At 37.1% G+C, this 144,179-nt stretch overlaps 2 protein-coding genes across 8 annotated transcripts; both read left to right on the top strand.

Annotated features, from left to right (window-relative positions):
• The first annotated feature begins 42,603 nt into the window (after window positions 1-42,603).
• RANBP3L (RAN binding protein 3 like) lies at window positions 42,604-89,934 on the top strand. 6 transcript variants are annotated; one of them, XM_061187712.1, is made up of 15 exons: window positions 42,604-42,734; window positions 65,005-65,063; window positions 66,126-66,165; window positions 66,667-66,741; window positions 69,873-69,875; window positions 71,782-71,853; window positions 72,191-72,330; window positions 75,065-75,168; window positions 76,264-76,348; window positions 78,911-79,013; window positions 79,362-79,492; window positions 81,076-81,196; window positions 82,815-82,957; window positions 85,920-86,109; window positions 89,861-89,934. In XM_061187712.1, exons 1-15 carry the CDS (start codon window positions 42,644-42,646, stop codon window positions 89,932-89,934), a joined length of 1,431 nt encoding a protein of 476 aa, XP_061043695.1. In that variant the 5' UTR covers window positions 42,604-42,643. The 6 variants fall into 6 exon arrangements, with proteins under 6 accessions (XP_061043695.1, XP_061043698.1, XP_061043696.1 ...); XM_061187715.1 differs by lacking the exon at window positions 89,861-89,934 and adding an exon at window positions 88,916-88,959 and having other exon boundaries at window positions 66,727-66,741; XM_061187713.1 differs by lacking the exon at window positions 89,861-89,934 and adding an exon at window positions 88,916-88,959.
• A 6,439-nt stretch (window positions 89,935-96,373) lies between these two features.
• On the top strand, window positions 96,374-141,786 carry NADK2 (NAD kinase 2, mitochondrial). Of its 2 annotated transcripts, XM_061187708.1 has the most exons (13): window positions 96,374-96,765; window positions 111,581-111,669; window positions 112,549-112,637; window positions 113,509-113,590; window positions 118,338-118,421; window positions 120,231-120,367; window positions 125,266-125,344; window positions 128,316-128,381; window positions 129,727-129,822; window positions 134,947-135,002; window positions 135,133-135,186; window positions 137,329-137,452; window positions 139,656-141,786. In XM_061187708.1, exons 1-13 carry the CDS (start codon window positions 96,463-96,465, stop codon window positions 139,792-139,794), a joined length of 1,398 nt encoding a protein of 465 aa, XP_061043691.1. In that variant the 5' UTR covers window positions 96,374-96,462; the 3' UTR covers window positions 139,795-141,786. The 2 variants fall into 2 exon arrangements, with proteins under 2 accessions (XP_061043691.1, XP_061043690.1); XM_061187707.1 differs by lacking the exon at window positions 128,316-128,381.
• Window positions 141,787-144,179: the final 2,393 nt, after the last annotated feature.

Genomic DNA, 144,179 nt, shown 5'->3' with positions numbered 1-144,179 from the left:
GCCCTCCAGAGAGCTCCCGATGAGAAATGCACACCAGCCCTATACTCCAGAATGATTCCTTCAAAACTCACTGGGCAGATTCTTTTGGTGCCTCTAACTGGAGGTTGGGTAGGTCCAATGCTGCCTTCTTCAATAACACTGGAAGGCTCCACAAACTCTCACTTCTCCAAAAAGAGCTAGTCTCATTGCCCCCAGACTCTTTTAATATATCATGGTGGCAAAGGTCACAAATCAGACCTTCTGCTTTTCTCAAATCAATTTTGTCCAACACTTGGTAAGTCTCCACTGAGCCTGGCTATCAATAACCTAGTTTCTTTGTTCTTGGCAGTTATGATGAAATGGCGGGGGTGGGGCTGGAGTGATGACAACAAAAGTAGAAGGGCAAAACCCATACTTTGATGTCCTGAGTCATTGCCATATGTAAATACTTAGTATACCACTCCATTTCACACACCTGCACTCACCTTTTCCATGGGACAGATGGCTACTATACTCATTATGGTTATAGACTTGTTATGGTTATAGGCTGGATATAAACAAGATTTTCAGATAATTTAGTCCAAATTCCCTTAATTTGCAGTTAAGGAAATTGAAATCTGTACGCATGAAAATATGAAAATTTTATTTTCTCCCATAGCTTGTTCCTTTGTGCCAGAAATTCTGGAACATTTTAAGCAGAAGGAAATAGGTACCAGCTATTTCAATACAACCTACAAAGATGACTAGAATTACAGTCTGAAAAAGCTGTGCTTTTAAACTGATTATTTCCAAGTTCCTGAAAAAAACAAAACAAAACCCTTAAATTCAAAGAATTTTTCCAACTCCTACATTTCCTTTTGAGGAAAATCTTAATTTGGCTGATAGAAGTAGAAAAAAGTATGTGGAAAGCCAGACCACCCCTCAGGGACACCTCTGTCCTCCTATTTGGGGAGGCCTAGAAAAGGGGAGGTGTTTTTTATTAGTAAGGGGTGCGATGGTCCACTTTATGTGTCAACCTGGCTGGGCTACGGTACCCAGGGATTTGGTTTCACACCAGTCTAGATGTTGCTATGAAGGTATTTTTCAGATGTGATTAACATTTCAATCAGTAGACTTCGAATAAAGCAGATTATCCTCCATAATGTGAGTGGACCTCACCCATCAGATGAAGGTCTCAAGAAAAAAAAAGACTGAAGGCTCCCTAGGGAGGAGTTCTGCCTCCGGACTGCCTTCGGGCTTGAGCTGCGACATCAGTTCTCCCCTGGACTCCAGCCTGCTGGCCTGGCCTGCAACATTCAGACTTGCCAGCCCCCACAATTGCATAAGCCAATTTCTTAAAATCAATCTCTTCCTCTCTCTCTTTATCTATATACATATGTCTATAGGTATGTAAATTTATACACACACACATATCCTACTGGCTTTGTCTCTCTGGAGAAACCTTACTAACACTAAGGGTGTCACAGTGAGTCTGACAGTGGCCCAAAGAATGGTTCAGCCCTGACCACCACCTTTACTGGGAGAGACTCTGAACTTCCCAAGGTCAGCAGCAGGAGACACAAATGACCAAGCCTGAGGCTTACCACCTGGCCGGAGTAGCCTGGGCAGTGCAGGATTTCCCGGGGAACCTGAACATCGTGTCTCATCTATCTCCCTTTGTGCCAATGGGACCTTCCGGGCCGCAGAGGTTTTCCTGGCAAGGCACCAACTCTGAGAGGGGAAAGCCAGGGAAACAGTAATGACAAGCCCAGAGTTAGGGTCCTCTCTGTTCAAGGCCGATTTATCCTATCAAGACTTGAACTAGCACACTGCAGCAGGACTCCCAATTCTTATGGAAAGAAACGTGAACTTAACAGTTACTGGAGGTCTCTTGGCAAGAAGAAAATTTTTTTGTTCTCCATCCATTTCCTTATCTGTTTTTTGAGGTGCAGTGGTCCGCTCTGTTTCACATGAGACTGTTCTGTACCTGGCTGGGACCTCCAGGTCTCATGAAGAGGAGGTGAGTGTGTGAAGTGGAGGGACAGCCATAGAGTTGTTCTTGGGCTCTGGATAAGAAGATCATTTTGTTCTGAACTTTAGTGGTGCAGCAAGTGCCACAAGGTGGGACTGGCATTGTTTCCGGGGTTCAGCAATGTCAGAGTGTCCCTGCAATTCTTTTGATCTTTCATCCGTGGTCACAGTGTGGCTGCTTCCATTCCAGGCAAGACTTTCTTCCACATTCACGGCAGGAAGAAGAGGTACAGAGCCACACAGCAGAAAAACAAATGCTCTCCAAATATCCCCAGCAGACAGTTGCTTATGTCTCATGGGCTAGATCTCGGATGTCTGGCCACTCCTAGCTGCGTAGCTGCAAGGAAGCCTGGGGAAATATTTGGTTCTTCTAGTCTCTGTAGTAGAAGGAAGAAGAACTTTATAGTATAGCTGTGTTTGATATGAATCTGAATTATACATTTTTAAATTAGTGTGATAAAATATTTTTGCATATTATGGGAAATTTTTGATATAATGCAACCCGCCACCACCACCCCCGCAAATAAACTTATCTTTGAGGGCCACCCTGTAGATCAGGGTTTTCCAAATTGTGGGTTATGAAGTTTATTTAATGGAACTCAATTAGAGGGAGGAGAAGGAGATAGAGGAAGAGAAAAGAAGGGTGAGAGAGATTGAGGAAGAGGAGAAGGGTGAAAAACGGAAGATAAAAGAAAATATCAGGATGAAACTTTTGTTTCAGCTAGACATGTTTTTTTTTCTTTACTCTTAGTTGCAGTCAAAAGAGTTTGGAATCTACTGTTATAGAGCATGCAAATAACACGTGTTTCCAGAGACTTTTGCATGCATGGCTTTGTACAACTCTGACCATAGCAAGCTTAAGCATAGCAAACTTGGTCCCACACACATTTAGCATCTTTATTAACTTCGTGTCTTCCCTGTCCCTTCTTCTCGGGTTTCAAATATGTATCTTCTGCTTAACAGATTCCACTTGTTCCTGGTATTCCCTTGCCACTTTTTTTTCGTTGAGGTGTCATCCACCTGGAACTGATAGCCTACATTCATAACATCCATTTTTTCTCCTCCATTTCTCCTAAGAAATGGCTTCTATTTCCTCCCATCCTAATATGCACTCTTAAAAGATCCTTCATGGCAAATTCAGTCTTTCCTGCCAGCCAATCAAAATTCCTCATCACTTTGTAGAAGTGTGTGTTTTCATTGGTCATGCTCACCTTGAAACACTTTCCTCTGTGCTTTCTGATATACTCTTCTGACTGCCTTTCTCCCTTTCCTTCATCGACTCTGCTTCCTCCTGTTCTTTAAAACTGGGTTTCTGCCTTTTGCTCTCTTCTCTTGCCATCTCTGTCTCTTTGTCTCTCTGTCTCTTTCTCTCTCTCCCTCTCCATCTGCCTCTTCTTCCCTCTCCCCCTCTCTCTCCTTCTCTGAGAGCTTGTCTCTCTCATACATAAATGATCATCACCTTTATGCCAATGATTCTACAACTGTATTGCCAGTTCTATTCTCTCACTCTTATCCTGTACCCCACTCTTGGAAGTCTTGAACTCAGCATATCTGAAATGAGAGGAATCACTTCCCCACTCAAAACAGGTTTTCCCTCCCAATTTCTCTATCTCTATAAAATGTACAACTTTTCCAGTGGCCCAGGCAGGCGTCATTGAAGCCATCTTTGCTTCTTTGCCCTTTTTATCCTTCACATCCTCCTAAAAGAACAGTCCCATGTCATGGGGCATGGAGTAGTTTCACTTGCTACTTGTTCTGCCCACTGGTGGAGTGAAATCAACTGAGAGAGCGTGGACCTACCATTCCACTTTTTTTTTTTTCTCATCTAAGCTAAAGATTAATTCCTGGGATTTATTTCTTTGAAGAGAATCATTATTTTTGAAGTTCCAGTTGCAAAATCCATTATCTCTTAATAGGAAAACATCAATTTTTTATTCCTTTAAGCATTTATTTTCAAAATTTAAAACAATGCTGAGAGATATTAAACATGTAAATTATTACCCCCATTTAAGAAACTATTTGGGGAAAGCAGCATGTAAATCAATGAAGTTAGAATATGCCCTCACACCATACACAAAATAAACTCGAAATAGCTTAAAGACTTAAATGTAACACAGGATACCATAAAACTCCTAGAAGAGAACATAGGCAAAACATTCTCTGATATAAATCATAGCAATGTTTTCTTAGGTCAGTCTCCCAAGGCAATAGAAATAAAAGCAAAAAGAAACAAATGGGACCTAATCAAACTTACAAGCTTTTGCACAGCAAAGGAAACCATAAACAAAAGGAAAAGACAACCTATGAAATGGGAGGAAATATTTGCAAAAGACGTGATCGACAAGGGCTTAATTTCCAAAATATACGAACAGCTCATACAACTCAGTAACAAAAAAACCAAACAACTCAATAAAAAAATGGGCAGAAGATCTAAATAGACATTTCTCCAAAGAAGACATACAGATGGCCAATAGGCACATGAAAAGATACTCAACATTGCTAATTGTCAGAGAAAGGCAAATCAAAACTACAATGAGGTACCTCCTCACACTGGTCAAAATGGCCATCAATAAAAAGTCTACAAATAATGAATGCTGGAGAGGGTGTGGAGAAAAGGGAACCCTCCTATACTATTGGTGGGAATGTAAATTGGTAAAACCCACTATGGAAAACAGTATCGAGTTTCCTTAAAAAACTAAAAAATAGAGTTGCCATTTGATCCAGCAATCCCACTCCTGGGCATATATCAGGAGATAACTCTAATTCTAAAATATACATGCACCCCAATGTTCACAGCAGCACTATTTACAATAGCCAAGACATGGAAGCAACCTAAATGTCCATTGACAGATGAATGGATGAAGAAGATGTGGTACATATATACAGTGGAATATTACTCAGCCATAAAAAAGAATGAAATAATGTCATTTGCAGCAACATGGATGGACCTAGAGATTATCATACTAAGTGAAGTAAGTTAGACAGAGAAAGACAAATACCATATGATATCACTTATATGTAGAATCTAAAATACGATACAAATGAACTTATTTACAAAACAGAAGCAGACTCACAAACATAAAAAAAAACTTATGGTAACCAAAGAGGAAAGGGGGTGGGGAAGGGATAAATTAGGAGTTTGGGATTAGCAGATACAAACTACTATATATAAAATAGATAAACAACAAAGCCCTACTGTATAGCATAGGGAACTATATTCAATATCTTGTAATAAGCCATAATGGAAAAGAAAATATATATATATATGTATAGACACACACACACATACATGTATAACTGAATCACTGAATCACTTTGCTGTACACCAGAAACTAACACAACATTGTAAAACAACTATACTTCAATAAAAAAAATTTTTTAAGAAGAGATTATTTGGCAATATATCTAAAGAGTCATGAAACATTTGTACCATTTGACAAAATAATCAAAATTCCAAGAAAAGGACAGGCTAGAATCTAAAGGTATTCATTATAGAGCTATGGAAAAATAGAAAGCAACCTAACAGTTAATAGAAAAATGGCTTGGTAAATTATGCATGAGAAATTACCAATTTCAATTAGATATGATGCAGCCATTGAAAGTGATAATGGCAAAAAGTAAGTAGCAACCTAAAAACGTACAGAAGAAAAACCCAGAATATAAACTGTGTTTCTGCTATGATTACAGCTAAGTTAAAATTAGGCATGTATTCTGGCAAGAACTGGAAAGAAATGTGGAAAAATAATTTATTTTATTTTAAGATGGTAGAATCTGAATCATCTTTTAAATTTCATTTTCATTTCTTCGTTTATTTCAAAAGGCATGGCATAGGCAGTGGCTGTGTGGTATGGACTATGTCTTATGGTGAAAAATATATTTTATATCCTCTACTAGGATACACACACTCATGTATGTAAATTGTATTTCATTATATTGTCATTATAAGATACATAATTTTTCACATTTTAACATCTCTAAAATTGGGATGCATGTTACAATTGATGGGATCTTGAACTAATAAATGTCAGCCTTTTTTTCTCTCTTGGAGATACATAAATTCATGGTGCCTGTCATAAGTTTCATGACACAGTTACCGTATATGATATATTGTGACATTTTCTCTTCTTTTCTGTTCTATTTTGTATCTTTTTTATTTTTTAACATTGGAAGCAACTCACTAAATTGAGTTTTACAACTCATTAATGCAGAAGCTGGCAAACTATGGTCGGGTTTTTGTATGGCCCATGAGCTAAGAATGATTTTTGAATACTTGGAAAAGAGAAAAAGAAGAACATTTCATGATATGCAACAATTAAAAGAAATTCAAGCTTCAGTGTCATAAATTTTTCTTGGAACCCAGGCATTCATTCATTTATATATCATCTATGACTACTTTAACATTGCAAGGGCAGACTTGAGTAGCTGTGACAGAGACCATATGGCTACAAAGCTTGAAATATTTATCATGTGGCTCTTTATAAATCAAGTTTGCAGAACCTACACTAATGTATGGCAATTCATTGTTTAGAACACTTCTGATGTAGTAGCAGGAACACAGAGAAAGAAGATCTGGATCCAAATTTTGACTCCACCATTGCTACTACCTTTTCATTTACAAATAGATAGCATGCCTATCTGATAGTGGTGAGTTTTGTGTGATCATTTATCTAAAATGCTTGGCCCATAGTAGCTACTTGAAAAGTGTTAGGTATTTTTCCTCTTTCCTTTTAAATTTGTCTTAAGCCATGACCCCCACGATTTTCCATCACAGATAATGATAATTACTACCATGCCACCATCCCCTTTCCAGGGCAGTCTTAAGGGCAAAGTCCAAAGTGGTCTTCCACAAGTGTGAAATTTTTGATGTTTCACATTTTATCCTAAAATTTCAAAGGGGTTTTTCATTCTATTCCAAGGTATATCCATGTTTGTTTCAATGTAAAAGTAATTTTTAGGTCAAATAAAATGGGCAGTCCTGGAAGATTTACCATGTTTGTCTTGGGGCTTTGTGTGTATCTTTGCTCAGTGCCATGTATCTGCATTTCCCAGTTTGAGAAGCACAGGTTTATACATGAGATTTTTTGTTGTTGTCATTGTTTTAAGAATTTTCTTTTCCAGAACTCACCTTTGTCATTTGGTTGTAGTTAATAGGAGTGAAGAGAAGCTATTTTTAAAGGAGGCCATTCAAGTTGGGTTTGAGAATGGAAGATGCTAGTACCTAGGAAGGATCATTAAAACCAAAGATCAGTCCTGAGCTTGCAGGTGCAAAGCTGATGTTTTCTAGAGTTCCCTGAAGCAGTTAGGATTAGCTGGACTTACTCAGCTGATGGAGCTCACAAGAGACTCATGCCAGAGGTTTATTGAATGATTTGCAAAAAGAAATTATCAAATGCACTGGAACAATATCATTGCTTTTTCTCCCTACAGATAAAGTTATATGGAAAGCCAAATCACAGCCAGAAAGCTGTTTGCTGAGCATAGAATCAGAGGAGTATCTGAATGATCTTCATGGCTATTGTATCAAACTCAAAAGTCTTGGCGTATCCATTTGCATGCTGGGTGCGTGCCTACCAATCAAACCAAAACACCCTGTTCATCAGTCAGGGTCTCCTATACAGTGCTAAATGTAGCTGACACATTACATTCTTAACCTTGGGGTTTTTCCCTTTTCTTGATTCCAAGCCAACCTTCCCCTTCCCTACCAAATACACTTCTGCTTACTCATTCTTTCTTCAGATGTTAAAACCATTGATTAGCGTACAGTGGTGTAATTCAAAGTGTATCCCATAGAATAATAAATAAGCTTGGAAATTTTGGGGTAAGTGAAGTTAAACTGTTCATTGTTGCAGGACTTCTCAGAGTTTTTATGTATTAATGTGAATCATGAAACTCCAAGAAGGGAGCCTACTATGTGACATGTCTCAAACTTTTTTTCTGTATATTTGATTTCTCAGAGCATCTCTCAGGACTAATAGAAGTAGAAAATGCTGGGCTCCAGTTCTCTTCCCTTCACATTTGTTCAAGTCTTGATAACATTATAGGTCCTAGTCATACCATCAGCCTAAAGAAATCCTACCGTGTTAGAGTGACTTCTGCAGGAAGATCATCTTATCTGGTTTATACTGAATCCATCTGCTTAAATTTCTGAGTTGAAATGAGGTCAACTAACATACTGATATATTCATATAACAAATATATATACATATATATGTATTTTTTACTAAAATGATAGTAACCACATTTGAAAAATAAATTGGCTAAAGAAAGGATTACTGCTATCCTCACCATCCTAATTCAACAATGAGCAAAAAAAACTAAGGATTTCTTTTGTATGCTCTTAGAGTTTCTCCTCAGTAAATAAATTTTAAAAAATTTTACCCAAGTCATTCATTTTAAAAAATAATTAAAAGTACCTAGTTTTCACTGTTTTGATATTCATGTCTTGCTTTAAAATCATCAATTTAGAAATATCTTCCAAAAGGTTGTCTAATCCTTTCCCATACATACAGAAAACATGGTGCTTAATCCATCTGAAATATGTTCACCTGCTACTATATTTAAAGACATTTCCAAGAAAGGGAAAGACACAATTTACTGTCATCAGTTATTCTTTCTCATGTCTGCCTATCTCCTCCACCACAATGGTTGCCTTCCTTCCTGCAATATTTGGGGAAAGGGAAGTATGTTTCAAGTCTACATCTAAGTAAGTCTGTGCAGCTTCTCCATTGTCCTATGGCTTCTACCCACAGCTCCTAGGGTCGTCTTGGGCCTCTGTTCACTTCACTCTTGGTCACTGCCCAGAATTCTGGGCTGCAATGCCAAATGATTTTACCAGGGGGTGGGGTAGGGGTAGGGGGCTCAGGTAGAGGAGGCCACAATGCCCTTATTGTTAAGCAATAGAATTTTACTGGATATTTGTGGGTTTAAAAAAAAGAAGAAGAAGAGAAATTTCAGTTCATCACAAAACAGGAAGCAATATTAGACATTACTCTTCTTATAAGTCCAATGTCTTCCCTGTCACTCGTAGTTTCTCAAACCAGGCCTGCTGCTATGCTACTGGGAGCTGCCTCTCCTTTTTCTGTCTTCCTAGATGCCAGCTTAACATCCCCAAATTGCTGTTACTTTCTAGTGCAGAGCAATCTATCCATCTAACCCAGTGGTTCTTCACTGGGGACAATTTTGCCCCTTCCCCAGGGGACATTTGTCTATATCTGGAGACATTTTTGATTGTCATGACTGAGCAGCGAGTTTCTACTGGCATCTAATGGGTAGAGGCCATGGAGGCTGCTAAATATCCTACACTGTACAGGACAGGTTCCCATAACAAAGAATTATCCAGCTTAAAATGTCAGTAATGCAGACGCTGAGAAACCCTGATCTAATTCCAAACCAAGCCAACCAAACTAGGATCAGGGCATATGTCTGCAAATCCAGATTCTGATCAAGTTGTTTTGCTAAACAATGGGCCAATTACATCAAGACTCCACCCCTAGCAATATAAAGAATCAACAAACATTTCTCTAGCATATCCTTATTTGATTTTTGAGCAGTGACCATGCCTACTAATTTTTTAAAAGTAGGAAAAGCAGTAGAAACATTTTTACTTCCCCTGTTCAGAAAAAGTCTTTTAAGGCTGGAGATTTTTTATTCCAGTTACAATTGTGTCTAAACTGCTTTTCTTTTGTGTAAGTATAAACACTCCTTTTTCTGAAGCCTTACTAAAAGAGATACTGTGTTGAGCCTCTGCCGGTGGCAGAAAACCACGAACCATGCCCATGGTGGGTGACTCTGCAGCTGCAGAAGTCAGGAGATTAGTGCTGTGGTCAGAATGTGACTTATTTGTGTAGTTTATTTCACTTGAGTGTTGCGCACATCTCATCATGGTGCTTGCCTTATTGTATCATAATTCCCTAGTTACCTATTTGACTCCAATACTCGGTCTACTGCACTTCTCAATTGTAAGGTCCTTAAAGGCATCTCCAATCCCAGGACAGTGTGGGGCTCATAGAAGACCCTCCACAGTTGTTTGCTGAATAAATACATGAGTAACTGCTCAGTAGAACCAGGTAGAAATGAAATAACATAGTCTAAGTTTAGGTTGAAGTATAAAGAAGGACTTGCAATAATTATGCACATGTGGAAAAGTAAAGTTCCAGTCACATGAATGCAAAGTTTCACAATACTAATTCCTTTAGGGAGTGATTTTTTAGAAAGCAATTTCCTTTTAATCTGCTTCCTCTGGTCCCATTTACTCAGAGAAACAGAACAGCAATTCTGAAAAATAATGTATGTAAACACACAAATGTATTTTAACTGTTTCTGTGACCTGTAAGGATCTAAAACTGGAGGATGTATCAGAAATGCATAGAGAGGCCCCAACCCTAGAGATTTTAAACAATATGATATGAGGCCCAGGAAACTGGCATTTTAAAGAAATACAGCTTGTGGGACGTCCCTGGTGACACAGTGGTTGGGAATCCACCTGCCAATGTGGGGTTCACGGGTTCGATCCCTGGTCGGGGAAGATCACACATGCTACGGAGCAACTAAGCTGATGAGCCACAACTACTGAGCCCACGTGCTACAACTACTGAAGCCCGCGTGCCTAGAACCCGTGCTCTGCAACAAGAGAAGCCACTGCAATGAGAAGCCTGCGCACTGCAACGAAGAGTAGCCCCAGCTCGCCGCAACTAGAGAAAGTCCATGCGCACAGCAACGAAGACCCAACGCAGCCAAAAATAATTAATTAATTAATTTAAAAAATAAATACAGCTTGTGATTCTGATGTAGTTCATTTGGAGTCTCATTTTGCGAGACATTGTTTGTAACAATAGCTCATAAACTAAGGTATGACTTGGAGCTATCGGAAGAGTTTCCTAAAAGTGAAGACAACAACAACAGTAATAATAACAATAATGCATGTTCTCAGACCTCAGCCTACTGGTGTTTATTCTCATTCACCAGTAAAACATGACTTTTAGGAGAAGTGTGGCTGGAATCCCTTAAATCTTGTCCACCTACAGTCTGAATTGGTCATGTTCTAGACTGGAGAGGGCATAACTCCAACCACAGGTTAATTTAAGTGGCCCAGCTCAGTGAAAAGGGGGACTACCAAGAAGCAAAGTTCATTAAAGTAGGATGCAAAGACAGATGCAGACTTCCTAAAGGAGAATTCTAAGTGCCTGTGAGGGCTTTGTAGCAAGTTTGCTGTCATTGTTTATTAATTTTGGCTCATTTTATTTCAAACCACAGGGTTTTAGTTGGGCTTAACAAAATATTTTCTTATTACTCTTATGTTCAAAAGTCATCAGTAGGTTTAATAAAATGAAATGAAGGTGGGAGTGAAGAATAAAAGAGAGAGGAGACAAGTTTTACTCCAGTAACTAGACAAGGGCTGGTAGAAAGAAAGGAAGGTGAAACACAAAGAGTCTGCCTAGAGTCTGAGAGTAGGAGCCCAGATGTTGCATGTTGTGGCCAAACCCCAGGAAGTGAAACAGCACTGAGGAAGGTGAGACACCAGCCCACGTCCAACTCACCAAGAGTTTATCTGCCAGACTCCCGAGAGACCTGGATCCTTCCACTGTAGAAGGCTCCCCAAGATAGGAAAGGAATGCTCAAGCATCACTTTTTTGGGGGGGGGCTTGCCACGCTGCGTGGCTTATGGGATGTGGGATCTTATTACCCTAACCTGACCAGGGATCGAATACGGGCCCTCGGCAGTGAAAGCGCAGAGTCCACTGGACTCCCAGAAGATTCCCCCTCAAGGACCACTTTCTAACCTACAGCTCCTTACTTATACTTTCACTGCACAGTCCTCATCTAGCAGAAGCTCCAAAGAGCAGGGACTTTGTTTGCTCACTGCTGTCCTCAATTTTTTAGTTGCCCAGAGATGTAGTTCTTGATATTTTGAATACAAGAACATATAAACAAACACCAAATCCAACATCTCAGGATCTCATGGGCAGGAAGGAAAACGTTGTTCCAAGCAACAGGCAGTAAGTTCTAAGAGGGACAGCTGGATAAATAGTACAAAGATCATGGTCTTCTGATAAGCTTTATTTTTCTTATTTCTGGTATAAACACTCTTAATTTGATAAAAACTGAATTCTGGTAACTATTGGTAAATTCCTGTACCAGTTTAAAGGAACAGAAGTTGGGATATATGTTAAGGACAAAGGAAACTAGTCAACAGCTCATTAGAATGCTTTCATGTCTTTGATTTTGGACAAGGTAAACATCAAAATAATATTTGAAAGGTGAACTTCATAAAACAAAAAAACAGAAAGTGATGATTCATCCAAATACTTCATCTTCAGAGATTATTTATAATTCAGTATGTTGACATTACCTCTCCTAGAATGGGTTTTTAAAGACTTTTTTGAGAAGGTGTGAGAGAAACCTTTTCAAATAAAATGACAATTTATTTGGTCAAAAATATTTGTAAGGTCTTCAAGACATTTGTGTAGGCACTAAATGTGCCCCTTCCTTAGGCACTAAAAATTTGTTAATTTTTAAATTTGAAAAAATTTTCATGCACATCTGTATTTCTCGGTTCTCGTCATTAGCCAGAGAAAGATGGAGAAAAAGATATGATCCCATCCCAAGCAGAGGGTGATGGGTATTTCAAGCTGTGTAAAACTTATGTTCTGCCTTAAAATATTTCTTAGTTTATTACTCAGTATCCAATTTGTTGCATTTTGCTGATAATGCAACACCAGCAAAACTGATATTATACAGACTTGTACTTGATCCTAACAAAATAAGACAAAGGCAAAAATTAGGCTTATTTTTCCAGGAAAAAAAAATATCTGGAGAAAGTATACTTAAAGATGTAATGAAAAAGTATTAACTAAAGTTGTTTGGTAGTCAAAATTTAACTGTTTAGTATTAACTAAAACTGTTTGGTAACATTCAGGTGTGAACAGATACATTTGGTGTTTTTTAGAAAGGCACAAAGGACTTAATATTTTAAAACATATTCTTTCCAGTAGAACTGACAATGTAGAGTCCTTCATGGGTTTGTGACTGCTTTGTCACACAAATTAGTCAAAAGCTAAAAGTTGTCCTAGATTTTGCTTCTGGAACTCTTTAAATTTCCATTCCTTCTTTTGGGAGAATTTGGTTCTGGTTCACCCAATAATGCTTCAAATCTGAGTCCAATAACTTGCTAGACCTGCATAGCAGTGTCTGAGATCAACAAGCAAGATCTGTGTGAAACCCCAAAAGCTTCATCAGTAAAACATTTGATGGAAGTCTTAAAAAGTTCTTGTGTCATTTGAAAGCATAGGAGAAACAAGACCCCCAGGACCACTGGTCCCTTAACTGAAGACTACAACTCATCATGGATGCCCTAAGCAGTCATCAGTTCTGGCTAGACAATTAGATTTTGGCTTGTTGGTTCATAGCATATATATACTTGATATACATATTTAGATTACCTTAGGGTTTTTATTCTTAATATATGTAATCATAATAAAATAATGGAGAACTGCAAAGAATGGGTGATTAGGCCAAATGTATTCTCAGTAAAGATATACCCTTGAAGCTATTGATTGTTTGGTTTTTGACCATATTTTACTATCTTGAGGATTTCTTAGCTATATAGTGAACACATCTTCTCCATCCCTGTCACCAAGAGAACATAAGAGAGCAAGAGTGAAGAAGACTAGTTCAAGGATTTTCATCACATTTCTAGACTCAGGAGGCAATTTGGAAGACTGAATTTAAATGTCAAAAAAGTGTAATTTTAAGATATTTCTCATTGGCTTAAGAAGATAGGATCAAAGTGTTTTTAATTTGGATTTTCTGGTAATTTCTAAATGTATTTCTATGTATACCATGCATATGATGATTCCAGCCTTCTCTATATTTTCCACTTCCCCATGGATGACTGACATCTTCCCTTTCGCAACTCTCAGGAGATGACCTTGATGTTTTCATGCATAGGTAATAAAAGCATTGTGCATGTGCAGCCCATCTGCCTTCCTCTACTCTTACAAAAAAAATTTTTTTTGCATCAGTTTATTAAGTAGCCAACACAGTATAAGATCTTGCTGAATATATCTTAAGATGCAACTCATTCTGTAAGTATTCTGCATATCTCTTTGCAACTGACTTGGCTAAGAGTTATATTTTAGTGAGTAACTATCTGTTTGTTTATTTAGTTTTAGTCCCAATTCTATTTGTTATCCTATTTGTTACATATTGATATCTGTCTCTTGTAGCCACAGTGGCTTGGAAATTAAGGTAGAGTTTATTTGACAGAAATTCTGGTTTTAAATTATGTTTTTTATAATTTATAAATTTATAAATTATGTCTTTTCCTAATGACATTTTTTAAAAAGCCTTGTTTTTCAAAATTGAAATTGATTCTAAAACAATAAAAATTGAGTTGTTTTCTTTTTATTAAATTTTGAGTTTGTTATTATATTCTGGATACAAATCCTTTATCAGATATATTACTTATAAATATTTTCTTCCAGTCTGTAATTTGTCTTTTTATTTTCTTAACAGTGTCCTCTGAGGAGCAGAAGTTTTAAATTCTGACAGAGTTCAATATATCATTTCCTTTTATGACTCATGCCAATGAGTCATAACATCATATCATTCATTTTATGACTCTCATACTTATGAGCCGCTCATATCCTATCTATGAAATCTTTGCCTAATCCAAGGTCACAAAGATTTTTTTTCCTATGTTTTCCACTAGAAGTTTTACAGTTCCCGGTTTTACGTGTAGGTCTATGATCCATTTTGAGTTAATTTTTGTATGGTGATGGGAGATACAGATCCAAGTTCAATTTTTTGCCTGTGGATATCCAAATGTCCAGCACCTCTTGTTGAAAAGTCTATTTTTTCCCTCATTGAATTGTCTTTATACTTTTATCAAAAATCAGTTGTGTATATATGTGTTCATCTATTTGGGGGCTCATTCTTTTCCATTGATCTATATTTCTATCTTGGTGCCAACATCTCATTGAGTTGATTACTGTAACTTTATAATGTCTTGATATCAAGTGGTGTTAGTCCTCTAATTTCGTTGTTCTTTCTCAAAATTGTTTTGGCTAGTCTAGGTCCTATGCATTTCCATCTGAATTTTAGAATCAATTTGTCAATTTCTATCAAAAAGCCTGCTGAAATTTTGATTGGGATTGTGTTGAATCTACAGATCAACTTGGAGAAAATTGAAATCTTAATAATACTGAGTCTTCCAACCCATGAATATATCTCTAGATTTATATCTCTTGATTCATATCCAATACATCGGGTTGACCAAAAAGTTCATCGTAACATTTTAAGATGTTATGGACAAACCTGAACGAATTTTTTGGCCAATAAAATATATCTCTATTAATTTTGGTTTTCAATTTTTCTAAGCAATGTTTTATTGTTTTCAGTATATAAGTCATTGGTTTTGAAGAATTTGATTATGATGTGCCTTGGTGTAGTTTTCTTTATTTTTCTTGTGCTTGAATTTGTGGGTTTATAATTTTCATCAAACTTGAAAATTTTTTGGCTATTATTTTTTCTGCCTTCCCCTGATTCTCTCATCTCTTGATAACTCAAATTACATATATTTGTTCACCTGAAGTTGTCCAACAGCTCACTGATACTCTTCACTTTTTAAAAATCTCTTTTTTTCTACACATTACATTTTAGATAGTATCTATCAGTCTACCTGAAAATTCACTAATTTTTTTAATCTACAATGTTCAATCTTCTGCTAATCACACCCAGTGTATTTTATATTTTAGACATTGTATTTCTATTTGGGTCTATTTTTTATGTCTTTCATGTCTCCATTTAACATTTTGAAAATATCAACTATAGTTATAATCACTATTTCGATATTCTTGTCTGCTAATTCTAACATATTTAGTTCTGAGTTTATTTCGATTGACTGATTATTTCCTTTACTATGAGGTTGTATTTTTCCTGATCCCTAGTAATAATTTGCATGCCTGGTAATTTTTTATTTGACGGCAGTCATTGTCAATTTTACCTTGTTATATGTTTTACTTTTACGATACTTACATAAATACTCTTGCACTTTGTTCTGGGACATAGTTATGTGGAAAGAATTTGATTTTTTCAAGTCTTGCTTTATGATTTATTAGGTGGGATCAGAACAGTCCTCAGTATAGAACTAATTATTCGCCACTACCAAAACAACATCCTTCTGAGTACTTTACCCATTGCCCCATGAATCATGAGGTTTTCCAGTGTGATTTCTGGGTACAAGAACTATTCTGACCCTGTACGAGTGCCAGGCACTCTTCCTTTACCCATTCCAGGTGATTCTGTCCCTGGTCTAAGGCAGTTTCCTCACATGCATATGCTCATTGGTACTCAACTGAAGATTCAAGGAAAACTCTTCAGATCTTCAGATAGCTCTGTACAGCTTTTTCTTTCTCAGTACTCTTTCCTGTGAACTCTAGTCACCTTGTTCACGCCAGACTTTCAGCTCCCTCTCAAGTCAGGGAATCATCCAGGCTCCACCTGGGTTTTCCCTTTTCTGCACTACAGACTGGAATCTCTCTTAAGACAGCAAGCAAGGGTAAATATAGGGCTCATCTCACTTGTCTCCTTTCTTTTAGGAATCACAGTTATTCAATGTATGATAACCAGTGTCTTGAAAACTATTGCTTCGTATATTTTCCTCATTTATTGGTTGTTTAAAGGTGGGAGAATAAATCTGGTCCTGTTACTCCATCTTGGCCAGAAGTATAATTCAGTTCCTAGAATATTTATTTGGAGAAGGATAACCGGTACTATTCGTTATCAGGAAAGAAAGGAAAAAGAAAAGAAAGAAAGTTAGTTATTTGGTTTTAAACAAATGTTGTAGAGAAAGGTTGCTGGGAGGCAGCAAAATGAGAAGAAAAATAGTGTAGAGTTTTTCATGAAGCTAAATTTATTTCATTTAAGTGGCAGGTCCTTATGCTGAGATGATATACTTGCTAAGTTTTGTGTGTTAAAAAGACTTCCACTTGATTTTTTTTACCTTGTAAAATTAAAAATTGGTGACTCTTCAAAAAAAAAATACCAGCCTATCAAATTCCATAGTCTAGAAAGGAGTGGTAAGTTTGGGGACTAAGAACAGGTAAACTCCAGGTGGCTGAGAAATAACTGATTTCTGAGTTGACAAATAAAAAACAGTTCTTTGAAGGTTGAGACTGTATCTTTCTTCATCATTTTATTTCCAGTGTTGAGCACATAGTTGGTGCTCAATATATGCTTGTTGAATGAGTGAATGAATGAATGAATGAATGAATTTGGTGCCTAATCACCCAAGGACTGCTGGTCTGGCAGCTCAGGAATTTTCCAGTGCAGCCCTCTTAATTGATCTGCTTCATTAAAACAGAAACAGTGAGACTAACTGGCTTTGACACAGGCTTATTTCCCAGGTCACTGCTATGACTGTCACACTCCTCAGTAAACAAATGGTTGTGCAAGGCACCTGAGGCAAGGGACCTAACAAGTTGGCAGGATTTCGGACCATGACAACACAGATAGGGAGAGAAGAAAGAGTGCAGCATTAACTGGTGAATCTGACAAGATTTAGGAACAGATATAAAACTGGCAAAGAATTGACCAGGCAGACACCTGCCCTGTGCGTTACAACCCTGGTCACTTAACCAGAATCACCTGAGTTACTAAGATACTAAGCCCTATATCCAGAGATTCAGATTCAATTAGTCTGAGGTGAGGCAAGGAAATTGGCTTATTTTTGAAGCCTTTAGGTAATTCTGTTGTACAGCTCAGATTACAAATTACTGTGTCAAGCCAAGAAATCAATAATCCCCATCCTTCTACCTTTGCTGATCTCTACCATTTAAAAGGTGTTCTATTCTCCAGTAAGGTGCTACTAGTAAGAGGTATGCATTGTAAAAGTGCAAGTCAGATGTTGGCAAATATGAAACTCAGTTTTTGTATTGGTGCCCATTTTCCTTTTACAAGCCCCCATTTCTGTTACAGCAGGAAAATAAAATATAGTGCTATCAGGTAAGTGTCCATCTAATTTAGTATATCTGTTGTCAAATTCAGGTATTATTATTTCAATCACTATCCAGTTCAAAATTCTTTCTTCAAACTGCCTTCACTCCCAACGCTTACTGAAATTCCAGAGGCGGAATCTCATGCTTGACTTTTGTGAAGGCTTCAGGGAGAGGGGAAGATCAGGAAAAATGAGCTAACTGACACAGGACAGTGGGCAGGAAACTGAATAGGGGGTTACAGTCACTTCTCTGCTGATTCTAGCTGGCAATGTCATCACCCAGTCTGGTTGTGGGTATGTTCCTGCTGGCTGAGGAATCCTTGTATGCTCCTGGCATCCTGAGTTTCACTTCTGCTTCATCCCTAGAGTGGTGGTCTGCCATGAATCTCTCTTGGCAGAATTCCTTCACTCCTACCCAACCTTTATAAGGCCTGAGGCAAATGGAGGCCCACATATCTTAGGTCTATATATTTAAGAATTATTAATCAAGTTAACAAATTGTTAAATGAAATATGTTCTATTGTCCTAACTTGAAAATATACTTTGTAAGAACAAATCAGAAAAATATATATAAAGCTTAGAGTTAGAAAAATATCAATTAAATCAATTAGATTTAATTTGGATTACACATGACTGAGTGTTCTCTTGATGGGCTGGCTATGTTTGGATGAGCAATAGTTCAGAAATTAATATATATTTGTTTCCTAGAATCTAAATTTTTTGACCTTCAAGTAAAGGCACTAATTATGTTGATATAATCAAAATTTTCACACATATAAATAAAATGTGAATTTCTTTAACTCTCAAAAAACTTTTTTTCACACGTAACTTGTATTCTTATGTCAGTAATAATTAAATAGATTAAAAAATAAAATGTAATTATATTTAACCTGTATAAAATTTGGATTAATTTTTAAGAAAATTTAAAATAGATGTAAACAAATAAAACTATTTTTTAATTCTAAAATAAGTAAGATTTCTTTTAAAATACTTTAAATTATTTATTAAAATTAAAAGGCAAACTACAAATTATAGTGTATCAATTCATTTTTTTCACCATATTTTAAGTCAAAATGATTTCATTAAAACTGAAAAGTTAACATTTTTAAGCATTTAAATTAAATCTTACTAAATATTTTTTAAAAAGAAAAATGATTTGTCATTCTAGAATTTAATGCCCATGAAATTGCCAGTATAAAGGAAAGGAATCATGTTTCATGCATGCTACAACTAGACCTACATATATACACATTTAAGGATTATACAAACAATACTACAGTTGTTTCTCAGCTATCAGGTTAACTATTGAAAATACTGGGCAAATTTATGAGCACCTCTGGAAGTACAAACTAAAACATGAAGAGGAAGAAGAAAATGGACAGTTGACACTGTGAAGAAACAAATATTTCATTATAAAGGAATCTTCTGCACTCACACTATTTGAGAGAAAGGGCTTATAAATAAATTTGTCTTTTTTCTCCCTGAAGTATTTGCATTGAATGCACTGCTAAAATCCTCCCCATACTTCCAAGCAACCTCTGCAGAAGCACAGCCCACAAACCTTCAGGGCTTTGGACACAATTGCCTTTTGTTTAGAGTATCTAAAGGAGTGAAGAAGCTTTCCCTGGAACCTGAAAAGTGTCAGTCTATGCCAGCTCTGATCTCAGATCCCTGGTGGCAGCAGTACCATGTGGTTTTGGCAAATGCATTTGTTGGCAATATGCAGAACCCTCTCAGTCATGGGGTCAAGGACAGGGGCCCCTCTTCCCTGGGACTAAGTAAGGCTGGTACTTGTCCCTTTGTTGCATGTGTATCCAGGGAATGGGGGTTTGCTTAGCAAGATGACTTATGCTTCCAACCATCTTATGGGACCTCTGGGCCACTGGGAAGCTTGGATTACCATTACAACCACCTTGGCTCTGTGGAAAACTGGGAGGTGATTTGTGGCCTCTCCTGACTTGTCCTCTTTCTGATGCCCTCTGCCTGTGTCCAAAGCTCTCTGATGTCTTCTGCATGTGCCCTGGCAGCCCCGGACGTGCCAGTGGGTTCTGCCACTCAGCAAGTCCCTGTGTTCAGGTGTTCCCCTGAACTTCACAGGATCTTCTTTGCGGATCCTCTTTATAGGAAATCACAACAAGTGCTTTCCTTTCTGAAGAGAGTGAGGGTGTGAAAAGAATGTGTTGCAACTCTAACACTCCAAGATTTCTTCAAGGAGTCACCCCAGTCTTTCTCTCCAATAGCTCTATAGACTGTCCTCTAGCAGGTGGAGTAGGGCATCTAATTGACTTCTGATTCCCCCAGTGTTTTTGTCTCATACCTGGCTGGTCCTTATTGATCCTATACATCTGTATTTATGTCTGTTCTCTGACCCAGGAAGGGGTTTGTTGTAGCAAAGGGAAGAAAGTAAGACTCGTGGATTAATGTCTCAAGTTATTGTCACAATTAATAGTTTATCAACTTCTCCAGTACCTCTCTTTGGTGGTAATATGAGGGGAGGTGAAAATGGATAGTTCTAGGTTCCCAAAATAGCTTTGGAAAGTCACTACAACTGGCTGGATGACTGGTCTGAATCAACCAGTAACACCTCTGATGCTATAAAACCCACTCTCCCACAAAACCCCTGGAAGGATACTATTTTTTAGTCTCAAAAGATTGATTTTTTTTTTAAACATCTTTATTGGAGTATAATTGCTTTACAATGGTGTGTGAGTTTCTGCTTTATAACAAAGTGAATCAGTTATACATATACATATGTTCCCATATCTCTTCCCTCTTGCATCTCCCTCCCTCCCACCCTCCCTATCTCACCCCTCTAGGTGGTCACAAAGCACCAAGCTGATCTCCCTGTGCTATGCGGTTGCTTCCCACTAGCTATCTATTTTACATTTGGTAGTGTATATATGTCTATGCCACTCTCTCACCCTGTCACATCTTACCCCTCCCCCTCCCCATATCCTCAAGTCCATTCTCTAGTAGGTCTGTGTCTTTATTCCCGTCTTGCCACTAGGTTCTTCATGACCTTTATTTTCCCTTAGATTCCATACATATGTGTTAGCATACTGTATTTGTTTTTCTCTTTCTGACTTACTTCACTCTGTATGACAGACTCTAACTCCATCCACCTCACTACAAATACCTCCATTTCATTTCTTTTTATGGTTGAGTAATATTCCATTGTGTATATGTGTCACATCTTCTTTATCCATTCATCCGATGATGGACACTTAGGTTGCTTCCATGTCCTGGCTATTGTAAATAGAGCTGCAATGAACATTTTGGTACATGACTCTTTTTGAATTATGGTTTTCTCAGGGTATATGCCCAGTAGTGGGATTGCTGGGTCGTATGATAGTTCTAGTTTTAGTTTTTTAAGGAACCTCCATACTATTCTCCATAGTGGCTGTATCAATTTACATTCCCACCAACAGTGCAAGAGTGTTCCTTGTTCTCCACACCCTCTCCAGCATTTATTGTTTCTAGATTTTTTGATGATGGCCATTCTGACCGGTGTGAGATGATACCTCATTGTAGTTTTGATTTGCATTTCTCTAATGATTAATGATGTTGAGCATTCTTTCATGTGTCTGTTGGCAATCTGTATATCTTCTTTGGAGAAATGTCTATTTAGGTCTTCTGTCCATTTTTGGATTGGGTTGTTCGTTTTTTTTGTTATTGAGCTGCATGAGCTGCTTATAAATCTTGGAGATTAATCCTTTGTCAGTTGCTTCATTTGCAAATATTTTCTCCCATTCTGAGGGTTGTCTTTTGGTCTTGTTTATGGTTTCCTTTGCTGTGCAAAAGCTTTTAAGTTTCATTAGGTCCCATTTGTTTATTTGTGTTTTTATTTCCATTTCTCTAAGAGCTGGGTCAAAAAGGATCTTGCTGTGATTTATGTCATAGAGTGTTCTGCCTATGTTTTCCTCTAAGAGTTTGATAGTGTCTGGCCTTACACTTAGGTCTTTAATCCATTTTGAGTTTATTTTTGTGTATGGTGTCAGGGAGTGTTCTAATTTCATACTTTTACATGTATCTGTCCAATTTTCCCAGCACCACTTATTGAAGAGGCTGTCTTTTCTCCACTGTATATGCTTGCCTCCTTTATCAAAGATAAGGTGACCATATGTGCGTGGGTTTATCTCTGGGCTTTCTATCCTGTTCCATTGACCTATATTTCTGTTTTTGTGCCAGTACCAAACTGTCTTGATTACTGTAGCTTTGTAATATAGTCTGAAGTCAGGGAGCCTGATTCCTCCAGCTCCATTTTTCGTTCTCAAGATTGCTTTGGCTATTCGGGGTCTTTTGTGTTTCCATACAAATTGTGAAATTTTTTGTTCTAGTTCTGTGAAAAATGCCAGTGGTAGTTTGATAGGGATTGCATTGAATCTGTAGATTGCTTTGGGTAGTAGAGTCATTTTCACAATGTTGATTCTTCCAATCCAAGAACATGGTATATCTCTCCATCTATTTGTATCATCTTTAATTTCTTTCATCAGTGTCTTATAATTTTCTGCATACAGGTCTTTTGTCTCCTTAGGTAGGTTTATTCCTAGATATTTTATTCTTTTTGTTGCAATGGTAAACGGGAGTGTTTTCTTAATTTCACTTTCAGATTTTTCGTCATTAGTGTATAGAAATGCAAGAGATTTCTGTGCATTAATTTTGTATCCTGCAACTTTACCAAATTCATTGATTAGCTCTAGTAGTTTTCTGGTAGCATCTTTAGGATTCTCTATGTATAGTATCATGTCATCTGCAAACAGTGACAGCTTTACTTCTTCTTTTCTGATTTGGATTCCTTTTATTTCTTTTTCTTCTCTGATTGCTGTGGCTAACACTTCCAAAACTATGTTGAATAATAGTGGTGAGAGTGGGCAGCCTTGTCTTGTTCCTGATCTTAGTGGAAATGGTTTCAGTTTTTCACCATTGAGGACAATGTTGGCTGTGGGTTTGTCATATATGGCCTTTATTATGTTGAGGAAAGTTCCCTCTATGCCTACTTTCTGTGGGGCTTTTATCATAAATGGGTGTTGAATTTTGTCGAAAGCTTTCTCTGCATCTATTGAGATGATCATATGGTTTTTCTCCTTCAATTTGTTAATATGATGTATCACGTTGATTGATTTGCGTATATTGAAGAATCCTTGCATTCCTGGAATAAACCCCACTTGATCATGGTGTATAATCCTTTTAATGTGCTGTTGGATTCTGTTTGCTAGTATTTTGTTGAGGATTTTTGCATCTATGTTCATCAGTGATATTGGCCTGTAGTTTTCTTTCTTTGTGACATCTTTGTCTGGTTTTGGTATCAGGGTGATGGTGGCCTCGTAGAATGAGTTGGGGAGTGTTCCTCCCTCTGCAATATTTTGGAAGAGTTTGAGAAGGATAGGTGTTAGCTCTTCTCTAAATGTTTGATAGAATTCGCCTGTGAAGCCATCTGGTCCTAGGCTTTTGTGTGTTGGAAGATTTTTAATCACAGTTTCAATTTCAGTGCTTGTGATTGGTCTGTTCATATTTTCTATTTCTTCCTGGTTCAGTCTCAGCAGGTTGTGCATTTCTAAGAATCTGTCCATTTCTTCCAGGTTGTCCATTTTATTGGCATAGAGTTGCTTGTAGTAATCTCTCATGATCGTTTGTATTTCTGCAGTGTCAGTGGTTACTTCTCCTTTTTCATTTCTAATTCTATTGATTTGAGTCTTCTCCCTTTTTCTCTTGATGAGTCTGGCTAATGGTTTATCAATTTTGTTTATCTTCTCAAAGAACCAGCTTTTAGTTTTATTGAGCTTCGCTATTGTCTCCTTCATTTCTTTTTCATTTATTTCTGATCTGATCTTTATGATTTCTTTCCTTCTGCTAGCTTTGGGGTTTTTTTGTTCTTCTTTCTCTAATTGCTTTAGGTGCAAGGTTAGGTTGTTTATTCGAGATGTTTCCTGCTTCTTGAGGTAGGCTTGTATTGCTATAAACTTCCCTCTTAGCACTGCTTTTGCTGTATCCCATAGGTTTTGGGTCGTCGTGTCTCCATTGTCATTTATTTCTAGGTATTTTTTGATTTCCCCTTTGATTTCTTCAGTGATCACTTCGTTATTAAGTAGTGTATTGTGTAGCCTCCATGTGTTTGTATTTTTTACAGATCTTTTCCTGTAATTGATATCTAGTCTCATAGCGTTGTGGTCGGAAAAGATACTTGATACGATTTCAATTTTCTTAAATTTACCAAGGCTTGATTTGTGACCCAAGATATGATCTATCCTGGAGAATGTTCCATGAGCACTTGAGAAAAATGTGTATTCTGTTGTTTTGGGGTGGAATGTCCTATAAATATCAATTAAGTCCATCTTGTTTAATCTATCATTTAAAGCTTGTGTTTCCTTATTTATTTTCATTTTGGATGATCTGTCCATTGGTGAAAGTGGGGTGTTAAAGTCCCCTACTATGATTGTGTTGCTGTCGATTTCCCCTTTTATGGCTGTTAGTATTTGCCTTATGTATTGAGGTGCTCCTATGTTGGGTGCATAAATATTTACAATTGTTATACCTTCCTCTTGGATCGATCCCTTGATCATTATATAGTGTCCTTCTTTGTCTCTTGTAATAGTCTTTATTTTAAAGTCTATTTTGTCTGATATGAGAATTGCTACTCCAGCTTTCTTTTGATTTCCATTTGCATGGAATATCTTTTTCCATCCCCTCACTTTCAGTCTGTATGTGTCTCTAGGTCTGAAGTGGGTCTCTTGTAGACAGCATATATATGGGTCTTGTTTTTGTATCCATTCAGCCAGTCTGTGTCTTTTGGTGGGAGCATTTAATCCATTTACATTTAAGGTAATTATCGATATGTATGTTCCTATTCCCATTTTCTTAAATGTTTTGGGTTTGTTATTGTAGGTGTTTCCATTCTCTTGTGTTTCTTGCCTAGAGAAGTTCCTTTAGCATTTGTTGTAAAGCTGGTTTGGTGGTGCTGAACTCTCTCAGCTTTTGCTTGTCTGTAAAGGTTTTAATTACTCCATCAAATCTGAATGAGATCCTTGCTGGGTAGAGTAATCTTGGTTGTAGGTTTTTCTCCTTCATCACTTTAAGTATATCCTGCCACTCCCTTCTGGCTTGCAGAGTTTCTGCTGAAAGATCAGCTGTTAACCTTATGGGGATGCCCTTGTGTGTTATTTGTTGTTTTTCCCTTGCTGCTTTTAATATGTTTTCTTTATATTTAATTTTTGATAGTTTGATTAATATGTGTCTTGGCATGTTTCTCCTTGGATTTATCCTGTACGGGATTCTCTGTGCTTCCAGGACTTGATTAACTATTTCCTTTCCCATATTAGGGAAGTTTTCAACTATAATCTCTTCAAATGTTTTCTCAGTCCCTTTCTTTTTCTCTTCTTCTTCTGGGACCCCTATAATTCGAATGTTGGTGCGTTTAATGTTGTCCCAGAGGTCTCTGAGACTGTCCTCAGATCTTTTCATTCTTTTTTCTTTATTCTGCTCTGCAGTAGTTATTTCCACCATTTTATCTTCCAGGTCACTTATCCGTTCTTCTGCCTCAGTTATTCTGCTATTGATCCCGTCTAGAGTATTTTTAATTTCATTTATTGTGTTTTTCATCGTTGCTTGGTTCCTCTTTAGTTCTTCTACGTCCTTGTTAAATGTTTCTTGCATTTTGTCTATTCTATTTCCAAGATTTTGGATCATCCTTACTATCATTATTCTGAATTCTTTTTCAGGTAGACTACCTATTTCCTCTTCATTTGTTAGGTCTGGTGTGTTTTGACCCTGCTCCTTCATCTGCTGTGTGTTTTTCTGTCTTCTCATTTTGCTTATCTTACTGTGTTTGGGGTCTCCTTTTCACAGGCTGCAGGTTTGTAGTTCCCGTTGTTTTTGGTATCTGTCCCCAGTGGCTAAGGTTGGTTCAGTGGGTTGTGTAGGCTTCCTGGTGGAGGGAACTAGTGCCTGTGTTCTGGTGGATGAGGCTGGATCTTGTCTTTCTGGTGGGCACGTACACGTCTGGTGGTGTGTTTTGGGGTGTCTGTGGCCTTATTATGATTTTAGGCAGCCTCTCTGCTAATGGATGGGGCTGTGTTCCTGTCTTGCTAGTTGTTTGGCATAGGGTGTCCAGCACTGTAGCTTGCTGGTCGTTGAGTGAAGCTGGGTCTTGATGTTGAGATGGAGATCTCTGAGAGATTTTCGCCATTTGGTATTACGTGGAGCTGGGAGGTCTCTTGTGGACCAGTGTCCTGAAGTTGGCTCTCCCACCTCAGAGGCACAGCCCTGATGCCTGGCTGGAGCACCAAGAGCCTTTCATCCACACGGCTTTTGGGAGGTCTGACGTCTTCTGCCAGCGTTCAGTGGGTGTTCTGTAGGAGCAGTTCCACGTGTAGATGTATTTCTAATGTATCTGTGGGAAGGAAGGTGATCTCCACGTCTTACTCTTCTGCCATCTTTCGAAGGATACTTTTAAACATGATTCTTCTTCATCCCTATTTGTTTAAGTGAACGGGTCCCTTAAAACACCCTGGGGGGGACTTCCCTTGTGGTCTAGAGGTTAAGAATCCACCTTCCAATGCAGGGGACGGGGGTTTGACCCCTGGTCAGGGAACTAAGATCCCACATGCCGTGGGGTGTGCTAGAGAGCACATGCTGCAACTACTGAGCCTGCGAGCTCTGAAGCCCGCGTGCCACAACTAGGGAGAAGCCAGCCTGCCATAAAGAAGAGCCGGTATACCGCAACGAAAGACCCCGCATGCCACAGCGAAGGTCCCGCGTGCTGCAACTAAGACCAGATGCAGCCAAATAAATAAATAAATATTTTAAAAAAAAATCACCCTGGGAAAATCTGTTCTCTATTTTGCAGTCTTGCAACTAACAGGAATCTTCCCTGTATTTACCACAAATGAGGACATTCAGAAACTGAAAGGACTGGAAGAGAAACCCTAATAACAAAGCATTTGTCATTTAAATTCAAATTCTGTTCAGGAAAGTCGGAAGTTGAGAATCTTTGCTTTTCCCAAGCATCTATTTGGCAGGATCAAAGACATAAATAACTGAATGTTATTTTTATCCCTGTGACATTGTTAACATTCTTTTTTAAAACACAAGGTTCAGAAATTGTACTTTTCAAACTCCACATCTGCTTCAATATCTGTGGGGACACCAGGATTGTAGGAATTGCTGTCTGTCAAATCCCTCTCTCCTGAGACTAGAAGCTCCTGGAAGTATCTGGTTGAGCACACAGGCAAAATAGAGAGTGCAGAAACAAAGAGGGCACTGCCATTCCCAGTCAATCACAGGCACTGGAAGAGACTTAGAAATTTCGAGGAAGGCCCTCCAAAGTGTGGGCCCTACTTCGCCAGGTCTAAGTGAGGTACTGTGCTAACAAGTGCCATGCAACCCACTGGTATGCATCAAGGTGTAGAGATAAACATAAAGGAGAACTGTCAGCAACATTGCTGACCTTGGTTTAGAAGAGAACCTATCGTTTTTATTCTATTTCACTCACCCCAACAAAATTTATCATGTGCCATGGACGAGGCATTACAGTAGATGCTAAGATGAGTGGTGGTAGTAAGCATGCCCTCAAGGAGTTTATAGTCTAGAGCCATGTTTTAAAATCCTAGCTATTAATTTGAATCACTTTGGGGAACTCTTGAAAAATATTTGCTCCCAAGCTCTACCCCAAATCAATATATTCAAATTTTCTGGGGGTGGGGCCCAAGCATCAGAATGCTTTAAAATTCCCTAGGGGATTCTAATGTGCAGCCAGGGTTGAGAACTACTGACTTAGTAGGCAAGAAATGATGCCAAATGAATGAATATCTTCTGATTCTGTTCTCCATGGCCTGTGATCCAACCCAGCAGATCCTGAATCCCTTTAAGAATTTGGACAAGCTCTGTTACAGGGTTCACCTGGTGAGTCCTTTCTGACACTGGAGGTGTACCAGGGCCCTTATAGACCATTATGAGTCCATCCAAGAACTGTTCACCATCTGGCTGTGGTGGACCAGGCTTTACATCACATGGGGGTGGAGGACATCACTTCTTTCATGACTTTCATGCCTTTTTTTGGCCTAGAACATAATACCAGGTGGACTTCAAAGTCTGTGAATCAGCTTCCCAAACCACACAGAAACTTTTTTGAAATGTAATACTTCACCTGAAACAATTATGAAACCAAATCTCTGCCATGTTCTGCTAGACAATTCAGGTATCTTAATTATCTGTCAGCCTTTTGGAATTTAAGTGAATAGGCCTCTTTAAACTACTAAATGCTTGCCTACTTCTAAACTCAAAATGAGGTTTATAAAGTTTGTTTCAAAGGAGTTTTAAAAGGGGAAACCATATATTTTTACTTAATAGTTTTTAGACAGTCCCTACTTACATACATACTTCATTTCATAATTCTAATTCCCTCAAACAATGTTATTTCTTATACCAAGCCTGGCTGACTCTCTGACATGTAGCGCAGATATTTCCACTTGGTATCTGCTGTGTTTGTCCTTCACTGCGGCTGCCAAATGCTGACTAAACAAATCACGTTAGTCAGCTCCCAGCGGGGTTCTCCTCTTGCGTTCAGACTGGAGAGCTATCGCCATCTTTCCATCATATTTAGTTAACATCTTTTGTGCTTTGTGTAACTGTAAACAGTATTTTATTTAGAACTTTATAAATCATAAACAATGACATAATTTTAAACATACAGCTAATAACACATGAAAATAGAGTCAGGAAAAGAATAACCAAAAATATCTGTTTTTTAGAGTCATTTCTTTTTTTCTTCTTCTTCTTTTTATTCCTTTGCAGGGTGAGAGTACAGATGATTTCTAATGAAGCTCTCTCATGCAACTGGAAAATTCCCACAGCTGAAAGGCTGCTGTCTCAGCCACAGAGCTGACAAAGGTTTCCTTGCACTGAGAGAAAATTGGAATGTGAGGAAAGTCAAGGAAGAATGAAGCCCTACTTCTTTCCTGCTTGATATTATGCAGGTCTTAAAAAGATGTCATCAAAGAAAAATTTGGCCAGGACTTCTGGGTTCTGCTGTTGATGTAAATCTCAGCAGTTAGGCCTCAGACAGGACCTTAGTGTGATTTCACGAGTTCCTTCTTCTGATGAAATTCATTGCCACCTCTGGGGTGCCAGTCTCAGTGCGCCACACTTGGGACCCAAAGTTGAATTGGACATGGTCCCTGTCCTCAGAGAATCTTCATGCCCCCTTACTGAGGCCTGTGCAATCCACAAGCTTCAAATTAGGTGGAAGAAATTCGCCTGGGAATGTTGGTTCTATGGAGAGTTGACTCATCCTAAAAGAATCACTACAGAGTATAAATCAGAATATGTATGAGCTGGCCCAACACCCCTAAAAACTCCTTCACTATTCACCAGCCAGGGCAATCCTCTCATCCTGGTCAGTATCCCACTTCCACCATGAGTCCTCCCCAGCTCATTACATATGTGTGCATATATATGTATACATATTTCTTCTAAGTATATATATATATATATACTTATATATCTAAGTATACAGTTGACTCTTGAACAACATGGGTTTGAACTGCACAGGTCCACTTATACACAGTTGTTTCCCAGTAGATACTATAGTACTACACAATCCACAATTGGTTCAGTCCTTGCATGCAGATACCGGGAACCACGGCTACAACTATAAGTTATACAGGAAGTTTCCACTCCTCGGACGGTTGTTGCCCTTAACCCCCACGTTGTTTGAGGGTCAACTGTGTGTGTGTGTGTGTGTGTATGTATATATATGTATATATATATATAAAATACACACCACGTATGTATGTATGTTAAATATAAGTACATATATGTATTAGTGGGAAGAAATGTGTGTGTGTGTATATATATGTATGTATATACATGCATATATATATATTCTAAGTTAGTACTTGCTATGCACGGAAGATGCTAACATCTAAATGGCTTGTGCCCAGCATTGAGATAGATGTAGTTATCTCACCCAATATAGACTACATATTGATCTTATAAGACAGGTATTACTGTACTAATTTTGTCTGATGCAGAAACAGAAGCTGGCAGATGGTAAGTTGCTCAAGGTCACACTGCCAGCAAGGGGTGAAGCCCAGATTCCAGCAGGCCTGCCTGATTTCACAGTCCTTCCAATTCAATGAACCTGATCTCATTTAAATGATATTAAAGTCTAACTTTGCCTCTTAGGTCAGCAGCACTTTATTCTTTCTGTTTATTCCAAATGTCAACCACTTCTTTTTTTTAATTTTTATTTTATATTGGAGTATAGTTGATTACAATGTTGTGTTAGTTTCAAGTGTACAGCAAAGTTATTTAGTTATACATATACATATATCTATTCTTTATCAGATTATTTTCCCATATGGGTTAATTACAGAATTTTGAGTAGAGTTTGCTGTGCTATATAGTAGGTCCTTGTTGATTATCTATTTTATATATAGTAGTGTGTATATGTTAATCCCAAACTCCTAATTTACCCCTCCCCCCAACCTTTCCCCTTTGGTAACCATAAGTTTGTTTTCTAAGTCTGTGAGTCTGTTTCTGTTTTGTAAATAAGTTCATTTGTATCATTTTTTTAGATTCCACATATAAGTGATATCATATGATATTTGTCTTTCTCTGACTCACTTCACTTATTATGATGATATCTGGGTCCATCCATGTTGCTGCAAATGGCATTATTTCATTTTTTTATGGCTGAGTAATATTCCATTGTATATATGTACCACATCTTCTTTATCCATTCTTCTGTCAATAGACATTTAGGTTGCTTCCATGTCTTGGCTATCGTAAGTAGTGCTGCAATGAACATTGGGGTACGTGTATCTTTCCGAAGTATGGTTTTCTCCAGATATATGCCCAGGAGTGGGATTGCTGCATCATATGGCAACTCTATTTTTTAGTTTTTTAAGGAACCTCCATACTGTTCTCCATAGTGGCTGCACCAATTGACATTCCCACCAACAGTGTAGGAGGGTTTCCTTTCTCCACACCCTCTCCAGCATTTATTGTTTGTAGACTTTTTGATGATCGCCATTCTGACCAGTGTGAGGTGATACTTCATTGTAGTTTCGATTTGCATTTCTCTAATAATTAGCGATGTTGAGCATCTTTTCATGTGCTTCTTAGCATCTTTTCATGTGCGTTTTTTGATTGGGTTGTTAGCTTTTTGATATTGAGTTGCATGAGCTGTTTATATTTTGGAAATCAATCCCTTGTCGGTTGCATCATTTGCAAATATTTTCTCCCATTCTGTGGGTTGTCTTTTCGTTTTGTTTATGGTTTCCTTTGTTGTGCAAAATCTTTTAACTTTAATTAGGTACCATTTGTTTATTTTTCTTTTTATTTCCATTACTCAAGGAGGTGGATCCAAAAAGATATTGCTGCAATTTATGTCAGAGTGTTCTGCCTATGTTTTGCTCTAGGAGTTTTATAGTATCTGGTCTTTCATTTAGGTCTATTATCCATTTTGAGTTCATTTTTGTGTATGGTATCAACAACTTCTTTACAGTCATATAATCTACTTTTCCCAAACAATTTTTCTAGAAAATTTGGATGCAATTTCTTCCACTTGGTTTCTTAACCATGGATGGAACAGAAATTTTCCCAATTTGGGGAATAATCTGCTAGGATCTAAACACTTGACAGGTTGGTTATTTCATTGTGGTCTCACTGAGGAAAAAGGAAGAAACCATAACATTTTTCCTTCTTTCCTTCCTCTTCCTTTCCCTCCCTTCTTCTTTTCTTTCTTATTGTCTCCTTTCCTTTCTTCTATTTATTTCTAATTTAAAAGCACCATATATTAAGCCCAATGTATTCCTATCTTACTGAGAAGAAACATATATGTACAGGTAATTATCAGGAAATATAATATGTACAATGATAGAAATATATTCAAAATATAGTTCCAGACCAGAAGAGGGTGTGATTAACTCTCTCCTGAAGATGGTGGTGCCGGGGTATCTAAGTGTTGAAGAATGAATAGGCAAGAGAAAGGGCATTTCAGGGATAGCACAGAGTATGAAAAGCCCAGGGGCATCTTTGTTGGGTACAGATTCCTATACCAGTGATTACTACATGCAATAATAAGAGGAATGGAGATGTAGAAAGGTCAGAGCTAAACAAGTATTGTATTGATATTGGCAAAGTGTGTGCTGTTTCCAAAGACAAGGGTCCTGCTGCTCTCAGCATTGTTATAGTGAAAGGTGAAGCAGCTGCAGGGATGGCTCCAAGCCAGTCCATGTTGATGGAATGACTTCTCTCTCCTAGAAATTATGATACTAAATGTTTAATTTTTATCAGTATCATTTCTATTCATTATAAAAGCCATTTGACATGGTACAAATTAGAGTCAGGCTGTATTCAAAGCATTTATTTTCTCACAAATATTTAGTGCAAGGAGAATGGGATCTTCATGATGAGTCAGAATAATCCCTGATGATAGGGATGAGGCCTACCTCCCCTGAAGCACATGGCTGCACAAGATCAGAGCTCTGTCAACAAGGAGAGAGGAGGAAATGGCTGTTGGGCAGGCATTCAACAATGTCCACTACAGAGTGAATAAGAATATGAAGGGACTATCAGGTTAACATTTGCAGTTAGTACAAATGAGGTACCTGTGTTCTAATGAAGACAGAGCATTGCATATTTTCTCTCTTCTTTAGCACCATGCAGGTCATTAAAGGTCACATGTAATGCTTTGCAGAGGACTTTCTATTGGTTTTCACTTTGTTTTACTATATCTTTATCTATAATCTTCAAAACAGTACTTTATAAATATTAGTGCTTTTAAATTTCTATTTGTCATCTGCAAGATGCAGGAGATGTAAATTTGCTTCAATTTATTCAATATCTGAATATCTGCAGGAGGCAAAAAAATTGTTTTTTGGTATAGGTAGTGATTTCCTTAATCAAAAATGTTAAATAAAAATGTTTCTTTTGGAACAAAAAATTAGAAGCCACCAGGGTTCCTGGAGGACCTCAGATAGAGCCACCTATTCAGTTTGGATCACCTGCTCATCTCTGTATTATGTGAGAAAGAAAGAAATTTCTATCTTCTTTGAGGGACTATATTTTAGAGTCTATTTATTACAATAGCCTGACTTAATTAGCAGACTTGTTGCTTTTTTGGAAGTGGGGGGCAAATCTTCCAATTTTGTCATAAGAAACTACAATTTAGAATTTTGGACAAAATCTACAAGTCTTTTAAAAGAAAGGTTGATTGTTAATTCAATATTATTTGAAGCTCTGTTTAGGCCAAAACCACATGTCAGTGGATTACCACTGCCTGTTTTGGCATTGACTCTTGTCTCTGAGATTTCTTGGCTGTATGACTAGATGCTTCTATGTTTGTGCCTTATGTTTTCCCTCTACCACAGGCACCACAAAATTTGCAGGGAGGCAGAGAGAGAATCCCTGGCTAACCTTTGAAAGGAGGGGTGAAATGTAGGTTGTGGACTCTCTATGTCACTTAATTGGTATTTTATAAAGAGACTAATTTATCAGGTGAAAGTACTACAGAGCATCCAGCTCCTCAAATCAAGGGTGTAGTAGATCATGGCAGATAGAAAGATATCCTACAGATAGAGGAATGCTGAGTGGATTAGATGAGTTAACATGTGTAAGGACTTAGTACTGGCAAACAGTAAATGCACATTTAAGGTTGGATATTAGTACCATGCAGCTTGCCCAAGGTCACAACTAGTAAGTGGAGGAGTAGATGAACCTCCTACACTGAACTGCCATGTTTCAGTTTGTTTACACATTTTTGTCTGCCTTTTTGCTCTGCATCTTTGAGATTTCCTTTATTTTTACCTTCTATTCGACTAATTCTATCTTTAATCATGTTTATTACCCAAGTCAGTTTTTAGTAATTAAAAAAAATTTTGGCAATCATATTTTTAATTTTGAATAATTTTTATATTGCCCTAATGGCTCATTTTTTCATGGTGACCTATTCTTGTATTATGGATGTAATATCCTTTCTCTCTCTGAGAACACTAAATAAAATTATTTTTTTAAAGTTCTCTTTGGTTTTCTGCATTATTTCTATTTTTTCCAGAGTCATCTGTTCTGTTTGCTTAACCCTTTGCTTAATCCTGGTCCTTTTCCTTTCTTCTACTGTTTTTTCTCAAATATCTGATGATGCTGCATTGGCCATTCATATTTATGAGTAAAAATTTAGGTCACTGTTTTGGGAGTTAGCATGGTTTTCCCCTGCAGTTGTGTGGGTCTTTTCCCCCAGCAGGTCTTCTCCTGAGGGCTGACTGCATACTTTGTGTCAGTGTGCTGGTTGTGTTGACAGACTTCACTTTGGGGTTCATGGATACAGAGCAGACAGGCACCTGAAGACATCCTCCCATTACTGCAAAGGAGGAGTGACTGCAAAGGAGTGGAAGCCTTTAGTGTATTTCTTTCCTGAACAGATCTACTTTCCTCTCCAGTCTCTCTCCATATCTTTGTCCAGCCAGGAGGTGAGAGAGAGTGGTCCTAGGGCATTTCCAGCTCTCCTTCTCTTTCTGGTCCCAGTTTAAAAGCCTTTTCCAGGCAGATAACTCACATTCTTAAAGGACAACTGTCAGCATTTATCCTGTGGCTAAATGCTACTGTTCCACATGCAGTTTTTTCATTAATATGTGATGATTGCCCATGTTACCTATATTTATTGACCCCAAGCTTCCTCTCTACCATGCTTTACTCTACTCTTATTGTTTAGATTCCTTCTCTTTTTTATCTTCTTTTGAGTCCTCATAGTTTCTTGTCTAATTATGGCAGATACATGAAGATAACTTTCTAATGTATAATGTCTATATTTTAAACATCTATGTTTAAAATTTTTCTCTTTGTACAACTTTTTAATCATTTGAATGGATTTGGAAGTGTGTGCTTGGCCTGTTATTTTGACTAGTCTTTCCTACAAGTAATTTTAAAGTATCTGTTCTCTTTGCCTTCTTAAAGTTTCTATTTAGGATTGACTAACTACACAGGTTTACTTTGAAAAGCTGACAGTGAAGAAGTACGTTTGCTGATGTAACTGATATGTGTAATATACAGAAAAACATGCTAGTAGTTTCACCTAATTATGCCAATAACACGTAAATCCAGGTTTTGGAGTTCCTGGGAGAGCTTCAAGCTCCCATTAAATCGAGAAATAATCAAATGATCAGATGTGGAAGGCTGATTCTTTCTTGATTTACCTTCTACCACTCTCATATGGTTACCCCACTGGATCTCTGAGACAAGGAGTGGGATCCTATATTCTGATCTTTCCATCTTCTTCAAGCCCAGTCACTCTGGGTCTTCACTGAGAAATTAGGGAGTGGTTTCAATGGCCCTGGTACTGATGCAAATGTTCAGGGAGCCCCGAAACTGGTCTAGGATTTCCCACCTGAAGGTCACTAGGTGCTGTTGTTATTTAAAGCTGAAGATCAATGTCTGAGCTACAACACCTGATTCTCACATGCCAGTTGTGAATGCCAGGGGGATAAGGGGTGTGCGTGTGTGTGTGTGTGTGTGTGTGTGCACACGCACTCATAGGTCTGTTGGGAGGCAAGAAGTGTTTGTAGTTCTACAGTAAGAAGTTAGTTAATATTCATTGAATATTGTGGGCAGGCCTCTGAAGTCATGTATGTGGGAATACAAAGAGCTCGTAGATATTTTTTCCTCAATGCCTCACTGAGGAGCTGAATTTGGATGAAAACTCTCTTACATCTTTGCAAATACAATCTGTTATAGACTGAATATTTGTGTTCTCCCAAATTCATATGTTGTAATCCCCCCAATGTGATGATGATAGGAAGTAGGTCCTGTGGGGAGCGATTAGGTCATGAGGGAGCCCTCATGAATGGGATTAGTGCCCTTATAAAAGAGACCCCAGACAGCCCCCTCACCCTCTTTCCACTGTGTGAGGACAGTGAGAAGTCAGCAGTCTGCAACCCGGAAGAGGACTCTCACCAGAACATATCATGCTAGTACCCTGATCTCGGAAGTCTACCTTCCAGAACTGTGACAAGAGATTTCTGTTGTGTATAAGCCACTAGTCTATGATATTTTGTATAGCAGCCCAAACTAAGACACAACCTAATTGTATTTTTAGAAATAGAAATAAGAAAATAAGAAAAATGGTATAGAAGAGAACATCTGTACAGTTGAGAAGTAATGAGTAAAATGACTGCTTGGTTCTCTTTAAATGACAGTGTCATTTTCACATACGTCCAGCCTTCTTTCTCTGCCACAGAGGTTTCTGAACTTGATGATCATGGCCCAGATATTTAAGAATGTACCCCAGTGTGGTTTCCTTTGTTTGTTTATAAATTGTGTTCTTGTACTACTATATGAATACATTATGAATATTAACATTTCCTATATTTGTATATGTTTTATAATATGTGGAGTAAAAAATGGGAAATTTGAAGAGTTTCTCTCCACATCCTAATAAATTTAGCACATTGCCTATTTCTTGTACCCTTTCAATTAGATTCATTGAGTAATTACAAAACTTTTTATAGTGGAAATGTTAAAAAAAAAAAAGTAGACATGAAAGTATAATAAATCCCATGTACCCATCACTTAGTTTTAATAAGTATCAATTTATGACCAATGTTATTTCATCTATACCACCCATATCTCTCACTTAAATTATTTTTGAAACAAATCCCAGATATAGAATAATTAAATTAATTAATTATATATTATATTCCACCTAGCTAACATAAAAGAAATGAGTGAAAGAAGAAATAGAGAAAGAAAAAAAGAGAGAAAATGAATAAATGAAGGAAGGAAGGAAGGAAGAAAGGAAGGAAGGAGGGAGGGAGAGGATGAGGAACATAGTTTAGTTATTATTTTATTCTTATAAATGTAAATTCAAATGAAGTAACAAGAGTTTGACCTGGTGCAAGTTAGTTTGCTTTATTTTGGAAATGATGCCAGTTAATGAGTATTTACCTTCAAAGATTTCAGTTCTTCTGCAAACCTGCTGACCCTGATTCCTGGGTACTTCAAACACTTTTAGATGGAATTCAGGCTCTGCAGGAACATTTGCTCTTACCCAGATGGTGGACATTATGGAACCAGAACCACTGTACTCTGTGTTTCCTTGCCACTTAAAACAAATGAACGAACAAATTAAAACTCGGTATTTTTCTGATCTTTGGTTTTATTTTGTTGTGTTTTCACTTTGGCTAAAAGACTTCAATAAAGATAGGGAAATGTAAAGCTACAGAGATTAAATATCAGCACATAGCAATGATCAAATCACACCCATAATCAGGTAACTTTCCTACAATCTCACATACAGATAATCATTTCCTAAGCTCACAAATATAAGACCCCATTCTTGTGGGTGCTGGATGAAAAAACATGGGTTTATCCTGAGGCCAAGGCTATTTTACTAACTAACCTTGGACTCTGTTGACCTCCAGAGGGAGCCCTATGGCAGCCAAATCTGAGGCTGCCGTGAAAGATCCAAAATTAGTTTGAACGGCCAAGGCAATGTTCATGGAGTGTGGCAATATTTCTGATAACCAAAACTCAAATGCTGGCATTCAATGGTAGCAATTTCAGAATGGTGAGCAACTTTGATAAATAAGCAATTTGGTGCTATGCCAGTGTAGCCTCCTGAATCTACTGACAGGAGTAAGTATTCAAGCAAAACAATCTCTAATACAACCATCTGCATCTCTTTTGTTTCTACAAATAGCAATCATGGGAGTCCAGCTAACTGTACTACTTGGGAAATTCTTTGAGCTAATAACATACAGTAACTTAGAGTAACACAACTCTGAACAGCTTCAAAAGCCTGCCTTGATGGTATTTTGTGATATACATGTTACATGAGTCATTGTGAGATTTTGAAACTCAACATTCTCATCTATAATGTCTTTGGTGGAAGGAAGAGGATTTCAAAAAAAAAAATCTACCACTGGCTGATACAGAGGAGCAAGGGATCTGTTATTTAAAATCAACAGAAAATCTAAAGTCTTAACACTAGTTCACCAGTCTTGAACTGCAATAACCATTTAATAATTCCTGCAGTGCTTTGGGCTCAGCCCAGGGCCTCATAGTTTTGTGTTTGGATTCTATTAAGGGTCTTTCATCTTATGCTCTAGGAATGAGAGTGATGAATGCAATACTACTGCTTTGTATTTATATAATACTTGTCATTCAAAACAGTCTTAAGACCCTCAAAGAGTAGGTAAACTTGTCAACTAGGTATCATACATACTTTTGAAACAAGGCAAGTTATTATTAAACAAGTAACTCACTTGTGAACTAATGTACAATGCATGTGTAACGTACAATACTTTTTAAACATGGTTCAATTGAACAAAGAAAATTCTCCTATAAACCGAGAACCATTTAGATTATAAAACTGATATCTTATGATTAGAATTCATAGCTTTCTGAGAATTCTAATCATCAAATATCAATTTTTCCAGTATCACGCCAAAAGCACCAGCTGATAAGATCAACTGTTTACCTGTGACATGCCATTCTACTCTACTCTTGTGGGAGTACAAAGACACAGGTTAAGCAGAAAGGATATGGGAGGGAAGGAAGAACCTAGACCAAGGAAACTGGTGGCATCGTTTTGGCATCAGAGAGAGCTGATAAGAGAAAAAGCTTGGCTTTCAGAGGATTCTAACTCATTTTTAAACAAACTGCAAGCCAAGATATTATCCACCTGTTTCTTGACCCAAGCAGACTTCACCTTTTGTATTCTGACTTTTTGCTTTTATTTACAAGCAAAAAGCAAAGTACAACATGCCCATCGTGTACTACTAACTTGGTGGTGTGTCTGAAAAGTAACGGCTATGGCTTATTATAGCTGATACTTACTATGGTTGATACATCTGATGTCATTTCACATACAGCACTCCTGTAACATACTGCTTTCGGCTACACTGGCCTATTTCCAATGGAAGCTGGTGAGTCAAAACAGAGAGTCCTCTGAGAGCAGAAGTGTAACGGAACATGCAGTGTAAGAGCCTGCTCTTGTCTCAGTCACAGGGTCGCTGCCCAGGGCTCACTCAATGACACACAACAGTGGGACACATAGGAACCAGGCAGCAAGCTTTCCCCGGTACTGTCCCTATACTCTTAGGTCGTGTACTGGGAACTACTATGTTTAGGGAGTGCTTCTTTGGTTTCATCAGTCCTCAGGAGAGATATAACGAATGAAGTTGTGGAGCCAACCAGATCTGTTTAAGCAGGTTATGCTTGTTTACTTTGATAAGAGGACTTTATACTGATGCCATCTAAAAAAAGCCAAACTCTGAGAAACAGAGTAGAGTGGTGGTTGCCAGGGGTTGTCGAGTATTATTGGTCAAGGAGTACAAACTTCCAGTTAGAAGATGAACAAGTTTGAGGATCTAATGTACAGCATGGTGACTATAGCTAATAGTGCTAATCATATACTTGAATATTGCTAAGACAGAGTAAATCTTAAAAGCTCCCACCACAAAAAAGAAATGGTAACTGTGTGACAAGATGGAGATGGTAGCTAATGCTGTGGTGATAATCATTTTGCAATATAAAAAATGTGTCAAATCAACACGTGTACCACCTTAAACTTACACAATGTCATGTGTCAACTGCATCTCAATAATGCTGGCATTGGGGGGTGGGAGTTACGTAAAAAAAATACATATATAGATTTTTACTATATATACCCCATACCCCAGACTCTGAAATTGGGGCTCAAAACTCTCTAACTTTATCACATTCCCTGGGTAATTATGGTAGTCAGCCAAGTTTGAGACTTGAAGGCCTAGAGTTTCAAATACACTCCCAAATTCTACTCAGATTCTCAGTTTTAAATCTATTTTTTCTTCTCAGGCTTTAGCCAAATACAGAACAGGATACCCCTTCCCTTTCCAGGCCTTCATATCCACAGAGCGAGTGTTGAATACTTTCTTGCATTGCTTACTAAACATTTGTTTCATTTGACAAATGAAGACACAAACCCAGAGGTGTTAAGTTCCTAGTTCAAGGTTACACAGTACACTAGTGGGAGTGCTGGGGCTAGAAAGCTGGCTCTATGGTCAGCTGACCGTTCCTTTCCTTCTCTTTTTTCCCAGCTTTACATCCATTAGTGAGTAAGAAAAATGGAGGCATCTAGGGGACTTCTTTGAAACACTAGACCCTGCATTAGGGTAAATGTAGACGCTAATTTCCAAGCAACATTTCCTCTCAGAGAGAAACCTACAGAATAAAAAAGACTTAAAGAGACATAGCAACCAAATACAATGTGTGGACTTTGGGGTCCCAATTTGAGCAAAATACCACCTGGATATTCAATCACATTAAGGAATCATGCTTAACTGTTAAAAAAGTGACACTTTTATTATGGTTCTAATTTTCAAAGTCCTTGCATTTTAGAAATACATATTGAAATATTTATGAATGCAATGATGTCTGGGATGCTTCAAATCCAGTGGTGGAGTGAGGGGGAAAAGTGGTTGTGATGAAACACACATTAGAAACGAGATTATCCATGAGCTAATAATGACTGAATCCAAGTGATGGGTGCATAGGGCTTATTACGCTATTCTCTCTTCTTATTCATATATACATATATATATATTTTTCTCATTGTAAAACACTTTTTAAAACATTCATTTCTCTCAAGGCCTGGCTTACAGTTTTGTGGGGTATTTGATTTACCTATATGATAATACATTTAGTGAGGTCCACAACTAGATAGAATATATATTTTTTTAATATAGAACACAATTATTTTATTTCACTAATGAATCAGAAGACATTTTGGATATTATAATAAGCGTTCCAATGAAAACAAACCCAATAAGCTATATGAATACTTTTTAATGTTGTTAGATTCTGTGATACCAACAAATGTGGGGAACACATAGTGTTGGTGCCCTCTTTCACTCTTACTTAATGCCAACATAAGCATCTTCTTTTTTCTTTTATATTTAAAATATCTTTTTAATTTTTAAAATTTTTTAATTTTTAACACCTTTATTGGAGTATAATTGCTTTAGACAGAATATTGATAGCTTTATGTAATTCAGCAAGAAAATACCTCAGCCTCCTACCATGACCATTGTGAAGCAGGAGATAAATGCCAGCCATTTAAAGCAGAAACTATGGTTCTCTAGTAACAGGAATCTCTTTCAACGTAGCCAAACACTTCTATAACCTGTTACACTCTGAGGGACCTAAAAAACTGCAATAGGTAAACTATTTATTAAAATAGTAAAAGCAGTTTGATAAAAATCATAAGAATTGTGAAACAGCAGTTACATTCCATAAGAGTTTTCATAGCTCAGAGTATGCTTGGGGAACTGTTAATTGCCTCAAAGTGAAATGAGGATGCCCACCAGGATCTGGCTAGGAGGTAAATTTCTAGTTAGGGTGTCAAGCTTAGCACCAGTTTCCAAATGTGCACAGGAAGCTGTGATACCAGATTTTGAGGCTAAACAGCTCTGCCTTTCTCCTCGTCCTTGCCCAGCACCTCATTTCTGAATCTACAAGAGCTGTGAATCTTGAAGGGTAGGATCTACCAGCATTCATTACAACTTCAGAGGTAGCAGGTTCCTAAGTTCAATGAAAGGTGTTTGGGGTTTGTCTTTAATCAGTAATGAAATACGTTATTATTTTAATGAAATATAAACGATTTTCAGTATTTCAATGAAGTATGCTATGTCAGCACAAGAAAACCCTGGAAATAGCTTTGTCTTATGACCTAGAAGTAGTAATAGATAATCTAAGGGGAAACAGATATACATCTCTGGAAAGATAATGTTTTGTGTTTTTATTTTTCTTCCAGAACTCCATATAATTGCCTTGACAGCAGTCTGCTCTAAAACCGCCCCCTTCTGAAGACTCAAAGGTGTTTACAGAAACTGAACGTTCCAGCAGTAGATTTCCATGAGCTCATTAGCAGTTCCTTTAGGTGTCGGGTATACACGTCAATATCCATGCGGTATAAACCCCTGCTGTGAGCTTTCGTTTTAATTACAAACAAAGTAGCAGAAGTCAGATATGTGATGACTGAAACGTTGGGGCATCTTTGTAGAATCCCTGCTTTGGTCACTATTATTCAGAGCAACTCCAACGCCATTTCTTGCCTGCCTCTATATGCTAATCAGCCTAGCCCACTCGGCTCCTCCCCCTTCCAGCCTCCTTTAAGAACTGTTCACTTTCAGCTGTCACGGAGGGTAACTCAGACCAGGCTTAGAAATGACTTGATTCAACTCAGCAGCACTTTTTTTTTTCCTTTGTGTATGTATTACTCTAGCAGTCGTCTCTAAATACTCGGGACATTAGACTTCATGTCAGCAGAAGGAGTCGATCATTGCAAAACTGTAATCTGTTAGAAATAGTTACTTTACTGGATTTTACACTATAAGGGGGGAAGTTTCAATGTGCTTTGAAATGAAAGAAGAATTAAGTTGTGTTTTTATCCAAATGAACTGGCATCTTTCTATGTAGGAGAAGCTACAAGTTGGTAAATACTTATTTCAAGAATCATGACTAGGAAACACTTGGAAGTTTATTAGAGAAGTAAATGTTTTTCCATGCAAAGACAGGATCTGCCTGTACCTCTGTGGTTCCGGGTATCGTGTGAAGACCATTCTAGGTGACTGGCCAAGGGAAGGAATACCCTACTGATACTGGAGCCACAGCCGTACTGCCAGTACCATGTCTACCATACAAAGAAAGGGCAGCAGCCACCTGTTCAACAGTTTGCACACCTGTAGACTGAAGATTCCAGAGGACCAGCTACATCAAGGTGAGTCAGTCAGGCTAATGGGTTGTGTGTTCTGTGATCTCCTGTCCATTTGCATTCCCGGAAGGATGGTGGGCTGGGGAATGTCTGCTGTGAAATGCTTTGCAATCTTCCATTTTTAAACTCTGAGAATAGACATAATAGTGATGTACAAGGGTGAGTTAACTTGCATTCACTATTGGTTTTTAAAGGACTATAGAAGACTATTGAGAATGCATATTACTTGGAGTTGTCATTCTGAAACTTATGTGCTTACACTTCTAGCCACTGTCATTTTTCCAGAGTACTCTGGATTTTGTGTAATTCAAAACACCCATCTAGGCAAGGCTGAATTTGCTACAGGGGAAATTTGCTGAGAGTGGCTTTAAGTTAGTCTGCAACGTTCTCCCTTGTCCTACCACTAATGGTATCATCTTGGACTTAAAGTTTAAGCCTAAATTTGTCTGGATCTCTGGCTCATTCATTTGTGGGAGAAATAAATATATTCTTGGCTCTTTCTCTTTTATGGTTCTGGAACAGATGGAGACAGACAGGGAAAAGTGTCACATTTCACATGATGGGCACTCATTCAGACTGAACTATCTACCTTGCAGCCATTTTCACCATCAGTCTTAAAATTTCAAATCCACTACTCAGCCAGCTGCGTCAATTAGCGGCAGATGGTTGACATGAATAGACAGGATGATCCCTCCAATCCATTCTGTCAGGGACACCAAGGACACTTATAGAAAAGGCTGGGTGTCGGGGATGACATCACCCCCAAGAGGTTAAGGATTTACCCCAGACATTTCTAACTTCTCCTCAATACCCTCAATAGACAGATGGATCTGTCTATGTATGGATCTAGGCTACAAGCTCTTTGTTTTTTTTCCATAGACACAGTTTTAGATTTCAGTGGCATGAAGAGTGTTGGCTGAAGGGCTGAAACCTCCCATTTCCAAGGTGACATCTGTGTGCTAACATTTGTGTGAATGTGTCAGGCCACCTCCCTGCTTCAGTTCCTGGACTTCATGCTGTACAAGGCTTAGCAGAGTGTGGATATAAAATACTTCCTATTAGTGAAAACAGCAAAAACTACTAAGACCCTTTTGTACCATCAGGGCTCATATAAATTATTTTGAACTAACTGCCTTAGAACGTAAAGTCCTAGAATGTGCCAGGGTTTAATCACAGCACTGTCAAATGTACTTGCTTCTCTATTAATAGACAATCTAATTCATCATAGGTTTTTTTGTTTGCTGTTCATTTTGTTTGAAATGTTTAAAGCTACCTTCCCTCTCCCACAATTGTTGATGTAATATTTATTATAGTAACCTTGCTAGGGGGAGCATAAAGGAGATGGTAAAAATCACCTGTAAAAATCACCACCCAAAGATAGTTGCTATTAACATCTTAATGTATAGCCTTCTAGCCTTTTCTTATATGCACATGTACAAATTATTCTTTTGCTTGATTTTTTAAAGCAAATATAGACTTATTTTGTACATAGAGTTTGCAAACTGCTTTTTAACTCAACAATAGATTATGAACAAATTCCCTTGTCATTATATATTCTTCTACAACCTTATTTTTAACAGTTGTATACTATTCCTTCATATGGATGTAGCAAAATTCTTTTAGGCAATTTACTGCGGCTGGACATTTCATTGATTTCTAATTTTTCACTATTACAAGCAACACTGTGTTTAATGTACACTAATGGATAAATCATTGCCGAGATAAGATTATTTTCTTGGAATACATTCTTAGAGGTGGAATTGTGGAGTCAGAGGATATGCATGTTTTTAAAGATTTTTCAGGGTGGGGGAGGCAGATGGTCCTCTAATCAGCAGTGTAGAGATAGAGAGTCTCAGTAATACTGGGTATTATTTTAAAATTGTTTTTTTTCCAATTTTATAAGTGGAAAATAGTATCCCACTGTTGCTTTAATTTAAGGCAGGCCGTGTTGATGGTCTCTGCCTTACTGGCCATATCCAGAGCAGCCTGGAAATATCATTGTGATGACATACTTCCCAAAATATCAACAAGATTAGAAGTCTGGTCTCCTCTTGCAGACCAAAGCTTTTGCCTAGAATGTTTTGAAAGCAACCACACTCTTCCACAACTGAGTCTCAAAATATCTGCCCACATAAACCACAATCCATAAAGTTGTGAAGCATGCTAATGCAATCCAGACTGGCCACTGACTGTTACAAGAGATGGCATCTAGAGACCTGAGCTGACAAGTGACACTGGGCAGTGTTTGCATTCCAGTTACTGTCTTAGGGTTTAAAAGTATTCATTCAGTGCAATGGTTCTGACTTTTCCACCAAGCTATATTTGTACCTTGTTATTATGCAAAGTTCAGCAAAGGTCCAAGGAAGCAAAGCCATTTGTTTCAGAGAGTGAGGGCTGGCTGTGGATTTATTCACTGAGGTGCTCTGAGTTTGTGGCTTTGGCCTACCACCAGCCAGACTAAGATTCCAGCATACAGGTCAGGATTAATTGACATTTAACTCTTCTGAGGCATAACCAGGTTCAACACATGCGTACTTTCCAGTCCTCCATGCTAGATGCCGAAGTGCTTTATGTGAAGTCTGACGTATTTAACTCTTTCCACCTAGTCACTCACAAAATGTGCTTTTCGGGTGACCACACAGATAAAAGTCACTTCTTCTTCAGCAGTTAGCTGGACAATGAGTATGAAAACACTGTGCCATTTGCTGGGTGTGTACGCTGAGCCAAGCCAGCTAAGCTGCATGCTTTCCTGCCCACAGACTTTACACTCTATGGCAACAGGTGCTACACTAGTCCAGAAGTCCAGAAGGCTAATCTTTCTACTGCTGCTTCTTCTGTGACATTTCAAATCCATTTGTCTATAACATTGATCTGAGACCACATTTGTAGACATTAATTTATATGTCTATAAAGACTCAGCACAAAGTTCAGTACACATTACATGTACTAGGCAGACTTAACGATCCTTACGTTTTACAGTGCTTTGAAGTTCACAAAGTAGTTTCACAGACATTATCTTATTTACTTATACAGATGTGTATACATATATACATGTGTGTATACATGTATGTAACGTGTGTCTACATACATGTAGGTATGTACGCCTGTGTGTGTACACATGCATGTATACATCCTATTGTTCTCTTTCTCTGCAGAAACTTGACTAATACACTACTTCATCTGGTTGTTATGAGAATTAAATAAGATAATGTATGTGAAACTACTTTGTTAACCTCAAAGCATGTACATATATACATACTCTATATGTATATACGTGTGTGTGTATATTTAAATATACATATAGATAAAGATATAGAGAGAGGGAGAGAGGTTATTTTAAGGGACTGATCACATGATTATGGAAGCTAGCAAGTCCAAAGTCTGTTGTGTGGGCCAGCAGGTTGGAGACCCACGTGAAGATCCTACCGATGTTGCAGTTGAAGTCCAAAGGTTGTCTGCTGGCAGAATTCCGTCTTCCTCGGGAGAGGTCAATCTTTTGTTCTAGCCAGGCTTTCAACTGACTGGATGAGGCCCACCAACATTATGGAGGGCAATCTACTTTACTCAAAGTTCACCAATTTAATGTAAATCTCATTCAAAACACTCTCACAGAAACATCCAGAATAATGTGTGACCAAATATCTGGCACTGTGGTGCAGCCAAGTTGACACATAAAATTAACTATTACAGGTAAGCATCCTTAGCCTCATTTTTAAAGATGTGGACACTAGGAATCTTCAAGGTCAAGTGATTTTTCCAAGGTTACATAGTTATTAAAATCTACATTCAAGGCACTTTCTGTTATATATAGCTGTCTCATAGAATCCACGATTCTTAGTGTTACCATGATTAATTTTCTTCTTTGGTCCATATTAGAAAACCTCTGCAGACCCAAGATGCATTGGGATTCCTCCTGATTTTCTTTGTGTGTTCTGACACCAATTTTTTGACACCAACTGGGTGTCCTACAATTCAATTCAATTCTAACACTACTTAGAGTTAGCAAAGACCCCAAAAGTTAAGGGCTCAGTCTCACAAGACTGCCCCCCTTCAAATGCCAGTTACAACTTTCAGGTGTCTCCAAGATACCTACATTTCTGCCTGGACAACCACAAATTCAAGGCTTCTCACAACCCTCTCAGGTTTTAAAATGTGCTAGAACAATTCATAGAACTCAAGAAAGCTCTATACTCACAATTGCCATTTTATTATAAAGGATACAAATGAACAGCCAGATGAAGGGATACATAGGGCAAGGTCTATGCAAGTCCTGAGCACAGGAGCTTCTGTCCCCATGGAGTCTGGGTGCACCACTCTCCCAGTACATCAATGAGTTCACCGACCAGGAAGCTCCATTGAGCTTGGTGTCTGGAGTTTTTATATGGGATTTCATTATGTGGGCATGATTGATTAAATTGTTGACCATTATTAAACTCAATCTCCAGAAGACCTACACACACTTCTGTTTTTCTTTCACCAAAAGGGAGCTTCAGAGAGATAGTTTTGTTCGATCTGCAAAGCATTTAAAGTCACAGATTGGTAGAAACAAATATAGATCATTTAAAAATTATTAGAAAGGGGAGAACTCATATTCTATTCATTTATCATGTTCAACCTCACACCCAGGACAGGAATCCTTTCCATAATAAGCCTTCCTAATGGATGGCACATATGTGAGGATTTGGAAAATAAATGGAATTATTTAAACTTCATTTTCCCACCTTACACTTGTTAGGATGGTTACTATTAAAAAAAGAAAACAGAAAATAACAAGTGTTGATAAGAGAGTGGAGAAATTAGAACCCTTGTGTTTTGTTGGTGGGAAAGTAAAATCATGCATCTGCTGTGGAAAATAGTATGGTAGTTCCTTACTATTTAAAATTTTTAAATAGAATTATTCTATGAACCAGATATTCTACTTCTGGGTATATACCCCCAAAGAAGTGAAAGCAGGGACTCAAACAGACACTTGCACACACAATAGCCAAAAAGGGTAGGCAACCTATGTGTTCATCAACAAATGAATGGATAAACAAAATACATAACTGGATTATTATTCAGCTTTAAAAAGGAAGGAAATTCTGATACGGCTACAACATGGATGATTCTTGAGGATATTATGTTAAGTGAAATAAGCCAGTCACAAAAGACAAATACTGCATGATTCCACTAATATGAGATACGTAGAACTGTTAAATTCATAGAGACAGAAAGTAGAATGGGAATTGCCGGAGGCTTGGGCAGGGGCAGGAGGAAGGGTGAGTGGGTAGTCATTGCTTAATGGTATACAGTTTCAGTTTTACAAGGTGAAAGAGTTCTGGAGATTGATTGAACAACAGTGTGAACAAAGTTAAAACTACTGTGCTGTATACTTAAAAATGGTTAAGATGGTACATTTTATGGTATGTGTATTTTACCACAATTTTTTTACAGCTATGGCCGTCCAAAGCCATCCCTAATTACATTTCTGAAGTTAGACTTAAAAAAACAAAAATGAAAGTAAAAATAAACAAAAAAACTCTTTCATTTTCCTACTTCTAAAACCAAAGCTAGGAGGAAATATTCTACTCATCCCTGACTCCCAAAAGCTATTTCTTTGAAAACATTAATAAAATTAATAAAATCCTAACTAGATTTATCAATAAAATAGAGACAAAACAGGGACTTCCCTGGTGGTCCAGTGGTTAAGATGCTGCGCTTCCACTGCTCCACTGCAGGGGGCATGGGTTTGATCCCTGGTCGAGAAACTAAGATCCCGCATGGTGCGCAGTGCAGCCAAAAAAAAAAAAGAGAGAGAGAGAGACAAAACACATAATCCATTATCAGGAATGATATAGAGTGCCATTATAGATCCTTCAAATATTAGGATAACAAGGGAATATTATAAACAACACTGTGCCAGAAAGATGCAGAAAAAAACATAACAAAATTCAACATTCAGTCATGAAAAATTTTTAAAGGATTTGGGATGGAAAGGAACTTACTCAACCTGATAAAGAACTTTACAAAAACCAGCATCTAACATCGTACTTTTAGTATCAAGTGAGAGGCTGAACACTTTGCTGCTAAGATCGGAAGATAACAAAGATGTCCACTGTAATTCCTTCTACTCAGCATCATACTGGAGGTCCTAGCCAGTGTACTACGTTAAGAAAAAGAAAACAAAAGGCTTACGTATTGGAAAGAAAGAGATAAAACTGTTTTTATTCACAGACAAGTGATAGTCTATGTAGAAAAATCCTCAGGAATCTACGTCCACTGCCCAAAACACTACAACTAATAATAATAAATAACGAAATATGTGCAAGACCTGTACACTTAAAACAGACATTGCAGAGAGAAGCTAAAGAAGATGGAACTAAATACATGAATTGGAAGGCTCAATATTATTAAGGTATCAATCCTCCTCAATTGATCTAGAGAGTCAAGGCCATCCCAATCAAAATTCTAGCAGACTTTTTTTTTTGGACAAGCTGATTTAAAATTTATAAGGAAATGCAAAGGATCTAGAATAGTTAATCAATCTTGAAAAAGAAATACACAGTTGACAACTTATACTTTGGATTTTAAGCTATAATAATCAAGGCGGTATAATAATGGTGTAAGGATAGAAAATCAATCATTGCAACAGAAGAGGGAGCTGAGAAATTGAACTATTCATATGTGGTCAATTGATTTTTGACAAAGATACCAAGATAATTCGAAAGAGAAAAAGATAGTCTTTTCTGTAATAATCCTGGAACAAATAGATAAACATATTACTAAAAATGAACCTTAATACCTACCTCATACAAAAATTGAGGTGAAATATACTAAAATGCAAAAGCAAATCTATAAAGCTTCTAAAAGAAAACAGAAAACTATCTTCACAAAGTTGGAATAGGCAGGTTTTAGACAGACAGAAAAAGTGCTAACCATAAAAATTAGACAAATCAGGGCTTCCCTGGTGGCGCAGTAGTTGAGAATCTGCCTGCCAATGCAGGGGACACGGGTTCAAGCCCTGGTCTGGGAAGATCCCACATGCCGCGGAGCAACTAGGCCCGTGAGCCACAATTACTGAGCCTGCGCGTCTGGAGCCTGTGCTCCGCAACAAGAGAGGCTGCGACAGGGAAAGGCCCGCGCACTGCGATGAAGAGTGGCCCCCGCACCGTGATGAAGAGTGACCCCCAGTTGCCGCAACTAGAGAAAGCCCTCGCACAGAAACGAAGACCCAACACAGCCAAAAATAAATAAATAAATAAATAAAATTTAAAAAAAAAATTAGACAAATCAGACTATCAACACTAAACGTATCTGCTCCTTAAAGGATAACATTAGGAAAAGAAAAGAGAAGACTGGGAGAAAATATTTGTAAAAAATGTACCTGAAAAAGGACTTGTAATCAGAATATATAAAGAACTCAATGTAAACAATTTGATTAAAAAACGGAAAAATGATCTTGCAGGCACTTCAAAAAGAATATACAAATGGCCAGTAAGCGCATCAAAAGATGCTCAACATAATGAGTCATCAGGAAAATGCAATTAAAATCACTGTGAGATATTGTTTCACATTCACTAGAATGGCTAAAATTAAAAACACTGTTGATACTATGTGTTGGGGAGAATGTGGAGAAACAAGACTCCTAATCATTGCCGTGAAGTGGTATAACAACTTTGGAAAACAGTTTGGCAGTTTCTTATATAGTTAAATCTACATCTACCCTATGATCTAGCAATTATATTCTTAGGCATTTCCCCCAAGAGAAATGAAAATAATGCGTCCACAAAAAGCTTGAGTAAGAATGTCCATAGCAGATTTTATTCCTGTGAGCTTCAACATGTGAACAACCCAAGTGTATATAAGCAGGTAAATGGATAAGCAAATTGTGGTATATTCATACACTGGATAACTACACAGTAGTAGCAAGAAATGAATTACTGATACATGTACCACAGAGATGAATCTCAAATGTGTATAACAGCTTGGGGGTAAAAACAGGAGGCTGAAAAAAAAAAAAAAAAAAAAAACAGGAGGCTGACCCTGTGGGATGAAGGACCAAGATCTTGGCACACATGTTAACGCATACACCAGAATGCTGCCACATGTGGTGGGAAGCTCAGGCAACAGGATACCTTTTAACACTTATTGATATGCCGTGTTATGGAAGGCCATCTACTGAGGATGCTCTAGACACCTTAGATGGTGAGTTCCACTAGGGGTCCTATAGGACCCCTTTCAAAACTAAGATTCTATGATTTGTCCATAATTATTTCATTCATGTTGATGTTGTCTCCTTAACTGTGTTGTACAAGTTCTTTGAGAGCAGTAAACTGAGTTTACACCCTGGACTACACCACAGTGCTAACGTGTCACTTACAAACAAATCACATTTACGGAGTGTTTGTCATAGGCCAGACACTGTTGTAAGTGCTTTTCATGTGTTAGCTCGTTTCTTTGCAAAAGCCTCATGAGATAGGTAATGGCCAAGACTTCACAGCAGGGGTGTAGAGAAGAGATCCTAACCCAAGAACCCTGACTCCAGAGCCTCTGCTTTAATCCACGCTCACTGCCTCTTATCGGGCACAAAAATAGATGCTCAGCTAAGCAATTATGAAGGGCCTGAGTGATGGCTGGCCCTCGAACTCAATTTGTGGTTCAGTTGTTCAAAATGTGTTGTTTTTGAAGTCACCGGTTAATTTCTATATAAACTACTAACCACATCCAACTGTCTCAGAAGGGGTTATTTGTCCCTAAGAGAAAGAGGTGAGAAAATGCAGCTGTATCAATGCAAACACATCAGCCCAGAGAAAGTGACCTGCTTGCTGGGCTAGCAGTTTTCTTTTAACCAACAGTACAGTCCGTATCTCTCACACTGCATGAAGTGTGAAAGACAGCAATTCACTGTTTTTGGAACTGGACTGATATGGCCTTAGAGAAATCCTTTGTGCTTTTGACAAAATAAAGCAGTGTCCAAAACTCCAAACTAAAAAGGGCTAAATAATAGTCATTGTTATAATTCACTTTTTATTTAAATTGAGGATTCTGTTTAAAAAGTGCTGGCTCAACCACTATATTAAATCATTAACTTGACTTGAAATCTTAAACAACATTTCGGCAAGGTAAGTTTCACACCTGAGTTGCTTTTTAATGAAGTCTGTTGGCAAATCTAGTACAATATCCAAAAGTCAGGATTTAATATGCAATCAATACCTGTATTCAGTAGGAAGCTGCATTCCTTCTACCCAAATGTCAGATAGCTCACCCACTGTGGATGGCAATAAACAAGCAAGGCAGAAGTCATAGGTATAAGATCTAGACTGCTAACAAGTGATGATGGTCTGAAGATATATTTTGAAACTAACTAAAGTAACATCAAAAGAGCATAAAACATGCATGTGTGAGCTGAGCCAGAAGGAGGACGGGGTTAAATTGGAACTGAGGAGATGGGACCTGATCTCACAGGAGAGAGAAGGAAGAAATTTTTTAAGTGGCCTATATCGCCACAGAATGGGTTCAGGTCCTAAAAGAATGTAATGCTAACAGGACATAAATTCTTTTCCCTTAGCAGATCCAGAGAAACTACCAGACCTCTAGAAACTACAACTCAGTAACTTGATCATGCCTCTAGAGTAGCGATGCACCTAAGTGAAAAAACCATACTTCAGATCTATATAATGACTGGCTTAAGTAACTGGCACCAAATCCTTTCTCGTCCTGATAAAAGGAGGTAATTTGTAACAAAGAGGGATGCTGCCATCTAGAGACAGAGTGTAAAGTAAGGAGAAAGTTTTTGAATGTTGGAAATGGACTATTTTGGTCTAAGGTTGGCTGTGTTAAACTTTAGTTGTCTGCAGAGAAATGAAATTGCAGATAAAGATTTGTGTGCATGTGTGTTTTTATAAGCTGAGCATGGGTAAGACATATACCGGTGCTACAGATTATGAGGTTCTGTTTGTTCAACAAGACCAACTTTGTTATAAGGAGCTTCATTCTCAAGCTTTGGTGTTATTTGCCATTTTTCTTTTTGAAAATTAAGCTAAAATTAATTAGTAGAAGTGATTGTTTTGATAGTGGGATGAAGCAAAGTAGGTTTAGAGGGGTTTGTAGAAAACAACTAGCTACAAACTTAAAGATAAGAAAAAAACAAAAAGATAGAGAAAACAAATCTTCAAAAAAAACCCCCCCATAGGAACTTCCCTAGTGGTCCAGTGGGTAAGACTCCCCGCTCCCAACGCAGGGGGCCTGGGTTTGATTCCTGGTCGGGGAACTAGATCCCGCACGCATGCCACAACTAAGAGTCTGCATGCCAGAACTAAGAAGTCCCCATGCTGCAACTAAAGATCCCGCATACTGCAACTAAGACCCGGTGCAGCCAAAAATAAATAAATAAAATAATAAATAAATAAATATTTTTTTAAAACCCCACCATAATAGATGTGCCAAACTTCTTTCTATCTTTGTGAATGTTTCTCACATTTTAAGGCTTAAACTCAAGATATTGTTCATTATCTTGCTCATAGCATGCAATGAACACTTACCAAATAAATCAATATTTTTCTTCCCAAAAATTTCCTCCGAGTGATTGATATTCATAAATCATTGAATGTTGGGGCTTCAAAGATCATGTAGTACAACTGAATTTACATATTAGAAAACTGAAACCAGAGGAGCTAAGTCATCTACTCAAAGTTAGTAGTTAGTGCAGAGAGCTGGGACTATATGTCCATCTACATCTATCTAAGAATTTTATGATATGAGGACCATCATTATTAAAAGTATATAACATGGTTAAAAAATTAAGATGAGATAAACTTGAGTATTACCTCATTAAAAAAATACCCATAAGAAGAGTATTTACTTGGTATGTAATATTAATACATATTAAGCATGTAGAGAAAATGATGAGTATGTCAGGGAGGGAGGAAGGAGAAATGGGAAGAGTAGAGGGAGGGAAACGTGTAGGGAGACAAGGAAGGTGGGTGTTAGAGAGAAATATGGAGCCAAATGGAAGCAAAGAAAGGAGGAGGAGACAAATGAGGGAAAGCTGATTTAAAAAAAAGATCCAAAATGTGGTATACACATACAATGGAATATTACTCAGCCTTTACAAGGAATAAAATTCTAACATATGCTACAACACAGATGGACCTTGAAGACATTATGCTAAGTGAAATAAGTCAGACCCAAAAAGACAAATATTGTCTGACCCCACTTACATTAGGTACCTAGTCAGATTCAAGGAATCGGAAAGTAGAACAGTGGTTACCAAGGGCTGGGGGGAGAGTGGAATGGGGAGTTCGTGTTTAATAGGTAGAGAATATCAGTTTGGAATGATGAAAAATTTCTCGAGATGGATGGTGTTGATAGTTATGTATTGTGAAAATACCTAATACCACTGAACTGTATTTAAAAGGGTTAAAATGGTAAAATTTATGTTATGTATATTTTCACACAATAAAATATGCTTTAAAAAAGGTATCACATAATTACAATATCTCCTCTGATCCTTTCATCTTGACTTGTCATAATAGCTCAATGATCATAAAAGCTTGAAGGAAAGAAGATGAATAAATATAAAGGATTGTTCTCAGGTTTTTGGGGGTTCTTTTTGAGACTTTTACAAGTCATATACATTTGAAAACTGATAAGTTTTTATCCTGTAATCTTCTTTAGCATGGTGAACAAATGTTTCTGGTAAGGTTTACAAATTGCTACCTGGCCTTTACTTCTCTCAAACTAGTGCTAATGAGAGCAGTGAGACGTGTGCAGGACCATCTGCGGCAGGCGGCACAGTACCCCTGCTCCATTTCTGTGCCCCGAGGGCGAGCAGGGCATTTCAGTTCTCACACACGTAAGGTGAGGATGAATGTTGACCTCTGGGGGCTTCCGCGAGTTCCCAAGAGGAGAATGGGGTCCAGGTCTTCCGGGCTTGTGAGGGCCTTGGGTGGCAGCCCTGCTCCTTTCTTCCTGCCTAGGCCTCCGAGGTCTTGTTCTCAGTGGAATAACATCCATTTATTCCTGTGAAACGGGAAAACAAGGAGCCTTTTCTCCTGCTTGCTCAAAGGCTCAGGGCAAAGACGAGTGAGTTTACGGAAAAGAGTTTGGGAATTCCAAGAAGTTGCAATCAAGCTTCTCTATCTGGCCTTGGAATCCATGAGGGAATTTAAAAATAGTGTACTTCTTTACTGAAGAGGAAGAGCTTAAATTTATCTGGATTCAATATATGAAGCAGCATTTCAGCTATATCTAATAGTCTTTGTGAAGAGTGATTTAATTATTACTAATATGATATTTTGTGTCAAAATCACCTCTAATTTTAGCAGTGCAGAAAACGCTAGGGAATTACTTAAAATTAACAGATACCATTTTAAACCTGTACAATACTTATCTTCAACATGCCATGAAACCTAGACTATATTTCCATCCCCTCCTCCCTCAGCAAAATGGAGAGACCCACTTCTAACATATGGAAGCATTTTCACACTGCAAGTTATTCTGAGGGGAAAATATGTGATTTATAAATGCTGTCAAATGAAATATGTATTTCCAAATGGTACCGAGTGGACCAGGCACATCACAAGACACGTTCTGCATCTTTACTACCCCATGGGCATAAACGAAGGAATGGTGTAGAGAAAGAGCAAACAGCTCTTTCTGGCATTATCAATCCAGAGGGCCCACATTTGCTGCTGACAAGCATATTCAAGTGATTAAAGATTACAGGTAACCTTATCACAAAAGCATACAATAGTTTATATTCCATAAACTATATATATCTATAATACTTATAGATAAAATAACACCTTCAAATTTTGGAGAAATGGGTATGCTCTATCAAAAGTAATACATTCTTCTGATTCATTTTTGCCAGTGGCTGAAAATAAATATTGACATAGAGGTTTTAAACTGCTAGGCTCACCATGCCATTTGCCTGCCAACATTCTCAAACAAACCTTTTTAAAGTCAAAATACGAACAGAAAATGGTAAGAATAAGTGAAGCATCTTGCATGTTTATAGATGGCAAAACAAAAGTGCAGGAATACTCACACAGTCTGGGATGACATCTCAACTAGGCTCGTACAGACCACAAAAGCAGAAGGGCTATCACAACCCAGGTACATCACAGCATCATAAGAAAAGAAGCTGTAAAATAGGCATTTAACTAAGCCAAGAGGGAGCCTTTCTTAGAGGAAAAAACATGAGATTCGGAGTTAGCTCTCATGTGTTTTAGTCCCAGATCTCTAAGCACTAGCTGTGTGACCTTGCACACATCTTGTAATTCTGGAGGCTTAGTTGTCTCATGATCCAAGGGTTTAATAACTTACCTCTTGAGGATCGTATCATGTAGTAAGAGCTGCGGTTTACCGCGCATTTCTCATATGCCAGGTACTGTGCTTAGCATTTTATCTACATTACCTCACTAAATCCTTACAACTTTGTGAAGTATGTCTTACTATTCCCATTTTACAGATGAGTAAACGTGGCCTCAGAGAGATCAAGTGATCGGCCCTAGCTCACAAAGTTAGTGAATTGAAGAGATGGAATTTGAATCCAGTCTAGTTTTTGCCAAAGTTTAGGTTTATAAAACCATGCATTCTGGCTCCTGGTAGTCATTTACTTAGTCACCAAAGATTAATATATTTAAACATGTTTTATAATAGGTGAAGTATGATACAAATATACATTTTCACATTACACATGTGCATAAAAGAAGCATCATGGGAGATCAGCAAGGTCTAACTTTTAGGTCATATAAACTTAAACATTTCAAAAGGCAAAAGGTTAAAGACTAGTCATGACATGCATAAGCATGTCATATGGTACTGTTTTAAGAAGAAAGAAAAAGAAATAATTCAAAGAGTCATGTTTTGACACTGAAACAATAGTAAAATTTAATGGAGTATGCTGTGTTGGCTGTTGAAAAAGGTCTCTTGGAAAACAAGAAGGTCTTCATGAAACCGTTCAACTCACTGATCATCCCCAAATATAAAGCACACTGCACATGACGACCATGTCTTTTGGGATACATTACAGAACACTCTCAAAAATATAAAGCCAGTTTCTTCCTTCATCACTGTATTTTGATCTGCAGAGTGATTTTGCCAGATGTTCTGTATCAAATGACTTAATGAAAGTTTTCTGTTTTTTAAAATCTGTGAACTTCCCTATTTATAATGACATTAGTGGAGTACATGGCTTTAAGAAATGAGAAGAATTTTTCTTCAATTGAATTGCCACAAATCTCCAGACTCTAAAATGCAAACAAAATCAAGTCACTGGCCATAGCCCACTACCACATATGACTGGATTATAAACTAAGCAGCATGGTTTGGTGTTGAGGTTGGGGTGAGAACGCATTAAACACAGAGTTTTCAGGAGCTTGGTCCGACCTCCAGAAGGGTAGCAAGGTCTGTGTGTGACACAACCTCTAGTTCTGGCTCACATCAGATACTTTAATTATTTTTATGTCTTGGTTTTTCGAAATTGATCTGTGTCTAGATTGAGACCAATATACAAACCATTTGAGAAAAGAGTCTAAAGTCTTTGGAACTTACAATGAATGGACCTCTTGAAGACTAGCAGCATAAGAAGCAGATGAGTTCAGAAAATCGGATGGATTAGACGAAGTTCTCAGTGGTAATGGCTGTATTCAGTGGGTTGCGAGATGATACTTTTCTCATCTTCTTCTCCAATGTCCTATTCAGAATGTCCCATTCTGAAAATGAGTAATTTCTTTATCAGCATGGTATTTATGAGAAAAGGGGTAGCTTCCTTCATTTTATTCTAATATTGATTCTTTTTTTCCCTCAAGTGTGTGCTCACATTGAATCAAAACTAAGAAATTCTAGATTTCTTAGAGCAGGCAGTTTATAATTCCATTTCCAACAAAAATTTACAGCAGTTCAAAAAACTCAGAATTGGGTTGAAAAGTGTTTTCTCCTTTTACTTCCTATAATGTATGTATTACAACACGCTTGTATTCATAGTACACAATTGGTTATAACTTCAGCAGGGACGACAAGGCTGGAATTGTTCCAGCAGGGTCCATTTATCTTGTGTCTCAAGTTGAGCTGGTGCTTTGTGAGGTCAGCCTGGCAATTTCCTATGTAAACTGCCTGTTTCTCTCTGGGGTCCTGGTTATTTTACCTTCAAGTCAGTCAGTACAAAGCATCTGATAAAGTAGAATCAAGAGCGTCCCCTCATAGTTAATAACGACTCTGTGGCTCTACCACCTCCTTCTGTAAAGACATATTTTTTAATATTTTGGTGGGTAATTTGTTGTTTAGTTCATTCCTTTTGCATTTTTACAGAGTTCCTCCATAGATGGCTAGAAGTGAATACACAATGTCTTATGCCTATAGTTCCTTCACGAATTGGCACAGATTCACTTTTCTTCTGGGGCAACAATTTGTCATTTCTTAAAACTATCTTAAAATATTTTAACATAGATTTGAGGGCTTTTTTTAAAAAATCAAGATTGTGATTCAGACCCTCTGCATCTCCTCTTCCTGGGTCTCCTGCCATGATTTATCTTTTTTTCTACAGAAGATGTCATTTTTTATCGTTGAGACTTTAGATGTTTTAAATTCCTGTTGAAAAATCTTTGAACTATGACAAATGCTTTTGATGTAGTTTATGCTTTCAGGCTAAATTTTTGCTTTGCAGAAATAAGCATTTTAACTGACATTTAATAATCCCAAGCAAAGATATTTTCTAAAAAAATTTCCATTACTCAGATTTCAGACGTATTATTAAAACAGAAGACTCCTTGCATCAGAGAGGAATTCACCGTTTTAAGCAGAATATCTGAATAACTGATTTCAATATCAGTATCGATATTTCAATATCCTAACTACAGGCATTTCTTTTTAGGTCTTCAGAGTAGCCCTTGATTTCACCTTACATTGAATCACAATAATCATAGTGTGTGGTTTGGGTTGTAATTATTTTCTCGTTAACTGTCAGGTTACTCAGAACGTCTGGAGGTTTAGTCATTAACTCCAAGGGTCTCCACTGCCATCTTCCTAGATTTGGTCTCAGTGGGCAGACACCTGGAGGTGCTTTAGAGGACCGGTCCTCAAACACGTATACAGACTACCTGGGGATCTTGTAAAATGCAGATTCTGATGCAGTAGGTCCGGGGTGAGGCCTGAGAGTCTGCATTTCTAACAAGTCACTGGTCAATGCTGCTAGTCTGTCTGGACCACACTTTGAGGGGCAAGGATCTCTAAAACTATCAATGGGCCATGGGCCTGAATTCAGAAACTTCCTGATATTAAAAAAGGAAAAGAAAGATAGGAGTAAAACAAGGAAAAGTGAGAAGAAAACCAGGGGTAAGAATAAGGTAATGAGTGAAAGGAAAAAGAAAGACCTTTGAGGAACAATTAAGAATTTTCCCCAGAGCTAACAGGGTAGCTAGGTGATGGCAATGACATAGGACTGGAGGGGAGGAGGGAAGGGAAGCTAACTTTTATTGAGTGTCTTCTGTGCAACCTGTGCTCTGATATATTGCCATGTGTTTAGGCATATATGTGTAAATGTATATATATGGATGTATCTATCTGTGTATATATGGAGAATGGATCGATAGAGCGATAGATATTCTGCCTTGTTCCAAAAAGGTTTGAAGAAGCTGTACCAGGTGCTCTTACATGCACACATTCCTTCAATCCTCATAACAACCCTTTTAAAATATATATCGAGAGAGACGAGAAAGCTAAGCCTTGCAGTAATTTTTTTAAAAGCACAGCTCTAGGATTATCTGACTTCAGAGCTCCAAAATCCATGCTTTGACCAGTCAGAGAGCCAGACACGAGTGAAAGAGGTGAAGAGGACAGTTTTGGAGCGTGAGAAGAAATGAGAAAAGAGGACGTGGCAGAGACACATGGAAAAATCCAGGAAGAAAGGGAGAGGAAAATGCAGGGCATGCCAGGGCTGCAGTCCAAGTGGATAATTCCAGTCCTGGTAGCAATTAGAGGCGACCCATTTGGCAGTGTCCGCTCCTCTGCAGGGGGGTTGTTGCCATCATCTTTCCTGCCAAGAGTGTTTCCACAACCTTTGTGGCCCTGGTTGGAGTAGCCTGGTTCTATCCAGGGCGGAGAACTCAGTTTTCACCTTAATCACCTTAAACTACCGAGCAGGATGAAGCAGCCTGCCAGACTCTCAGTGGGAGAAGCCATGTAGCAGAAACTTGGGACCCATAGAGCTTCCTGCCCCCATGCCCATTGGGACTCCATTCTCAGTCTCTTCCTCCTCTTCCGGATCTGCTTTTGGCTCAGTAGATACTCTTAAACCTTCTCCTCTGAGATGACTGAAAATCCTCCAGTTACTTTCCTACATGAAACAGGTTTGTCAGAGACTGAGTGCCAATAAAATATATTGAAAACAAAAAGGTAGGAACAAGACCTTACAACTCACCCAAAATTTGGGGGGAAAATTATGGTACATATTAGAATAGGGAGAAAAGAAGTGTATATTTACTGTTAACACTGACCATTACACTACCTTAGAATCCTGAAGAACAAAGCTCTTACATTATGCATAATGTTCTAGCTGAATTCTTGTCTGGAGATGTGAAGGAGTATTTTGAATGAAGGTGAAGGACAAGAACATAAAATGCCTTTCAGTAGATTAGACGGCATTATAAAGAGCAGATCTTTAGTTATTCAGAAGCGTATTATTGCACTCTGAATTCAGTGAATCCATCTTGCTCACACATCTATTTCCATATATCTCTATGCAAAGAACAGGTAGGCCAAAGAAATAAGGTACTGGGTACTTGTTAAGCAGTATAATTCAATAAGAAGTCTGTCGTTGGCCAGGAGCGTGAGAATTGTCCTTTGATCATGAGTGTCTGACACTATGGTAGAAAAGAAATTATTTTCAAATTTGGTTTTTATTTTTTCAAAGTTACGTATATTCATGTGGTTTAAGGAATCAAATGGTCCTACAAGACTTTTCTGGAAAAAAGTAGCAATCTCCTCCTGGCCCCTTCCTCTGCTTTCTTTTTTCTTGGTCCCCAGAGGTAACAGCATCCAACCCACAGCTGTTTCTTTTGTATTAACCTCCATATAACCAAATACCAGGCATTTAGGGCTACTTCTTTATATTTATGTTTAGGTGCTACTGGTTTGCAACTATGGAAGAATTTAGGTCCCTTTCACAGATTTTTCTGACCCCTTCAACCCACTACCACCATACACATGAATGCTTTCCATTCCCCCATCTTCCCAAAATCATTGCATCAGAAGTCTGATTAGATCAATATTCAGTATTCACATCGTCATGATTATGTAATATATTTGGATTACTTTTGTTTTCCTGCCCAACTTTTTGTTTTCTTTGGATTTAATAATTGTGTCATATTTTTGTTTTGTTTTGTTTTCTTAGTTCTCTATGTACTAGTTACCAGTCAACCCCCAAAGTCTCTTCCAATTATCTAAATATGCTTTCAAAATATTCAGTTACTTGAGATATTCAACTGTTTTTAGTTCCACCCTTTTGGAGACTTCTTTCCTGGAGTCTCCTCAGGGACCTCCCCCATTGTGGACTGGTTATTCTCTGCAATTGGTGTACTGCTATCGTTCTGGGCTATCCTCTCACCATCATCCTGGAGGCTGCCTTCACCTCTTTTGAGTCGGTGCCCCTATTTCTTGGCTACTTAGTTTACTAGCTCTTTTGGTAGAGCACTTCCTTTAGAAGCATCCTGAGAATGGGTGTATGTGGGATACATACTTTGAGAGCTTACAGTTGGAAATGTTTTTATCACGTCTTTACACTTAATCGGTACTTTATATTAGCACATAATTCTAGACTGGAAATCATTTCCTTTCAGAGTGTTAAAAGCATTGATCCTTTGATTTCTAACTTACAGGATTGTTGTTATGAAACCTAAAGCCATTCTGATACCTGACCCTTCATATGTGACTTTTTTTTACCCCCTTCTCCATGCCAATAGGACCTTTTCTTAGTGGTGTTCTAAGATTTCATGATGTGCATTGGTACGGTTCTATTTTCATGTATTGTTCTGAGTATTGGATTGGCTCTTTCAAACTGGAAACATATGTCTTTTGATTTGGGGAATTTTAATGATCTTGTTCTGTGTTGCTCTTGTTCTGTGTTGCTCTTTTTAAAAAATAGTATTCTGCTCTTGCTTCATGGATGTTTCATATTTGTGAGGATATGAATTATATACATATTAGACATATAATTACAAAATATATATGTATGAAAATAAATTATTTGTATATAATTTTATAAAATATATATTAAACTCTCTGCATAGTCTTTTCCCTCCAGTTTACTTTCCTTCTGTTTACTCATTCAATCACTGAATTGTATTTCTGGTGACCCTTGACTGCCTGCTTATATTTAAGAAAGGGGCACTCACTAAAAAGCTCATTGGCAGCTATGTGCACTTGCACTGGGGACTCATCATCTGGTTTGACCATTCACTGAAAAATTTGTTTGCCAATATCTTTTGTTCTTTTCTTTCGGGTTGGTCAGCCTCTCCAGAGAAAAATCTTATAATTTCCTGCCTGGAGGAAATAAACCTGGCTGCCAGCACTCTGTGAACTGAGTAGAGAGTGCTCAGACAGAACCTCAATATTTTGTATGCGTGGTAGGCAGTATAACAGCTCCCTAAAGATGTCTGTATCCTAATGCTCAGAACCTGTAAATATGTACCTTATGTGGCAAAAGAAACCCAGTAGATGTGATTAAGTTAAGGATCTTGAGATGAGAAGATTATCTTAGATAATCCAACTTCATCTTCAGCCTCATCTTATACCACTGTCCTCTCTCTCTTACCTTGCAAAGTGACTTGTATACAGTCACCCCTCAATACATATTTGTTGAATAAGTGGATTGATCAACAAATATATTAGAAAGAAGAAAGGATAAATTTTAAAATATATCATTTTAAGGACCGTGATCTTTTTTTTTTTTTTAATTAATTTATTTATTTATTTTTGGCTGTGTTGGGTCTCCGTTTCTGTGCGAGGGCTTTCTCTAGTTGCCGTGAGCGGGGGCCACTCTTCATCGCGGTGCGCGAGTCTCTCACTGTCGCGGCCTCTCTTGTTGCGGAGCACAAGCTCCAAACGCGCAGGCTCAGTAGTTGTGGCTCACGGGCCTAGCTGCTCCGCGGCATGTGGGATCTTCCCAGACCAGGGCTCGAACCTGTGTCCTCTGCATTGGCAGGCAGATTCTCAACCACTGCGCCACCAGGGAAGCCCCAAGGACCATGATCTTATTTTCAAGTTTTCCTACTGGGTCAGGTTAGACAACTGCTATGAACCCAATGGCTTGATACATGTTTACTTTTGACTTTGTCTTTGGAGCCAAAGGACTGGTTTGACAAAGGGAGAGAGAATCTGGATGGAAGAGGAGGTGAGGAGGTTACCTGTTTTCCAGCTAATGAGCTGGGCGGTGTCAGGGAGAGGAGGTGGCTGCACCGAGGCTAGTATACCTTCAATCAGACAATGTATACCTAGATCCTAGCACAGCGGCTGGCACAAAAAGATACTCAATAAATATCTGTTGAACTGATGAAAAAAAATGGCCTTCCTACTTTACCACATGCCCTCCCAGCTACAAGTAACCCTTTATGATTTCCTACTTAATGCTGCCATTGAAGATCACTTTTGCCCCTTTTTAGCGCCATGTTTTGATAGAGGAAAAGTCAACATGCTATTTGTCTACGGTTAGGTCAAGTCATACTATTTTAAGGACAACTATCCTAAGTCCAACTTAGAAGAGGCCCATTTATTATTCCACTTCATAAGTATTCCACTGCACATTCACAAAGACTATGTCCTTTCAAAGTCATTAGAGATCTCACTTCTTATATCTAATGTAATTGCTGAAAAAGGAGCTTGTTCTAAGAAAGAACAAAGAATTGAGCTACAGTTTAATATGGACGGCAATGCCAATATGTTGTTGAGCATTTTCTGCTGTGGTTCACTTGGCTCCAGGGGCAGACAGCACAGTAAGCACTTGCATAAAAAAATGAAGCTTATCTTGCTGGACTGAAAGAAGGTACCCAAGTTCACAGGGCCCCCGGAGCTTGGCAAAGGGTGGTCTGGCAGAGTTTTGACACGCTATTATGGGATAAGATTGTGGGTAACTGGAAAACCCCTTCCTGGCATATAAAAGATGTAATTATCTGGTAGTTCCTTGAAATTCTTCAGCTAGACTTTTATTTATTCAGCCAGTGATGGCAAATTACCTCAGCTTCTATGCCGGCATGATACATCAGTAATGGCTGCTAGAAGACTATAATGATAAAAGTTCTGAGGTAATATTGGGGCTCATCAAGAAAGTGTTGTCATAGATTAGCAATGTCAGCTATAATTTTTGGAATAGGGATTGGTGTCACGCCACATATTTAATATCCTTTCAGGCTTTTTTGGGGTCTTATTAAAATCTAAGTAATTATATCTAAAAATCCATATAATTTTCACATAAATTCTGTAAAGTAAGTACTGTTATAGTCTTCATTTTTTTTTTTCAGATGAAGAAACTTAAGGTACAGACATATTGTTTCCAAAAGTATATTGCCAATTCGCGGTGGAACTTATATTTGAGCACATGCCTCCCTAACTCCAGAGCCTCTCTAAGCTTTTAACAACCATATCATCTTCCCTAAGAATTCTAGAGTGCTGACATTTAATGCTGTTGTCACTCATTTATACCCTAGAGTGAATGAGTTCCTTTCCATCCTTACCTAAGGTAGGAAAATATAAAAGATTAATAAGACAAACTACCTACTTTGCAATACTGTTTGAGACTGATTCTTAGTCTAAATATTAAAAACATGACTTAGTATATGACTAGTCAAGGAAATATGAATGATTCCTGGATCATTTAAGTACATCTGTACCATTTATATTTTGAGGTCCAAACCAAGTAGAAGTATTATTCTCAGATGAGATTTTTCATCCTTTGAAATGTTTTATTCTAAAAGTAAGGATGTTAATCACTATGTCACGATGAGTTTCCAAACGCAGGTAATTGTACTTTGTTTTCCTTAAACACTTAAAGGTTGTTCTTTTAATGGGATGATCTCTCTATTTATGGAAACATATTACTATCACTTTCCCCAAATATTTATTTCTCTAATTAATTGTTAAAATCATTTGTAAATATGCGATTTACAGCATTCATGTAAAATAGTTTGGATTTTACCCAAAGGCAGGGAAAAATACAAAACCAAAAAATCTTCAAATATTTGTAGTTGGTGTTAGAAATGTCAGAGTATTGTTTGATTTCTTGCATGTTCTTTTACTTTTACAGAAAAATCTGTCATTGCTCAACCAATATTTGTTTTTGAAAAGAGAAAACAAACTTTTAAGGTAAGATCAAGTTACTTTTCTTTGTCTGATTTTTTTTTTAAGGTATTTATTTATTTTGGCTGCGTTGGGTCTTTGCTGTGCGCCGACTTTCTCTAGTTGCGGAGAGCGGGGCCTACTCTTCGTTGCGGTGCGCGGGCTTCTCATTGCAGTGGCTTCTCTTGTTGAGGAGCACTGGCTCTAGGCACGCGGGCTTCAGTAGTTGCGGTGCGTTGGCTCAGTAGTTGTGGCTCACAGGCTCTAGAGCGCAGGCTCAGTAGTTATGGCGCACAGGCTTAGTTGCTCCGCAGCATGTGGGATCTTCCCGGAGCAGGGATTGAACCCGTGTCCCCTGCATTGGCAGGCGGATTCTTAACCACTGCACCACCAGGGAAGTCCCTCTTTGATTTTTACTTTGACAAGATTGTATTTCAAGAAGCTAGCTATACTAAATGATATCACTGCTGCATAAATTTATCCTCTGTTCTTCACTTAGAGGAGTAGTAACTCCAGAATATTTACATCGTAGGGATTTACTGACAGCAATTTGGCTGAAATGGGAAGCCAGAGGCCTTATCTTGAAACTATGGATAACATGCCATTTTTACCAAATTATCTGGTTTTTTTTTTTGGAGTGACTGGGAAAGGGGAGGGGCTGAAAGAGATTAGGAGGGCTAAGGCTCATCATGCGTTTCCCACCACTGACCTAGCTTAAAACTGGATATAAAATAAGTTCTAAACTGCAATATATGATTCAAAAGAAATCTTAAGGACTCTATTTGCTTTTTGAGCATCATACTAAAATCACTTGCTTTGAAAGACAAACGATAGCATTAGTAGCATTCTCACTTTAGCTTAACTAGTATTTTCTTGTTATTCATTCTTACTTATGGAGGTAATTTACCCTACTACCCACAAAACTAACTAAAGGAAAACTCAACTCCCAGTGAGTGAAGGTGAGCAGCTTTTCCTAGCCTAGCTGAATAGACCTGGCTTCGGAGAATTCCCTTATAAAGTGACAGGGTGAAAGTCTGATTTGAAAACAGCAGACACTCAGCTCTCACCAGTAGCTTTGTTTCCTTCCAGAGACCTGCAGAAGACACCCTGTATGAAGCAGCAGAACATGGTAATGATTTGTATCCTGTATTTCAAAAGCAACCTTTATGCAAAGAAATAAGGAGGCACAAGCATTTTGGCATGTAGCACAGACAATGTAAAATCGAATGGTTTTTCTTGTTTTTAAACATGCAAGTAGACTGGCTCCTGTTTTGAAAGATGACATGTAGGTCTTTGAGAACACTGATGCTAACAACGCTAAAATCCCATGATTCTCCACTGCCTGTACTTCAACCTTCCAAAAGCATTCTCTATGCAATCTCAGAATTTGTACGCAACTTCTTGCCAAAGCCACTTGTTTCTAATTGTTTCATAGTAGGATGATATGCCTATCGGTTTATAATCACCAAGTTATTAACCCCAATATCTAACACTGTGCTTCAGGAATTAACACATTGTCAAATGATGATATATCTAGAGAAAAGGAAATTCTGTTTCTCCTCTCATATCATGGATTGAGGCTAATTTGTTATTGCAATCAGTTTTACCCTTCACATTGAATTTCTTACAGAATGTAATGATTCTTCAAGAAAGCGTGTCCGGTCTTCATCTTTTACTTTGCATACTACAGATTCTCAGTCCCAAGGTAGGAATAGCCTTGACTGTTGAGTGTTCACTGTTATGTTTACTCTGAGTGTGATACTACTAAGGGACTTTTCAAACAGGTAATGTTTAAAAACTTACCCATTGATAGTGTTTATAATATATTGTTGTATGAAAATAGCAGTCTATAAATGAATTGCACAGTGAGTTATTATTTAAAAATTCAATTAATCAACATTGGAAAAAAGACTGAAAGGATATAAACCACAGTGTTGGCAATGGTTACCTTAGGGTAATGGGATTACAAGTGATTTGGTTCCCCTGTCCACCCCCCCGCCCCCCCCCCGCTCCACCCCCCCACTCCGACCTTTGTATTTTGCTGTGTTCACAAAGTTTCTGCATTAAGCATGTATTAGCTTTACAATTAGGGGAAACCGCTATTTCCTCCTAAGTAAACATCTACTTAAATAAACAGATGTCTGCTTTTAAAAAAACACTTTATTCTAAGAACTTTACCATATGCTGTGTTTTGAATAAACCATTAACTTAGTTTGCCTCTCTCCTACACTCAAAGCACTCTGGTGACTCCTTTTATGATAGATCACACTGCCCTCTGCTGCGTCATACAGCTATTTATGTATATGTCTGTCTCCTCCACTGAGAGTTCCTTGAGGTCGTCTTCATGCCTGATAGGGTGTCTTACACACAATGACCATGTAAATATTTACTGAATTGATATAATTCTCACCAGAGGCACTCTTTATTTTTAATCGATAAAAATACAAAGATTTTTCTAATCTGGTGATAAAGAAAATTTTCCAAAACAGCAAAAATCCAAATCAAAAGAAAAACAAAACCCACTTCCTTATTGATTCCAGTTTGCAATCTGCTTTTAGCATCAACCTTGTCCCAGAAGCGACTAAGATCGTCATCCTTCACGGATCTCCCGACCTTCCCCCCTTCTGGGCCAGGTAATAAAGAACTTCTTAGAACCTCAAGCCTGACACTCTGACTTCTCAAAATTCATTCTTATTCATGATGAGCTTTCTTTTTCGGCTACTATAAAACTCTGACATTTTAGTGGCAAATAAAATAGGGGCCTTAGCAAAGTATGCATGGAAGAATACCTTCTGAATTCCAGCCCCACAAATCTAGACAGTCTATCTGTTTATTTTTGGTAGAAAGTTTAAGCTTGATTACGTTTTTTAGGATTTCATGTTTATGATAGCATTATTTTATGTAAGGTAGCCCTATAAAATATAGTAACTTGCTTTATTTTCCTTATTATTGTCCATCTGTACGGTTTATAATATATGTAGTACTCAAAATATATAACTATGTGTAGATTCTCAAAGTTTATGCTTTAAATTTATATTCTAAAGTTTAGAATATGATTCCTTTTGAATTTTTCACTAATTAAAACATTACTTCTTTTTATTTGAAATTTGTAATACTTTGCTAAGTAAAACTATTTTATCATAATAAAATATCTGAAATGGTTGAAACATGCTCTACATCAAGATTATGATTTGTATTCTTGTATATTTTTGTATCTACTGAACAACCAACTGCCTTTTCCGAGTTAAGCTTACCACAAGAAACAGAAAATACAAGCTATTCACTTCCTTTTAGTGGATTCTACCCAGGAACCACAGAGTTTTCAAACTAATGAATTTATATTCTTATTAATAATTCCAAGCATGACTGAGCAACAATATGGTCAGACACCTTTCACATACAGAAGAGATAGGTTCTAGTTCAATAAGCCCCATCTATATCTGCCTGACAAGTTACAGACATTAAGAGGAATAGGGGTCTTAATCCCAGAGGATTTGTTTTATTGTATTTGTGCGTAAAGTAAAGGGATGGCTTTAAATTATCTGGATAACTGCTTCAATTCATTTTCTAAAAATCAGACACACATACAAAAAGAATGAATTAAAAAACCACTGATATTACCAAGCACATCCCATTTTACGTTATGCAGAATCTTGGCGCTGTTGGAATGGAGACAAATAGTACAATTTTAAATGGCCCATTCAGTGTTACTTTTCAATAATAAAGATCATAAAAACCATGTAATTGAACTTTGAATTAGAGAAGCTATTCTACCCCAACATTTATAATACTTCGAAGAAGCAATCCTTATTCTTTTCTCATCTCCTTTAATCCAATGCTCAAAGGTTGCTATTTCTGCAATTTGCAACCAAGAGGTGATCTCTTTGAGATGTGTAGTACAGACATACCTCGTTTTATTGAGCTTCACAGATATTGCATTTTTTACAAATTGAAAGTTTGTGGCAACCATACCTCAAGGAAGTCTATGGGTGCCACTTTTCCAACAGCATTTGCTTGCCTTGTGTCTGTGTGTCATATTTTGGTAATTCTCGCAATATTTCAAACATTTTCATTATTATTATACCTGTTATGGTGATCTGTGATCAGTGATCTTAGGTGTTACTATTGTAACAGTAATTTTGGGGGGGCACTTAAACCATGACCATATAAGTTATGATGGCCAACTTAATAAATGTGTATGTTGACTGCTCCACCAACCAGCCCGCTCCCCCATCCCTCTCCCTCTTCTCAGGCCTCCCTATTCCCTGAGATACAGCAATATTGAAATTAGGCCAGTTAATAACCTTATAGTGGCCTCTAAGTGTTTGAGTGAAAGGAAGAGTCACATGTCTCTCACTTTAAATCAAAAGTTAGAAATGATTAAGTTTAGTGAGAAAGGCATGTCTAAAGCCAAGATAGGCCAAAAACTAGGCCTCTTGCACCAAACGGTTAGCAAATATGTGACTGTGAAGGAAAAGTTCCTGAAGGAAATTGAAAGTGCTACTCCAGTGAACACATGAATGATAAGAAAGTGAAACAGACTTATTGCTGATACGGAGAAAGTTCTAGTGGTCTGGAGAGAAGATCAAACCAGCCACAATATTCTTTCAAGCCAAAGCTTAATCAAGAACAAGGCCCTGACTCTTTTCAGTTCTGTAAAGGCTGAGAGAGTTGAGGAAGCTGCAAAAGAAAAGTCTGAAGCTAGCAGATGTTGGTTCATGAGGTTGAAGGAAAGAAGCCATCTTCATAACATAAATGTGCAAGGTGAAGCAGCAAGTGCTGATGTAGAAGCCGCAGCAAGTTATCCAGAAGATCTAGCTCATATCATTAATGAAGGTGGTTACACTAAACAACAGATTTTCAGTGTAGACGAAACAGCCTTATACTGGAAGAAGATGCCATCTAGGACTTTTCATAGCTAGAGAGGAGAAGTCAATGCCTGGCCTCAAAGTTTCAAAGGACAGGCTGACTCTCTTGTTAGGGGCTAATGCAGCTGGAGACTTTAAATAGAAGTCAGTGCTTATTTAGCATTCTGAAAATTTAGGGACCTTAAGAATTATGATAAATCTACTCTGCCTGTGTTCTATAAATGGAACAACAAAGCCTGGATGATGGCACATCTGTTTACAACATGGTTTGCTGAATATTTTAAGCCCACTGTTGTGACCTACTGCTCAGAAAAAGATTCCTTTCAAAATATTACTGTTCAGTGACAATATATCTGGTCACTCAAGAGCTCTGACGGAGATGTAAAACAAGATTAATGTCATTCCATGCCTGCTAACACAATATCCACTTTTCACCCCAGGGATCAAGGAGTCATTTTGACATTCAAGTCTTATTATTTAAGAAGTACATTTTGTAAGGCTATAGCTGCCATAGATAGTGATTCCTCTGATGGATCTGGACAAAGGCATTTGAAAACCTTCTGGAAAGGATTCACCATTCTAGCTGCCATTAAGAACATTTGTAATTCATGGGAAGGGGTCAAAATACCAACATTCACAGGAGTTTGGAAGAAGTTGATTCCAACCCTCATGGATGACTTTGAGGGGTTCCAGACTTCAGTGGAGGAAATAAGTTCAGATGTGGTGGAAATAGCAAGAGAACTAGAATTAGACGTGGAGCCTGAAGATGTGGCTGAATTGCTGCAATCTGATGATAAAACTTGAACAGATGAGGAGTTGCTTCTCATGGATGAGCAAAGAAAGTGGTTCCCTGCTCATCTAGTCCGGGTGAAGATGCTGCAAAGATTGTTGAAATGACAACAAAGGATTTAGAATAAACTTAGTTGGGGGTTTGAGGGGACTGACTCCAATTTTGAAAGAAGTTCTCTGAGTAAAATGTTATCAAACAGCACTGTATGCTACAGAGAAATCATTCGTGAAAGGAAAGGTCAACTGGTGCTGCAAACTTCATTGTTGTCTATGTTAAGACATTGCCACGGTCACCCCAGCCTTCAGCAACCACCAGCCTGATCAGTCAGCAGCCATCGACACTGAGGCAAGACCCTCCACCAGCCAAAAGATTATGACTCTCTGAAGGCTCACATGATGGTTAGCATTTTTTTAGCAATAAAGTATTTTTAAATGAAGATACATATATTGCTATTGCACATTTAACAGACTACAGTATAGTGTAAACGTAACTTTTATATGCACTGGGAAACCAAAGAATTTGTGTGACTCACTTTATTGTGATACTCATTTTATTGCAGTGGTCTGGATCCTAATCAGCAATACCTCTTTGGTATGCCTATAATTCTATTCTTGCAGCCAAGACCACAGTCTTACCCCATCAATTCACTTCATAGAAAAATGGCCTAGAATGATGGTCATCTTTACTTCTCTCTTCGGGTATCATTAAAGAGTGGGGAAGGGGCAGAATTTGCTAACAGTTTTATAACATTCTATAAGAAATATATATTAATGCACACAGATGGTTCACTACCAATTCAGATTTTATAATCTGTAGAATTTCTCTCAGTACTCAATTTCATGATTCTAAAGAAAACTGTCTATTTCACTTGTGACCTAATTTTCACTTATTTTTCTGAGAGTAAAAAGATTGTAGCGAAACTCATCTTGCCATCACACGTTTTTAGCAGAATCAGTGCTCTCGTGAGCGCTGCCTACTACTCTGTTAGTGCCAACAGCGACATCTACTGGTGAGTTCGGTGCAAGACCGTTAAAACAGTAGAAACTGACAATAGGTTTAAAAATTTTTGTAAACATGTTTTTTACAGTGAAGAAAAACAATGTTTTTATGACATCAACTTTTGTGCAAAGGAATGTTGATATGAACAGTGCAGAACAAGGTATGTAGCTTCTCTTTATTACAAGAACCTCATAAATTTTGTTTTACCATCCATATCTTAATCTCTCTGTGTGTGTATGGTGGTATGGTGGTTGAGTGACAAAACATGAAGGAAAGCATTTGGTAAGCTAAGTCCCATGATCAAAATGAATAGTTACTGGGTAAAAGGTAGGCAGGAAGAAAGTACTAGGCAGCTCACTGGCTATTTTGACTTTGATTAGTTAACATTAACCCTCGTTTAATCATGACTTTAGAAAATTAGCATTAAATTAGCAAAAAATAGAGAGGAAAAGTATTTCACCAAAGATATATTGACCCTTTAATTCTGTTCTTTTAAGGTCCTGTGAAACATTCTGAACATGTTCTAAGACCTGCTATCTTGCAGCCACCTCAAACTCAAAAGTGTATAAAAGTAAGAAAATCATTTGGACACGATGTGTTGGAATCCTGCAAGAGTAGAGAAAAAAACAAAAATAAGGTAAGAAAACCTCCTATGGTAGGACTGACCTCAATTCCCCATCCTTCTTTTGGTAGATTGTTGTGGGCCCCCGTATCCGGAATTAGGGGCTGCCTGACCTTTGTTCTGTTGCTGAAGCAGCTACCGGGCTGGAAAAGCAGCTGGACAAGATAGCCAAAAGCCCTCAGTAACCTTATTAAACTTGTCCTCTTAAACTAGAGGGTTGCTCCCGGGAACAAGTCTTGTGGTATCTCCTAAGCTGTAAAGCTGAGTCCTGTGCAGTGGGGACCCTTGGGGTCTTGTTCTGGTGCATTGATCCCATGTGAGAATAGGGGAGCAATGCGGTGGCAGGGGCCAGGAGTCAGATGTCAAAAAAAGGAAAGGGATTTATTTTGTATCTTCAACTGGTGGACATGCTAGCATGGCTTCCATTCCAGACCCATCTTCATGGAAACAGGAGTAACGAACTACCTCCACAGTGGAATTGGGAGGGCTTGGGAAGCCTCTGGAGACAGAAACAAATTCTCTCTTCCAACTGAATCACTTGCTGTGGGCCTTTCTAAGGAGATATTCATTTTACTCAGGCCATGCAGATATGGGCTTGGGGATATTCTGTTGCTCTAGTTCTATCTGTGTCTTCCAGAAGCAGACACTTGAGAGGAAGGGAACACAGGATCAATAGGGTGGAATTTGAGAGTTATTCCATCAGTCATTTGTTTCCAGCTAAACTACTGAGGGTTGATCACCTGGTTTTGTTTTTTTTCCCAGACTGAACATGAGGACAGTGACACATGGAAGTGTTAAAATACCAATCATTTAATCAATTCAGTGAAAATAATCTGATTGGTACTAATCCTACCTTTACTGCTATCTAACTGTGTCTGCATTCTTAGACAAAGCACCCAACCTTCTCTTTTTTATCAGTGAAGTGAGGGAGTTGAACTTGGTCAGCATTTGCCATCATTTTTATATTTCGAAATCTTTTTCTTTGTTAAGACATGATTTCATGAGACCCATTATGAATTTTAAAAATCATTTCATCATTTGCATATGCATGATATATGATGTGACTTTTAGGTATAACATATTTTAAATTTCAAATCAGTATTTTATTAAACATTTTCACTTAAATATAGTCATCACCATATTACATAAATTCTTTACCTATTTAAGGAGTGATGCATTGTTGTTTAATTTGTTTTAAAGTATGTAAGAAAAAGTATGATGTGTTGACTAATTTCTAAAATGTTATTACATTGCTTTTGATTTTGGAATGGCATGTTCTATAAATTATAGATTAAAATTTTTATTGCACCTTATATCAAAAGTTGATCAATATTTATTTTTGCCATGATTTTTTGAAATCCTGCATTGCATGTATTTAAAATAAAATTTGTAACAAAATAAAAATAAAGCATAAGATAAATTTTCAGGCTATTGTTTATAAGCATTTCTTCTTGAATAACTTATTAAGGGCATAAATAGAACTTATTCCTAATAAGTGAAAAGCCTAATTGGATATGCCCATCATTGAATTTTCTCCATTGAATGATGATTTTTGAAGATCTAAAGATCAAACTATATATAAGATGCTATGTCAAATGGACAATTAATAAGAACCTGCTGTATAAAAAAATAAAATTAAATTAAAAAATTAAAAAAATAAGATGCTATGTCAGAATTCTGATAAAATGATATAATTTATAGATCTAGTAAGAATTATCTGTAGGTGGATTTTATAGAACACTTATTTTTATGATCTTTATTAACTTGTATATCAAAATTAGAGCAATTTTCATTCATCCTGTCATTAATTTTGGTCACTTATTGAATATAATTCAAATAATATATGCCTAATAACAACTATCTCAACCAACATAGAGTTAAAAACTACCATTTTGGCTGAGATAAATCATCTGAGTGACTGAGTCATAAGCATGTACTTTGATCTTTGCTAACCAACGGCACATACTCTCTTGACACATATTTCTCAGCTCTCAAATTCTGTTACAAAGGGAAAAATACTCAAAATTATTTTTATTGATTGATATAAAATTAAAGTAGAAACAGACCCCATTTACCTTTAAAGATAGGAAGTCCCTGCAACGTCTCTGAAAATCCCTGGTGGAGGAAGGGATGTGTCCACAAAACACTGAGGACACTAGATTAGATAACTGATAGGGTTCCTTCCAGTTCTAAAACTGCTCACTCCTTCATTTATACATTAATGCAGGTAAGGTGCATATGTATATACACATCAGATGGAGTAACTAACTGATGTAGTTACCGGTCGGAAGTTTCTAGAGGAAGAGATGGACTTTTCTCTCACCCTGGGTGGCCATGATGGTGAAGCTCTTAGGGTGTTTCCAGGGATTAAATAGTCCTGAAAGATATTTACTAATCTAGAAATGAGAATTAACTCCACTTGGCTAAAGGGGTAAAAGTAACAAAAGGAGGTGGGATTTCTGAATGTTCGTGCTCAGTCTCTGGTGTCAGGCAGACCCAGGCTCGAATGTCAGTCCCCTTTCCTTGTTGCCCAGGCCTGCCCCCATTATTTAAGCTTGTTAGGTCAGTTTACTTACCTGTAAAATGTGTTTAATAGAAGTACAAAGTGTATAGAGTTGTTCTGAGGAGCATATGAAATAATGTATATAAAATGTTTAGGGTAGTACTTGAATGAAGTAAGTTTTCAACACATTTATATATCTAGTAAGGCAGTTTAAATGAACTTTTTGACGGACTTTTTTTCTTTCAGATTTCTGAGGAGAACTCCTATTTGCTAAGTGAAAATTTACCAAGTGCCAGAATTTCAGTCCAGCTGTCTACTAACCAGAATTTTTTAGGCTCTACATCAGTAGGGTAAGTTAATGATGGGGAAACAGGTGTTGTTCTTTCATTCTTGCTTTCTTTTATCATTATAACCATTTCCGGGAAAAATTTTTCTGACATTGTACAGATAAATTGCCAAGATTTCTGTTTGAAAGGAGATTTTATAAATATACAAATTTAAAATGCTTTTTAAAACATCTCTAATATTTAAATATTATCATATTGATATTGGATCATCTCTATTGTCTTGTTGACTTGGGTAAGTATGTTTCAAATAGGTACAGCTAAATTTTTATTTACTTAGGCATTAATTATTGGCTAATAGATTAGCCTTTCCTTGGCATTCTTTCTTTCCCCTCTTTTAAATTATTTCTGGCATTACTATTTATTAACATAGGTTGGATAGACAACAAAGAAAGCAGTAGAAATATGCAAAATGAAAGTTAATATTTACTAGCATCACCAGTGATGAGGGCATGTTTGATCTGAGAGAAGATTACAACTAGCCGTGGACATTCTGGACTCGCGATTAGGGCTCATGCAGGTACCTCAGCCCTTACCTACTGTGCACACTGGGGATGCAATAGGGATCCTGGAGTCCATCTGCCAACAAATAGAGGGCTGCATGTCTTTGAGTTTCTCATTATGCAAAACACTTAAAACACTAAAAAAAAGTTTCTGGGAGGGAAAACCCAAATTAAACCACTGCACACTCAAGTATAACTGAGAAGATAGATTGGCTTTGCTTTTGCCCTGAGACCTTGGATCGCTAAAAGCATTGGCCAGTTGGGGAAGAGGAGAGTGGAGACTGGAGACTGGAGACGAGTCAGTGCTGGAAAAGCAAAAAGATAAGGGCTGGGCAGCTCCCCTGTTGATCACACAGCCTGTTTGGACTGGTCTTGGCCAGTGCTGTAACAGCTGTCAAATATTTTGAATAGCATCACTGGAAGTACCTATCTCAATTTTTCCATCATTTCTCATTAACTTCAGATAAACAAAAGTTAGCAGATGTTTTTATGCTTTACATAAATCTATTAAATAATCTATTTCATGTGCTAAGGTTTAAAATGGCTATATTCATTGCTACTATATTTAAAATAGCAAATGCTTATTTCTTTTCCTTAGATGTCAACCAAATGAAGATAAGTATTCTTTTAAAAGCTGCAGTTCTGATTTCGTTTTTGGAGAAAACATGGTAGAAAGAGTTTTGGTAAGATTTTGGCAAATGTTTCTATTATTATATACAGAGCTGTCACTTCAAACTTCTGCAGGCAAATTAATTAAGACAATGTTAAATTGGAGCATACTTTTTAACTCCTGAGTTCAAAGGCACATTTCCTATCTTTAACTGGAAAGGTTCTCCTGGGAAGCAAGTTCTAGTTGTTAAAATAATAGTCAAGAACCACAGAGGAAGGGAATTGTATAATTATAACATTATTACTGATAAGAAATATTAAATACTTCTTTGACTTGCATTAAACCAGCGGTACCCAAGGAAATCCCAGAACTGTCTGCAATAGTTAGATAAACTCAACTGGTCATGATATTTTAATACAGTTTTTCAATAGCATTTTTTATAACAAGATGCATTTAAAATCATTTGCCAAATTTTTCTCATTAACCACAACTTTCCTCTTCAAGCTTTTACACTGAAAAGCATTATTATAACTTTTTTTGCTAGCTGTAAGAGGAAAATCATAGCCTTTTACTTGCCTAGGAGAATGTACTTGCCAAGTGGAACCCCCTGATTATTATTACCATCATCCTTAATTAATACTGAGCATCCTCCTACGTGAGGCAGTTGCTGCTCTGTCCTCCATAGGGCATGTTTCTAAAACAGAGCATGATCTACAGTGGGGAATTATACAGCCAAGTGGAAGCTGTGCAGCAAATGTGCCCATGGTTTTATCTGGTCCAACACATCTTTATACTCTTTCCACTTTCACCCAGACCAGAATCTTGGCTGAGACAAGACAAGGAAGCTAGCTTGTCTCAGGTCTATTAGTTACGTGAAGAATCCCACGGAGGATGTACAGATTTTAAAACCTGTGCAAGGGCTCAGAATAACAAAAGGACCACCAACTCATGAGGCCTGTTTATTCCAAGATTTTAAGGGCTTTCACAAATCAGTTACTTTTAAGATCTAGCTTATTCTACACCTGCCTCAGGCTTAACCCCAATTCCAAGAGAAGTATCACAGCTTCTCAGCTTTGAGGCACCCTTCTGCCACTCCCAAGATGAAGGTCAGCTCCAGCAATCCTAGAGCTGTTGACCCACACCTTTGGATCTGAACCAGAATGGACCAACTTCCAGGCAATATATTTAGGCACATTTATTCTAGATTAGTCACAGCTTCTGTAAGATGTCACAGACACAAATAAAATACTCTTCAAACCTCATGGGATCAACTTTAACATTCAACTCATTTAACAGACATGGATTGTATTCTTATGATATATAAAGCATTGGCATTGGTCTCAAGTTTGGTGGCATATTACAATCATCTGGTGAGCCTTCAGAGGACTTCTTATGCCTGGTCATCTCCCCTAACGAATTAGATCAGGATCTCCGTGGAGCTCCGTGGGTGAGGCCAGGTGTCAGGTGATTTGAATATACAGCCAGGATTGAAAACCACTTGGGTAAGTGGTTATGCAAAGCTAAAGAAGACCCTGTTCTCTAGAGACGTTTATAGTCCAGTAAGGGGAAAGAGAGAGATATCTATACAAATGAACTACAGTGGGAATTATAGATTTGGTGTGAGGAGGTAGGTACCTGTGTGCATTTCCTATGGGCACTTCAACTTTGACTTACAAAGGAACCTGAGCTTCCTGTCTCCTTAAGCTGATAACATGCTAGGATAGCAGGAGCTGTAGAGATCACCTGTGTTTGTCCTCTAGTTAATCCTGTAATCCTGTGGCTGTGTGACTTGGGGGCCAGGATGCCCTCCTGATTTGTTTGCTGACCATGTGCTTTTAGAGTGAGTCATTAAACTTTCTGTGCTTTAGTTTCTGTTTTCTTAAAATGGAACTAGTTACACCCACCTCTACCAATTTTAACAGATTATCTTGATGTCCAGTTAAATAATGTGAAAGAATCTTGAATTAGTAAGGGAAAAGATATAAACCTAAGTTCTGAAGTATTGTCCAATTCTCCCTGTTCTGCAGGGAGCTATGCAGGGGGCTGTACAGGAGGTTATAAATGGCATGGAAATTACTTGGTCTTTTTTCACACAGGCATTGATTACAACACATGTGCGAATCCCCAGGTACGCAGCCTTAAAAAGTGATTGTTGGCAAAAATTGTCTTAGAGGAAAAGTTAGGATTCCTTCTGTAGTGATGATCTGAGACAGCTAGTGGGTTCTTTGGATAACTTTTTAATTTTTTAAATGAACTGGACAGAAAGAGTGGATTGTTGGGAATACTGAAATACCTTGAAAAAGTGACAGCAGTTGCACCTCCTTCTAGGCATCAGGTTAGTGTGGTGGTAGCATGGAACAGCTGCTACCTCCTTTTGGGTCTCGAAAAGCTTTCCCATTGCCCCTGGAACTAGATGCCACCTGAAGTAGGCTGGTGGTAACTAGATTGTTTCCTGACATCAGAACCAAGGTCTTCTAATAATGGGGAGGAATTCTCTGTTCAGCACAAAAGGAGCCCAAAACGAAAACAAAGCTTTTGGGTTTGTTTGCCACCCTGAGAAGAACAAAAGTATCTCTTGGCTTACTGCAAATATATGGGGATAAAGTTAAGTAATACATCTTTTTCCCCCACTTAGGGTACTCAAAAACTCACTCAGCCTCACCTTGAAAATGATTCATACATCAAGGAAAAACCATTCAAATTCACTCTAAAATTTCCTATCAACTCTCCAAACTCAAGTAAGAATTATTTCATTTGTAAAACATCTGATTCAACTGGTGTATTTCCTGTTTTTCCATGTCGTTTGTTTAATATCTATAAAATACAAAAACAATAGCCCAGTGTTTTAAAATGTTTGGTGAAGATTAAAGCATATAAACATGATATATAAGCTTTAATAATTGTTTGACTTAATGATATGGGGGATCGTTAAAGAGATCTGCCTCAACTCAAGCAGTTTGATTTTTTGGAAACACTCATTGTTATAAAAAGCTAAGGCTACATGCATGTTAACAGGGGCAAGAAAGAACTTTCACAGTAGGGAAAATGGGGCATTTTATGTGTTCTTTCCCCCTATTTTCTCTCAGGAACAGACTCTCTTAAGAATATACCCCTAACTGAATCAGCTGCTGCTTTCTCTTCTAAACCATCACCAAAATGTTTGCTGGAGAAAATTGATGTCATAACCGGGGAGGAGACAGAACACAGTGTGTTAAAGGTCTGTGCGTCATGTATTGCTCTTCCTGGCCGCACCTCCATGTGTGGAATAAGCTATCCTTAGCAGAGACAGCTTGAAAAATAAAGGCAGAAGTATACTTTTCAGAAAGACTGAGCTGCTTAAATAAAAATGTTACAGGCTTCCAAGGATTAAACCAATATTTTGTCGTATTCTTACATTTGTATGTGTAATTTGCAGGAAAATGGATTGCTGTCTTTACAACCATGCCCGTTAGTCCCTTAGAAAGAAGACAACCAAGGACCCTGTCTTAAAACAACCTATGTTTTACACTTTTCATGTCAGCTTTTATAATTTGTTGTTATCATATGATTTAAAATTCTATTTACACTGAAAGTTAAAAATGCAGATAAGATGAATTGATTTCAGTTCAAGATAATAAAAAGGTTTTTGGTTTTCCTTTAAAAGTTCCTTTTTTTAAATTGAAGTAGAGCTGATTTACAATGTTGTGTTAATTTCTGCTGTACAGCAAAGTGACTCAGTTATACATATATATACATTCTTTTTTAGATTCTTTTTTATTGTGGTTTATCTCAGAATATTGAGTATAGCTCCCTGTGGTATGCAGTAGGACCTTGTTGTTTATCCTAAAGGTTCTTTTAAATAAGTTTTGAATTTCACATGGATCAAGAATTTCACAGATGTGGTATATAGTATCACACGTAGGATTCAAATGTTGAGTGGTATAGCTGTCAATCTAGGCATACAAAATGTAATTACTACAACTTAATCATTTTCAACAAAGCACAGATTTCCCTTAGCCTTTCTCCATCTGCTTTACCCCAAACTCTCTTCATTCCTATTTTCTTCCCCTTTGATCTACTGATACACTTACTGTACAAGTGTGTCTCACAGGATAACTCTCAGATCAGATTAATCCCAGATTCACTGAAGTAATCACTAGGGGTGAGGCCCTGACATGCTATATTTTTAACGAGTCATCTAGGTGATTCTTGTACATAGTAGTATTTGAGAACCACTGGTAAGCATTAAATTATAGTATGGTACTCTGTGGTATCACATGCTAGTTCGGATGCTGTATTTGTTAAAATTTTTAAAGCATACAAATAATTCCATGATTCCTTAACTTTCAGATAAATTACATGATTCAAATAACATTGTTTAATCTAAAAGTTGGTATATATAGATATACTGTTAAGTGAAAAAGAAAGATGCAGAAAGTATTTATGGTATTCTACTATTTATAGAAAAAATAGGAGAAAAATATATACATATTGGCATGTATATACATACAAATATCTCTAGAAGGATAAACAAAATATTAGCAACAGTGATTACCTGTTGTAGGTGGTGAAAACTGGTAGATGGGGAACTAGTGTTGGTGGGGTTACTTTTCACTTTGTACATCTTTTTGCTTTTTAATGTTTGAACTATTCAAAAACTGTATTGTTTTAGAAGCTAAGTAAAATTTTAAAGCTGGTTTAGGAATCATTAACAAAGGTTATTCTGGTAAAATATCAGACAAATAAAAGTGTTATAGCATAGGAAAGAAATCACTTTGAAAAATTTTCTATATTTTGACATTTTAAAAAATTGTCCTTTAGATCAACTGCAAGCTTTTTATATTCAACAAAACAACACAGTCCTGGATTGAAAGGGGCAGAGGAGCGTTGAGACTGAATGACACAGCAAGCAGTGATTGTGGAACATTCCAGTCAAGACTAAGTAAGGAATCATTTTGTAAAGCGAGTCAGTATTTCTCAGGGAAATTTTTCCAACATAAGTACACATCATTTTCTGGAGATGTGTTATGTGTCAATAAATTAGACTGCTGTCAATAAATTAAACAATATTATTTCTAATGTACTATAGGAGCTTCCTATTTAAAGTAGGCTCTGATGTCAGACTATACAGGTTCTAGTTCTGGCTCCATCACTAACTGGTGACCTTGGACAAACTACTTAATCTCCTTCTGCCCCAGTTGCATCAGTTTAACATGGAGATAATAGAAGTCCATGACTTAGTGAGTGTGAGAATTCAGTGAGATAATGCACGTAAAGCACCTATGACCGAGCCCAGCACACACCTAAATAGTAATCTCATTATTATTTAAAGGAATGTGATGAATTTATTTTTGAAGTGGAATAGTTTTTCTAAAAGAGAATATTTGCCCTGTAATTTATTCTTGGCATCCTAAACACAGTGTGTGGGTTGGGATGAAAGGTCAATTTCCAAGTAAATAAATGTGTGTGGTTATTGAATCCTGCAGGCAGAGTGTTGGTCAGAATTTGGTCAGCCAAACGAAAAGCCTGAGGAGGTTTCTGGCATCCGAAAGACACACTGGGCATTGTTCACAGGTCCAAACTGAAAGTAAGCACAGGCAGAGATGTGGGCAGGGGTGGATGGGTTTACTGGTCAATATCGGGTGGTCAAATCTTGTGGAGGAGACCACAAGTAGAAGCTGGTAAATGGATATTTGGTGAGTTTCAGATATCAAGCTCAAGAAGTGAGTAAGGAATAGAATTCAGACTAAGAGAGTAGGAGCACTAGCAAACAGGTTTCTAAATAACCTGACTATCACTCCCAAGGCAGGTATTAGCTGTTTTCTACTCTGGTTTAATTTCACTCCTTCCACTACTTGCCAAAATAATGCATAAAACAACTTTTCTTTTAATTATACAGGTAATACATGTCCATTACAGAAGACGGAAAATATGAATCGACCAGAAGAAAAAAAATTAAATTACTCATAGGCCTATCTTCCTGTAGTAGCTAGTTTCTGTCAACAAAATATATTCTTAAGGACTTCGTATACAATACATTGAAAAATTTGTGATAAATGGTGTTTATATTACTTTGTAACCTGATTTTTTCTTTTGCATAGTATACCATGGTCACCTTTCTACATTAATAATTATCTTTCTTTAGTATTCTTAATGAGTTCATAATATCCTCAATAGCTGTACCATCATTTATTTAACTAATTCCATTTTTTGAATGCTTAAAGTTTTCATTTCAGTTTTCTCCACTGTAAACAATTCTTGGGTAAATATTCTTCAGACCATTATGTCCTCAAAGGAATTCTAAAATTTAACCATTTTATAATATTATAGTAAAAAAATATAGCATTTTTAGCATTTAAGCTAAAAAAAAGTCCTCCAACATAATAAAGCCCAATTTGGAAACCAAATTATAATCTAGTCCATTAAATTACAATTTAGTAGTGAAAACAGAGTCTGAAAAACAACTACCAGATTTATTTGCTTTCCAAAATGGCAAATTCCTCTGAAAGGCTAAGGAATCAACTGTTCTAAAGTCTGATAAATTCACCTTCCTATTTTAGTTATGCACAATCAAGGCAGCCTGAGGCTGATTCTCAATAGTAAACTCTGGGCTCAAATGGAGATTCAAAAAGCAAACCACAAAAATTTACGAATAACAGCTACTGATTTAGAAGACTATAACATCAAAGTGTTTTTAATTCAGGTAAGTGACGAATTTCAGTGATAGAGGTTTATCCTACTATATTTATAGATCTCTGCAGTCACTTATTTGTTTTTTTCATTTTATTAAAATAACATATACCATTGGCAAAAAATCAGCCATTTATTATGGTTGTTTACAGTCTAATATAAGACCTAAATTTTGCATGAAATTTAGAGATTAGCAACAATTTAAAGCAGTCAATTGGTACTGGTCCCAAGACATTTGTATTGGTATATGCTGTCAAACCCCTACATTTTTCTTTACTATTAAAATTATGTCAACAATCTTACTAAATTCCAGAGAGACTACTGTCAGGATTGGCTCCTAGGAGGCCAGCAGAATCCACACCCTGATGCTTACACTGCGTGCTGAAATTGAGGCTTTGAAATCACTGGAAAGGAACCAGTGAGAAATGGAAAAACACATGGCTAGCAAGTTAAAACAACCAGTCCAATAGCAAATTCCAATTCTGGATATGAGTCAGTCTCCAAGGTAACAGGATGGGAGCACAGCTTTAGCTGTTCTGGCAGCAGGAATGCTTGACCTCAAATACAAGATCCAGGCAAAAGAGAGCTGACATGAATCAGGCGAGAAAAAAGGCTGGATATCCCCCATAGGCCGAGTCTCAGAAGACTCGAGAAGACTGAATATCTAAGCGACTCAGGTAGAAGTTGACAATACAAGTAAATTGGCTTCCATATAATAATGAAAAAAAAAAAGTTGGCAAGAGCCCACTGATGAAAAACCAAAGGTTTTATTAACCACCAGTAAGTGCACTGTTAGGTATAAGTGATGTTGAGTGTTAAAATCTTAGCGTAAGATGTCTAAACCCTGTTTACCATTTAGCGAGATAATACTGGATACTCTGCTAGGCCAGATGCCTCTGTCTTTGAGTGGGTAAAGCAGCCTGTCTGAGATTGAGACTATGATTAGATTCGATTAGATTTAACTATGACTAGATTCTGCTGCTCAATATCTGGCTCATGCTGACTTTTTAAACTATAGGATAATTTTTGGAGATTAGCAAACAAAATGCAATAAAAATCACCCAAAATTCCACTCCCAGAGATGGTCACTATTAACATTTTGGTCTTATACTATATTTTAGTATCTACATGTATGTGTGGGTACATATATACATGTGTACCATACTGTACATACTGCATGACTTTCAGGCAAGTTATTTAGCCCTCCTAAACCTGATTTTACTCATCTGCCAATGGAAGACAATAATAATATACTTTATAAAGTGATTGAGAAGATTAAATAGCTAACATTTGATTGTGAAATACACATATGTAACCTTTTCACTTATCAATGAAAATGAGTGTTTTCTGTTATTAAATAGTAGTTCATTCTTCAAGAATTCTTTTATAGGTGAAAATAAATTCTGTTCTATTATGTACCATAATTTATTCCATTAATCCTGTATTGTTAAATACTTAGGCAATTTACTGTGTTCATTATTATAAATTCTGCAAGGAATTCTCTATGTACATACATGTTAATTCTCTTGGGAAAAGGTTTTGACTTGTCTTGACACATTTATCTCCAGAAAGACTGAGCCAATTTTCATTCTCACCGGCATTTTCTTATGGTACTTCCTGGAAATTTTTTTTAAGCATTGCAAATTTGTTGTCCAAAAAAATATACATTATTATGCTTTTACTTCTTGTTCTGAATTTCTTGAATGAAAATATCTGAATGAATTTGGCTATATATATTTTATATATATATATATATATACACTAGTGAAAGGCATATTTAAAATTTAATGTAAAATGTCAAGGCAGCAGAACTGTATTTATATTTCAATTACATATATTTTCAATATTTGTTATTAATTAACCTACTGAAGAAAAATTACACCCTTGTACTTAATATAAAAATTAAATTGGTCAAGAGTCAACAAATATTTACTCAACACCTGCTATGTAATATCTAACATAATATGAGAAACAAAAACATTTTACTTAATGTGTATTTTTTTCCCTAAAAATAATTAAGGCAACTTAATAACATACAAAAGAAAAACCATATTTTAAGACCCTTCTCCCCAAAAGTTGGCATGTAGTTGATTCAACCCTCAGTTCTTGGTTTTGAAATATTTGGTAGCTCTCTGAAGGATTAGCAAAGAGAAAAATTTTCCCAGATTTTCTTTGAAATTGTGAAAAGATACAAAAATGTAGGCCACTGACATGTTACCTTAAAGAGCACTGACTTTGATGACAAAAACGAAGTCCCAGCCAATCTGTCAACTCGCTGTTTAAATGCAGACAAGCTGTGCCTTTCTGAGCCATAATTTTCTCATCTGTAACGGGAAGAGGAAACAAGTATTTACTGAATACCTGCACTATGTGCTTTTGCTAACATAAATGGAATAAACAACCTAAAGTTTTATTATAAGGATTGAAAAAATAAAAGGATATTATAACAGCAAATGTTATACCAATGTTATTGTTACCATCATTTTTTATATTAATAGCAACTGTAAAAATAGAAAAGTACTGAAAGCAAGGACTTCTGATGTGTTTATGGTACAACATCATAGACTATTCGAATGAGCTCTGCTTTTCTACAGAGCTATGAAGCTTGCAGAGATGTCTAAGCAAGTGATGTAAAGGAAATGAAAGTCTTTTTCCCCCTAACCCTAAAATTTTCTACAGTGTAACACAGTGAAGGAAGGATGGTCTTAAACAAATTCAAATAGAAAATGTAAATCACAAAATTTCATTTTCTCAGTTTAAAATGCACAAATTGGGACCTCATAAAATTATCTGCTCTAGGATTCAATTTGGTTCAAGATGAATTGGCTCTTTACCCTTTAGTTTCTAGGATTATTTATATTCTAGATTTATGTCATATAATTCCTTCCTTATTAATAGTGAAAGGTTACAAATGTGTAAAGTGTGGCTATTATTAAGTTACTTATATTCTTAACAACTTAATTTTCCTCTTGCAGGCCAGTGCCAAAGATACAGGAAGTATGCATGCAGCAATACATCACCGTCTTGTTGCACTTCGAAGCTTCTATAAGCAGAAAGATGCAAATCAAGCTGAAAGCCAGTCAGAAACAGTCCTCCAACAATTTAACTGTGATAGCTGTGATGAGGATGAGGATGATTTTACCCAAGTTACTAAAACTAGATCAGGTAAAGAACTTTTCTTTTGTTAGTTCAGAGGTTTAAGAAAGACATCTTATTCACAACCCTTTTATATGAAACAGATTTTTAAAAAGTGGAACTTGTCTGTTCAAAGTGGACAGGGGTTAGAGCCCTAGGTGTTTGGATCTGAGACGTGGGTTTGAAAATCACTGTCTTCTGCCTGTGGCCTTCATTGGGATTTCACCAAAAGTCAGCCTTATTGTAATACCTGCACATCATTTGCATATACATTTCATAAAAGACCATATTTACAATGTAAAGTATTAATTGCTACACTGAAACTAACCAATTATTAATATTTCTCTTCACTTGTTCTCATTCTCCTATTATTGGCCATAATAGAAGAAATTATAAATACTCGTAATGGAACGAGCAGGCAAATCTGGCTTATTCCCTTTTTGGAATTTGACTGTTTTATTTTCAAAGACCTTCTTTACCTAGGGCAAAAGGCACTATTTCTTTTATTACATCCGATTCATGAATTGAACAAGGTTGCAGTGGAACCACTGGTTAATGGATTTTTAGGTTTTAGTGCTTGTCCTGATGAGTGAATTTAAAACTAAAATTCATCATTATTTTTGGAGAAAACCATTGTCAAGGAAATAATAAGCCCAGCTTTGCGGGTTTTTTAAATAATTTTTATTGGAGTATCGTTGCTTTACAATGTTGTGTTAGTTTCTACTGTACAGCAAAGTGAATCAGCTATATGTATATATATATATATCCCCTCTTTTTTGGATTTCCTTCCCATTTAGGTCACTATGGAGCACTAAGCAGAGTTCCCTGAGCTATACAGTAGGTTTTTGTTAGTTATGTATTTTATACATAGTATCAATAGTGTATATATGTCAATCCCAATCTCCCAATTCATCCCACCCCCCCTTTCCCCCCTTGGTGTCCATACATTTGTTCTGTACATCTGTGTCTCTATTTCTGTTTTGCAAGTAAGATCATCTATACCATTTTTATAGATTCCACATATATGCGTTAATATATGATATTTGTTTTTCTCTTTCTGACTTAACTTCACTCTGTATGACAGTCTCTAGCTCCATCCACATCTCTGCAAATGACCCAATTTTGTTCCTTTTTATGGCTGAGTAATCCAGCTTTTTTATACAGATGTAGCTATTCCAATAAGTCGTCCAAGTATTTTCAGTAATATTTTCATTTAGCCCTGAATTCCACTCTACGGAGGACTGACAAAGGACTTACAAAAATAGTGTGTTAGCAGGCATTTTCCCAATTTTTAATCATTTTAAATCTTAAAGCTATTTTAATCATACATAATTTAAGAATCTATCAAACAACATGTGCAGAACTTGATGAAATAGCTTCCTTGGCCTAATACTAAAAATGTAATCAAGAGGAAAAATGCACAAAACATGCAGAGCAGGATCATAAACTGCTAGACTCAGTGAGTCAGAGAACTAAGCGAATATGATTTTTCTTGTTACTGTTAAACAAGAGGTTTAATTTTTTTAAAATGTATGAAATGTATAAATAAAAATTATTATAATGTTTATATTGTCACAATAAAATGGGATCTATTAGAAAATGGGTTGGTATCCATTAAAAATGTTAACTTGCGGGGCTTCCCTGGTGGTGCAGTGGTTAAGAATCCACCTGCCAATGCAGGGGACACGGGTTCGAGCCCTGGTCTGGGAAGATCCCACATGCTGCGGAGCAACTAAGCCCGTGCGCCACAACTACTGAAGCCCACGCACCTAGAGCCTGTGCTCCACAACAAGAGAAGCCACCGCGCGAGCCGCAACAAAGGAGCCTGCCTGCCACAACTAAGACCAGGCGCAACCAAATAAGTAAATAAAAATATTTAAAAAAAAAAAAAAAGAGAGAAGCCACCGCAATGAGAAGCCCACACACCACAATGAAGAGTAGCCCCCGCTCACCGCAACTAGAGAAGAAAAGCTCGCGCACAGCAACGAAGACCCAACACAGCCAAAATTAAATAAATAAAATAAATAATTAAAAAAAAATGTTAACTTGCAGTTAGGATTAAATGGCAAAATTATTTCATCAACAAATGACACGTTTATGAATAGAATCTATATTCTACCATATTCCATTTTAGGAAAGGGGTGATATGCAACTACCTTCATACAAAATGAGAAACAATGGAAATAAGGCCAAGTAAATGCCAATCTTATGAACCCATCCTCTCCCCTCCTTACTCAGTACTTTCTCTAGGAAGTGTTGCACACAAATGCTAAATGTTATGGAAGCAATAAAATGTCTGACTTTTTAAACTTAGTTGCCCAGGAATCAAGGAAAGGTTTAATTATCTGAAAATGTCACATTTAAGATTAGGAACATTTCCAAACGTTACTTAAAAATATGCAGATTCTCTGCCTGCTAATGCAGGGGACACGGGTTCGGGCCCTGGTCTGGGAAGATCCCACATGCCGTGGAGCAACTGGGCCCGTGAGCCACAACTACTGAGCCTGCGCATCTGGAGCCTGTGCTCCACAACAAGAGAGGCCACGATAGTGAGAGGCCCCCGCACCACGATGAAGAGTGGCCCCCGCTTGCCGCAACTAGAGAAAGCCCTAGCACAGAAACGAAGACCCAACATAGCAATCAATCAATCAATCAATAAATAAAAAACAAAACAAACAAAAAAACAACTACCATATAAAAAAAAATACAGATTCTATATATATTTTATTTCCTTGCTAGTAAGCGTATTCATGAGTATTCATGTTCAGTTGTATTCAATATTAAACCTAACTGAATACAATATTGTATAATAAATTATTTTAAATTTATATCACAGATTCTTCTAGATGGACCCACAAACAGTCGGTTGCCTGTTCATGAGTGTTACCTACTATAACCATGACAACATCTACAAAAAGATCACCTTACTGAAAAAATCTAAGCCATCCTAATAACTAAATGAGAAGATCCTATTCATTCCTGGAACAGTTTTTATAGAAAAGTCCAAGAAATATAATTTGTTGCAATTAAAATGTTTCTCTGTGTAGTATAATAATTCTGAGGTTTTATATTTTGATTATTGTGGAGAAAATGACAGAATTTAAGAAACACATGGCCTTTGGAAGTTCAAAAGTTTTCATTTTTGAAGAAGTTAATTTAGAATAAGATTTGGTAACTAATTTGGACTGTTCATCACATTGATGGATACAATAGTTAAAATTATAAATTGCTGGATTTGATAAATATCTAAGATATTTATTTTTTCAGTCATATATTGTCTGGCCATAAAACAAATATTTTACAAAACTTCCAGAGTCATTTCTTTGAAAAATATTATAACTGCATGTTAACACGTTATTAAATCATGTTTTTCTTCTGGGAAATGTGTATTTTCATTTAACCTTTGGACTTCCTAATTCTATAATATTATATATTCATGATATGAATTCCTTTAAAGAGAATATCTGTTCTTGCACTTGCATCTATCGCACCTTGTATATGCTTGACTCATGGTCAGTATCCAATATTTGTTGAAGGAATGAACAAAATACATTACCTATGTATCAAAACAGTAACTATACAAAAAGTGAAATATGTTAACTTGTTCTTTGCTTTATTTATGTAATTAAATTGCCATTAATATTCTAGTAGGTTAGGCTGTTCAGAGACCTTTTATAGCCAAATGACTTTTTTTCTTAAATGCCATTATTAAGGTAAAACACAGTAATTTCAACAATTGTGCAACAGAATTTTGATGTTCCTCTTTTGCGATTTGTTTCAGAGACACTTCAGGAGTTACACAAGAAAATTAGTCTCAGTACTTATAGACATATTTCAGTTTTCAATGCAGTATGATCACCCCATGGCTTCAAAATGAGTTTTGATTGTGACCCCTATACAATTCCCCTATTAGAGGCATCTTAATCTGCTCAGGCTGCCATAACAAAATACCACAAATTGGGTGGCTTAAACAACAGAAATTTATTTCTCTCAGTTTTGGAGGCTGGGAAGTCTAAAATCAAGATGCTGGCAAGGTTGGTTTCATTCTGAGGCCTCTTCTCTTGGCTTTTAGGGGCCACCACCTCACTGTGTGCTCACATGACCTCTTTCTTGTAGGAGCACGGGGAGGCGGTAGGTAGAAAAAGACAGCAGGTTCTCTTTTTATAAGGACATTAATCCCATCAGACCAGGGCCCTCATAACCTCATCTAGCCCTAATTACCTCCCAAAGCCCCATCTCCAAATACCATCACATTGTGGGGTAGGCTTCAACATATGAATTTTGGGAGAACATAAACATCCAGTCCATAATGAGGAATAATTCACAGTACAAAATGATTTCTGAAAATGTTCTGAACAGTGACAACATATTTGGGATAAGAGTATAGCTTCATTTCTACTTTGAAGAACAATATTCACATGGAAGTATACATGTGAATACATATTTTTAAAAAGTTACGTTACTTTATTATAGTATATACCATAGATAATAGTAAAAGCAATTATATGTATGCATTTATTGTCAAATCTAATGCTTGAAAGTTTAGCATATGAAAGTTGAATTACTCTTTTAGACTACAATTTAGCTAGTATGTTATAATTGGTGAAAGTTTTGCTCTTTCCCTATCACTAACTATAACAGTAAAATTTAGCTACTAAGAGCATCTAACTTTCATTAATTCTTCTAGTGACTCCAGAAGAAATACAGTAAATAAAATCCTTTACTTCTAAATTAAGCAATGACTCAGGAAGTGGAGAAGAAAAGTTAATGTAAGAGAAGAAGCGAGAAAAGGTTGAGAGAAGGAAAAGAAAAAAAACAGTAAAGAAGAGCTCTAACATGAAAGGAAGAATAAAAAGAATGGAAAATCAGAAGTTTTAAGTGTTTTCTTTTTAATTCTAAAAGAGTGACTCTGATGCAGAACAAACTAGGAGGAAAATTTTCATTAGAAGTGTAATATAAACAGGGAGACATTTGGAGAAGATATTAAAGAATTGGTTCTCTTATAAGATCTTAGCTGATATGGGAACATTGGGATTATGCTAAATTGTTAAAGTAAAGCAGAGAAACAGATTTTCCTTATCTTCCTGACATGTTCATTCTTGACCCCTCTTTAGTTGTGGAGATGAATTTTCTCAATGCCTCAAACATTTTATTTTAGGATTATGACATGGCTACTAACAGCAGAAACGTGATATTTAGCTTATGACTTTCAACCCATTTCCACTCTGCTATTCCTTCTTATACTCTTTATGCATATATTTAGTAATATTTTGGGGGGTAACAGAAATAGAAACATCTTATAGTTTCTCCGCGTCCTGTATCTTCATCTAGCCTTCTCCTTTTTGGCTTTTCTATATCCTTTGTCCCTCCCTTTAATGTGAAGTGATCAATCATATAATGACATTCATTTTCACAAGTTACTAGGTGGGTGATTTCAAAGCATACGTCTTCTTCCATAGAAGCTGCTTTTTTTAATAAATTTATTTATTTATTTATTTTTGGCTGCATTGGGTCTTCGTTGCTGCGCGCGGGCTTTCTCTAGTTGCGCGAGCAGGGGCTACTTTCCGTTGCGGTGTGTGGGCTTCTCATTGCGGTGGCTTCTCTTGTTGCAGAGCTCAGGCTCTAGATGCATGGGCTTCAGTAGTTGTGGCACGTGGGCTCAGCAGTTGTGGCTCGCGGGCTCTAGAGCGCAGGCTCAGTAGTTGTGGCGCACGGGCTTAGTTGCTCCGCGGCATGTGGGATCTTCCCAGACCAGGGCTCAAACCTGTGTCCCCTACATTGACAGGTGGATTCTTAACCACTGTGCCACCAGGGAAGTCCCAGAAGCTGCTTTTATTAAAAGTTACTTGGATAAATATTCCCCCAATACACAAGATATATTTAATATGATATCCGATTATATATTGTGATAATCTAAACATTCTTTTCTATCAACAGTACTTTTATACCAAGTTATTCAGCTTAATTGTAAACCAGCAAAATGTTCTCTCTTAAAACATTTTACATGCATTACTGCCAAAGCCAGGAACCCTTAGTTGTCAGGGCCTAATATCCTATACAGGCCTTAAAGTACGTGCATGTCATTTTTTAAAAAGCCAGGGGGTAGTCGTATCTATCTTTCAGAATCAGAATGTACATGAAGTGAGCTGGAGGGGGTTATAGGGATTGGGAAGGACAGATCTTAACCTTTGTAAATCTTCAAGTCGTGAATATCATGGTGATATATAATTTCTTCCCCATAAAATGTTGAGAACAATTAAGCTTGCTTGAGATGTGGCTACTGGGTAGGCTTATTCACTAGAAAAGAACACCAGCCTTGTCATAGGTGGGGTTTGAGTTTGAAATTCAATAATACTACAGATTATTTTAGTTGTTTGAGGGTAGTTGAAACTGATATTAAATCCATGAATGCCAACACTTTGGTTTGTTTGTTTTGCAATGGCCAGATTATACCCACAGTACTGAGTAATTTTTGACATCATACTCGGAATTGACAAACTCGAATACTTGAACATAGTTGAAATTTCTAACATGATATTTGGAAACTATGGCATTGGAGGAGTTATTGAAATAACTGGCAAATGTTTAGCCTAATAAATACTTGATGATATAATAATTTTCAAACAATTAGAGGATTACCAAAATTTCTTAATTTCTGCCAATCTAGTGGATGTAAAAGACTACTTCACTATTAGCTTAATTTGTATTTTTCTGACTTCTAATAAGGTTGAGGATCTTTTAGATATGTATTCACTGCTTGTGTTTCTTCTAAGAAATTTCTGTTCAGAATTTTTGCAAAGCTAACCATGTCATTCTCTCCTTTCAGTGGCTTTCTAGCATATACAGGATAATAGCCAAGTTCCTAAGCATGGATATAACACTTCATGTCTTTCCCCCTCTCAACCTCTCTAGCCTCACCTCCCACTGTTGCCTGCCTCTCTCTAAATGTTCTAGGATTTCAGAACTGCTATTTTATTACTCCATATCTTTGCTCATACTGTTTCCTCTGTGGAATTCCTTTCTTACTCTTGCTGATTCTGGCTAATACCTAACTCATTCTTTAAGGTTTAGCTTGAGACATTTCCAGAAAGCTTTCCCTAACTCCACTTAGGCTGAATTAAAACCTGTTCCTCCAAATTCCTACAGCACCCTGTGAATAATTTTACCATTGCACAGACTGTATGTTCTTCAAGGGGAGAGACTACTTATTTATTTACCATTTAATCTCCAACACCTAGCAGGGTGCTTCGCCCATAGCAGGCAATCAAATATAATTTGATCTCCATTGACGTGTTTTATACATAAGACTCAAGAGATGTTATCCAACAGGAAGCTAGAAATAAGGATGTAAAGCTCCGGAGATAGTCTGGGCTAAAGATACTGGTAGTAGCTGAAGTCATGGAAGGGGAAAAGGGCTAATATTTGCCAAGTGTATACTTTGTAATGGGCATGTGGCTAGGCATTTGTACATATATTTACAGCTTTACAAGGAAGCTACTACATTTTGTAAATGAAGAAGTAGGCTCAGAAAGATTAAGGGAACAGTCCAAGGTTGACAAAGGTAATAAATGGTAAAGCTGGGATTTGAACCAAGGTCTTTTTAAATCCCAAACCCAAGCTCTTTTCATTACACAAGAGTAGATAAGCTCATGCAGAAGAGTGGAGAGAGAGAGAAAGAGACAGAGACAGAGAGAGAGAGAGACAGAGAGAGAGAGAGACAGAGAGAAGGGAAGGCAAGGATAGGGAAGGATAGATCCCAAATATGAGCTTAGGAAGAACCCAGAAAAGGGACAGAAAGATGGGAGGACCACCATTAGGGACTGGTGTGCTGTGAACCAGAGTAAAAAATTTCAAAAGGAAATGATAACCATTTCAAATGCTGCAGAAAGACCAAGTCAGTTAAGGGCTGATAAATGTCTTCTGAGTTTACAATCACATCTTTGGTCACCATGGAAATAGCAGTAATTAGTAAAGTAGCACGGAGAAACTAGATTACAACAGGTTGACAGATGAATAGGCAGCAGGGATGTTGACCAATGATGAACCAACTACTCTTTCAAGAATCTTAGCTGTAAAGGGAAAACAAGCAATATATAAAAGCTAGGGCATAAAAGGTTTCTTTGTTTGTTTTTTTTTAATTTAAAGATGTCATAGACATGAGCATGTTTAAACAGTGAGGAGGAAAAGTCCAATAGAGAGGGATAATTAAAGGTATATTAAAGGTGATAACCTGACAGAGTAATATTTCTGAGCAGGTGGAAGGAGATGGGATCCCAAAATAACAATGGACAAAGAGATATACCAAATGAGAAGATGTCAGTGTAGACAAGTTTGTAGCTGGAAACGGGGGAGATCCAAAAATTTGAGTACTTATCTGTGAAATGGGAAGAAAAGGGGTCTGAAATTTTGCAAATGCATAACAAAACTCATAGACTTTGATCCAGAACAGGTTTTCTAAATTCATTTTTTCTGTCAAATGGATCAACTGACATTCTCCTAGTCACCAAACTTCAAAGCTCAGTGTCATCTGTGACTTCTCCCTTTTCTTCCTTCCTAGTATCTAAGGAATTATAAACTGTTGAACTAGTAAGACTAGAAAGGACCTTGAGGATGTTCAAGGTTACAAATGAGTAACTCACATCCCACAGAAGTTAAGAGGTGTGCTTTAGGGTGCACTACGAGTCACTATTAGCAGCTGCTGTGAGGCAAAGTTCCTGGCCAGAAGGGGTCAGTGACCTACTAAAAGCAAACATCTATCAGACTGCACTGTGTATTTTCCAGTCTAATACACTACCTGGCACGTAGTAGGGACTCAGTAAATATTCAGTGAACCCAAGAGTGGATGCTGGCGTTGGTGGCTAGCTGAAAAGTAAAAGTCACAGATTTGGAATCAATTTGGGCTTGGCAGAACCTTGGAATCACTCTAGTTCAACTCCCTCACTTTATAGATGAGGAATCTGAGGCCCAGAAAGATGAAGCAACCTGCCCAAAGTCCAAAAGCTAGTTACTGATAGTGCTAGGACTACAAAGAAGCAAAGAGAGTGCCAAAGCAAAAGGATCTAAAGAGCAGTAGGGATAAACACTAGGCTGTGCACTGCCATTTGATTCTCCTCTTGTAACAGGAGCATTTTCTTCCATTTCCATTACTTTTACTCTAGCTTCGATCCAAGTGTAACTATTCCAACAGCGCCCAAGTCTCCCTTCCTCCTCTTGCCTCCCAATTTGTTCCACATTCGAAAGCCAGATCAATAGTCATCAAACATTGCTCTCAGGACTCATTTCTTTCCAGTTAAAAGCCTTCAAAAGGCTAACTACTGCCTACAGGATAAGGTCCAAATTATTAACATTCTTAACCCTTCACTCTTTTCCTACCTACTTTTTCAACCATATCTTCCCATCTAGAAATTTTCCACTTGGCCAGACTCGTCTATCCCTCATCCTCTAACTTTCTCAAAGGCTAACACCTCCCCTCCGCCCCAATAGTTTTTTGGAGGTTAGCAGGAGCTGTACCACCTGCGCAGTCCCACAGGGTACCATGCTTAAATGAGCCTGGTGCTCGGCTTACTGCTCTCTATCCCTCTTGCAATTCTTAGCAATTGCTGAACAAGGGACTCTGCGTTTTCATTTTGCACTAGGCCCCGCAAATTGTGCAGCTGGTCCTGAGTCCGTCTCCTCAATCCCTGGCCCAGAGCTGGACATATCAGCCATCCAATACGCGGTGGCTGAATGAACGAACAAAGGGTCTAGTCTTATGTGCAATAATGAAAGAGTCTAGTCTTACGTTCAATAACGAAAAAAAGAACTGACCCCGAGCAAGAAGCTGCAGCCTCACGCACGTTCCCGCCAAGCCTTTAAAATCACACTCGCAAGCCCGGCGCAGCCTCAGACCGGTTCCAGCTGGGTTCAGCTCCAACACCAAATAGAATTCCGGCCCTTCCCCCGGCCGCAGCCAATCCCTGAAGCTCCTCGGCCCCCGAAACGCTGCGGGTTCTGATTGGCTGGTAGAGGTGGCCTGGGGGAGGGTGGAGACCGCGGGGGGAAAGGGGTGGAGCTGGAGGTCGGTCCCAGGGCGGGGAAGCGGCTACTGCGCAGGCGTCGATGGAAAAGGCTACCCAAACAAACACAACCCACCACCTGGAGGCCTCCAGCTTTTCCCCGCCCACCTTTCCCTCTCGAGGGCTCTCCCGACTCCCAATCGCCCGGCTTTCCCCGCCCCCGTCAACGTCTCGGCACGTCCCTTTCGCGGCGCCGGCCACGCACGGCTGTGCACTTAACCTCTGCCCGCCCGGCTGGAACGAAGAGGCCGGGGCGGCGCGAGCTGCGCGCAGTGCTGGCGGCTGGAAGGGGAGGCGGGAGCCCGGGCCTGCAGCCGCTGCCGGGCTGATGATGACTTGTTACCGAGGCTTCCTGCTGGGCAGCTGTCGTCGCGTGGCGGGCGGCCGGGCAGCGGCGCTGAGGGGGCCAGGGGCGGGAGGCCCCGCCGCGCGGCCGCGGCTCGGCGGTGACGGCGGCGGCCGGCGGCACCTGGGGCAGGGGCAGCCGCGCGAGCTGGCGGGCTGTGGCAGCCGCCCCGACGGCGGCTTCCGCCCGTCCCGGGTGGTGGTGGTGGCCAAAACCACCCGGTACGAGTTCGAGCAGCAGCGGTACCGTTACGCGGAGCTCTCTGAGGAGGACCTGAAGCAGTTGGTGGGTCCCCGCCCTTGTGCCTCGGCCCGGCGCTGGTTCGGTCACTGGCTCGGCCGTGACTTTGGCGGGGGGTAGTTCTGGGAATCGCTCCGCAGGCCGCCCCTGGGGAAAGGGAGCCCCTGGGCGCCGCTGTGGGCAGCGGAAAAGAGGCTATGGTACCGCAGACACACCCCCTTTTACTGGGCAGGACTGCCAGGCCTGGGCACGCCGGGGAGCCCGTCTGCTTGAGCCTTTTCCGCGCTGGAACGTGGTTCTCAGACAAGGTTCCAGGAGTTTGTTTCAAAAGCTCACGATGTCTCCAGTGCTGGGCAGAGCAGCGGGGAAAATTTGAATGTATGTTGTTAAGTAGAAAGGTCCAGACAAAAGGCAGGTAAACATGGTAATTATGAAATACAGCGTCTAGGTCGATATAATATAGTAGTGCCTCCACAACAGACTGTATTTGGTATAGATATTTACTGATATCTTTGCCAAGTATATAAATACACCTAAGGGGGGAAAAAAACCCCAGAATCTTATCTGCCTTCACTCTTATTTTTGGAACTTCTGATCCCATGTCCCCACCCACTTTAAGGAAAGGAGAGTGATGATGCTACCATGAGCAATGTGTCTAGAAAAATCTCCACTGGAAATCTCTAATTGTTGACACTGCAAAAGGCACCAAAAGGCTTTGGAATAAATTGCCTATAACCATAATCCTGTAGAATTCTGTGCAAGAGTAGACAGCCTGTTCTGAACTTCTGGTTCGTAATCATCAGCAGTCTTTTGGTAATATTTTGGGGAGGTATCAAAATGAAATTGTAAATCATCCTTGTTTAAGTACTGACTGTTTTCAGCATTTAACTTCTTGACTGTTTAATGAGTTAATTGAGGAGGGCCCCTGTATTCATCGGGTGGCCATGCTAGGTGCAGATTTCTCTCCTTTTCCCTAAGTGTTTGAAGGTAGCAATTTATAGAAGACATTTGCATCATTTAAAGAGTAAATCAGCAAACAGTTGGAGCAGGAGGTCGGAGTAGTTGAGTTTGTGTTAGGGAGTGAAGTTGAGGGTGAGGCAGGGAATAAAAATGTCTGAAGCAAGCGTTTCAGGGAATTGGTGATTTGGGAAAGAGGTGTGCCATATGGGTTGTACTCCTAATTTTGCAGATCTACTTTTTAGAAGTTGTCAAATGCCATATACCCATAAATATGTTCTTCATACAATTTTATGGAAGCCTCTCACGACAAGTAAAAATAGTATACTTGATTGGCATGTTCAGCGTGTGGGATTGGGGGTCAGGAGCTTGGAGCCAGGCCCAGGTTCTCTGTGGTTAACTTCCTCTACTTCTTTTTAACTTCCGTGGGCCTCCTTGGTGACAACGATACTTTTTGTGTTGTGCTGTCGTTTTCAAAGTGCTTTCACCTAGTTCAGTGTGTGAAATACTAGGATTGGACCAGGTAGCCTCCAAGGCCCTTTCTGGTATTTTAAAACTGAAGAACTTTTACAAGGCCTCAAGAATATGAGTGGCATCTGAATTAGATTAATTCTTGGACCTCTGAACTAGATTGACACTAATCAAAACTTTTTAAATGTAAGGCAAATCAAGTCTTTAAAAATCGAACTACCTAGTACATACACTCTGAGTATCTGAAGAGAAATCTGTAATAGGTAAATATTTGCCTATTGCTAAGTATGCTGTTTGGAGTAAGAAAACTTTTGAAGTAAAACTTCTGCACTGTAGGACACAATTTTGAAATAGTTGTTGCTATCATTTCAATTAAATTTTATTGGATTTGTTTCTTACTGATTTCAGTTTTATCATTTATGTTAAGGCCAGTATTCAGAATGGCATAGTATTAGGTGGAGCCCGGAGCAGAGATCAGGAACAGACCAAATAATACTAGGCTGTGTGAAGTTGTTCTAAAATGGGATTCTGTAATAGGAATGATAAGATGATTAATACTGTTTGCTGTTTTCCTGGGGTAAAAGATACTAAGGTATATGAATCATGTGAATTGGGTATAAAAGAAAGTGGCCAAGTGCTTACTTGAGTCTTCTGGCACCGTGGCTGGCTATGTCTGTGGTGTCCTGGTAAGTTTTGTATCAGGATTCTCTTTTGTTGTGGTGGTGGTGATTGTTTTGTGGCAAAATAGATCTCTATTAGGTTACTTGTTAAAATGCAAATGGAAGAAGAGGGATGGAGTGCCAGTATAATTTCATACCCTGAAGTCTTGTGGTTCTCTAACTTTGTAGAAACTTAAACAATTAGAGGAAATACTTCTTAGCTGATAAAGCATGTACAGACTGGGTCAAAGTTTGACTTTCATTTGCTCTTTCATATTGGTTTTACATTGGTTTATTTTTAATTCTTGCATTTCCCTTCCCCCTAACTGATTAGTGACTTTTCTTGTGAATAGAGGATTTCCAATCAGTGATTTTACATCTACTGGCTCAAGACCTTGCAAGGGCTAATTGAACTATTATTACAATTTACTTGCATCATAAGTGATGTAGCTGTTGGTGGGTTTGGAGCTTATATTAACACGGTTGATGACACTCACAAACTAGACCTTTAGGTGAATCAAAGCTGATTGGAAAGGGTTTTGACATCATAAACATGCCTTATTGGCCAAAGAATGTTTCATTTCAAAATATTTTAATACATACCAAATAAGAAATGAGCAGTTTCCACCCTTCTCTGCCCCCGCTCCAAGTCTTACAACCCCAGAAGCAACCCCCTTTAATGGTTTCCATTTTTAGTTTTTTTAAAAAATTAGTTTCCTAATGGGATAGAATAATTTCATTTAGTAGTCCCTCTATTATTGGCTTACATTCTTCCTAGTTATTGTCTTCTTAGCAGATTTGGGAGTTGCTGTGCCTTGGATTTTGTTTCCCTTACTCAGTTTCTTGAAAACACTGGTGTAGCTTAGGTTGTAGTTCTTGGGTAGATAATATTTTTGCCACATGTGCAATGCGTGTAGTGTATGCAATATGAGTATTTATCAAATTAAAGAACATGATCTGGAGTACTGCCAGAGAGCCTTCTAACGGAGCCTCACTCCTTTCAAATCTTCCAGACACAGGAACCAGAATGGTCTATCCAAAGTGAACATCTGGCCCCTTTACTCCTCTGCTTAGAACCCCTCAGAAGCTCCCTATAACCTATAGAGTCACCCAGGGAATTCGTTAGAATGCAGGTACCTGAACCTTATTCTCATCCCCCTCAATATAAAGATTCAGTTTGTGGAGAACTCCCAGACTCTGCCTCTCTGAACCATACCCTTAAGGTTGCTGATGCTTTGTCCAGGGCTTTGCATTTTTAATAAGCTCTCCAGGTTTGTAAGTGGTCCCCAGATAAGACTTCGAGAAATATTATTGTAGGTGAACCTTTATTATCCTTAGTGTGCTAAAACAAGGCCTTTCATGAATTTACTCCTGTCCACCTGTTGAGCTTCATTTCTAATCAGTTCTTGTTTAGAACTTCATTTTCCATTGATTTCAAACTGCTTTAATTTCCATTAGATGTTGTGCTTATTTAATTATTTATGGATCAGTAGCACATTAAAATGGTTCAAAATGTAAACGATACAGAAGAGTATGCAATGAAAAGTCTTTTTCTTATTCCTGTCACCGGGCACTCAGTTTTTGTCCCTGGAAGTAACCAATGTTAATCAATTTCTTGTGTTTCCTTCCAGAAATAATATATACATACAAATCAACAGGGTGAAATATTCTTTTTCTTTATCCCATCCCTTTTTACTCAAAGATAACATATTATTTAAGCTATTCTGCACCTTGTTCTTTTTTTAATAGTATGTATATAGTACTTATTGTGTGCAGATGCTTTAGTTTATTAAAATACACTGTAATGAATAATATTTGTGTTAATGAATCAAACTCTAAAATACTTAAAAGTGGACTTGCTGAGTCAGGAAGTATGTGGATTTGAAATTTTAATAGGTATTGCCAAATTCCTTCCCTTAGAGGCTGTGCCAGTGTATACCTTCACCAACAATATATGAAGGTGCTTGTTTTTTCATAAACAGTTTAGCATATTTTGGGGTCTTTGCCAACCTGGTAGGTGAAAAATGGTATTTCAGGGTAGTTTGATTTGCATCCATCACTGTCTTTACCTTTGTAGCCCCTTTTGCTCTGAATGCTCCTCCATCCTTTCGCCAATTCCTGTTCTTGCTGTGAGGTGAAGCTTACACATTACTCTCACAGGAAGCCGTCCTTGGTAACCTTGCTGGGCCTCTCTCTGGCCGCCAAGCTTATGTTAGGTATTCTTCACTGTATTTTCATAATACATATGTTTTTGAGCTTTCCATTTTAGTATATTATCTGTGGTTATTTTCTTCTCTGGAGTTGAGGACAAGGACTGTATCTTACTCATCATCCTCTCTGCCTTTCCATCCCCACTAGGTAAAGGTGGTGAAATGTTGCTGAATTTTAAAAAAACATTTTTAGTTCTTTTCACCCTGAGGCTGCCAGTCCAGGGCCTTATTTCCGGCTGTCAGGCTTCCAAAAGATGTTAGTTGCTAAAAACTTAAGGTAGAGATTACTGATGTGAGTGCCCTGAAAGAGGTTTCATGGTTAAATATGTTTGATAAACATGAGCCTAAACAAAAGATGATTTTTATTTGACCATGAAATTTTTTTTGGGGGGGGGGGGTGCCTAAAATGTTTTTAATTCTGTGGAACACAACTTGGAAAATAGAGGCTTGAGGTACACTCCCGTGAATATTGGCAGTTAAATAGGAGACTCATAAAGATGTAAAAGGATTGAATATCACAGTAGCTGGAATTCACCGTTAACAGAATCATTGACCAGTATGTTTTAGAGCCCTGATTTTCAACCTACACTATGTATCAGGCTTACCTGGGGGAGCCTGTAGCCAGCCATGAAGTTGTAAATAACATAATTTTTTTTTTACTGTGATCAGTTTTTCTATATTTTTAATTATATGACTTAAGCTCTAAGTTAAGATACTATGCACATTAATATCTTCTCAGCTAGTAAAGTATAAGTTGACTTTATTTTAATATTATTTTGTGTCTTTAAAAAGTTACATCAGTAATATATTCTTTAGAATGTCTATTTTTTAGAAATTTTCTTTTCTTATTCACTATTGGTTTTGAAATTTATCTATGTTGATATATGTTAATTCATTTTAATTGCTGTATAGTATTCCATTGTTTGGATAATTAGGTTGTTTCCAGTTTTTCCACTATTTAAAAAAAATGCTGCAATTAAAAATACAAATAATTTTTCCATAAGCATTGAATAACTCCCTGATTCCTACTGCTCTCATGAGCACTTGGTAGACTTTAACATTTTTGCCAATGTGATGAGGGTGAAATTGTATCTTTTAATTTTAAGATACTTAAAGAATAAGGAAGAATTTATAGGTGAAGGGGAGAGAACAGTACTAGTAAGACAGTGGGAAAGGTCATCTTTTTGCCAGTAAAAAGAACTCAAACATTGGTGACTTTAATTCACAGTCAGAAAAATCTTACATCATGATGTACTCATATTTGAAATAGAAGATAACATGAAGCAGTTTACCCTTGTTACATGTAGTATAGTTTCTTTTCTCTTTAATAATAATGCTGGTTGTGATCACTAGGTTGGTATGGTACCCATTCTAAGGGCAATTTGAAAATCATTGCTCAAGAGGAAGTATTATTGAAGCTAAACAGGTAAGTGGGCCTTATAAAGTTGTTAAATGCCATGGTTTTATCTCCTAGTGGTTTTCAGTCTTACCACAACCCTTGCTCAGCCCTACTCTCTTCCCCACAGGAGTGGAGGGATGGGTCAGCTTTTCTGAGACATCACCATTCTGGGACTAGTATGAAAGCAGGCTTCTGGTGGGAGTGGTTAGATGACGAGGGGAATAGGAAATACTTTTTAAGGAAGAAACTCATTTAGAAATTCCAGAGGCAAGCTATTGCATGAGACCAGATAAGAGTTGATGTTGCCCAGAACTCAAGCAGTGGCAGCATGAATGTAAAGGACAGATTGGAGAAACAGTTTACAGGTATAATTATTGGACTTCACCATTGGCTGGCTGTGGAGATTGAGTGTGAAGGGAGAATTAAAGGTGACACCTGGGGTTTACTTTGTTGACTAGGTAAATGGAAGTATTATTGACTGTTATATGGGATTCAGAAAAGCAAATTAGAAAGGGTAATATATAATCAGATTTAGATGGTTTTGGGGAGAGGTACTTGATCTACCTGTGGGTGAATATAAAGGTAGGCATTTGAAAATTTGAGCCTGTAGCTCAAGAAACAAGCTTGCCCTAACAGTTTAATTTCATAGGTACTGGTGTATACTTGGTAGATCAAGTCCCTAGAGTGGGGAGATAACGAAAATGAAGTGGGAACGGATAAGAAAGCGAAGGAAGGTACCTTGAGCAATCCCAACATATAAGGGAGTAGGTAAACAGAATTAAGGGGAGTGCAGAAGTAGGAATAAAACAATGGGGAAAGTAAAGGTGAGAGTCTGAGATAAAGAATAAATGGAATAGAAATGATCCAAGATAAATACCAAATATAGCTGAAGAAATATTCAGGGTTCCCTGCACCTGGTCTGATCATACTAGGTAAGTAGTTTACTCTAGCTGTCAATTAGGTACCACTGATCCTTTTAAGGCAATTTTGAATGGTGCTTGGTGTACCATTTAGTTAAGTGTGTTCTTCTAAGAGTGCTTAAATTATGCCTAGTGAGTTTACATACCAAACTCTCATTGTCTCACAAGTTGGTGAGACAGTGTGTTAAATTTATGTGTTAAATTTAAAAAGACATATTTTCTTCCCTTACTGGAGTACAAAATAGTAATGCTCATCTGACTAGTAAAACAAGTTTAAAAAATTTGTATTTGTAATAGATTCAGTTTTGGTCAAGTAAAAATGTCTGTGATACTTTAATAAAAGTGTTTGGACCGTTTAGAAAATAGCATGACTATCACCTCTGACCTTAAGGTGTGGTGAATTTCTGTCCCTTCAGAATCCTCTTTTTTTTCCTTTCATGCTGTGTTGTGTTTTAACCTCTGAGCCGCATGGGGAGAAGTGATCTTGGCTTTTGGAGATATTATAAGAAAATTCTATTGCTAATACTGAGTGTGTCTGTCTGTAGAGCTTTTAGATTCACACTGCTTTTTCCAAGTATCCTAGTGAATAATCATAAAAAAAAGTTTTTTTTGTGTTTTTTTTTTTTTTTAATGCCGATAGGAACTAACAAGCTTTTGGGAAAAAAAGGAAGAAAATATTAAGAACTTTGTTACTAACACCTAAGGTGTAGCATTGCAGAATTGAGAATGTATTCTAAATTTCAGTAATTTCTCTAATCTCTTAATTGTAAGACATTTTACAGAGAATTCACGTGTTCTTGTTTTTGTCTGATTGAAGTATGTTTTTAAATCTTTGAAGTGTTGTTATTTTCCGAGGGGGTAGCTAGAAATTCTTACTAGCCTTTGAATATTAAAAAAAAACTTTAAAAAAAATATGAGCCAGTTGAATAGTGATTTAAGACTTTCTAATTGATGCTTTTTATTAGTGATTTTTAAAAATGCCTTATCTCTTGGCTGCCTAGTTAGCCAGTACATGTTAATGCAGCTTACTAGCCCAACCAGCTAGATTGTTTATGAAAATAATTAATGAAAGAACTTGTATTCTCTAAATAAATGTATCGAGCATGAGTTGTTAAAGAATTAGTTCACAAGAAGAAATGTGAGTGGGAATAAGAATTTATGAAGTGACATTTCTGCTCCAATATTAAGTATTGTAATGCTAAATGAACTTTGTCTTTAGATTTGGAACTTCAGTGTTGCTAGCAAAACATATTAAAATCGTGGAAAACTTAGTTTTCTATTAGTTCTCTATAATTTTTCCCCCGCAAATTCAGACCTCCTTCACCATGTCAAACTGAAGTTTCATAAAACTCAGCTGCTGAGTAATCTTAATTTTCTGGAGTTTTCTGAGAGCCAGGAAGTAAGCACCAAAGCTCCTGAACCACCAGATTAGAATTAATAGTACCGATATGTAGGATTTATGTTCTTTATTCCTGGGTACATGTTCTATATTGTCCAAGCCAAAAATGGGAACATAAGATAAAAATCTGGACAGTGAATTGAACTCTGAAGGCCAGTTACCCTTAAGTTTTATTTATAGCAGGTTAGAAGCAGTAAATTTGATGAAAATATTTTAATAGACTTTTCTACCTTTGAATGAGTTCTCACTGTCTGAGTTTTCAGTGCTGCATTTAATGCATTTGATTGAGCTCAGCTAATGTTTACCTGAACACAGTAGTAGGCACTCACATATCTGAATGAATAAATTTAATTTTTTAGATCTTAATTTCTGGTTATTCAGTGTTTACTCTTGAAATGGCTTCATGAGAGGTAATTATTGTAAAAAAATATTATAGTGTGGTAACTAATCTGCTAGAAAATCAGGGGCTTGATATTGAGCAGGTTAGTTTGAGATGCCTGTTAGATATCCAGAGAAAGATGTCAGAGACGCAGTTGGGTACCTTCACCTGGAGCCCTAAAGATAGGCCAGGATTAGAGATTGCAATTAGGAGTCATCAGCATCAGCATACAAGATCTCTTTTAAAGCCTTGAAACTAGAGGTCCCCAGGGAGAGAGCAGAGAAGAAAATCACTGCGATCCATATTTACTGAAAGGTGGTTAGTGCAGTTTTAGTTAATCTGTGGTTGGGTAATGGAAGTAATAATCTGAATATTAATGCTATGTTCATCCATATTTAGAAATGATACTTAGGATAGTTTTTCAACCCTGATTTACATTGATTTGTTGATCAAAGTAAATGAACGATATCTAATTATTACCTTGCTTGCTGCTTTCCTTTAGAGAAAATATTCTTAACATTGGTTTGCTCTGTCTAAATATAATGAGGTTTATATCTAGGCATTAAACTGTTGTACAGGCTGTCTCATTTAGTATATGTGAGTTAACATTTGTGGATTAATTTTTTTTTTCTGTGTGTGGAATTCAGTTTATTTTTTTTTCCCCTTTTTAAAATTTTTATTGACGTATAGTTGATTTACAGTGTTGTGTTAGTTTCAGGTGTACAGCTAAGTGATTCAGTTTTATATATATATATATATATATATATACACACACACGCACATATATTTATATACATATATATATATAAATCGTTTTTAGATTCTTTTCCATTATAGGTTATTACAAGATATTTTGAGTATAGTTCCCAGTGCTGTACAGTAGGTCCTTGTTGGTTATCTATTTTAGATATAGTATTGTGTATATTTTAATTCCAACCTCCTAATTTATCCCTCCCCACCCCTTTCCCCTTTGGTAACTATAAGTTTGTCTTCTATGTCTGTGAGTCTATTTCCATTTTGTAAATAAGTTCACTTGTATCATTTTTATTTTAGATTCCACATATAAGTGATATCATATATTTGTCTTTGTCTGACTTAGTTCACTTAGTATGATAATCTCTAGGTCCATCCATGTTGCTGCAAATGGCATTATTTCATTCTTTTTTATGGCTGAGTAATCTTCCACTGTGTATATATACCACATCTTCCTTATCCATTCATCTGTTGATGGACACTTAGGTTGCTTCCATGTCTTGGCTACTGTAGATAGTGCTGCTATGAACATTGGGGTGCATTTATCTTTTCAAATTATAGTTTTCTCTGGATATATGTCCAGGAGTGGGATTGCTGGTTCATATGATAACTCTATTTTTAGTTTTTTAAGGAACCTCCATACCATTCTCTATAGTGGCTGCACCAATTTATGTTCCCACCAACAGTGTAGGAGGATTCCCTTTTCTCCACACCCTCTCCAGCATTTATTATTTGTAGATGGACTGATTTTCAAATAGCCAAATGTGTCCTCAGCTCCTCTTCTGAAAAGCATATGTTTCCCTGTAGATTATAGAGTGAGGACAACACTATTTTAAAAGTCTTAACCCATTATTCATAAACAAGATTGGGAAGGTAGGTATCAAAATATTAACACTAATTATCCCTAGGTAATAAGATTATATGTAGTTTTAACTTTTCATGAATGTATCTTCCATGTTGTATTGTTTTTATAACCTTTTTAAAAAGAAAAATACATATTGTTAAAAATACTATCTAAAAATTGGTTTTACTTTATAATTCAGTAAGTAATGATTTAAAACAAAAGAATATATTTAAGATTGTATTTTGGACAGGTACTTGAAAAACAGATTTTGTATCATAAAGAGGCAAGGCGTAAGGGAATTTGGAAAAGGAAAGAAAACATGCTTTTTTTTTCCTTCCAGTTTTATTGAGATGTAATTAATACACAGCACTGAATAAGTTTAAGGTGTACAGCATAATGATTTGACATACATACATCATGAAATGATTATCACAGTAAGTTTAGTGAACATCTATCATCTCATATAGACATAAAATTAAGGAAATAGAAAATTTTTTTTTCTTGTGATGAGACCTCTTAGGATTTGCTCTCTTAACAACTTTCATATATAACATAGAGCAGTGCTAATTATAATTACCATGTTGTCCATTACATCTCTAATACTTATTTATCTTAAAACTTTGTACCTTTTGATTGCCTTCATCCAACTCCACATCCCTCCATCCCCTGCTTCTAATAACCACAAATCTTACCTCTTTTTCTATGAGTGAGTTTGTTTTTGAAGTATATTTGATCTACAACGCTATGTTAGTTCCTGTTACAGAACATAGTGATTGGTATTTCTGTACATTTCAAAATGGTCACCACATGATCATTTCATACCTGTGACCCATTTATTTTGCAACTGTAAGTTTGTACCTATTAATCTCCCTCACCTATTCTTTCCTTCCCCCATCCCTCTCCCCTCTGGCAATCACCTGTTTGTTCTCTGTATCTATAACTGTTTCTGTTTTGTTATGTTTGTTCTTTTTTTTTTTTTGATACCGCATATAAGTAAAATCATATAGTATTTGTCTTTCTCTGTCTGACTTAATTGGGTTAGCATAATAATACCCTCTAGGTTCATCCATGCTGTCGGAAATGGCAAGATTTCATTCTTTTTTTTTCAAGGCTGGGTAGTATTCCATTGTGTATATATAGGCAGCATAGATACGGGCCTTATTTTTGTATCCATTCAGCCACTCTGTGTCTTTTGATTGGAGCATTTAGTCCATTTACATTTAAAATAATTATGGATAGGTGTGTACTTACTGCCATTTTGTTAATTTTGGGGGGTTATTTTGTAGTTCTTTTTTATTCCTTCTTTTCCTTTGTGATTTGATGACTATCTTTAGTATTATCTTTGGATTCCTTTCTTTTTTGTGCATGTGAATCTATTGTTGATTTTTGGTTTGTGTTTACTGTGAGGTTTATATCTTGCAGTCTATATATACATGTGCCTATTTTAAGTTCAAACTCATTTTTGCTCCTTCCTCTCATGTTTACTGTCGGGCATCATGTTTTACATCTTTTTGCGTATCTCTTACCTACTTATTGTGGATATAGATGATTTTACTATTTTTGTCTTTTAACCTTTTTACTAGCTTTGTACGTGGTTGATTTACTATTTTTACTGTATATTTGCTTTTACCAATGAGCTTTTTCCTTTTGTAATTTTCATATTTCTAGTTGTGGCCTTTTTTTCCTCCTCTGCTTTGAGAAGTCCCTTTAACATTTGTTGTAAAACTGTCTTAGAGGTGCTGGATTCTTTTAGCTTTTGCTTGTCTGTAAAACTTTTGATCTCTCCATCAAATCTGAATGAAAGCCCTCCTGTGTAGAGTATTTTTGGTTGTGGGTTTTCCCTTTCTTAACTTTAAATATATCATGCCACTCCCTTCTGGCCCACAGAGTATCTGCTGAAAAGTCAGCTGATAGCCTTATGGGAGTTCCCTTGTTCGTAACTTGTTGTTTTTCCTTTGCTGCTTTTAATATTCTCTCTTTATCTTTAATTTTTGCCATTTTAATTACAGTGTGTCTTGGTGTGGTCCTCTTTGGGTTAATTCTGTTTGGGACTCTCTGTGCTTCCTGGACCTGGATGTCTGTCCTTTCCCATGTTAGGGAGGTTTTCAGCTGTTATGTCTACAAATATGTTCTCTGCCCCTTTCTCTCTCTTTTCCTTCTGAGACCCCTATAATGTGAATGTTAGTATGCTTGATGTTGTCCCAGAGGTCTCTTAAACTATCCTCATTTCTTTTTATTTTTTTTTCCCCTTTTTCTGTTCAGCTTCAGTGATTTCCACTACTATATCTTTCATCTTTCTGATCCATTCCTTTATGTCATCTAATAGAATGTTGATTCCTTCTAGTGTATTTTTCATTTCAGTTATTGTGTTCTTCTCTGTTCGGTTCATCTTTATATTTTCTAACTCTTTGTTAAAAACTTCTAACTTCTCACCCTTTTCATTTCATCTTCTCCAGAGTTCTTTGAACAACTTTATGATCATTACCTTGATCTCTTTATCAGGTTTAGATTGCCTATCTCCACTTCACTTAGTTCTTCTGGGGTTTTATCTTGTTCATTTATTCGGTACATATTCCTCTGTTGCTTCGTTGTTCCTAATTTGCTGTTTTTATTTCTATGTATTTGGTAGGTTGGTTATGTTTTTCCAACCTGGGAGAAGCAGCCTTTTTTAGGAGATGTCCTTTGCATGCCAGCAGCACACTCTGCTCTGGTCACCAGACCTGTGTGCTCTAGGGGTGCCCCCTGTGTGGGCTGCATGGGCCCTCCTGTGATGGGCTAACTACTGTGGGTGGTCTGGAAGGCGTGGCTGGCCCCAGGTCTGGTTGGTTGTCAGGCCCTGCCTTGCGTGGTGGCTGCCAGCTGCTGTTGGGTGGGGCTGGGTCACAAGGCTGCTGGCTGTGGGGCCCTGGGGCTCCTTGCGTTGGTGGGCAGAGCTGGGTTCTGGAGTAGGTGGTTACGGGGCCAGGGGCCCCAGGTCTAGTCTCGGCCTGCCGATGGGTAGGGCTGGTTCTCGACATGACTGGCTGTGGGGTTGGGGGTGTCTCAAAGCTGGTGGGAGGGGCCGGATCCTGGGGCAGTTGGTTGAGAGGCCCAAGGTGCCCCAGAGCTGGTGTTGGCGCACTGGTGGGTGGGGCTGGGGTCAAGAGGATCCCCAGGCTGGTGCCTTCCCACTGGTGGGTGAGGCCAGGTCCTGGGGTTAGTGCCATCCCACTGGTGGATGCAGGCGGTCCTGGAGTCTCTGGCTGCAGGGCCCTGGAGGTCTTGGAGTCGGTATTTCAGCCCACCGGTGGCCAGGGCCAGGGCCCAGGGGGTCCTGGGACTGGTGCCTACCCACTGATGGGTGAGGCTGGCCCCCAGACTGTTGCAGCTCCACTGGTGGGCAGAGCCGGGTCCTGGGGTCTCTGGTTGCAGGGCCCCGGGGGTCCCAGGGCTAGTGTGAGCATACTGGTGTGTGGGCTGGGTCTTGGGCCCTCTGGTGGACAGGGCTGGGTCCTGGGGTATCTGTGGCCTCGGGGTCTTAAGGCAGCAGACCTGTGAGTTCACATCCTGGCAGTAAAAAGCTAGAAGGAGGATTCCGAAATGGTGCTTGCCGTCGCCAGCATCCTCGTGGTAGAACGAGCTTCCCAAAATGACTGTCACCAGTGTCTGTGTCCCCAGGGTGAGCTCTAGTTGCCCCTTGTCTCTTCAGGAGCCTCTCCAGGATCAGCAGATGGGTCTGACCCAGGCTTTTTTCAAATTACTGCTTCTGCCCTGGGTCCTGGAGCGTGTGAGATTTTGTGTGTGCCGTTTAGGAGTGGAGTCTCTATTCCCCAAAGCCCTGGCTCTCCTGAAAGTAAGCCCTGCTGGCCTTCAAAGCCAAATGTTCTGGGGACTCGTCTTCCCAATGCAGAGCCACTGGGCTGGAGAGCCAGTGTGGGGCTCCGACCCCTTGCTCCTTGGGAGGAACCTCCGCAATTGTAAATTATTTCCCCCCGTTTGTGGGTTGCCCACCCAGGGGTATGGGTATTGACTATACTGCATCTCCGAACCTCTTACCTGTCTCGTTGTGGTTCTCTTTTATATCTTCAGTTGTAGATGATCTTTTCTGCTAGTCTTCTGGTTTTTTTCTTGAATAGTTTCTCTGTAAGTAGTTGTAATTTTGTTGTATGCGGAAAATAACATGCTTTTTAATTCTAGCATTCACTCTAGTGGACATATTTCCTACTTGATGATTAAATGGATGTTTCTAAACTTCCCTCTCAACATTTTACTTTATGGATTATTTAGAAGACATGTACTTTAAAAGAATATTAATGATAAGATAGTGACTTTAAAAGAATATTAATGATAAGATAGTGACTTTATAAAATATTCTAAATGACTAGGAAAAATAATCCTTGAAGGCTGTATGTCTTTATATCTAAAAGTTATCCATTCTCAAGCAGCTAACAAGCCATTTGTTTGGGTTGTGTAAATTCCAAATAGAGTTCATAAATCTGAATACAAGAGAGCTGAAAATCCAAGAAGAACAAAGGTCATCTAACTGCCTTCTAAAATACTAGTTCATCTATGGTCTTCAGTAGCCATGTGCAGTATGTTAAAAATCCATTTAGGAAAAAAAAGCACTCAAGCTATAAAACATGAGATTTTTGAGATCCTGTTGACCACATGATTCAGGAAACTTACTGCTGTATTTGGTATTAAAACCAAGTTATGATTTTCTGGAACCAGACTTTCTAATTAAGTTTATACTTGTAGGTTTCACAGATAGTCATTAAAATGTATCTTCAAAAAAAAAAACCCATTCTGTTTTATATAGGGCTTTTTAAATAAATATAATATGTAATATATATTATGTAATAAGGCAAAACTTGTTTTATTTTGATATAGCTTGCATTGAAAGGCTCTAGCTACAGTGGACTGCTTGAACGACATCATATTCACACCAAAAATGTAGAGCACGTTCTTGATAGTTTACGGTAAGTCTGTGGGATCAGGTCTTGAGTGGGACTTGCAATTTTTATTTTTACTAGCAGCTAATACTTAGATTTTTAGTAAAGATGGCCATTATAGAATCATTTTAAGAAAATTATATCATGGCTAATGGACTGATATTATAGTGTTTTTAAGGACATTTTTATTGTACTCTGAAAATTTCACAGATTTTCAGTTATTATTTGGTCTGCCCAAGAAGTGCCTTTTCTACAAAGAGTTAATTTTGTACACAGCAGGCTTCAACTGTAGTGCAGTGTTTTATTTCTTAAACAGAATAGTGGATTATGTAGGTGTTCATTATAATAGTCTTTGAATGTCTAAAAATTATAAGTACAGAAACTTCAGTTAATTAGGGGCTAAATGAGTCAGCAGATAAGTTGCTGTGTATGCAAGAGAATCAGTGTGAGAACACGCAAATTAGAAAGTATTTTAGTCACTTTCAGTGTCTGGCACTCAATATTTGTTGAATTTAAAATAACAGCTATTCACTTTTATAATTTAAAAAATTGTCTCTCGAGGTGTTAGTCTTCTGGGCCGTTTTGTATTAATGAATTTTAGCATCAGAAAGAGTAGAGAAAAGGAAATGCAATTGTAACTAATCAATATTGCTATTCGTCAAGGGCTTTAAGAGATGTTTTTAAAGCACATGGCGATTTGGGATAGTCAGCTTATTCATATGCTTCCTATAGTTAATAGTTAATTGGTTGTTGTGGTTAAGTGAAAATGAAGCTGACCTTACAAAGCTAAACATAAATTTGTTTATAAAACAAACTTGTTTATTTATTGTAATAATCTGCCTCTCAAAAAACATACTCCTTTATGTTAGTGGAAATTTTATACACGCTTTACTTTTTTTATCTTAGGAATGAGGGGATTGAGGTTCGTCTCGTAAAGAGGAGAGAATATGATGAAGAAACTGTTCGATGGGCAGATGCTGTCATAGCTGCAGGAGGTAATAGTTTTGCAGAGGTAAAGGTGCTGGAATATGGAAATGCTCTTTAATAATCATATTGCCAAATACCCTGTGGTCTAGCTGTGATGAAGCTTTCAGAGTCCTACCATAAGACAAATTTTTGGATTTTTAAGATCAGGTTTTAAAAGATGTGCTTTATACAACATTTTACTTTTCTAGTGAACGATGTTATTGTGAGGTTCTGTGCATGTATTTCTGTGTGTATATTTAAAGTGTGTATTTAACTTTAAGTATGATTCAAAGGATTATTTATAACTATTTTGGTTTAGTTATGGCAGTCTTTAAAAAAAAGTTGAGTTTAAGAATTTAATGAGATTAGATAAATTCCATCCCTCTTTGGCCCCAATATACTTACACTTACACTTGTTTTTTCCTGAGCTTTATTATTATGTTAGTGACTAAACCTTTACATTTTTTTTGGAGAGAAAAATCCAAAGCTGGACACTTTTGTTGGATGTATTCTCATCAAAATAATTTATGAATTGGGACTGATGTTATGCGAGAGGGAAAGAGGATTGGTTAATAGAAGTGATAGGGTTAGAATAACGGTTCCCAGCTGGAGGCTACTGCTGGCATCCAGTGGGTGGCCAGGGATACTGCTCGCCACCCTACAAAGTTCAGGACAGCCCTCACAACAAAGAATTATCTGGCCTGAAGTGTCCATCTTGCCACTGTTGAGAAATTCTGGATTAGAGTGGGAGAGATAATACAGAGGGATAGTGGGTAGAAAGGAGTAGACTGTGGCAGCCAACAGGATGGGGTACAGGTGGGATTATTAAAAGAACTAGTGTTCAAAATGTTGTTAAGAACTAGTTTTGTAACAAGTCTGGTTATGTCTTATGTCCTTTAGGTGATGGCACGATGCTTTTGGCAGCAAGTAAAGTCTTGGACAGACTTAAACCAGTTATTGGAGTAAACACTGACCCAGAACGGTAAGGAAAAACTTTTTTGTGCTTTGCTTTGCATAGTACCTATTTATGATAAATCTTAAATTTGGAAGATCCTTATCCTATTGGTACAGGGTGTTTTCTATGGTGCATGCTGTGTGTAAGTGGAAACATCACCGTTCCTGGCTATTGTGAATGTTAGAACCATGTTCCAAAATCATTTCAGTGATGAAATTTAGGCATGTAGAATTGATCTCTACCTTTAGTAGATTTCTCTTCTTTGTCGTTATTTTCAAGGACATAGCTCTCTTTTTTAGCTTAGGCATGCGAAATATATGCATTTAGCTGGCGTTGGTGGCAGAAAATTATGATATGGGATGGACAAGTTCTCACATTTGACTTCCCGGGTAGTTTGGGAGTAATATCTGTGGGAGAATAGACTTGAGCCCTTGACCCGGGTGAGTACTGGTGACTTCGGTGTTGCTGGATGGCTGAGTTAATGATGTCCCATCTTCTGCCCTTCCTTCTGGCTCTCATCTACATTCCTGAATATGCCTCCACTGATTTCCTGGGTGACTTCGTTGACTTAATAAATAGACCAAACTCTATTATCACTTTTTTTTCCTTTCCTTAGCTTCACTGACATTTATCCTCATTCTGTTCCAGCCACCCACAGCCATGATCATACTTGGACTTTGTCATCACCTAGAATTTCCCCACCTCTCAAATCACTCTGACCATAGCTGCCTACCTTAATAGCAGTCCTACTTCCTCAATTCTAGTAAATCTGCCCTTTGACTTTCAGTGTGTTGATCCCCTCTATTTTTTTTTCTTAATTCTCCCTTACTTCATTCACTTTCCTGACAAATTTCTTAAATATTTTGTACCATTATGTTTCTGCTCAATCATGGATGAGTCTCTTCTACTCCTCTCTGTACTGTCTCCAGAATAACTGATTAACATCTGTCGTTTTAACTTAGATGCTGGTGACTCCAGAATCTGTATATCCAACACTGATCTTGCTTCTACTCTTACCTTATAGTCTCTTCTCCCCACTGCAGCCACAGTGATTGTTTTATAAAAGTTTGATATATTATGTGACCTCTGCTCAAAGTCTTACTGTGGTTCCCCATCTAACTCAGAATAAAATCTAATTTTTACTATGACTGGGGTGACCAACTCATCCTCATCCTGGTTTGCTTGGGACTTTCTCAGTTTAACACCGAAAGTCCTATGTCCTGGGAAATTGTCAGTCTCAGGCAAACTGGGACAGTTGGTCCCCTTCACTGTGACATTCAAGACTCTACATTATCTGGCCCCTGACTATTCTGTGTCCTTATGTCCTATCATTTTCCCTTTCTTCATGCTATTCTAGCCATACTGGCCTCCATTTGCATGTATCCGGTGGCATTAAAAATGTAACATGTCTACAGATGAACTTATCTCCTTCCCCCCACCCATACTTGATAAATGGAATCATAATGGGTGCTGAAGCTGTGATGACCCATCCCTCACCGCCTTCCCTCACTCCCTTCGTCGTATTGGTCTAGGGATTTAGTTCTAAGTTTTAGGGATCTTACCTTTGAGTCCATCTCTTGCCCTCCTCACTGTATTTAAACATAGCTTTATAGTTTGTGGTTTAAATTACTGTAGTAACTTCCAGTCTTGCTCTTTCCAACCCGTTCTTTATACTTTGCCTTAATAGTCTTTCCAAAGTACAAATTTGATTGTATCCACTCCTTAATTAAAGTCTTTCAGGGTTTCCTTATGACCTTCAGGTTATATTGCAAATTCCGTAGCATAGTATATATGATCTTTCACCATCTGTTGCCTATCTGCTTTTCTAGTTTCATCTATCCTCATTTACCTGTAGGCACTATACATTCTTCAGCTTAAAAAAAAGACTGATGCCTCTCTAGGAACATTCTAGGATCCTTCCGAAAGTCTGTTCTTTGGGGTTTTTTTAATTGTATTTTTTTCACAGTTTTATTGAGATATAATTGACATACAGCACTGTATAAGTTTAAGGTGTACAGCATAATGACTTGACTTACATGTGTTGTGAAATGATTACCACAATAAGTTTAGTTAACATCTGTCAACTCATATAGCTGAAAAAAAAAAAAGAGGGGAAAGTTTTTTTTCCTTATGATGAGAACTCTTAGGATCTACTCTTTTAATAACTTTCAAATATACCGTACACCAGTGTTAACTATAGCCATCATGTGGTACATTACATCCCCAGTACCTACTTATCTTATAGATGGAAGTTTATACCTTTTGACCACCTTCATTCAGTCCCCTCTCCCCTAACCTCTGAAGGTTGTTCTTAAGTGCAGTGTAATGTATGAGCATCCTAATGTCATGATTGAAGGCTCACATATGGGAGTTTTTGCTCTGGTGAGGAGCTTTGTTGATATCAAGAAAGAGTTTGAAAGAGTAAGTGAAAGAGTTCTCCAGATGTCCATGTGCTTTTCATGCCTTTGTTTGTGCTTTTGCCTAGAGTGCCCTTAGGACACTTACTCAATTGTGTAGTTCTTTTTCATTCAAGACTGGTACCTCTCCTGGGCTTTGACTATGATTCCTTGTACAGAGAGCACTTATCTCTTCATATTATTTTCTGCTTGATTGTTTGTCTCTTCCATGAGACTATAAATTCCTTGAGTATAGGACTTAATTTCTCTATTGCTAGCATTTTAATTGCCTTTAGTATTCGTGCACGTGTATTTTAGAACTTTGCAATGACATATTTTTACATCATTAAAGTAAGAGATTCTTTAGTGATCATATTTTATACAGTTTGTTGAAATATATTTTCCTTTAAAAGCTGGCTTAATACTCATTAACCTGTGGGGATTTTGAAACTGGTAAGCAACAGGTGTTGCTTCTCTAATTTCTGCCTAAAATGATGTGTTCTAGAAGTCCTCTGGTTTTTCTTTTTGCCTCCAGGCAGAAATGAATTAAGCACCTGGCTTGTTCCATAATTCAGGTTGCCTAAATTCTTTTTCTTAAGCACTGAGGTGTCTCACAATCCTTAAATAAGCCCAGAAGTTAATGTTCAACTTAAGTTTCTTCTTTTCTGTAGTAGTTGTCAAATGCAGCATAATAAATCATCCCAAAACTTAGAGGCTTAAAACAATAATAATCATTTATTATCTGTCATGGTTTCTGTGTGTCAGGAATCCAGGAAGAGCTTGGCCGGGTGGTTTTAACTTGGGCTCTCTCATGAGGTTATAGTCAGATATCAGCTGGGGCTGCAGGCATCCGAAGGTTTGACTTGGGTTGGAGGATCTACTTCTAAGATGGCTCACTTGTGGACTCATCTAAATTAAATATACAATTTCGGTTTTCTCTTTTGTATTCTGTACTCACTCTACTGACCCCTGTAAATAATTATGACATTTAAATGCTTAATGATCAAAATGGGATGGAGGGCATGTGATAGCCAACCTCCAAGATAGCCTCTTAGTATTTACACCTTTATGTGGTTCCCTTCCCACTTCTGTATTCAATCAGGGCCGGCCTGTGGGACCAATAGAATATGGAATAACAGTGTGTGAATTCCAAGGCTAGGTCATAAATGGTATTGCAACTTCTGTATTGGTTTCTTGGATTGCTCATTCTGGAGTAAGTCGGCCACCGTGATGTGAGGATACCAGAGCCGCCCTGTGGGGAGGCTCACATGGAGAGAGACTTGAGGCCTCTTGCCAACAGCTAGCACCAGTGAGTAAGCCACAATGAAAGTGAATCCTCCAGGTCAGGTCTAGATTTCTTCTCTCTAGAGTGTTTTAGACCTGCAGTTGACCTCCACAGGTATTCTATCAAATGTTGATTATCTTTTATAATCTTAGCACTGTAGAGAAGTATTGCAGTAAATATAAAAATTTTAAAAATTTAGTCCCCTGCCTAAGTTTCTTAATCACAGTGTTGACCCTCTCAGATAAATTGATTAGTCACAACTTTGTAAAAGCCTTTTTCTCTGCTCTTCACGTTTATGTTAATTTACAGTTATTATTAAGGGTTTGTTTTGCCAGGCCTACTCTCAACCTTTCCTTCAAGATTGAAGCATCATATAAATGATGAAGATTGAACTTTCTGGACACCTTTCCTCACGTTAGGTGCCATATCCTCTCATCTTCCTGTATCAACCTATAGGCAATCTTAACACTTTGTAATTTGCAATTTTAAAAAAAATTTGTCTTCCACGTAAAGCTGTTAACTCCTTGAAGGAGCTCATCCTTATATATTTTTTGAATAAATGAAGGGTTACATTAGATTAAGCTGTGAGTTCTCTTTTGGTTAAGAGAACATCTTAAATACATTTAAAAGGGATTTATGGTTCAAAAAACTTTCACATAAATAGTTTGATTCCTCAGAATAACCTTTTAGATTGGTGGTTTTATGGCCCTTTTAGAGATGAGGAAGCTGATGCTAAAGTGACTTGCCCAAAGTTGTAGTTAAATAATTTAAAGGTAAGATGCAAATACCACTATACCATTAGATAATTTTACAGGGAAATCAGTCAGTGGCAAATTGGCTGTTATTTTTAGTTTTACTGTAATGTGGAAACTTAAGTTGTATTATGGCATTAAACCTGGATTTAAAGTACTATTTCTGTTTGGTCTTTTTTTTGTTCTTGTTGAAAGTATAGACAATTTGTGGCAAAATGAATTATAGAAGTAGAAATTCAAAAAATTTCATATCTGATTTTTGTAGTTTAGTGATACCTTTTGAATTAAGTACTTTTTTTTCCTCTTCCCTTTACACCACGCAAATTCCTTTTAAAATAAAGGTCTGAGGGTCATTTATGTCTTCCTGTTCGATACACGCATTCCTTCCCAGAAGCCTTACAGAAGTTCTACCGTGGTGAGTTCAGGTAGGAATTTCTTACTATTGCTCTATCATTTTCTTATTAAGATATTATTATTATTATTATTATTATATAATTATATTATTATTGTGTGCCATTAAAAATGCTGTTAAACAGAACAAATTAGATAATATTTGGATTAGTCCATAGTTGTAACAGTAGCCATAAAAAATAATACATTAGCTGAGTCACAACCACATCTAACTTCCCTTTTTCCAGCCCGACTGGAACTGTATGGAGAAACCCTGCCAAGTGCCACTTGGCCTGTAATGTAATTGCAATTAGAGGTTTTTCTCCTTCACTGAGATAGAGGCCATGTCTCTACTTTAACCTCGTTACATGTTTTTAGCAGTTTGGTAGAAAGATGATTAAAACTGTTGGTGAAAAATTAAATGTTCAAATTCTCTGAGATTTTATTTTTTTTATCCTCATCTTCTCCCATCCAGAATGACTGAGGGTTAGATTTACTCTAACCATGCTGAGATTCCTGGTATCTCTGTCTTACATGTTAAGTATTTCTTAAGCAGTGGAGATGTTTTTTCATATTTCTTTCACTTAATTTGTTCAGTGGTCAGACTGCCCTGAAAAGAGAAGGGTGGAAGGAGGAGCTGAGTTGAGGTTGGCCGATTAATTAGAGAGAGCCAAGTTGGACTACTTTTCTTTCCCTGACTTAGCCTAGATTTTATAGTTTGAGAGAACTTTTTTTGTCTAGGTATTTGTGAAATTGTATTAAATCTTCTTGACTTCTGGAATCATTTTTTTTTAAATTTATTTATTTTATTTATCTTTGGCTGTGTTGGGTCTTCATTGCTGCGCGCGGGCTTTCTCTAGTTGCAGCGAGCGGGGGCTACTCTTCGTTGCGGTGCGCGGGCTTCTCATTGCGGTGGCTTCTCTTGTTGCGGAGCACAGCCTCTAGGCGTGCGGGCTTCAGTAGTTGCAGCATGCAGGCTCAGTAGTTGTGACACGCGGGCTCTAGAGCGCAGGCTCAGTAGTTGCAGCGCACAGGCTTAGTTGCTCCGCGGCATGAGGAATATTGCTGGACCAGGGCTCGAACCCGTGTCCCCTGCATTGGCAGGCGGATTCTTAACCACTGCACCACCAGGGAAGTCCCTGGAATCATTTTTTTTAGCAACGATTCCAGTTTCTAGTCATTTCAGAAGTTTAGCACCTTCACAAATGACTAATATACTCCAAGTAGGAGTATATTTTTGTATACTTACCTAGTAGAATCTGTCCCATTGGCTTTTTCATATGTTAGTTGTTGATTTTGAAATTAAACCTGATTCTTGTTTTCTTTACTTTTACCAAAAAGTCATTTAAGTTTTAGGTGTAATCTTAAGTGTTATAATATTTGTTATTGATCTCTTATTGTAAAAAACAGAAAAACATTATTACAGAATTTTAGGGAAGGGATTTTTTTTATCGAATCTGACCACCTTAACATAATAGTGTTTTAATTTCAGAATGCTTTCTTTTTTATATATGTGTTATACTTTTTGATGAGCAAAACACAACTATTAGCTAAGTATATAGGATTTAATGAATACTTGATAAAGAGTTTGACTTTAATTCAAGTTATTTGGGAGGTTTTATACAAATACATTAGATATTTCCATTACAGTAGAAAAGAGAAATAAACATCTAAATCTGTCTTTGATCAGGAACCTGTGGGTTTTAGGTGTTTCTGGTATAATAAGTTCATGGAATAACTAGTTTTTTAATATGAATTTTTTAATTTGGAGAAATTATAATGTCTAATCCTTTGTTTAATTTATTCTATTTTAATATAATTTGCTTTTCCTTCACTCTTCTAAGATGGTTGTGGAGGCAGCGAATCAGGTTATACCTTGAAGGGACTGGCATCAACCCTGTTCCTGTGGACCTTCACGAACAGCAGCTAAGTTTGAATCAGCATAGTAGAGCCTTCAACATTGAGAGAGTTCATGACGAAAGTAGGTAGATTGGGAATTAAGTGTGTTTGGGGCAATATGTAATTTATAGTTCCTTTGATCTCTAATTTCTAGAAGTAATAATTTATAATTAACTTATTTGGGGATTTCGGTGCCACTGACAACACTTAAGGAAGTGCAGTGAACTACTTGAGTTGTAAAATTTATTATGATTAGATTCTGAAATAACAAATATAGCATATTTCCATGTGAAATTTTTTCTAGGGTGGGTTTGAAAACTCATTGATTAGGGAAGGACTATAAAATGTCCAAGAGGATAGTTAATATTTAGGGAAAGATTCTTGGCCTTAATCTTTGAAATGTCAGAAAGAAAAAAGAAAGTGGTAGAAAGAAAATGAACTAATCTGTGGAAGATTTCATAATAATTATACATTTATATATTTACATTTAATTATATTTCCCATGGTTCTAGTTATTGATTAGAATCTTTTTGTTAGGAAATTTTCGCATCCCAGCTTTAAGATTTGCATTTCAAATACTTGTGTAAGATGCTAAGAGAATATTATCATAATGTGATATGCAGGTTTTTTGTTGTGTTAAGATGAATGCTCAGTTTTGAGCTAATTTGTGGATTATAATTTAGCAATATTTTCCCACTTTTTCCAGTAACTGTAAGACTTTTATGGTGCAAGAAGATCCCAAGAGATATCCTAAATGTCTGTGGACTGTATAAAAGGATATTTTTTCCTCCTGCATTTCATTTCTTGGCTAAACTTATCAGCAAAAGCTATCTTTACATATCTGCTTTCTGTCTTTGTTTCTGTCTTTTCATGGTATCTTGATGTTTACTTACGTTTATTTTTTTTCAGAGTTTTTCATGGTGATTTATAGCTTTACAGGTTAACATGTTCCTAAACTGAGTTAATGCCATGTTTTAAAGATGCTTCTTCCCTGGGAAAAAAAAATCATTTGATTTTTTGAAAGTTTTTAAGTAATTATTTTTTTAAAATCTAGACATCTTTCAAGTAATTCATAAGCATATGATTTCTTATTATCATTTTTGAAAGATTGCAGTAAATATTAAGATTAAAAAAAATTTTTTTAAGATATTAAAATCTTAGCTAGAAATTTTACTTTATACCTCACCAAAAGAAGTTATTGCTGTCTCCAAAAGATGTTCAGGATTTGGTTTTTTTCACCAACAGCATTATAGGAAAGATGTAGATTGGTATTTAAAGATTCATTGCTCAGATTCCTATCTCAGATTCACTGTTTTTAGTTTATAAGCTAAATTAATATATCATATATGAAACAAAATTACATATAAACTTAGTAATATTCAGGATGTTCCTATCTCATTAGTGTTAGTTCTAGAAAAAGAACAGAAAATGTTCAAAATAAAATATATATAAGAAAATTTCTCAAAACTTAGGCACCAGTTTTTGAATGTAAGGACCCACAAAGTACTTAATATAGTCAGTGGTAAGAGGTCCCACACCAAGGTATGTCAGAATACTAGGGATAAAGCAAACCTCTTGCAAGCTTCCAGAAAGGAAGTGATGGTGGTGTTGGTGGTGATTGTTGTTGGAACAGGTTATTAGATATATAAAGAATCTGGAATCAGAGTAGTTTCAGATTTCTCAATAATAACCCTGGAAATTACTTATATTAATTATTAATATTGTTATTAGCAATTATATAACATTTACAATGTCTAGGCACTATTTTAGTGGGCTTGTTAGAGGGTTTTTTGGGGTTTTTTTTGATAAAAGAGCTTTATTTTCTGAGAAAAATTTAGAAGGATTTCAAGGTATATCTCATATTTGCTATTTAAATTCTCTTCAAGTTGACAGGGAACATTTCCTAGGAAGCTGCCATTTGGGATTTTTGAATATAGGAGTAGGTTTGAGATTATAAATATACTACCATGTTTGACCCCTGATCGCTTTCTAATTTAGAACAAAAGATTACAGAGAAAAACAATCCTAGTTTTTTTTTTTTAAACTTCAGCTTGCAAAAGGGATGATATAACTTTTAAGCAAATAAAATTTTCTATCTAGTGTTATCTATCCTTAACTAGGTTATATTTGTATACAAGTTAATGAAGAAGAATTCATTTTTATTACCTTTATAGCTTCAAGGGAAGGTAGGGTTGATTTATTAGTTATTTTTTAAAAAACTTTTAATCACATAAACTAGTAACTTTCTTATTTGCAAGCCTGGTTGTATTAATTTGGATAAGTGAATTGATTTGATAAACAATCCCATAATCTCAGTGGCTTAACATACTGAAGGTCTATTTAGAGCTCAGCTCACTGTCCAAGGGGTGTTCAGGCAACCTCTGAACAATGGCTCCTACCATCTTCTAAGGCCTCTGAGTCTTCTGTTGGATCCTCTGTAGCTTGTGGGGAGAAGAAGACAGTGAGAGCATGGAGGATCCTTAGGGAAGTTTTAGGAGCCAGGCCTTTTCACTACTTTTGCTCATATTCTATTGGCTATTACTAGTCCCATGGGTATACCCAATGCGAGTAGACTTGGAAACATAGTCTAACAGTCTGACAGTGTGAGGGAATTGCACAGGATTGCAGCCTCTGTCACTAGTATAACAATTCTATACTTAAAAATACAAATTAATAATTAATTTTGTAATGCATTCTCTTGGATAGAAAATTGTTAATTGGTATTGAGTCCATCTTATCATGTCCTGTTGAAGCAAGTTGTAAATGAACAGTTCATGATTAGATAATGTTTGGTAGTCAATTAGCATGAAAGAAAATATAAGCAGAATTAAGATGATTAATGAGACTCGAAGTAATTTTATGTTTTCTCTTCCTTCTTTGATAAAAGATTTCAAGTGAACTTCAGCAAGCGCACATAATAAAAGTGCAATACAGAAAGGAAAATTAGGATGAGGAAAAACGGGTATAGAGATTAAAAAGTCAAGACCATATAAAATAAAAATATATGGTTACAGTTTGATGGTGAGATTTCAGATTTATTAGTAATATTTAGTGAGTACTTACTGTTAGTTGAGCATTTGCAGAAAATCTGTGGGGAGATGTAAAACATTCCATTAGTGATTTACCCTATGCAAAGAAAAATAACTTAAATAATAAATTTTAACTTTTTACATTGGTAAAACTTGTCAGATGTGAAAATGTGAATATATCTAGTACCAAATTAAGAGTTTCAAAAGTTAGGTTTTGCAGTCTGAAGTACAATCAAATTTGATTAAACACAGCAAATTTTCTATATACCTTTTGTGTCACGTTCTTTCTACTATATTAATGAGATTTAGCTGATAATGTTAACCCATTACATAATTTAGTCAAATAAGTTTTCAAAGGTTCCTTGGTATTGTAACAACAGCTTATAATTGAAAGAATAGTTGGGCCACTTTAGGCAGTTATAATCCAAAAGATATGAGATACATGTAATTAACATTCAATAAATATAAACAAATAGGCTACAAGTCAGAGGAGAATAATAGATTGGTGGTTGTGTTGGTGACAGTGGTGGAAAGTTTTATTAGTGTATTAAGTGTCTAATGTGTATTAGATATCTATACACACTACCCCGAAACATAGAATCTTAAAACGTAACAAATTACCCCAGAATTGAGCATCTTAAAACAAAATATTTATGATTTCATAGAGATTGTGAAGGTCAAGAATCCAAGAGTGGCTTAGCTTGTTAGTTTGAGTTTAGGGTCTCTCAGGAGGTGACAGTCAAGCTGTTGGCCAGGACAGCGGTATCTGAAGACAAGACTGTACTGGAAGATATGCGTCACAACTCGTCACATGGCTGTTAGCTTCAGTTCCTCACTATGTTGGCTTCTCCATTGGACTGCTTATGAAATATCTTCCCCCAGAGCAAGTGATCTGAGAGAGAGTGACCAAGATAGAAGCCAGGGTGTCTTTTTTAACCAAAGCACAGAAGTGACGTACCGTCACTTCTGCCATATGTTGGTCACATAGACTAATCCTGGTGTGATATGAGAGGGAGAGTTGTACAAGAATGTGAATACCAGGAGGCAGGAATCACTGGGGACCATCTTAGAGGCTAGCTGCTGCCACAGCTGAGGTGGACTTTTAAGCTTTGACTAAGGAAAAAAATGTGGAGGAGGCAGAAAAGGGAACTTGTTCCATAGTGCTTGCCCAGCAGGAGATACTTGGGTGCAGTGAATCTGCTCTTGGTGACATTGAGAGGAAGGGCCTGGCATTTCCATTTGGAGACTGGTAAAAGATAAAAAGTAAGAGAGACCATTTGAAGGTGACAATCACAAGTTTGATCCAGAAAGCAGTGGGAATTCTTTGGAGGATTTTGCATGATGGAGTGATGTTTAAGTAATCATCAAGGAAGATTACTTAAGCTGTGCATACAACCTTACAGAGTAAAAAATAGATGACATTTTTTTAGGAGTCATAAAAGGAGATGTGGCTCTGTTCCTCCAGTGCTGCCATTGCTAAAAATCACTCTTGAGGTTTTCTATTTGAAAAAATAATCTGATTTTTAACATAACTGATTTGGTTTCCTATATGAGCCATTCATGTAATTTGCTGCTTAAATCCAGAATGGCTCTCCTTTGGAAGTACTTGATCATTTCTACTTCTGAAGCTTCCAGAGTAAAACTAAGTCAAGTGTGACCACATGAATCTTATGCTATGGATAAATATATTTTATCACTCTTGAAAAATTGTTTCAAGAAGACCTAAGGTTTATTTTGGAGAGACAGGGGCTTCATTGCTTCATAATGTTTAGATGATTTTGTGGGTCTGTATTATGAATACTTTAAATATGATTGAATTTATATGTTAATAATGTTAAGGTATAGACACTATTAAGACAAATATGAATATATTAATATTTTATAAAATTTATATGATAAAATTTCTAAAATTTAAGGAGCTGTCTTGGATTTTTTTTTTCATTACCTTCAGGGTTTGAGGCTTCTGGACCCCAGCTTTTGCCAGTGAGAGCACTAAATGAAGTCTTCATTGGGGAGAGTCTATCATCCAGGTAGTTTTAAACCTGTGATCTTGAGTTTGAAATTTTAATATTTTAGTAATTTTTAAGCTATTTATTTCTACAACCTAAGATTTGTGAATGATTAATACTGTATAATTAAGAGAAATGAATTATTTAATGAAATATTTCCAAACCTTTGTACATGTTAATACATGTTAAGAGGAAAGAAGGTGTTATTACCAAAAAATTTGTGAAACCCTAGGTTAAACAAAGTTATTCAGATTTCTTTACTGCAGTATTTCTCAGAGCCTTTAATCTATCATATAGGTGCTTTATAAATGTTTAAGAGAATGATATATAGGCATACATTTGCAATTGACATAAAACATTGATCTTATAGACAGTCCATATTAAAATTGCCCTACTGACTGTCTTAATGTTTTTTAATGCTGATTTATTTGTTTGCTTGTTTTGGTCCAGGATGCAGTTAAGGAGAACGCATTTGGCTATCATGGCCCTTTAGATTTAATTAAGAACAGTTCTTAGCCCCACCCCTGTTTTGTCATCTGTGATTTTAACATTTTTGAATGGTCTAAGCCAATTGGTTTGCAGAATATTCCTTTTTTTAGATTTGTATGATTTTTTTTTCTTCTCTGCATGATAAGATTCAGAATAAGCATTTTTGGCAAGTATACTACATAGGTAATATTGATCCTTCTTAGTGCAACATCATAAAGCAAGTGTATTGACAGCTTAAGATTTGTAACCATTATTACCAAAAATTAAGTTTAGTGAAGTTCTTTACTAGGAATATAAAAATACAGTATTTTATTACTGATAAAATCTATTTTGTGAGTGTTGAATATAATTTAGGCTTAAATCGTCAATAGAATTTTTTTGCAAAAATTTTTTTGTGTGACACCAGTTACCAGTTATAAAGTGACTGCCATAATATAAAGTTAATTTAACTCTTGGTAGTATGTTAGAACTTTCCTTCTCATTTTTGTTGATGTAAGTGAATTAGGGGTGGAAGATAGAGATGAATCTATATCCTACTTTCCTGCTTCCAGAACCATGTGACCCTTTGAAGGTCACGTAATTGATTCCCTAGTTTACCGAGAGTTTCATATATTCTGAAATTCTCTTTATTATAAGTCATATCCTTTTATAGAAAGTTTAATTATGATGAGAAAAATTTGTCTTAAAAAAGCCACATTTTAGCCAATAACTTAACTGAGGTAGGTAGTACTGAAGAGAACAAAGCCTTGATTCAACAGAATGATTTGAATGATCTTTTTGAGTTGTAATTATTTTGATTAATATAATTTTAAATTTATGCAATAAAATACATTGTGCACCCACTAGGGATATAAAGATGAATAAGGTAAAGATAGTGGTATCTCACATAAAGGTAGTAAAATACATAATTTAAAAATTATTAAAAGTAAAATGTATTCTTCAAAGAAATCAAATAAAAATATATTACTTAAAGAACTTTAAAATATGGTAAAATGTAAAGATGTATTTAATATAGTAAGACTTATGCAGCAACGGAAAAACTTTGTGTATAGCATATCAAGTTTGAAACAGCATGGAAATGAGTAATGGATACTTTTGTGTCATAAGAGAGAAGGAAGAGAATGTAACTCTAATTAGTGATATAATCTAGTCATTATTGCTAAAGAGGCAGAAGAGAACAACAGCTTCAAAATGAGATTGGAGGAGGTCTGCATTAAAATAAATAGATGACAAAGGTAAAGATGTTTTGTGAGTTTATGCTTAATTCTAGGGAAGCCATTTAATGGCTTACATTATTCTGTTTGTATATTTTAAAGGTCATAACTTCTGAGAGCTTCTACTAGTGTTGCTTTATGATTTGTACTTACTAAAAAATAACTTATAAAAGGAGGAAAATTGGGGTCAATTGATAGATTTTTTGGAAATTCAGTGAAGTCCCATTAGGAGGTTTTAGATTGAATGCTTTTATTTTTTTGTGGTGGTTGTGATTTGGTTGGTTTACCCCGATGTCTGATGCTCGTTCTTTTTGTGATCTTAGATGCCTCACCTGATATCTTTACTAAGATAAGGGCAGCAATGGGTTGGCTTCTGATGCTACTGAAAAAGATTTAACTACTGGAAATGTTAGAACTTATTTTTAAAGACTCTATGACATAGACCCTTAGGCAGAAAGGAAATGAACACTTACTGGATGCCTGCTATGTGTCAGGCACTGTGCATGCTGTATAAGTTGTCACAGGTATGCTCATAGCAACTCTGTGAGAAAAGTAGTTGTATTTATTAGTGAAAAATTGAGATTTGGAGAATTCAGATAACTTGCCCAAGGTCATATATTTAGTTAATTAGCATCAGAACCATCATGTAAACCCAGAATTTCTGATTCCAGATCCTGTATTGAGTTGTCATGAAAACTTGTGAAGTATTGCCAATTTTTTGAACTGCCCCTGCCTGTACACGCCTTCCCACTGGCAGTGCTATCTCAAGGTCATCTTGTATTATTTCTTATATAGTATCTTGTTTACTGCTTAAAGCAGAAAACAGCACTCTAAATAGTTGGTAATTATTATTTACTTTAAAATTTCTGACCTACTTACTAGAATATAAAGGTCAAGAAGATCGTGTCTATTATGTTTGCCATTAAATCCCCAGTACCAACACAGTGCTTATTAAAACATATTAGGCACTTAATAATGTTTATGGAATGAATAAATATTGAGTCCTGCCAAATGTTATCATTATCTCCATTTTATAGGGAAGTCTGTGGCTCAGAGAAGCGAAGTAAATTGCCCCAAATCACACAATTAATAAATAACAGAGCCAGGGTAAGCCTGTGCTCTTCTTCAGTGTATACAGTAGAACTGTGGTCTTCCTGAAAACTGAAGTGCTTTGCTTGGAAAATATGAAGTGCAGCAATATTATTCCTGCCTCATTTATAATGTTCTTAGACTTAAGAACATTTTAAAAGCCCAATTTTTTTTCTTTTCTCCTATTTGTTCTAACCTAGAATGTCTTATTCTTGGGCTGTAGCAGTGGACAATTTAAGAAGAAGTATACCCACTCTAAAGGGACTGTGAGTTTTATTGCTGCCTTAAAAAAATAATCTCCCTGAAGCCAAAATTCTATGAGTTGACTAATCTTGATAAACCTGCATGTGGGAATGACACTAAATTTGTTCATTGTTTTGGGTCAGCGTCTCTCTCACCTGACTATACTTTCCTTTCTCTTCACCTCTGCTTCTCTTCTATCCCCACTTACCTATAATCTCTGGTTCTATGTGATTCTGGCATAATAGCAGCCATTCCTGTGGATTCAGATGGCTTGTCTGTGTATAATAGGCTCCTAATGTACCTAAAATTCCTAATTTTCTAGGAAGATATAACAAAGCTATGAAATAGATTAAATGTGAATATTAGGCTTGCTATCTTTTATTTTTGTAGAGAATGCTGACTTTAGAGAAAAAATGACATGGAGTTATATCATGTAAAACGTTCACAAACCAAGAGCTTGGCAGGAGAAAATGAAAGGGTTAGAATAAGAGATAAATTATCCATTGAATGTTAGTATTTGCAGGCATGTCTAATAATTGTCATTATTTTGAGAAGTTGTATTTTGTTAAGGGTTTATTTTAACTTTTTTATTTGCTGGAGAAAAGTAACCCATTGTTGACCAGTGACATCATTATTTTAAGATACAGTTCACAAAATAGGCTTTTACGTGTTTCAAAAGCTCTTTGAATAGTTGCAAATCATTTATACATTCATGCAGTTAAAGAATAGTGTCATTATTGCTGGTGTGAGAAGACTCAGTTAATTCCATATTTATTAAATAAGAAATATAAATCTTAAAAAATTACAGTTCTTGTTCCCTAGTTTCGTCCAGTGATCCAGGACTGGTTGAGATTTTTCTTTAGAACTTCATTATCTCTGCTAGCTTACTATCAATTCAAAAGGCACATTAGTATGTAACTTAAGAAACAAGAGTTTAGCAGAAACTATTGGTAACTTGAAGGATTAGATGCAGACTTAGATGTATCAAGGACTAGCTACCAAGAATGAAACTCCCCTAGGAATGGTATTTTCTTTTTGAATTCTGAAATAAGGTTCTGTATGTTTCCATAAAAGCAGTAGCAGCAATGCTAGGTAAAAATTTACAAGAAGCTCCTGTTTGAAATGTTAAAGTATTGATAGAAAGGAGGCGCATATAGATCAGAGAGGGATGCAGACATGCAGATATTTAAAATTTTTTTTCACATAATTAGTATTGAAATTAGCATCATGATGTGTGTGCTGACTAAGTCAGGTATGTCTGAGTCAAGCTGGCCTACTTAGATTTCATCAGCGCTGAAAGACTATGTTTATCTTATTTACCATGAGACATAAGTTCAGCCAATCCACTTTTATATTCTCAATTCACAGGGCTTCCTACTACGAGATTTCAGTTGATGATGGTCCATGGGAAAAACAGAAGAGTTCAGGGCTCAATTTGTGTACTGGAACAGGATCAAAGGCCTGGTGAGTAACTTGGGATGTTGCTTATCAACTTTTGTGAAATACTTTAAGTAATTGTAATTTAGTTGCTATCTCATATCGGTGTATCTAAGGCCTCTAATACGCAAGAGGTAGCTAGCCTGGTGTTATTATATCGGTTGGCTCAGTTTATGCTACACTCATTGATTGGGTCCAGGAGTCCAGCTTTGACTTCTTAGATTATAGTGCAGCCTGGATCTGGTCATTTTTTAGCTTCCCATACTAGGTTTGTAAAGAGAAAAAAGAAAATGAGAAATGTTTTTAGGGACTATATATTTTTAAAAATGAATATTTTAAGTAATAGTAAAGAAATGAAAACAAAGTACAGTATCAAAAAATACGCTGGAGGTTTGTGCATTCAAGACATAACTGGAGATAACCTGGGACATCCTGCAACTTGTTTACCCTGTGACCTCTCTCTGGGAAGTCTCTTCTACTTCTTAGTACACACATGCACATGCCTCCCAGACCTTTATCTGTAGCTGTCTTCTCTTGAGTATAAACTCATATTGTAAACTTACCTACTACATAGGATGTTAATAGCATTTCAAATTCAACACATTTAAAACTGAATTTATTGTCTTCAGTTGTTCTCCCCGTGTTCCCTGTCTTGCTTAATAGTATCACCCTTAACCTCGACTTCATATTCTCAGGAAAACACATTATTCCTTAAAACCTTGCTCTTATCTTTGAGTCTCCCTTTTTTCCCCTATGCATTTACCAGTCTCTAAATCCTGTCAGATATAATTCAGAAGCTCTAGCCCCCGTTTTTAGTTCCTATTGCTATTTCTTTGGTATAGGGCCCCATCTTTTCAGTGAATATTCTTTGTGTCTCACCCTTTATTCTTCAGGCTGTCATTCATACTACTACCACAGAGTAATATTTCTAAAATGTAGGTATATCTCACTATTTCCTTCTGTGCTTTAAAACTTTCGTTGACTCCTATGTTCACATTGCTCAGACTGTCACATAAGGCCCTTTAAGTATGACCTCCTTGCCAGCCTACTCCTGCCTGACCCTAACCCATCACACTGGAGACACTGCAAGCTACTTGCAATTCTTAGCACAAGCCATGTTCTCTCTGGGCTTTTTGTTTTTGCTCAATGCAGCTTCTTCCTGCATTGAATGCCTGAACACTCTCCCCTTTCCATCCACTGGCTGAAAATTCCAATCTTCAAATGTCATTTTCTGTAGGAAACCTTTACTTAAGACCTAGTTCCTTTCATAAGCCTAATTAATTGATTCCCTTTTTTGCCCTTACCCAGCACTTTTTCCTCATCGCACTGTTATAGCACTTGGCACATTATTAGTTTCTGATAAGCTCATACCCAGTTAGTTTGAGCAACTTGAGGCACATGGGGTATTGACTAGTGTTTTTTTTTTCCTGCTTAATTTTTTGTGTGCATAGCACATTGCTTAATACAAAGTCACTTAAATACTTTTTGAATAAATGACTACATGCTCACAAATACAGCTAAAACAGTGCTTATCAAACTGACTTTAAGTTTGGATGCTTTAAAATTGAGTTTTATTTCCCCTACCACACACTTTATAGTTGAGTCCTGTGTTGATGTTGCATTTAAGTAAGTAGGGCTGAGACTAGAATTTCAGTCTTCTCTGTGTTGCTTATTAAAGTCTGCTTTGTCTCCTGTGCTCTAGTATAGAACCAACTCTCTCTGTCTCTCTAACTATATCCTGTCCCTGCCACCTTGGTTAACTCAGTCTCTTTTCTTCTCTACTCAGCCCTATGTAGCTTACTTGCTTCTAACATGTTCTACTCTCCTCCCTGTCATAACTGATAATTCTTTCGTTACGATTGCATTTCCCATGTATCTTTTGATCCTTTTTCTCTTCAGAAAGTAGGGGGAGAAAAGAGAAGCCTAGGGGCCAGAGGGACTGAGGGAAAGTTATATGTTCTATACGTTAATAATTGCAACTTACTGCAGTACCATTTTTGAGCACTTTCTTTGTCCCAAGTAAGTATATTGTCTTATTTAAATTCTCAAAAATATTCTGGAATTAAGTGATTTTATTTTCATTAGTAGAGTTTAAAAAGTCTCAGAAGTTGGCTGACTTGCCCAAAGCCATGTGGCTAATAAATGGTGGAGGCAGGATCTAAATTCTGGACTTAACTATAAGCTGTAGACCTCATGAGCCACAGAAGGAGGAAAAGCATGGACGGTCCCCTGTGGGAGGTTGTGAGACATGCTTAGAAGTGTTGCCCATGATAGCCACTCTTGTTCCTTTAGCTAGAGCTTAGTTACATGCTATGTGGCAAGAGGGGGTGGGAAATATAGCCTAATCATGTGTCTGGGGTTGGGGGGGAAGAGAGTTCAGGGATTAGCTATCCCATCTTTGCATTTCCAAAAATTCTTGCACAAGACATAGGATGTAATGGTTATGTTGCATAGCAAGTGCCTCTGCATTGTTGCATTCTCATCTCGGTCCTCTTCCCAGTGTGGAATGTGATCTGTAGCACACACCAGGAGAAGTACCACAGAGCGGGATTATTTCTGTTTCCATGAGTTCTTAAGACTGTTGCCAGTCCTCCTCCATACATTCTGTCCTCGCAGACTTAATTAAGGGTGAGGAGGTGTTCTTAAGAGAAAGTTTTACTAGCTGAGGAAGATATGAGACTCCTTGTCTTTCAGTTTGGTTGTCTTTAGTAGAAGTTATGTCCGGTTTCAAATCAGAACTCTTAGAAGGGTCAAGGTTGTAGATCTGAGGAAAAAGTTGTTGTGTGCTAGCTAACACCTGCTTTGGCACATAGCTTGTCTTTGATATAGAATGTAAACCACTCCTAAAGGTAGAGTGAATTGGCTGAGATTTCGATTACAACCACAGGAAATTAGTTTTAATTTAACCCCAATTCAGAGAACTTAGTTTGTGTTGATTTGTGGTATCTCTAATAAGTCATAGTTCTAGGAATGTTAGAGCATGTCTTATAAGACTTCTTTTCTCTTAAACTAAGTCTTAACTACAATAAGGAGATATAAGTCATTAATATCTTTTGCCCTAAACATATTTTAATTCAGTGGCACCCTAATAAAGAGCTTATTTTTATGTGACTTTTAATTTAAAGTATAATTCCGAAACAGTATCTTTCAGTAATGGGTATATTCAGAGGAATTAGAGTATAACTCATACATATTCCTTGCATTTGACATTTTCATTCAGTGTTGAGTTCTTGCTGTGAGCCAGGTAGTGCCCTAAGTGCCTTATGTCTTGTAGTGTGTGTGACAGTAATGCGAATGAGATAGGTTTTGTGAACCTCATACTAAACGATAAGAAAGTCAGAACACTCAAAAGTATTTTGCTTTATACCACATAGTAAGTATGAGCAAAGGTACAGAGGCGAGAATGAGCCTGGGGTGTTTGGAATGTGAAATTGGAGGGCAGATAATGGTGAAAAATAGGAAAGGCAAGGGCTAGATTTTAGATTTTTTTAGCATAGGGGTATGGTCTGTGAATGACCCCAATTTTTTAGTGTAAAAATTTGTGTATCTGCATTTTTCTTAAGAGAATGTCCAAAATGTTTTCACATTTCTCAAAATGTGGAGGCTATTGGATTAGAGGGTATACAGAGTATCTCTTATTCCTCCTCCTCAAAAATATTAAGAGCCACTGAATTAGGTCTGGAGTTGTGTGACTATGCAACGTTGTTCCTGTTCATGTGGATTATCTACTGAGAAGAGTGAGAAGAGTTAGAGGCAGGAGAATTCCAAATTACCTGGAAGAGTTTTTTTTTTTTTTAAACCTTTCCTTAACCATCTTTTTAGACCCCAGCACAGAGCTTCTTTTAAAAGTTATTCAGGGACTTCCCTGGTGGCGCAGTGGTTAAGAATCCACCTGCCAGTGCAGGGGACACGGGTTCGAGCCCTAGTCTCGGAAGATCCCACATGACGCAGAACAACTAAGCCTGTGCGCCACAACTACTGAGCCTGCGCTCTAGAGCCCACGAACCACAACTACTGACCCTGTGTGCCACAACTACTGAAGCCTGTGCACGTAGAGCCCGTGCTTCTCAACAAAGACAAGCCACCCCAATGAGAAGCCTGCGCACCGCAGTGAAGAGTAGCCCAGCTCGCCGCAACTGGAGAAAGCCCGCGCACAGCAACGAAGACCCAACGCAGCCAAAAATAAATAAATTAATTAATTAATTTTTAAAAAAGTTATTCATGTTTGTGTTAACGTTTGTTCTTAAGTGGTTAAGCAAGGCATCTTGCTAGTAAAAGATTTCTCATCTTCAGAAACTATTTTATAATTTGAAGAAATACACATTTTAAAATATGTGAAATAATACAAAGAGTATACAACAAAAAGTTAGTCTCTTTCATTTCGTATCTCTAGTACTAATCTCCAGATATAACCACTCTGTATATGCATATATTTTTTTAATATAAGTAAAACAGGTAAGTTTTATGTATATATGCACACATACATACCATATAATGCTTTTGGTTTTTTAACTTAACATATTGTTATCTTTCCATTATCAGTACATATAGTTGTATTTTAGCCTTTTTAATATCTACATAGTATTCTACTGAGTGGCTATAATATAATTTATTTACCCAGCTTCCTATGGTTTTGCTATTATGTGCTTCCCAGTTGTTTTGCTATTATAAACAATGCTTCAGTAAATATCCTTGTATTTGTCTTTGTGTATTATATGTACAAATATATTTTAGGATAAACTACTAGATTGAAGAATATGTTCATTTTAAATCTTAATAGAGCAGAATTGCCCTCCAATTGCAATTTCTATAATTCCATTAGTATATGAGAATACTTCTTTTCCCATACCCATGTCAATACATTGTCAGTTTTTAATCTTTAAAATCTGAGAAAAATCTTGTTTTAATTTGTATTTCCTCAAGTATGAGTAAGATTGAACATTTTTCTCATATAGACCCATGAACTATTTGCCCATATACTTTGCCCACTTTTTAAAACTGTATAAGGTGGCTCTTGTCTTTTGGTCATTTTTTTTTTTTTCCTGATAATTTCTAAGAGTTCTCTGTACATTAAGTAGATTATTCCTTTTTCATTTTTCGTATGTTTTTAGAACTAAAATAAGAAAAGATGTATATGGTGTTTGTTTCTAGGTCATTCAATATTAACAGGGTTACACCTCAGGCTGTGGAAGATGTTCTAAATATTGGTGAGTACCAAATAGCTCTTATATGTTACTATTATAATATGCTAAATATATTTCATTGTATGTTAGCTGTATTGTACATTATAAAATATTTTATTTAATCAAGATATTTCCCCCTTTCCTTTTTCAATAGCAAAACGACAAGGAAATTTAAGTCTTCCATTGAACAGAGAATTTGTAGAGAAAGGTCAGTGACCAATGATCATAACTACTAACACTTTCAGTTAAGTTCTGTACATATTTTGAGGATGTTATTGTGAAGTGTACTTGTCTAATTAAGCAAAGCGTAGTACTTTTTTGACTCAAACATGCTCTTAATATATACCCCTTAAAATATATTTTAAACAATAAAAAGTTTAAAGCTGGAATTTTATATTATGATTTTTGTCAACCATGGAAATATAACCTCTGTGTCAAAACAGTGTGACTGCAAACATGTCCTGGGGGATAGGAAAATGTAGAAAAATACACATCTGGAAATTAGGAAATGCACACCTAAACTCAGTGTGCCATTAATATCCTCTAAATGAGAAGGAATTCACTGAGCTCTGATTGCTTACCTTCACGTTCACTAAAATCTTCTCTTTAACCTTCTCCTATATATTCCTGCCCAGTTATTTCAGGGTTCTTTTAAGAGAACCAGCACAGTTGGAGAAAGGATACTGATCAGCGAATTTGAAGACCTAGGTTCCAATCCCAGACCAACCACTCACTGTGAAACGATGGGCAAGACTGTTTCTTTGCTCCTCTGCTTCCTCAACTGTGGAATGGGAGAGTGGACGTAGATTGCTGGGGCATAAGAATTTTTCAAATTTATTTGTTAGATTTTTTTTTTTTAAAATATTTAAATTCGTAAACTGAAAACCACATTCATTTGATTTGCATATGAAATTTTAACACTAAAGTCTACTCATCTGCTAGGATCATTTTCAAAAGTATGGACCTCAAACTAAAGCTAAATCGTGCTGTCTCTGTTTAATTGAAGAGTATCCTAAGATTTCAAGGTAAATTATTTTTAAAAAACAAAAAATCCAAACTTGTTTATAGTTGCATCTATTTACCTGTGCTGCAACTGTCATCCATAAACATTTGAATTTGAGAGTTATCAGAACAGACATGTTCTTACTGGTCGCTTTTAAAATGATTTAGCAATACATGATAGAGTATATTAACAGTGTGAGTTCATTTTATTTATATATTTTGGATTCTCGTAAGACTTTCTTTGTTGGGGAGATAGTTTGTCTTTAAAATATAGTTTGTAAACAGGACTAAATCTCTGTGGTTACTTTCAGCTCTCTCAAATGGACTGTTTTCTCCCTTTCTCAATTTGAGACCTAAAAGATTATTTTAATCATGGCTTTGAGCTAGAATTAGTGTTAAATCTGCATCAAAGAAAGGAAAGTTAGGCATTTATAGTAATTGATTCTTCATTATATAATTTAACTTAAAGCATAATGTGTATAAAACAACTGAAATTTATATCAGGTATACAAATTAAGGGTATATATAAAATACAGTGATTGATTTTTCTTTTAATAAACATACTGCTTTACTGAATGAATATTATTCCTTTGAAGATTTGACTATCTTCAGAAGCAATAGTGAACGCCAATGGTGCAGTCACTGTTACAGACACTTCATTTAATTCAAATGAAATTTTGGTATATAGTGTAGATTATCTAATAGTCTTGCAATGTCTTTCAATGTGGTGCTCAACTAAATGTTCTTTCAAGCCCAGTTTCTTTGTACGGTTGTTTTTAACCAGTTTGTGCTCTGCATGCCAACTCTTGTGTGCCTCTTGGTTAGAGAGAAAGCAGATCCAAAAGACTTCTAGAAATATCTTGAGTAATAGCAGTTTCATTAGAGAAAGCATATTGCCTGCCATTGTTTGAGACTGAATTTTATATCAAGACTATTAACATACTTATGAACTCTTTGGCGTGGTATTTTGGAAAGGAACTTATTAGCAAGAGATTATGGCAACTTAAGGTGCATTTTCGAGTGCCTCAAACTAGTTTCTCTTTTTTTTGTTTGATTACTAGCTTTACAGGTCCCCCCAAGCCCGCCCAATGCACCGATTTCCGCTATATTATGGGTCCTGCAGGCATCTGGGGCGGGTCTTGGAACATAGTCCTCATTTATAAGCGTTGTTTTGTTGGTTTTTTTTTAATGGAACGTGTTGTGAGTTCCAAGAAACTTGCTGCCCACCAGACCTTTGGAATAGAACTGTGCTTGTAAATTGGGGATGGCATCCATTTTCATTTTGCACTTCTCAGAAGTGACTGTCTTTCCATAGAATGTGCTAATATTTGTTTTTTTTCCTTTATAGTAACAAATGAATATAATGAATCGCTGCTCTATAGTCCAGAAGAACCAAAAATACTTTTCAGTATTCGAGAACCAATAGCAAACAGAGTTTTTTCAAGCAGTCGTCAGCGTTGTTTCACCTCAAAGTAAGCTTCCAAAGTTGTCTTGTGGCTGTTTTCCTCCCTTGTAATTATAAAGCACAGTTGGCTTTAAAAGTGTTCAATTTCATTAAATTCACTCCTTCAAACTTAATCTAGCTGGGAAAGTAGAACCTGTAGAAATAAAGAGGTGTCATGCTAACCTGGCTACAGTAATATTTTGTCTAAAACTTAGGGTTCCATTTTAGAGAAACTAAAATTTAAGTTAATAGAAAGGAGAGCATAGTTATTTAATTGGGTGATGTGGGCTTGTTTGTTTGTTTACTCTAGTAAGACATAGTAAGATCAAATAATCACTTCAAAAGAAACTGACTGGAAAGCAACTTTTTTTTTCACATGCTGTGGCATAAAAGCAGGACATGCATTCATTACAAAGTCTAACCTGTACAGCAATATAACTTTAGAGTAGGATTCATTGCTTTCAGCTTTTCCCTAAAAGTGAATCCCCCCCCATCCCCACATTTATTAAATTTGCCTTGGATTCTTTTTTGGGGGGAAGAGGATATACAGAAATGTTTGTAATTTCTTATTTTGTAAAGGTTGCCCAATTTTCCAAACTAACAAGAAAACCTACTATAATTCTGAAAATCTGTCATCTATCTCATGGCAAGCAAAGGACAGTTTAATTACAAATCGCTGCTTATAGTGTGCATATAGTCTTTTGAAAATACACAACTGAATTTTTCCAGGAAAGACACAAAAAAGGAAACTCGTCATACTTAAGAATCACTTTATCATTTGAGAGTTAATTTTGATTAATCAACGAATCTATACTCAGTTTGGATGAAACTATAAAGATTCATTTAAATGTTTGCTCATATAAGTAGGAGAATAGCTTTATGACTTTGGTGGTTGGAAAATATTTCTTAGCAACAAGATTGATAAATTGAACTACGTTAGAGTTAAGAACTTTTGTTAATCAAGACACCATTAAGAAAATAAAAAGGCAAGCCACAGAGTGAGATAGTCTAGCAATGGACTCATATCCAGAATATATTTTAAAAATTCCTACAAGTCAATAAGAAAAAGACAGGCACCCCAGTAGAAAAATGGCCGAAAGTCATGGACAGGCATTTCACAAAAGAGAATATCCAAATGGCTGGTAAGTATATGGAAAAATATCCTTGACCTTATTATTCATCTGAGAAATACAAATTAAAACTACATAATATGATACCACACACACCAGAATAGCTCAAATACTATCAACAAGGTGGAGCAAGTGGAACTTTCATGTACCACCATTAGGAATAGTTTGGGAACTTGTCTGGCAGTTACCTACCGAAGCAGAATATAGCACATGCAGTGACCCAGTAATTCTGCTCCAAGATATATATCCAGCAGAAATGTATACACTGACAAGAAATGTGTGCACCAAAAGACATGCTGAAGAATATTCATAGTAGCACTATTCCCAATAGGTAAAAACCCAAATGTCCATGAACAGTAGAAGAGATACTTAAATTTGGGTATTTTTGTACAATGCAAGTGTTTTCAGACAGCAATGAATATGAACACACGGCTGCTACAGGTAATAACATGGATGATTTCACAAACATGCTATTGAGCAAAAGAAGCCAGACACAGGCATACCTGTTGTGTTCTTTCATTTATATAAAGTTCAAGAATAGACAAAACTATTACTACTATGGTGATTGAAATTAGGATAGTGGATATGCTTGGGACGGGGGGGCGGGGGGTAGAGACTGGGAGATGGGAGTAAGAGCAGTGAGGGAGCTTCTGGGGAGCTGGGTAACAGTTCCTAATTTGGGTGTTGATTACACAAGTGTGTTCATTGAGCTGTACCCTAATAATTTGTGCCTGTTCTGTATGTTGTACGTAAATAAAAATTTTACATGAAAATAGTTACCTTCTTGCTCACTACTTAAAATACTTCTAATGGTAATAACTCAACATTCAAAAGCCTATGAATTCCATCTGAACTTGTTCACTGATAAATGTTTGGGTGAATGGAGCTCTCCTGAACATTTAAGTTTTGAGATTTTTTTGATAATGTACCCACATATTCACATAGTCACTAATTCTCTCATACCAAAGAGCAACTTGATGTTTAAAATCAAGGCCAAATGATCTATCTGCCAGTTTAGATGAAAATGAAGTGTTTTAAAGAAACTGTAATTTAGGATTAAGAAAAGTGTTAATATTTAATGAGATGTTTCTTTCTGCTTAGGGTTTGTGTTCGTTCTCGTTGTTGGGATGCCTGCATGGTTGTAGATGGAGGAACTTCCTTTGAGTTTAATGACGGAGCAATTGCTTCAATGTTGATCAATAAAGAAGATGAGCTTCGAACTGTCCTTCTAGAACAGTGAAGGATTTCCTCAGATGACAATTTTGATTACTGGCAAAAATAGTTTTACTGTGGAAACAGACTGCCAGTCATAAGGCTACATTTTTTGGTTATTGTTGAGACTGGTTGGCCTTGGGCTCAAAGGTGATCAGGAAAGAGATTTGTATTATTCTTCTGTTGGATTCTGATGGAAAAGATATTCACTGTGTGAGAAAATGGATGGACTAAATTGATTAGAATTCATACCAGTGAAATTTCTATATTGCTTACAATTGGTTTCCAAGAGTGCTGATATCTTTAAGTTTAGAGAGGTAGGCTCCAATAAAAGATTAAATGTTTAGGATTTGAAATTTAACTGTACAAGCTTTTTTTCCTTCCTTTTCCTCCTAACTTTGTGGAATTGGTCAGACCAAACACATCTCATTTGATTAGTGTTTTTTTATAGTACCTAAAAGTCAAGATTTTTTAAAAGATTTGATGATGGAGAATTTTGATAAATCCTGACATTGACCTAATTGAAGTAGGTAAATGTTTTTTATATGCTAAGAGTTTTCTAATTTCAGAACACAATGATATTGTTATGACTATTGATTTAAAAAATTCAAACAATCATTTTTGAAATTATTTATAGATGTTTTCATTTAATTGACTGTCAGGTTAATTTTGACAATGCTGGGTGAAATATATCTGGACAAAATCATGACACCATTTCAAATGTATTAATTATCCAATAACTATTTTGGGTCTTAGGTAATTTTTTTTTTTAATGATTTGAGTGTCTAATAAAGTTCTTCCTTATTTACAACTATCTAACATGGATTCAAAGAGTGAAAGGATGAACTAATTAGACATATTCTATTAGGAGTTTGGTAAAACCTTCTAAAAAATATTTTCATCTAGTGTAGGAGTATTGTCAGAAAGAAAATGGATTATTTAATAAATATGCAAAACACTTTAGTTTTGGAATTGCCTTACTTATTATCATGGTAGTTTTCACCTAGCTCATATTCCAAGTTTTACACATTAGCTTTGGAGGATAAAATGTTATGGCTTTTCTTTTTTTCCCGTTAAGACAGTTTCTTTACCTAATTCCTGATCTACTTATAAGTAATCCTAGAATTATCACAGAAAGTACCTCTTGCTGCATCATGAGACAGTTGGTATTCTCATTCCAGTTATTCAAAGTTGTATTTTTTTTTTTCACTTGCTGTTAAAAGCTTTTCTTCAATCACTGAAATATTTATTGAATAGCCACTCTGTGCCATGTACTGTGTCAGGTGCTAGATATACATTGGTAAAGTAAACAGACTCTATCGTATAGAACTTGAGTCTAGTGAGCTCAGAAGTAAATTCTGTGAAAGCTAGGATGTATTATAATCAAATTGAGTGCTCTTAGTTCTGGCAACAATTATCATGTTCTTGTCAAAATTTTTATCTAAATGTTACTATACAAAGATAACCTAAGTTTTGTTGTATATCCAGAACAAGAATCTGTTTTTTTTTCCTTAGTTAAGAGTATCTGCATAGACACTAATAGCAAGGAGTTTACGTGATGCATACAATAAAAATTGGTGTTTTCCCAGAGATGGATCTAATTTCTTGTTTGATTTAAAAATGATATACTTAAGATGCCACTTTAGAAAGAAGTGAAATTCCACGCTACAGAAACTCCCTAACAGGTTTAAAATAACTTTTTGACAAAAATGCCAACTCCATCTTTAATATCAAGGAAATCTGATTGTCCAAAATGGTACCAGAGATCTGTTTAATATGTAACATATTAATAGGTAACCTGCTATGTAAAATTGTTCATAAGCCATAGTTTAAAGGTTTTAAAAATACTTAACGTGCTTCATTTGTGATATAACTTCTAACATTTCTGCTCTGTGGTGGGGATTTATTTGTAAGAGATGATGAGAGGCAAAGGATGTTTGAATAGCAAAAATGTTTTTATGAATGAGTTAACCTTTTCATGGCAACTACATGTGAATAAAATTAAACCATTGTTATCTTTTCTTTTTTAGTTCATTTCTTTAGCTCTTATGGGTCATTATTTGAAAACCAGATTTCCCCAGAATGTTATGTTTCAAGAGTTTTTTCCCCACTGCTATGTATTACTCTGTGCGCTTTGACTTCATTCACTGCTAATGTGCCACAGTGCTTCCTGGTAAATGTAGACTCTTCAGATAATTTTGAGTTAATATTTTTGATGCTCTGTATGTATTTATATTCATGGCCCTAGTAAATCAAATCATATTACATGAACTGCTGAACTAGAAAGAGGAATTGTTTATTTCAAATGTAGTTTATTCTTGTTAACATTAAAAATAACCATGAAGGATTAGTGTACTGTAAGTCAATAAGAAGGCTTATGTAAGTTTTCTACATGAAGGAAGGTATAAAGAGTATTTTTTTTAAGTGTCATGGGCTTTATTTTATGATAAAATTTTTGGAAAATTACTGACTAACCAAGGAGGAGCTAAAAGGAAAAAATAGAAAAGAATGTTTTAAGTGTTAATTTGAATATTTTATAGGATAGCAAAGGCATGGATTATAAATAATTTTGTTCTCCTGTTTTAAAAAATCAAACATCAACAGTTAAAAAAATTTTTCAAAACTTGGGATCCTGAAAAGACTGTTGAAGAGATCTATCTGAACAGTACACAGCTTTTTATACCAGTAGATTGTGAGTTCACTGGGAGTAGGGATTATGAGTTCTGATTTGTACCTTCTCCCAATGAATACTTGAAACTGGCATAGCTAGAGAAGAAATTGCCTATTATGATAATAAATAATGGTTTTACTCTGCTGAAACAACATTCTTAGGGAGTCTGTGTGTGTGTGTTGGGGGGTGATGTATGGATAGTTGAAGTAAGTAGGACAGTATTTGAGAAACAGGTTTTTACAAACCGTTTTTTTTTTAATTTTATTTTTTATTTTTTAAATTTTTAAAAAAATTTATTTATTTTTGGCTGTGTTGGGTCTTTGTTGCTGCGCGCGGGCTTTCTCTAGTTGCGGCGCGCGGGCTTCTCATTGCGGTGGCTTCTCGTTGCGGAGCACGGGCTCTAGGCGCGCAGGCTTCAGTAGTTGTGGCTCGTGGGCTCTAGAGTGCAGGCTCATTAGTTGTGGCGCATGGGCTTAGCTGCTCCACGGCATGTGGGATCTTCCCGGACCAAGGCTCGAACCTGTGTCCCCTGCATTGGCAGGCGGATTCTTAACTGCTGCGCCACCAGGAAAGCCCTCAAACCATTTTTTTAAATGTATCTCTCCCAACTGCAACTTTTTTCTTCCCTACACTTATTTTCTTTAAACGATTGAAGAGAGCTTGAATGATTTGTCAGGTTGTCACCATACTAGACTGGTTCTTCTTGGCTTTCACAAGAAAATAATCTATTTAAAATACCTTTGGTAATTAAGCTTTGTTACATAGCTATTTCCTCCTGCCTCAGATCTTTTCTTCAAAACATCATTTTTTTAATGTCTTTTTTTTTTAATTTATTTTATTTTTGGCTGAATTGGGTCTTAGTTGCAGTGCACGGGCTTCTCACTGCGGTGGCTTGTCTTGTTGCGGAGCATGGGCTCTAGGCGCGTGGGCTTCAGTAGTTGTGGCACATGGGCTCAGTAGTTGTGGCTTGCGGGCTTTAGAGCTTATGCTCAGTAGTTGTGACACACGGGCTTAGTTGCTCCACGGCATGTGGGATCTTCCCGGACCAGGGCTCAAACCCGTGTCCCCTGCATTGGCAGGTGGATTCTTAACCACTGTGCCACCAGGGAAGTCCAAAACGTCATTTCTTGATGAAATGATTCTTCACAAAATCATTCTATTAGGTTGGCCAAAAAGTGCCTTCGGTTTTTAAGTAAAAATAAAAGACACATTTTTCATTTTCACCAAGAACTTTATTGAACAAGGTATTCATCCTTTTGTTCCACTACCTTCTGCCATTTTCAGGCAACTTCATAATTCTATCTTCCCAAAACTTTTTATCTTTTTGAGCAAAGAACTGTTCCAGGTGCCTTTTACAGTCTTCCAGGAATGGAAAATTTTTCCATTAAGAGAATTTTGTAAAGACCGAAATAAATGGAAATCCGAAGGTGCAATGTCTGGTGAATACAGCAGGTGAATCAGAACTTCCCAGCCAAGCTGTAACAGTTTTTGCCTGGTCATCAAAGAGACATGCAGTCTTGTGTTATTCTGATGGAAGATTATACGTTTTCTGTTGACTAATTCTGTATGCTTTTCGAGTGCTGCTTTCAGTTGGTCTAACTGGGAGCAGTACTTGTTGGAATTAATCATTTGGTTTTCTGGAAGGAGCTCACCATAGAGGACTCCCTTCCAATCCCACCATATACACAACATCACCTTCTTTGGATGAAGACCGGCCTTCGGTGTGGTTGTCGGTTCGTTTC

This window comes from Eubalaena glacialis, chromosome 4 (genome assembly GCF_028564815.1).
Source record: "Eubalaena glacialis isolate mEubGla1 chromosome 4, mEubGla1.1.hap2.+ XY, whole genome shotgun sequence".
In the NCBI taxonomy this organism is placed as follows: domain Eukaryota; kingdom Metazoa; phylum Chordata; class Mammalia; order Artiodactyla; family Balaenidae; genus Eubalaena; species Eubalaena glacialis.
The sequence above is the reverse complement of the archived record's forward strand: the minus strand, read 5'-3'. Positions and strand labels throughout refer to the sequence as shown.

Excerpts from the sequence above, each read along its gene's own strand:
- NADK2 (XM_061187708.1), top strand. The coding sequence starts at position 96,463 with ATGATGACTTGTTACCGAGGCTTCCTGCTGGGCAGCTGTCGTCGCGTG. Across the intron at positions 112,638-113,508 it reads TGCTGTCATAGCTGCAGGAG|GTGATGGCACGATGCTTTTG; the intron begins GTAATAGTTTTG and ends TATGTCCTTTAG. Across the intron at positions 125,345-128,315 it reads GGGGAGAGTCTATCATCCAG|AATGTCTTATTCTTGGGCTG; the intron begins GTAGTTTTAAAC and ends GTTCTAACCTAG.
- RANBP3L (XM_061187711.1), top strand. The coding sequence starts at position 42,644 with ATGTCTACCATACAAAGAAAGGGCAGCAGCCACCTGTTCAACAGTTTG. Across the intron at positions 71,854-72,190 it reads TATGAACAGTGCAGAACAAG|GTCCTGTGAAACATTCTGAA; the intron begins GTATGTAGCTTC and ends TGTTCTTTTAAG. Across the intron at positions 72,331-75,064 it reads GAGAAAAAAACAAAAATAAG|ATTTCTGAGGAGAACTCCTA; the intron begins GTAAGAAAACCT and ends TTTTTCTTTCAG.